Source organism: Pristis pectinata, chromosome 5 (assembly GCF_009764475.1).
Source record: "Pristis pectinata isolate sPriPec2 chromosome 5, sPriPec2.1.pri, whole genome shotgun sequence".
Classification (NCBI taxonomy): domain Eukaryota; kingdom Metazoa; phylum Chordata; class Chondrichthyes; order Rhinopristiformes; family Pristidae; genus Pristis; species Pristis pectinata.
In genome coordinates, this window is record NC_067409.1 from 71,030,105 (window position 1) to 71,157,512 (window position 127,408).

The following is a 127,408-nucleotide window of genomic DNA, read 5'->3' on the forward strand; positions in this document are numbered from 1 at the left end:
TTCCACCTAGTATTGTGTTAGATCAGTTGATTGGTTGATAAGTATTCTTTGTATTCTTTCCTCCTGTATTTCATTGAAGTGACTAACGAGTAGTCTTTATCTCATTCTAAGTAGTTTTTATAACCTTTAACACCTGTATGGTGCCTCTTTTGTTTGCAAATACCTCGCTGCTGAATCAGAAAAGAACAAGGAATGTATTTTAAAATATTTTTGTTACAGAATATTAAAGAGAAAAAGAATTCCATCTGGTTAGGAATAGCCACTGGAATCAGTAATGTCTGATGTTCAGGTGTTGTGTGATTTATACATCATGCCACAGCGAAGTGGCTGTGTTACAGTACCAGTAATGTGGGGACATGAGTTCAAGTTCCACCAAAGCAGCTGAAGAATTTAAAGTCAGCTAAAAAAATTAATACACCATGATCAATAATGGTGACTCTAAAATGAATCCACCCTTCTGCCCTTTAGGAAAGGAAATCTGCCTTCTTATCCAGAGGGTTGGTGACTCCACACTTCAGCAATATTATGTTTGAATTAACTGCACTTCAAAATGGCCTAGGGAGGCACTAGATGATTAAAAAAAGTATAATTCCCCATCTTTTCATTGGCAATAAATGCCAATTCTACAGAAATGCTCACATCCGAGTAAAATAAGAAAGGTCCTAGAAATGTGTGCCTGGAATGAGCACACATCTGGGAATTTCTGCTGCTGCTCTCCCTCACACGCAAGTTAACTGAACTGGTGGGACACCAAAATGATGAGGGTTTTTTCAATGTCCATGCAAGAAAGGAATCTTCTGGCAGTTCAGAAAGATATTAGACAATAGAATAATGTTAACTATCTCCAGTGAGGCTGATGTAAAGGTGATGCTTATGGATAAATAGGCATCCTTTCCACAGAAGCAATGGCTGGTTCTGTGGCTGTTCTGTTGTAATAAGTACTGTTTTGTTAAATCTCTCATCTGTTGAAGGACTGAAAGGCTAAAAAAAAGTTCCTAGAGAAAGAAGACTGCATGCTGAACCAATCCATCTTCCTAAATCATATTTCCAGGATTAGCAATCTGTCTGCTTCAGATAGGTCTGCTCTCAGTTTTGCAATTTACTTTCCGAGCTTTGGCAGGTTACCTCACCACAGGTTATTTGGAGCATTTGCTGAAATCCCAGTGGATCGCTCCCTGCCGATCTCTGCTATTAGCAGCATTGAGGTGGAAAGACAAGGGCAGAGGGTAGCATTGAAATCTAAAAATTACAGCCAGCCCTTCCAATACTAGAGTTGGAAAAAGCAGCTACACCAAGAACATGGCAAAGATTTGTAGTTCCCTTCCCTCCTGGAATTGTTGCCAGGTCAGTTTTTAACATTGACTTTGGAAAAAGTGGGTAGATGAAGCCAGATCACAGACCAGACATGATCCCACTGAATAGCAAAACAACTCAAGGGGCTGAATAGCTTCCTGTTCCTATGCTCCAAGTTGTAGGCAGATTTTTCTGGAGAGCAGTTACCAGTGGGATTCCTCTGGGACCAACATAAAGAAAATAGTCCTTTAGGCCTTATATTAATGATCTGGATTTAGCTGTTGGGGGCGTGGTCTTCTCGCTTAAAGACAATAATGTTCAAAGACAATAAGCTGAAGAACAGGACCTCAAGCGTAGCAATCTCGGGATTGCTGCCAGTGCCACACAATAACGAAGGTAGGAATAGGAGGAGATGGCAAATAAATGCGTGGCTGAGAAGTTGGTGCAGGAGGGAGGGTTTTAGGTTTTTGGATCATTGGGATCTCTTCTGGGGAAGGTGGGACCTGTACAGAGAGGACGGGTTACACCCGAACCTGAGGGGGGCCAATATCCGTGCAGCCAGGTTTGCTAGGGTGGTTCAGGAGGGTTTAAGCTAGATTGCGAGGGGGAAGGGAACCAGAGGAGTAGGTCAGAGGAAAAAGGGGATGGAGAAAAGTCAGATCTGACAGGTAGAGAGGCTTTGAGGAAGGAGAAGCAGAGTACGGGCTATAAAAGTAGAAAGGTGGATGGGCTAAAGTGCATTTACTTAAATGCAAGAAGCATCAGGAATAAGGGAGATGAACTGAGAGCTTGGATAAGTACATGGGACTATGATATTGCGGCTATTACAGAGACATGGCTGACATCAGGGCAGGAATGGATATTGAATATTCCTGGTTTTCAGTGTTTTAAAAGGGATGGGGGGGGAGAAGAGGAGGAGGGGTGGCAATACTGGTCAGGGACACAGTTACAGCTGCAGAAAGGGTAGATAATGAAAGGATCCTCTCTAGAGTCAATATGGGTGGAAGTTAGAAACAAGAAAGGGGCAGTTACCCTCCTGGGAGTATTCTATAGGCCCCCCAGTAGCAGTAGGGATACTGAGGAGCAGACTGGGAGGCAGTTTTTGGAAAGATGCAAAAATAACAGGGTTATTATAATGAGAGACTTCAACTTTCCAAATATTGATTGGCACCTACTTAGTGCCAAAGGTTTAGATGGGGCGCAGTTTGTTAAGTGTGTCCAGGACGGATTCCTGACACAGTATGTTGACAGGCTGACTAGAGGGAATGCCATATTAAATCTAGTTTTGGGTAATGAACCGGGATAGGTGACAGATCTATCGGTGGGTGAGCATTTGGGGGACAGTGACCTTTGCTTCATAACCTTTAGAATTGTCATAGACAGGGATAGGAGCAAAGAGGACGGGAAGATATTTAATTGGGGAAAGGCGAATTATGAGGCTATAAGGATAGAACTTGGGAGTGTAAATTGGGATGACATTTTTGAAGGGAAATGTACTATGGAGATGTGGTCGATGTTCAGGGATCTTTTGCAGGATGTTAGGGATAAATTTGTCCCAGTGAGGCAGAGAAGGAATGGCAGGGTGAAGGAACCATGGGTGACGGGAGAGGTGGAATAACTAGTTAGGAAGAAGAAGGCAGCATACATAAGGTGTAAGCAGCAAGGATCAGACAGGGCTCGTGAGGAATATAGAGTAGCAAGGAAGGAACTTAAGAAAGGGCTGAGGAGAGCGAGAAGGGGACATGAAAAGGCTTTGGTGAGTAGAGTTAAGGAGAATCCCAAGGCTTTTTTCTCACACGTGAAGAGCAGAAGGATGGCTAGAGTAAAGGTAGGTCCAATTAAAGACAAAGGTGGGACGATGTGCCTGGAAGCTGTGGAAGTCGGTGAGGTTCTCAATGAATACTTCTCTTCAGTATTCACCAAGGAGATGGGTCTTGATGATGCTGAGGACAGCGTTGGTAAGGGTAATGTTCTAGAGTATGTAGATATCAAGAGAGAGGATGTGTTGGAGTTGTTAGAAAATATTAGGACAGATAAGTCCCCGGGGCCTGCCGGAATATTTCCCAGGCTGCTTCATGAGGCGAGGGAAGAGATTGCTGAACTGTTGGTTAGGATCTTTGAGTCCTTGTTGTCCACAGGGATGGTACCGGAGGATTGGAGGGTGGCAAATGTTGTCCCCTTATTCAAAAAAGGTAGTAGGGATAGTCCAGGGAATTACAGACCAGTGAGCCTTACGTCTGTAGTGGGTAAGCTGTTAGAAGGGATTCTAAGAGATAGGATCTATGAGCATTTAGAGAATCATGGACTGATTAGGGACAGCCAGCATGGCTTTGTGAAGGGAAGATCTTGCCTCACAAGCCTGATAGGGTTCTTTGAGGAGGTGACCAGGAAGATTGATGAGGGTAGTGCAGTGGATGTGGTCTACATGGATTTTAGTAAGGCATTTGATGAGGTTTCGCATGGTAGGCTTCTTCAGAAGGTCAGAGGCCAAGGGATCCAGGGAGGCTTGGCCGTGTAGAATCAGAATTGGCTTGCCTGTAGAAAGCAGAGGGTTGTGGTGGAGAGAGTGCATTCGGATTGGAGGGCTGTGACTAGTGGTGTCCCACAGGGATCGGTTCTGGGACCTCTACTTTTTGTGATATTTGTTAATGACTTAGATGAAGGGGTGGAAGGGTGGGTTAGCAAGTTTGCAGGTGACACAAAGATCGGTGGTGTTGTGGATAGTGTGGAGGGCTGTCGAAGCTTACAGAGGGATATTGATAGGATGCAGAGCTGGGTTGACAAGTGGCAGATGGAGTTCAATCCAGAGAAGTGTGAGGTAGTACACTTTGGAAGGACAAACTCCAAGGCGGAGTACAAGGTAAATGGCAGGATTCTGGACAGTGTAGAGGAGCAGAGGGATCTGGGGGTTCATATCCACAGATCACTTAAAGTCGCCTCACAGGTAGGCAGGGTAGTTAAGAAAGCTTATGGGATATTAGCTTTCATAAGTCGTGGGATCAAGTTTAAGAGCCACGAAGTAATGATGCAGCTTTACAAAACTCTGGTTAGGCCACACAGAGTACTGTCCCCAGTTCTGGTCACCTCATTATAGGAAGGATGTGGAGGCGTTGGAAAGGGTGCAGAGGAGATTTACCAGGGTGCTGCCTGGATTAGAGTGTATGGATTATGAGGAGAGACTAAAGGAGCTTGGGCTTTACTTATTGGAGAGAAGGAGAATGAGGGGAGACATGATAAGAGGTATACAAGATATTAAGAGGAATAGATAGATTGGACAGCCAGCACCTCTTTCCCAGGGCACCAATGCTCAAAACAAGAGGACATGGCTTTAAGGTAATGGGTGGGAAGTTCAAGGGAGATATCAGAGGGAGGTTTTTCACCCAGAGAGTGGTTGGTGCATGGAATGCGCTGCCTGGGGTGGCGGTGGAGGCTGATATGTTGATCAAGTTCGAGATTGTTAGATAAGCATATGGAGGAATTTAAGATCAAAGGATATGTGGGAGGAAGGGGTTAGATAGTCTTAGGTGTGGTTTGAAGGGAGGCACAACATGGTGGGCCAAAGGGCCCGTATTGTGCTGTATTGTTCTGTGGTTCAATAGTTCTATAATACTATCTGGGCAAACGTTTGGGCTGTAAGTGATGTTCATCAGGAAGATCTGTGACAAGAATGACCTCATGATGGGGAAGTGACATAATTGATGTACTCTTGGATAGAGGCAGTGTTGTACCTATGGATAGGACAAGGGCTTCCTATCTGTCATTGAGCTGTAACAGCACGGAAGCAGGCCCTTCGGCCCAAATTGTCCATGCCGACCAACCTGCTTACCTGAGCTAGTCTGAGCTGAGACACGAGAGATTCTACAGGTGCTGGAATCTAGAGCAACACACACAAAGTGCTGGAGGAACTCAACAGGTCAGGCAGCATCTATGGAGGGAAATAAACAGTTGAGGTTTTGGGTCGAGATCCTTCAACAGTTTGGTCCATATGCTCTGAACCTTTCCTATCCATGTACCTATCTGAAAGTGTTTTAAATGTTTTCACCTCCACCACTTCCTCCGGCAACTCGTTCCAAACACCAACAATCTTTTGTAAAAACGTTGCCCCTCAGGTTCCTTTTAAATGTTTCCCCTCTAATCTTAAACTGTGCCCTCTAGTTTTAGACTCCCCTAACCTGGGAAAAGACTACGACCGTTCACCATATCTATGCTCCTCATGATTTTACATATCTCTATAAGGTCACCCATCAGTCTCCTTTGCTCGAGGGAAAACAGTCCCAGCCCATACAGTCTCTCCTTATAGCTCAAGCCCTTCAGTCCCGGTATCATCCTTGTGAATTTTTTTTGCACTCTTTCCAGCTTAATGACATCCTTCCCATAGCTGGGCGACCAGAACTGCACACAATACTCCAAATGTGCTCTCACCAACATCTTGTACGGCTATAACATGACATCCCAACTCTTGTACTCAGTGCCCTGACTGATTAAGGCAAGTGTGCCAAACATGTTCTTCAGCGCCCTGTCTACCTATGTCACCACTTTCAGTGAACTATGTGATTGTACCCCAAGGTCCATCTGTTCTGCAACACTCTTCAAGACCCTTCCATTATTGTGCAAGTGCTGCCCTGGTTTAACTTCACAAAATACAAAATGCGCACTTGTCTGGGTTAAATTCCATCTTCCATTCCTTGGCCCACTTTCCCAGTTAATTTGGATCCTGTTGTAACCTTAGATAACTTTCTTCATTGTCCACTATACCACCAATTTTGGTGACATCTGCAAACTTACTAACCATGCCATCTACGTTCTCATCCAAATCATTAATATAGATGACAAACAACAGGGGACCCAGCACCAAGCCCTGCGGTACACCATTGATCACAGGCCTCCAATCTGAAAAACACTCCTCCACTACCACCCTCTTGTATCCACTTGGTTAGCTCTAAATACCTATCAGCGTTAAGCTTTAAGTGTGGAGAATGTGTGGCATCTGAGCAATCTGGTGCAGACACCCCTAAAGCTGCACAGACAGTACCAATGGAGCTATAGCTAGAGCAAACGGGGCAGGGGGCTGCAGCTTGGGGAGTAAACACAAGTCATGACATTGGCTGATACAGATTGAAGACAACATCAGCCTTACTCTTAAACTGGCCCTATAAGAGGAATGAAGAATGAATGATCAGGGCATCCACAGAAGTACGTCCAACATGAGGCATTGCCTTAAGAAATAAAACTGTTGCAGAAAGGAAATAAAACTGTTGCTGAACAACACTGGATCACAGGGTGTGGAGTATATACTGTAGCTGCAGTGAGTGACAGGAAGCAGATCAATCAAGCAGGTCTGACAAGGACATAACAAAGAAGATTAACAGCAGTTTAATCTTCAGCAGCAAAACAACTACCATTAATGCAAGAGACTTCCCCAAGGTGCAGTATTAGTAGACCCTGGCCACAAGGGATGAGCAAAGAGGGCTGGGAAACCTTGGTCAAAATAACAGGTCTTGGGAAGTTTTATATAATTAAAAGAAAGAAGGAAAGAGAAAAGAGAGAAGGTTAGATAACGAGTTTTAAATGATAGAAAGAAGCAACCTGCCATAAATAAGGTTGTGTGGCATCTGTAAAGGATGTTAGGCTGAGGCCATGACTGGAACTGCTGTTCTGGAGAAGCCTATCCCAGAACCACCAGTGCAGTAACTGTGTGCCTCCAGTGGGACCCCCTGCCTCTGCACTGAATGTCACCACAAGCTTCCCCTGCACCCTGTGAGAACAGCCAGGCACTGAGGGCAGTTGATGGACCCACTACATTGAAAATCCACCCTGATCGTGAATTTTCCCTCCACCCTTGCCTGACTGAAAAAAATTATTTCTTTCGACTGAATCAGACTACGGAACAACAAAAATAGACTACATTTCCTGCAAACAAAATTGGAACCATTAAATTTAACAACTTATTTCCTGTTATCCAAAACCAGAAACTATTAATTACTTTCAACCCATGTGACAAACTAACTATTTTATCTCTGCTTTTGTGAAATAACCCAAACAGGAATCAGGACATTCCCAACAAGGGGGAAAAGTTGGGGGAGAAATCAATGGCTATTATGATGTAAAGCAACCTTTGAAAACTACCAGCATAAGCCAAGGAAGGTGAGGGTGGGGCTGGGGGTGGGTTTCAGCATGCAGGGAGGGGTGGCGGTTGAGAGTACAGCATTTATTCCATTGAGTGTTAGAGAAACAGTTCACAGAGTAGAATCAGCAGAGAAGAAAGCCACTATAATTATGTCACATTATCTTCAAGCTCGTCACATTTGACTCCTTCTATTAACTCAGGTGTTAGGTTATAACATTAATATGAGATCATGGATCTTTGAAATTCAGTAGTACTAACATTTTAAAATAACCTTTTGGTACGGCACAGATCAATGAAATGAGACTCAGTGCTCACTTTCAGATTCGCTGATGACACTGCTGTTGTTGGACGAATCACAGGCGGCGATGAGTCAGCTTACCGGAGCGAGATAGGACACCTAGCTGAGTGGTGCCACAACAACCTCTCACTCAACGTCAATAAAACTAAAGAGCTGATTGTTGACTTCAGGAAGGGAAGGGAGGGCGAACATGCACCAGTCTACATTGGGGAATCGGCGGTGGAGAGAGTCAGCAGCTTTAAATTCCTGGGCGTTAACATAACCTGTCCTGGACCCAGCACATACATAGATGATACAAGTGTGATACAAGATACATACAAGTGTGCCAGCGTCTTTACTTTCTTAGGAAGTTAAGGAGGTTCAGCTTGTCACCGAACACTCTAACAAACTTCTACAGATGTACTGTTGAAAGTATTCTGACTGGTTGCATCATAGTCTAGTATGGCAATTCGAATGTGCAAGAACGTAAGAAGCTGCAGACAGTAGTGGACTCTGCTCAATACATCACGGGCACATTCCTCCCCACCATCGGTAGTATTTACAGGAGGTGCTGCCTTAAGAAGGCAACATCCATCATCAAAGATCCCTACTGTCCCATCTTTTCACAGCTACCATTGGGCAGGAGGTACAGAAGCCTGAATTCTCACACCACCAGCTTCAAGAAAAGCTACTTCCCTTCAACCATTCGGTTCTTGAACCAACCGGCAAAACCCTAATCACTACTACAGTTTAGCAAAATTATGACTGTTCTGATCACTTTGCACTAAAATGGACTTTTTTTTGTTCTAATTGTGTTTTTTTCTTATAAAAATTGTGTATAATTTATGTTTATGTTTTTTTTCTTGTGAATGCTGCTTATATGATGCTATGTACCTGTATGTTTCTCATTGCACCTGTGCACACATATACTTGTGCATATGACTATAAACATGACTTTGACTTCAACTTTCCTAATCTGCAGGATGACTTACCGATTTGGTCAGGGATCCTTGAGGAACCTATGCCGACATCATCTAACCTGCTAACAAGGGTTGTGCTGTTATCGTTTGGTAAAATAACCTCTAGCTCTCAGACATCTCCTCTCACCCACCTTTGGACCATGACTTCACATATAATCATCTAACCTCCCAGACAATCACAGGTGTCATTTCCCCACAAAATCTTAACTTACACAGAGTCATACAGCATGGAAGCAGGCCCTTCGGCCTACCAAATCCACACCAAACATCCAGCATCCACTTACACTAATCCTACCTTAATCCAGTTATTTTATTCTCCCCACATTCTCATCAATTCCCCCGGATTCAATCACTTCCCTAAACACTAGGGGCAATTGACAATGGCCAATTAACCTACCAACCCACACATCTTTGGGCTTCAGGAGGAAATTGGAGCACACAGACTCGGAGGCAAGGACTGAACCAGGGTCATATTCCGTGAGGCATCAGCTCTATTGGCTATGCCACTGTACCACCCCTGAGTCCCTGTCACTTTGACAGGAGCCAATTTCCTGGTCTGTGGACCTCCCATCCCTCTACATGTCCAACTCACACCAAGATCATTTGAGGGCCCTCTGCTTCTTCCCTGAACAGAAGCCCAAACATCCCCATTTATCACCATAATCATTCACCAGTTTGGACTCATTCTTGCATTGAACATCTCTTTCAACTCCACTCGCTCCCTCCAAATGAAAGGTGTAGCAATGAGAACTTACATCAATGCAGGCTATGCCTATCTCTTTATGGAATACATAGAATAGCCTTTGTTCCAGTTCTACTCAAGACCCCTCACTCAGCTGTATTGGTGCTGCCTCCTGCACCATTATCGAAAGCAAAAATTTAATTAGAAAATAAATGAACATAAGAAAAAACATCCATGCTAGAAATCACTGCCACTGTTATATAAGACTCTTGAATGGACCTCATATGATAAAGATGAACTCTTGACCTCCCAATCTATCTCGTCATGGCCCTTGCACCTTACTTGTCTACCTACACTGCAATTTCTCTGTAACTGTAGCACTATAATTCTGCACTCTTGTTATTGTTTTCCTTTTGTACAACCCCAATGTACTTATGTATAATATGTCTGAATGGCATACAAACAAATCTTTCCACGTATCTCCGTAGATGTGACAATGATAAACCAATTACCAACCTAAAATAAAAACAGAAAATGCAGATAAACTTTGCAGGTCAGGCAGCACCTGTGGAAAGAGAAATAGTTACTGTTTTCCTTTCCACAGATGTTGCCTGTCCTGTTGAGTTTTTCTAGCATTTTCTGTTTTTATTTTATATTACAAATTTATTTTGCTGTCAAAATTCTACCCTGTTTTCACTTTCACAAGGTCCATATCTTACTCTTCCCTTTCTTGACTGTTCTAACTCCATCTCAAAGGATAGACTAATGGTCAATAGCCCATCACAAGCCCACAGACCCCACAGTTATCTTGATTGCATCTCCTACCACTTTGCTTCCTGTAAGGACCATTCCATTTTCCCAGTTTCTCTGCTTCCATCATATTTGTTTTTTATACACCTGTCTCTGAGATGTCTTCCATTTCCTTGCCTATGGTTTCCCCTCTACCATAGTTAACAGATCTCTCACTTACATCTCCTTTATTCTTGAATGTCTGCTCTCACCTTTTCTCCTTCCATAACCAGGCACTTCTTCCCCTTCCAGCTTCCCAATGGAATCGTGGCCTGGTCTGTTCTTTGACCTCCACCACCTGCTCCCCTTCTCACAGAACATACCCATGGAATAGCGGAAGATGCAACACCTGCCCTATTACCTCTCCTCTTCCCACCTTTCAGAGACCCAAATGATCCTTCCAGGTGAAGCTTGGGCACTTTCCAACCTAGTGTACTGCATTTGGTCCTCACAATGTGGTTTCCTCTGCAATGGAGATACGAATTGCAGATTGGGTGAACATTTTGCAGAATTCCTCTTTAGTCCAGAAGAGTGACCGTGAGCTTAAGATTCTACTGCCACTCTGACTCCACTGAGTTTGGTCTCTTATATATTCTAACAAAGCCCAACCTAAGATTGAAGAACAGCAACTCACCTTCCGTCCAGGCATTCCATCAACACTGAATTCAATCATTTCAAATCACAAGCCTTTCCTGCATGTATCAGAACTGACAAATTAAAATGCAAAGACACCCACCGGTGATACTAACCCAATTTCTTTCTCCACATTTATTACCTGATCTGTTGGTACTTCCAGTATTCTCTTTTGTTTCGGACAACAGTTCTATTCTGCATCTCCATTCCAACATGTTCTTTATTCCTCTCTAATTGCCCTTATTCATCTATTAACTAGACTGCTTTGAAAGCAATTACCAAAGTATGGTTCAACAGATGAGACTCCTGCACCAAAACATTGATTGAATAGCCCAATCTCCATTGAGCCGGAATCCTGATTCAAGGACTATAGAACTAGAGTAGCAGGCACAGGGGAACACTGCCCTCTGCAGATTCCTCTTTGAGTTGTGCACCATCCTAATGTGGAAATATATCTCTGGTCCTTCAACAGCAATGAGTCGAAATCCTGGAACTCCATCCCCAACAGCACTGTGGGCGCACCTTCACCAGAAGGACTGTAGCAGTTTAAGACTGCAGTTCACCATCACCTTCTCAAGGGAAATTAAGTACGGGCAACAAATGCTCTCCTTGACACTCAGATGCAAATAAAAAAATAAATAGAACAAGACTTTCAATTAGAATGACTAACCTTGGTAGAGTGAGATGCCTAAAATTTAACAAGAACATATATTAGAGGATCAGTTGTGGAGTCACTCAGGAAATCCAGCAGGGCTGGCTTTAATAGCCTCGAGTTAATTTCCAGAGATTCCCTTGAACTGACGTTCTACAGCAGTCAACAGCAGGAAAGGGGAAACCCACGGCACAAAGGTCAGCAGACTTTTGTGGCAGCTTTCTTTAAAGTTAGTGATGGGCATCAGTACATCATCATGCACAATTCTAATCCATTAAAATTTCTCCACCAGAATTCCATGGTGTCATTTCAGGGTTGTCCTCCTCAGTTCTACCCCAACCCCTTGGCCTTCTACCTTAGCAGTTTTCTTCTGTTCTCAAATCTCTGGATCTCATTGGTATTGGTGTATTATTGTCAAATATACCAAGATAGTGAAAAGCTTTTGTCTGCATGCCATCCAGACAGATCGTACCACATGTAAGTACATTGAGGCAGTAAAAAGAACAGAATGCAGAATATAGTGCTGCAGTGACAGAGAAAGAGCAGTGCAGGTAAACAACTAACGTGCAAGGGTCACAAGGTAGATTAGGAGATCAGAGTTCAAGAGCTCATCTTTTAGTGTATGAGAGGTCCGTTCAAGAGTGGGATAGAAGCTGTCCGTGAGTCTGGTGGTTCATGCTCTCAAGCTTTTGTATCTTCTGCCTTTTCATTTACTTTGCATGGTTTCTTCCTATGGTTGAAGCTCCTGATATCAAAAGATTTTCAGTCATCACATCTCTTAATGGCTCCACCATACAGTAACCAGTCAATGGCACTTCACTGATAGCTAGCTTTCTCTGAACCCATTCTGCAGTACGAGAGGATATACTTGCTTATTCCCAGAAACTCAGGAGGCTCTTCCTAGTTTTATTCCCTCACCAACTTTCCCTTCTTCATACCAATGATCCTGTTTACTCATTGTTGTTCCATCAACTCTTTGCCTCACTGTTCCATCTGGCATTCAACAGTCTGCTTTAGATTGAATGTTCTAAGAATGGCAATCTAGACTGACCTGAATTTCTATAGTACCTTTCACATCTCTTTCAACTCATTCCAAAGTACTTTACAATCAACAAAGGACTTCAGAAGTGCAGTTGTTGATGTATTGCAGGAAGGTAAAACTCTTATAGAGACCATTATGATAACGACCAGATGTTTTGTGGGATTAAATATTGGCCAGAATAAACTGGAAAGACCACTATATTTCTTCAAAATAGTGCCCTAGGAAATTTTACATCCACCTGAAAGAGTAGGCAGGGTCTCAATTTAAGACCTGACCTAAAAATCCACATTCCCACAGGTCAAATGAGAGTAGGACTTTCACAGTGCATGGTAGGGCCCTGGGGAGTCTTGTAGAACAGAGGGACCTAGGAATACAAGTACATTGTTCCCTGAAAGTGGCATCACAGGTAGACAGGGTGGTGAAGGCGGATTTTGGCATGCTGGCCTCCATCAGTCAGGGAATTGGGTATAGTAGATGGGATGTTATGTTGCAGTTGTACAAGACTTTGGTGAGGCTGGAATATTCTGATATTGTGTTGAGTTTTGGTCACCCTGCTATAGGAAATATGCCATTAAACTGGAAAAAGTGCAGAGATTTATGAGGATGTTGCCTCGACTTGAGTTATAGGGAGAGGTTAAGTAGGTTGGGACTTTCTTCATTGGAGCATAGGAGAATGACATGTGATCTTATAGAGGTGTATAAAATCATGAGGGTCGTAGATATGGTGAATGTGCACACTCTTTTTCCCAGCGTTGGGGAATCAAAAACTAGAGGCCATTGGTTTAAGGTGAGAGTGGAGAGATTTAATAGGAACCGAGGGGCAAACTTTTCACCCAGAGAATCAGAATCAGGTTTATTATCACTGACTTATGTCATGAAATTTGTTGTTTTGCGGCAGCAGTACAGTGCAGAGATAAAATTACTATAAATTACAAAATAAATAAATAGCGCAAAAAAAAGGAATAATGAAGTAGTGTTCATGAACCATTCAGAAATCTGATGGCAGAGGGGAAGAAGCTGTTCCTAAATTGTTGAGTGTGGGTCTTCAGGCTCCTGTACCTCCTCCCGATGGTAGTAACGAGAAAAGGGCATGTCCTGGATGGCGTGGGTCCTTAGCAATGGAAGCCACCTTCTTGAGGCGCTGCCTCTTGAAGATGCCCTTGATGGTGGGTTGTGCCCGTGATGCAGCTGGCTGAGTCTACAACCCTCTGCGGCCTCTTGTGATCCTGTGCATTGAAGCCTCTGCTGACCTCTCAATGAGTGTTCTCCCAACTTCCCCTTCCTGAAGTCCACAGTCAAGCAGAGTGGTTAGTATATGGAATGAGCTGCCAGAGAAAGTGGTTGAGACAGGTACATTAACAACATTTAAAAGTTACTTGGACAGGTACATGGATAGGAAAGGTTCAGAGGGAGATGGGCCAAATGAGAGCAAATGGGACTAGCCTAGATGGGAATCTTGGTTGGCATGGACCAGTTGGGCTGAAGGATCTGTTTCTGTGCTGTATGACTCTATAAGCTCCAGTCTGGATTTATTTACACAAATTTAATATGTATATTGATCTATCTTGATCTCTGTCATTTGAAATTTACCTACCAATTTTTTTTCAATATGATCATGGCTGATATATGCTGGCCTCAACTCCTCTTCTGTGCCAGTTCCCCATAATTGGTATTGGTTCATTATTGTCACTTGTACCAAGGTACAGTGAAAAACTTGTCTTGCATACCGATCGTACAGGTCAACTCATTACACAGTGCAGTTACATTGAGTTAGTACAGAGTCCATTGTTGTAGTACAGGTAAAAACAATAACAGTACAGTACAGAGTAAAGTGTCACAGCTACAGAGAAAGTGCAGTGCAATAAGGTGCAAGGTCACAACAAGGTAGATCGTGAGGTCATAGTCCATCTCATTGTATAAGGGAACCGTTCAATAGTCTTATCACAGTGGGGTAGAAGCTGTCCTTAAGTCCTCAATCTTTCAAATATTTATCCATCTCCAACTTAAATATATCTAATGATCTGGGCTCCACCACCCTCTTCAGTTTTAAATGACTCATTTTGCAACTATGACTCTTGTTCATGATTCTCCCAATAGTGAAAATATCTCAACATGTATCCTATCAAGCCCACTTAGTGTTTTATACAAAGAGAAGCCTTTGAAGCAAATTGACTATAAACAAGCAGGTAGAGTGGAACCATAGAAATGCATCCAGCTGAATGACAGTACAAATCCCTTGGAGTAGATGGCATAGCCACTCAGTCAAAGGCTGCAAATGGCCCATGAAGATGAGGAAGATATGATCACATCGGATGTCAGTGGCAAGATCCCATGTGGGAGGTTGGTCAAGAAAGTAAAAGCCCATGAGATCCAAGGGAAAGTGGCAGACTGGATCCAAAATTGACTCAGTTGCAGAAAGCCAAGAGTGATGGTTGGTAAGTGTTTTTGTAACCTGGAAGTCCGTTACCAGTGGGATTTCACAGGGTCCAGTATTCAATGCCTTGTTTTTAGTAACTCTTAAATGAAAAACACAAAATTTATGTGATTGACAGCGAGGAGAAAACCTTTAGACTGCAGGAAGATATAGATGGTAGATATAGATCAATAAGGCAGGGAAAAAGACAAAAGGGATACTTTCCTTTATTAGTTGAGGCACAGAAATGAGCATACGAACAAATGTGTAAGTAGAAATAAGAGTAGGCCATTCAGCCCCTTGTGTCTGCATTGCTATTCAACAAGACCATGACTGACTTTTACTTCAGCCCCGACTTGCACTAACCCCTTAATCCCCTTGACATCCAAAAATTTATCAGCATTGCCTATATGCTCAGAGACTGAACTTCCAGAGCCGTTTCCACATAAAATTCCAGATATACTAACTCTGCTTGAAGAAGTGTCTTCTCACCTGTCTTGAATGAGTGCCCTCTTGCCTGGATTGGAGGACTTTTGTTTTGGGTAGAGATTGGATAGGCTGGACTGGAGCAAAGGACACTGAGGGGTAACCTGATACAAGTCTATGAGATGATGAAAGGTAATAAATAGGGTAGATAGAATCTTTTTCCCATGGTAAGGGTATCAAAAACAAGAGGGGATAGGTTTAATGTGAGAGGAAGGAGTTTTAAAGGGCATCTGAGGGGAAAAGTTCTTTTTACACATAGAGTGGTTGATATCTGGAATGCACTGCCTGAGGTGGTGGAATCAATCACTACATTTAAAAAGCATTTAGAGAGACACTTAAATAAGCAAGGTTTGAAAGGGCGAATGGGATTTGTGTAAAGGTCAGCATGGAATTTGATGGACCAAACAGCCTGTTTCTTTGCTGTACAACTCTGTGAAGTGCTTCCAGAAACACCAGTGGGGTGGGAACACCATAACTGCAGTCACAAGTGTCTACTTTGTGCAGATTATGGGCGCAGTCTGCTTCATCCCTCCTCACAGCGCCAGCCCCCATCCCATTCCGCGACCCTCCTCTGCACCGGGGCTCCGTTTCCCAAGGCAGGAGGAGCAGTCCAGAGGCGGCCTCAGGAACCCACTCAATGAAGGCTCATGTACCAGGTCGTATCTCAAACAGCGATGAGTCGGAGTATAGGAAGGAGATAGAGAGCTTAGTGAAATGGTGTCATGACAACAACCTTTACCTCAATCATGTAGATGCCACGGCCAAGAAAGCTCACCAGCGCCTCTACTTCCTCAGGAGGCTAAAGAAATTCGGTTTGTCCCCTTTGACTCTCACCAACTTTTACTGATGCACCATAGAAAGCATCCTATCTGGATGTATCATGGCTTGGTACGGCCAACTGCTCTGCCCAGGACCGCAAGAAACTGCAGAGAGTTGTGGACACAGCCCAGCGCATCACGGACACCAGCCTCCCCTCCTTGGACTCTGTCTTTACCTCTCGTTGTCTTGGTGTAGCAGCCAGCATAATCAAAGACCCCACCCACCCAGGACATTCTCTCTTCTCTCCTCTTCCATCGGGTACAAGATACAGGAGCCTGAGGGCACGTACCACCAGACTTAATGACAGCTTCTACCCCACTGTGATAAGACTGTTGAATGGTTCCCTTGAACGATGAGATGGACTATGATTTCACGATCTACCTTATTGCACTGCACCTTCTGTAGCTGTGACACTTTATTCCGTACTGTTATTGTTTTTACCCGTACTACATCAACGCACTCTGTGCTGACTCAATGTAAATGCACTGTGTAATGAATTGACCTGTACGACCGGTATGCAAGACAAGTTTTTCACTGTACCTCGGTACAAGCGACAATAATAAACCAATACCTCCACCTCCACACCACCGCCCTTCAGCTCCGCACTACAACCTAACCAGCTGTTTCCTCACGTTTTCATCTCCGTCCAACCGTGCTCCCGCTGCGGGGAAGACGACACCCCGCCCACAGATACGGTCACAGAGCCCACCGCCGCCCGGCAACGCCGGAAAGAGGGAGGTGACTGGCCCCGGACGGGTGGCGCCGAGAGGCGGGACAACACTGGGAGACGGGACCAGGCCGGGGGCGCGGTCTCCCCGGTGGCGCGCTCAGCGGGGGGGGCGGTCTCTCCGGGGGACGCAGTCAGCGGGGGGGGGGGGGGGGGCGGTCTCTCCGGGGGACGCAGTCAGCGGGGGCGCGCTCAGCGGGGGGCGGTCCCTCCCGGGAGCGTGGTCTCTCCGGGGGGCGTGGTCTCTCCCAGTCATGGAACGGGCCTGTCCTCCAGTCGGGTGCTGCTACGTCCTCTCCTTCCTTCGTGATGTCATCCGCGACCCGACACGTGGCGCACCGTTGGCACCGCCCCCCCCGTAGGTCCGTCCTCCTCCATCTTCGGCCGGCGAGCGGAAGCTGGTCCTGGGCCGGGGGTGGTTGTTGCTGTGATACCAGGGCCCGGTGGGGCGATGGCGGCAGAAGGCGAGCAGCGGGGCCGGCGGCCCGTGCTCCGGATGAGCGCGGAGGTGACGGACTCCAACCCATACAGGTGATGGTGCACCTGATGGCCACCGGCCAGGAATGGTCCAGGGAGCAGCAGCGGAAGGGAGGGGTGAGAGTGAATGAGGGAAGGGAGGGGTGAGAGTGAATGAGGGAAGGGAGGGGTGAGAGTGAATGAGGGAAGGGGGGGAGTGAATGAGGGAAGGGGGGGAGTGAATGAGGGAAGGGGGGGAGTGAATGAGGGAAGGGGGGGAGTGAATGAGGGAAGGGGGGGAGTGAATGAGGGAAGGGGGGGGGAGTGAATGAGGGAAGGGGGGGGAGTGAATGAGGGAAGGGGGGGAGTGAATGAGGGAAGGGGGGGAGTGAATGAGGGAAGGGGGGGAGTGAATGAGGGAAGGGGGGGAGTGAATGAGGGAAGGGGGGGAGTGAATGAGGGAAGGGGGGGGAGTGAATGAGGGAAGGGGGGAGTGAATGAGGGAAGGGGGAGTGAATGAGGGAAGGGGGGGGAGTGAATGAGGGAAGGGGGGGAGTGAATGAGGGAAGGGGGGGAGTGAATGAGGGAAGGGGGGAGTGAATGAGGGAAGGGGGGAGTGAATGAGGGAAGGGGGAGTGAATGAGGGAGGGGGGAGTGAATGAGGGAAGGGGGGAGTGAATGAGGGAAGGGGGGGAGTGAATGAGGGAAGGGGGGGAGTGAATGAGGGAAGGGGGGAGTGAATGAGGGAAGGGGGGAGTGAATGAGGGAAGGGGGGGAGTGAATGAGGGAGGGGGGGAGTGAATGAGGGAAGGGGGGAGTGAATGAGGGAAGGGGGAGTGAATGAGGGAAGGGGGAGTGAATGAGGGAAGGGGGGAGGGAGAGAGGGAGGGGAGAGGGGGGGGAGGGGGGAGGGGGGGGAGGGGGGAGGGGGGGAGAGAGGGGGGGAGGGAGAGAGGGAGGGAGGGGGGGGAGGGGAGGGAGGAGGGAGAGAGGGAGGGAGGGGGGGGGAGGGGGAGGGAGGAGGGAGAGGGGGGGAGGGAGGAGGGAGAGGGGGGAGGGAGAGGGGGGAGGGGGAGGGAGAGGGGGGAGGGGGGAGGGAGAGGGGGAGAGGGGGGGAGGGGAGAGGGGAGAGGGGGGGGGAGGGGGGAGGGAGAGGGGGGGAGGGAGGGGGGGAGGGGGGGGAGAGGGAGGGGGGAGAGGGGGGGGAGGAGAGGGGGAGAGAGGGAGGGAGGAGGGGGGAGGGAGGGAGAGGGGGGAGGGAGAGGGGAGGGGGGAGGGAGAGGGGAGGGGGAGGGAGAGGGGGAGAGAGGGGGGGAGGGGGGAGAGAGGGGGGGAGGGAGAGGGGAGGGGGGAGGGAGAGGGGAGGGGGGAGGGAGAGGGGGGAGGGAGGGAGAGAGGGGGGGAGGGGGGAGGGAGAGGGAGGAGAGGGGAGAGGGGGGGAGGAGAGGGGGGAGGGAGAGAGGGGGGAGGGAGGGGGAGACAGGAGGAGGGGGGGGAGGGGGGAGGGAGAGGGGGGAGGGAGAGGGGGGGAGGGGGGAGGAGAGGGGGGGAGGGGGAGGGAGAGGGGGGGAGGGAGGGAGAGGGGGAGAGAGGGGGGGAGGGAGGGGGGGAGGGAGGGAGAGGGGGGAGAGGGGGGGAGGGGGGAGGGAGAGGGGAGGGGGGAGGGAGAGGGGGGGAGGGGGAGAGAGAGGGGGGGAGGGGGGGAGGGAGAGGGGAGGGGGGGAGGGAGAGGGGGGGAGGGAGGGAGAGGGGAGAGAGGGGGGGAGGGGGGAGGGAGAGGGGAGGGGGAGGGAGAGGGGGGGAGGAGGGAGAGGGGGGGAGGGGGGAGGGAGAGGGGGAGAGAGGGGGGGAGGGAGAGGGGGGAGGGGGAGGGAGAGAGGGGGGAGGGAGGGGAGACAGGAGGAGGGGGGGGAGGGGGGAGGGGGAGGGAGGGGGGGAGAGGGGGGAGGGAGGGGGGAGAGGGGAGAGGAGGGGAGGGAGGGGGGGTCGGGGAGAGCTGGGGAGGGAGGTGTTGGGGTAGAATGAATGAATGGGAGGGGGAATGGTGTGGGTAGAAGACAGGAGGGGGAAAGAAGGAGTTGGAGTGCAGTGTGAGCGAAGAGGATGGGGTTTTATGCTGGTAGGAGAGGGAGGTGAGTGTAGGGAGGGATGAAGAGGTGGAATGATGCTGGGGAGGATTAGTGGGCTGGCAACAGTATTGATAGGGAGGGGATGTGTTGTGTTCACATCCATCTGTTTTATAAAGCCTGCTGCTTTTACGGAACTGCTGATTAGTGACGGTCCCACGTCTGGGGCAGTCTGCTGGCACTGGGAGGTCTGAGATTACAGGTGGAGACACAGACTAGCAGGTGCTGGAATCTGGAAAAAACAAACAAATTGCTGAATGAACTGAGTGGGTTGAGCAGCATCTGTGGAGGGAAAGGAAATGTTGACATTTTGGGACCCTCTGACTCGAACATTGCCATTCCTCCCCTCCCAAACAGATGCTGCTTAAACAGATTAAAGGTGGTCCATCTAATAGTGTTAGTCTTCTGGTGCCAAGGTCTAATCCCTGCCAAACACTGGATACAGTTGCTTGATTTTGACTTGTCATATATTGGGTCACTTTTTAGAACTTAAAAATTTAACATGCATCATTTATTAGGGTTATTGCACTAAATAGGAGCCAGTAAGGAGTTAAGGGAGGTGGTGGAAGAGTAAGGAAGAATGTTTGAGAATGGGGTGTGTTGTAGTAAAGTGACAGCCTCAGAGGAAAGGATTTCAAACTGTGACAGTAGATGGTGTGAAGATGAAACTGGCAAAGTCTGTGATTATTTACTATAGACTGCAGCCAGAGGCTTAACTATATCAGGATTTATCATAGAGCTGAAAATGATTGCAGATGTTTTGTGACAGCTGTTGAGAAAAAAAGCAGATGATGAGAAACAGGTGGAGATCAGGAGTAGGACCTCGTGCAGGTCAGTATCGTCGGAGTATATGTTGGGTAAAGCTTGAAGGTAAAGGTACAAATGAGTATTTTCATGTTTCTTCATTAACTAATTGCATAGGAGAGCAGAAAAGGGTTTGTGAGGCATGAGGGGTGGGGTTTTATGAATGGTCTGATATTCAAAGAAACAAAGGAAGTGCATCACCCTTAAAAACGTACATATACTCTGCACCTGCGTATTAAATCCCCTACAATTAGCCCTCTGGTCTTGTTGGAGATTTGCATGAACTGCAGAAATAGTCTAAGTTTACTTCTCTCCCTTGTACAAATTACTGGACAGGAAACTAGGTAAGGGAACATAGCTGAAGACCCAGCTCTCCAGGAATCTATAACAACAGTTATTAGTTACATGCATTCTCTTGCATTCACTGCAAACTATTTAATTTTTTGCTGCGTCAGGCAAAGAATCCAATGTTATTTCTTAAAAATGTCCCTTTCTACCAACAGTTCATGTTCTGAGTTTAGCTAGTCTTTGTTTCACTTCACAATTCTATTTCAATGTGGGTATTTCCCATGCTATCAACTCATCTAAAGTGACATACTATGCACTTCCAATATTTTGTTACTCTCCACTCTCACCCTATTTCCACAGTAATTACCTGTGAATACTGGTCTGTTAGTGTGGGTTTGCTGTTAGGGACATGGGTGGGCCCTGAGGACTCTATGGGATATTTTGGAGGCAGCTCAGGCACAGCAGGCTGAATGGTTTCATTCTGAACTGTAAGGTCCTTTGATTCTGTATCACTGATCACAGCTAACAGTAGGTGTTCCAAAACCTGACTTCATTGAAGACGAAGGGACAACAGGTCAATTAGTTATGACTGCGTGTTTTGTCAGTGTGTTCCCACACATCAAGGGCTCTCCGTCCTGCATGGTTAACAATGCTACAATGTTTACAAACCCACAGAGGCCTTCGTGTTGAATGACTTCATTTCTCTTAGATATATGTCAACCGTTTTCACCAAGTATTCCTCAGTTCCTTGACAAAAACATTGAAGTCCTGCCAATGGTCATTCCTGGCACCATGGTCTAAAACATGAAGATTTTCATAATATTTTTCAATAATTTTTCATGGTTTAACTGTTTCTTAACTGGCTCTTGCCAACAGTGAACTGAGAGAGTCAGTGAAGTAGGAACCGTCAAGAAAATTCCAGGTCCCTCTTTTTGTGAATTGTGATTTAAATATAGTTTGCACTGTGTATCTCTTTTATGCTTGTTTCATTATTTTTTGTTTGATTTAGCCGGCTAATGGCTCTGAAGAGAATGGGTATTGTTGAAGATTATGAGGTGAGATGGATTTGTAAATATTATTATGTTGCTTTTGGATGGTTTGACTAATGTGATGTCTGACTTGCATTTTCCTGATCTCTGAAAACAGAAAATCCGTCAGTTTGCAGTGGCAGTCGTGGGTGTTGGTGGGGTTGGAAGTGTGCGGCTGAAATGTTGACAAGATGTGCGCATTGGTAAGGTAATGCAAGCTTTCTTTTTCTTTTGATCTTCATCCTGCAACCAAAAAGAGAAAAGGCTGGCAAACCATTCTGCATAAATTAAAAGCAGGAGTTGGCCACTGTCAGGCATTGTCCTGCTTGGTCTTACTCAGGCATTTAATGGAATCATTCACTTTCATGCCTGATCTCTCTTTCAGTTCCAAAATCTATCTTTCTCACCTTTGAGAATTCACGGTGACTACAGATCCACAGGTCCTCTGGTTTAGGGAAAGCCAAAGATTCCCAATAGATTGCACAAAGAAATTTGCCCTCAACCTGATCCTGAATGTGTGATTCTTTTAACTTTGCCATGCTCAATCCAAGTTGAACGTAAAGACATGATGCAAGAAATTCTGCAGATGCTGGAATCTGAAGCAATACGCAAGAAGTGCTGGAGGAACTCAGCAGGTCAGGCAGCATCCACGATGTTTTGGGCCAAGACCCTTCATCGGGACTGGAAAGGAAGAGGGCAGAAGCCAGAATAAGAAGGTGGGGGGAAGGGGGAGGAGCACATGCAGGCAGGGGATAGGTGAGTTCAGGTGAGGGGGGGGAAGGATGGGGGGGGGAGATGTAATAAGCTGAGTGGTAATGGGTAGAAGAGGCAAAGGGCTGAAGGAAAAGGAATCCGGTAGGAGAGGGCAGTGGTCTGTGGAATAAAGGATAGAGGAGGGGAAGAGAGGAGATGGGCAGGTTATCAAGGCAGGGGAAAGAAGCCACGGGAATAAGGGAAGACGAAGGAGTCGGGGGGGGCGGGGGGGATGAAAAAGAAAGGGTGGGGTTACCGTAAGTTAGAGAAATCAATATTGAGGCCGTCAGGTTGGAGACTCCCAAGATGAAATATGAGGTGTTGTTCCTCCAACCTGCGCCTGGCCTCAGTGTGGCAGTAGAGGAGGCCATGGATAGTCATGTCAGTGTGGGAGTGGGATGTGGAATTGAAGTGGGTGGCCACCGGGAGGTCCTGGCTGTTGCGGCGGACGGAGCGAAGGTGCTCGACAAAGCGATCACCCAATCTGCGTTGGGTCTCACCAATGTACAGGAGACAGCACTGGATGCAATAAATTACATCCTCGGACCCATAGGTGAGTGTTTACATATTTTGTGGTCATTATACCATATTGTTCTTGAGAAATAAGGGTATATTTGTTTTAAGAGGTTATAGTGTGTAAGTGCTTAAGCAATAAAATGCTGATGATTTGTTAGCACTTGATTGACATTGTATTATGCATTATGGAAGAAAGCCATTCGGACCATCGAACCCATGCTTGTTCTTGTGTGAGCAGTCTCACCACCTTTTCCCTTACCCCAGCAAATTCTTTCCTTGTAGACACTTGTCCAGCTCCCATTTGAATGCTGTGATTGAATCTGCCTCCACTACTTTCCCTAGTGGTCCTCATTTCACTTTTGGTTCTTTTGCCAATCACCTCCATCTGTGTCCCCTGGTTCTTGAACCCTCTACCAACTACAACAGTTTCTGTCTGTACCTTTCATGATTTTAAATATCCCTCACAACCTCTTCTGTTCCGAGGAGAACAATGCAGCTTCTCCAGTCTATCCACAGAACTAAAGTCCCTCATCTCAGGAATCATTTTGGTAAATCTCTTCTGCTTTCTCTAAACCTTTTTACATCTTTCCTAAAGTGTGATGCCCAGAACTGGACACAATACTCTAGATGTGACCAAACCAGTGTTAGACCTACTTTAAATTACTGCAACAACTAATTATTTGCAGCCTTGATATCATATTTGACTTTGAACAGCTGCTGAAATCTCATCCATGTCTTTGTGACCTCTGGATGATATTCCAATTACTCTGAGATAGCCTCCCTCATTCTACCTTTCAAATTTTTCATCAGAATCCAAAACCCTGTGCCTGTGAACTGAATTGTACCAGGTCTCATTTACTCTTCAGCCTTGTTCTTTTGGTTCCAGTTTAAGCTTCACCTCTTGAACATCACAGATGTAATCACTCCACCACCGATCCCTCCCTCACTTTCCCTCCTCTCTGTCTTACTTCCTCCTTTTAAGATGCTCCTTAAAAGTGCTTTGACCAAACTTTTGGACATCTATCCTACAATCCTACAATGTGGCTTAGTGCTAATTTTTTTTTTGGTAACTCTGCTGTGAAACATCTTCAGAAGTTTCACCATCTGAAGGTTGTGTTGTATATATTAAGCAAAAGTAGAATATGTTTTCATTAACCCACCGAAAATCACTGACAACAACACCCATGAGCCATTTGTATTGGTTCCTTTAATGCTTGTGTACATGGGGTTGAAGCAGTTATTTACTAATGTTAATTCAATATTAATCATTGACTTGATACAGTGATAGACCAGGGAATATCCACCTGGTCTGTTAACCTGCTGGAATGTTGCATTATACACCTCGTTCTGAGTAGTCTGCAATGGGATATTTTGGGGTGGTTTGAATAGATTCAATAATTGATTAACCTACTTTTGCAACTTGCAGCTTTTGCTATTTGATTACGACAAAGTGGAACTGGCCAATATGAACCGACTGTTCTTTCAGCCTCACCAGGCTGGTTTAAGCAAAGTGGAAGCAGCGAAGCACACTCTGAGGTAAAGCTATGTATGGTTATCATCAGGAGCTTGAGTGTAAAGTGCAAAGTGAGGTATAATGTGGGGAAATATTTGTCCATTCTGGCAGGAAAAATAGAAATGGAAGCACATTATCTAAATGGTGAGAGAGTGAGGAGCTCTGAGGTGCAGAGAGATCTGGGTGACCTCGTACATCTTTTCATAAAAAGCTAACATGCAGGTATAGCAAGTAAGTATTAAAGTTAATAGTTATAGTTCGTTACTGGGGGAACTGAATGCAAAATCGGGATGTGATGCTTCAGTTACATAGGGTACTGGTGAGACCACATCTGGATTATGTAGACAGTATTGGTCTCCTTAAGGATGTAAATGCATTGGAAGCAGTTTGAGAAGATTTACACAACTGATAACTGCAATGGGCAGGTTGTCTTATCAGGAAAGATTGGACAGACTAGGCTGGTATAGTTCATAAGAGTGAGGGAGATTTGATTGTAACATACAAGATCCTGAGGAGACTTGGTAGTGGGAATATGGAAAGGATGTTTCTTCTTGTCAAAGAATCTAGAACTAGGGGTTTAAAAATAAATGGTTACTAGGGGTTTAAAAATAAAGGGTCACCTGCTTAAGATGGAGATGAGGCAAAAAAAGTTTCTGAGGGTGGTGAGTTTTTGGAAGTCTCCAAGGGTGGTGGAAGCAGAGTCTGACTATTTTACTACAGAGGTGAATACTTGATAAGTAAGGGGCTGATGAACCTGTGGAATTCTCCACAAGGCAGAGTCTATCACTGAGTATATTAAAAAAAAAATAGACTTCAAGACATAAAAGGCTATAGGGAGAGAATGGGAATATGATGCTGAGACAGAGAATCATCAATGATTGTATCCAATGGCAGGACAAGCTTGAAGGGCTGAATGATGCACTCCTGCTCTAATTCATATGTGCGATAAGGTCGCTAATGTTTTTACACAACCTACCAGGAGCTGAATGTAGATCTCCTGTTATTGAACTTTCAGGAACATTAACCCTGATGTTGAGTTTGAAGTTCATAACTACAATATCACAACAGTGGACAACTTTCAGCATTTCATGGATCGAATCAGGTTAGGTTTGTGACTCATAATAAATATTGTGTTTCTCTCTCCATGGATGCTAACCACCCTACAATTTCCAGCACTTTCTGTGCTTATTTCAGATATGTCTCCAAATGCTGCTTAACTGAATTTTCTCCATTTCCCTGCCATCTCTTAGCTCCAGAGAGTGTTTCTACTTACAGAGAAGGACAAAACTAGGATCCATCAATACACTGAGTCCAAAGGGAGATGGGTGGAGCATTAGAGAGCAGTGTAGAGTTTGTTTCCACTGGGGCGGTTGAAGCGAAAGCAGAAGCACGTTAAACCGAAGCTGAAAAAGTGCACGAGGGAGCAGGGAACAGAGATAAATCCAAAGGGAAACTTGTGAAGCATAAGGGGGCATGGTAGGGTACATGCTGAGATGTCTTCACTAGAGGAAGAGGTTCGAATGAGGGAAATTAATTGCAAGAGGCTGGACTTTTAAACCAAGATGCATAGGAATTTCTTCTCATAGAGGGTAGCGAATCTCTTCCTTATGGAGTTATGGAGGCTAGATATTAAAAGCATTTAAAGTGGAGGTAGATAAATCTTTGAAAGATTAGGGGATTGAGGATTATGGAGACCTGGCACACAGGAGAAGTTGAAGCCAGCATAGATTGGCCATGATCATATTGAATGGTGGGACAGGACTGAGGGGCCTGGCAACCTACTCCTGTGTTCGTAAATGCCAGCATGCACAGGCTGGGCCAAATGGTCTGTTTCTGTGCTGTATTTTGCATGTAAATTAGTATTCAGCAATAATTGCCTTTTTGGAAAAGACCTAGTCCTCTTGAATAGTCCTATTGTAGGTCCCCTCTTGAATTTGTACATGGAGTAAATTTACATACTGGCACATTTAACTTTTGATTTCTTTAACTTCTTATCCCATTAAAACCCACACAATATAAATGAGGGTTGACGGGGTAGATGCAGCGTTGATAACTCTCAGTCTCGGACTGGCTTGGCTCTCAGTCTCAAGAGACAGAGATGATAAGGAACCCCTTCACCCAGAGGGTGGTGAGTCTTGGGAATTCTCAACCCAAGATGCTGTGGCAGCTCAGGCACTGAGAATATTTAATGCTGAAATCAATAGATTTCTGGATATTAAGGGAATTGTGCAGGGAAGTGGTCAGCATGAACAGAGTCAACCAAAGGGCCTGCCTTTGTGTTGTATGACTAAGCGGAGCTGAAGCAGATGATTAGCTGTGATTCTACTGAATGTAGTGCAGACATGAGGGACCGAATGGTCTACTGCTTCCACTTGGGTCATTTCTAGGAGTTAGTCTGGGAATTTCAGTTTGTTTTAGAGGATTGCCCTGTTTATCATGGATCTTGGCAGTAAGATAAGACACTGATCTCAATCAGTCCCCTGACACAGGACACTAACTAGGCACTATGTCTTGATTCTAATTAGGAATGGTGGGTTAAACGATGGGAAGCCTGTGGATCTGGTACTGAGCTGTGTAGACAACTTTGAAGCACGTATGACAATAAACACCGTGAGTTGACATTACTTAATACAAGATTCCTAGTGCCACTGAAACAGTGGTTTATTTTTCAGTCTCTGTCAACTGAAGTTAATGATTTGCTGTAAGATTGTGTTTGAAGTTTTCTATATTTTTTGCCCAGGCTTGCAATGAGCTTGCTCAGGTGTGGATGGAGTCTGGGGTCAGTGAAAATGCAGTCTCGGGACATATACAGCTTCTCATTCCAGGAGAAACGGCCTGTTTTGCGGTATGTCCGTGTTTTCATCACATTGCTGTTCATTGTTGCAAATAAATCCTTGGATCACAGAATTTTCTAACTTCCCAGCCAAGAGGCAATACTGAGGCTGTGGCAGGGGAGAGCTGCATCTGTTAATGGAGACGCAAGAGACTGCAGATGCTCGAATCTGGAGCACAAAAAAACATTACTGGAGGTACTTAATGGGTCAGGCAGTGTTTGTGGAGGCAATGGGACGGTTGATGTTTTGGGTTGAGGCACTGCATCAGGACTGAGTGTAGAGAGGAGATAGCCCGTGTAACAAGGTGAGAGGGAGGAATGAAGCAGGAGCTGGTAGTTGATAGGTGGATCCAGGTGAGGAGGGAGATGATGAACAGACAGAGGAGGGGGAAGGGGGTTTGAGTTGGGAGACAGCGGCTAGTGGGTGATAGGTGGAACCTGGTGAGGAGGGAAATGGTGGGCAGATGAAGCCAGGTGGAGGTAGAGACATAGGCTGGAAGGTGATAGTGGAGACATGAGGCTGCAGATGGGGTACCACATTATCACAGTGATTTGACCTTTTAGAGTTCTTGTCACAGTAAAAACAAGTAATATTTAATCATTTTCAATGTTCTTGTGTAGATGCTGTTTACTGATATATACACACAGTTAATAGATCTGTTAGATTATTAATGTGCCATGCTGCTTTCGGTTAAAAGTCAGATAAACTTTACCAGTTGTCACTTTGTATTTTTGGAAGTTTTGAAACCCCTTCAGTGTTGGATGGACTGAAGTAGACAATGTGAAATCCTGTCTGGGTGCTGTTGAGATCATGTCCTCGTGAACGGGGTTATTTGCATGATTGGGCGGGGCTCAGCAACATCTATCCCTGTTTCTGGGCAAGGAGAGGATTTCCAAGATTAGTCCTGAGGGAACTTATACCCTCACAGACCTCATTGAAACATACAAAGTTCTTAAAGGACTTGATGTGGGGATGATGTTTCCCCTGGCTGAAGAGTCTAGAACTGGGGGGGGGGGGGGGGGGGGGGGCGGGGGGTCACAGGCTCATAATAAGGGGTAAAAAGGTCATAATATAGGAGTGAATGAGAAATTTCTTCATGCAGAGGTTGGTGAATTTTTGGAATTCTCTACCATGGAGTGTTGTGGAGGTTCAGTAATTGCATTCAATGCAGAGACTGATAGATTCTTCATATCATTGAATTGAGGGACTTGGGGATAGTACAGGATCAACCATGATCCTGTTGAGTGGTGGAGTAGGTTGGAGGGGGTGATTAGCCTAGTCTTGCTATTATTTTATTCTTGCATTCTTCCCTCCTGTCTTCTCAGCAGTATCTGCTGTTCCTGATCCTGAAGGAGGTTTGAGCTGTTTTTTCCATGAATGTAAATGAATTGATCTTGAGAGTTTGTTCACTGTACTCGTTAGAATTGATGGGGTGTGATACTTAATTTGTGGGTGTCACTGGAAAAGCCAACGTCTATTGCCCATCCCTACTTGCCCTTAAAGGGATGGCAAGCATCTTTCTTGAAACATTTTGTGAAGGAGTTCTCACAGTGCTGTTGGGGAGGGAGCTCCAGGATTTAGACCCAACTATGTATTTCCAAGTCAGGATGGTGTGCCTCTTGAAGAGGACCCCGCAGGTAGTGGTGATCCCACACTCCTGCTGTCCTTGTCCTTGTGGTAATGGGTTTGGGAGGTGCTGTTGAAGTAACCTGGATGAGTAACTGCAGTATGTTTTTGTAAATAGTTCACACTGCAGCCACTATCTGGCAGCAGTGAGGGAAGGAATGTTTAAGGTGGTAGAGGGGGTTCCAATCAAGCACTATGGAAGGTGTCAAGCTGCTGAGTGATGGAGCTGTGCTTGTACAGGCACATGGGGAGTATTGCATCATACTCCTAACCTGCCATGTAGATAATGGAAAGCTGGGTGTCAGTAGGTGAGTCACTCGCATGAGGATACCTAGCCAATGACCTACTGTGGTAGACATGGAGCTTATGTAGCTAGTTCAGTCAATGGTGAGCTGCAAAGTGTTGATGGTGAATCATTAGACAATATTAGTGCCATTGAATGTCAAGGTAAGTTGAGTATAGCTTGAGAGTTGTTGCAGATGGCTAATGCTGACCATGCGTGAATGTTACTGATCATATCTAAATAATTGCCCTGGTGGCTGGTCTTGATTTGTGATGCCTGCTGTTTGCTCCTTTTGCAGTGTGCACCCCCACTTGTGGTGGCTGCGAACATTGACGAGAAGACCCTGAAACGAGAGGGGGTCTGTGCGGCCAGTCTCCCTACCACTATGGCAGTGGTGGCAGGCCTACTTGTACAGAATGTCCTGAAGTAAGTAAGTAAACATTTAAACAAATGGCATTTACAACACACTTTTTCTCAAGTAGTCCTGTATGTTTGTAGTTAATACACAATGTGCAGAGTCTCAAACGGTGGCTTCTCTTGCTCTAACACAAAATGTTAAGTACTGGCATCAAATATGACTCAAGCAGATGAAGTTCAGGCAAATCTGAAACTGGTTGTTGTCCAGCTATCTAATGAGTAACTGTCTTATTTCCTCTTGCTTTTCCAAGGTACCTTTTGGGCTTTGGTTCTGTGAGTTATTATCTTGGTTACAATGCAATGCAAGATTTCTTCCCAACAATGATGATGAAGCCAAATCCAAATTGTGACGATCGAAGTTGCAGACTCCGACAGGAAGAGTACAAGGTGGGCCTCACTCAAGCAATAGGGAGCATTTACTGCCTGAGGAAAGTAAGATCGACTTGAATTTCAATGGTATCTTTTGGGACCTGGGGACATTCCAAAACACACTATAACTGAAGTTCTCAGGAAGTGTAGTCACTGTTTTTGTGTACAACAGCCATTTGCACACACCAACCCCCTTCTGAGCAACATGACAGCGACCAAAGAATAATAGCAACAAACAAGCTGGAGGAACTCAGCAGGTCAGGCACATCTGTGGAGGGAAATGGACAGTCGACATTTCAGGTCAAGACCCTTCATCTGCACTGGGAGTGCAGAGCTGTAGGTTCGGAGGGGCTGAGGTTGGAGTGGGTGAGGAGAATGGAGAAGTCAAGACGAAGTGTCGGCAGTTGGAAATGAAAAGGTCAAGAGGGGGTAAAAGGCCAGAAGGGGATGTCCAAGAGGAAGGAGGGTTAGAGATGGGAGAAAGGTTCATTGGGGGTGGGGGGGGGGGGGGTGAAGGTGAGGACTCCTTACCAAAGAAATGGGCACAGAGGCAACCGGGGAAGGGTTCAACATCATGGTGGGCCTGGAACTCATTGAGTTGCAGGCGCAGGGGTACAAAGGTAAAGCCTCTGCCTTAAGGGATACCTGACAGAGGTGTGCAAGATTTTGAGGGGTTGAGATAGGGTGGACACAAAAACTTTTCCCTTAGCAGAGGTATCTATAAACAGAGGCAATAAGTTTAAGGTAGGGAGTAGAAGTTTAAGGTAGGGAGTAGGAGTTTTAGAGGAGATCTCAGAAAGAGTCTTTCATTCAGAGGGTGGTTGGAATGTGGAATGCACTGCCTGAGGGCTGGTGGAGGCAGAGACTCTCACAACATTTCAGAAGTATCCGGAATGAGCACTTGAATCGCCACAACGTAGAAGGCTACTGGCTGAATGCAGAAATGTGGAATTAGTATAGATGGATGCCTGATGGTCAGCATGGCCCTTTAGCCCACCACGTCTATTTTCCAAGCTGTATATCTGTGAGAACCTGGAGATCTTATGTCCAACAGAGAGGGCAGAAAGGCCCTTGACTTCATGTTTCATCCAACAACTCCTGTGAGAGTGCAGCTCTACCTCTGTACTGCATTGGAGTGTCAGCCTCGGTGTGTGTGCTCAGGCCTCTGGAATGGGAGGAGCCCAAAGCCTTCTGATGGGGTGAGAGTGGGACCTAGTGAGCCACAACTGAAACTTGGAATTCCATACGAGTTTTTATTGAAATAAAATGCCTCATTCACAGACTGTGACCCTTCCATATCAGTACATTTATTCAGTACTTAATGTCCTTCAGGAATCCCCTGGGTTGTGGCTGAGAAGGTTTTTTGGTCATTTTTGAGGGGCATGTGGGCATTGGTGCCCAAGACAGATTAACCATTGCCTAACTCCCAACCAACTAAAGATGCTCAATTGGGTGACTGTTCTGCTATCCTTTGGCAATGAAAACAAAAATGGACATGTTTTTACCTCTTACTATACTTGCCAATCCTAGTGTGCAGGCACCACATCAACCACCCCAGTGGTGGCAGTAACAACGTGCATTTATATAGCACATATAATGTAGAAAATATCACAAGGGCCTTCAAGGGAACATTATAGAAAAGTTTCACACTAATTCACACATGGTGATATTGGCACAGGTATGAAAAACCTAGCCAAAAAGAGAGATTTTATGTAGTAAAAAAGCAACAACAGAGGTCAACAGATTAAATGGTTTGAGAGGGGATTTCCAGAGCTTTAGGTCCTTGGCTAATGGAGGCACAGCATTTTAAAATTTGGGGTACAGAGAAGCTAGAATGGGAGGATCATTAAAATCTCGAAGGCTACTGGTGTTGCAGAAGATTACACATAAAGGTAGGGATAAGGTCATGGGTGGATTTGAAACAAGCATGATATTTTAAAACGTATCATCTAACAGGGAGCCAGTTTAGGCCAACAAGTGTAGGAGTGATGGGTGAACAGCACTAGGTGTGATTTAAGACATTGCAGTAGAGTTTTGGATAACCTCATGTTTACATAAGATAGAGCCGGGTTAGATGCATTATAAAAAGTTATCTCCTTTCTATTCCATTATACTTCAGGGGAACACCCTTACTATCTCCTGTCCATTTCCTGTACTGCCCATTCAAGGGCAGGAGGTCCTGTGCCCCATGGAACCCCAGCGTCATTCACGCGGCATCCTCACAGGCAGACTCCCCATTTGGCTGGGGTTTGAAATTGATCATGGATAAGTTGATTCTTATTCCTTGTTCTTTCTCTTCACCATCTCTAACAGAAAAAAGAAGCAGAACAACCAAAGGACAAATTGGTGGTGGAGGAGGAAGAACAGGTTAAACATGAAAATAATGACTGGGGTGAGAACAGATTTTAATAAGTTCATCTCACTGATGTCAATGTAATTTTAGTATTTGTTCTAAATGCCCAGTGGGTTGTAGGTACTTCCCTGGGAAAGAGTGGTGCAGGAGATAAAAAGTCAAGGTTGGTCTGCTCCCAGCTGAAGACTAGGGGCATTATTTCCTCTCTTGGTTGAAGAGTGTGTTGTGCAGAAAGTCCACCAATGAAAATAACCAGTGATGGAAGAGCTTTGGATCTCCACTGGTCTTGAGTATAGGAACAATGCATTCCCAGTATTTAACCCTGCTTTTGTGGATGATCAAATTGGGCTTCCTCCTGAAGTCCCCACCAGCACAAGAGCCAGTTTCCAGCCAATTCCATTCATTTGTCATAGCAAGAAGCAGCTGAGAGCAGTGGACACAGCAAAGTCTAGACTAGCTGTCCCTCTAGCCAAGCTGTTTCAGTACAGTTACAACACTGAACATCTACCCAACAATGTGGACAATTGCTTGGGTATGTCCTCTTTACAGAGAGCAGGACGGCTTCAGTCCACTCAATCATCAGCAAAGTGATAGCACTGTCAACAATACTTTCTAACGAGTGCCACTTACTTGCTAATAACCTTCACACCAATGTTCATTTAGCTTCCCCCAGGACCACTCTGCTCCAGACCTTGTCACAGCCTTGGTCCTAAGATCAAAGAGCTGAATTCTAGAGGAAGGGTGAGAGTGACTCTCCCCAACATCAAGGCAACACTTGACAAAATGTGGCATCAAAGTGAAGCTGCACTTGATGGGAATCTAAGGAAAATATTCCCATGATTGAAGTCATACCTTGCACAAAGGAAGATGGTTGACCATCCCAGCCTTGGGACATCATTGCAGGAGTTCAAGATGCAAGAGAGACTGCAGATGCTGGAAATCTGGAGCACCACACACATAATGCTGGAGGAACTCAGCAGGTCAGGCAGCATCTATGGAGGGAAATGGGGAGTCAGCATTTCAGGTCAAGACCCTTTATCAGGACTGGAAAGAAAGAGGGGAGATAGCCAGTATAAAAAGGTGGGGGGGGGGGGGGGAAGGGTGGAGCAAGAGCTGGCAGGTGACAAAGGGCTGAAGAAGGTGGAATCTGATAGGGGAGGACAGTGGACCATGGAATGAAGGGAAGGTGGTGAGCAGGAATGTGGGTGATGGGCAGATTGAGGGTGGGGGAGGGGAAAGGAAAGGATGATGGGGCTCATGGGATAAGGAAGAAAAAAAGGAGGGAACAGAGGGGAGTGGTTACCAGAAGTTGGAGAAATCTCTGTTCATGCTGTCAGGTAGGAGACTACCAAGGCGGAACATGATGTGCTGTTCCTATAATCTGCGTCTAGCCTCAACGTGGCAGTAGAGGGCGTGGACGGACAAGTGGAATTAAAATGGCTGGTATGGCGGACAGAGCAAAGGTGCTTGACAAAGCTGGCCCCCAATCTGCGTCGGGTCTCACCGATGTAGAGGAAGCTGCACCTGATGCAACAAATCTCCCTGTGAGCAGCCATTTTAATTCCACTTCCCATCGCTGCACCGACATGTCTGTCCACGACCTCCTCCACAGCCAAGTTGAGGCTAAGTGCAGATTAGATGAACAGCACCTCGTATTCCACCTTAGTAGTCTCCATCCTGACGGCATGTATGTTGATTTCTCTAACTTCTGGTAACCACTCCCCTCTGTCCCCTATTTTTTCTATCTCATCCCACTGGCCCCATCACTCCTGTTTCCCCTCCCCTGCCCTCTTGATCTGCCCATCACCATCATATTCCTCCCTCTGGTTCCCCTTCTCATCTTCATTTCATGGTCCACTGTCCTCCCCTATCAGATTCCATCTTCTTCAGCCCTTTGTCACGTCCAGCTAACATGTGCCATCTCTTGGTCCACCCCTTCCCTCCTCACCTTTTTATACTGGCTAACTCCCCTCTTTCCAGTCCCAATGAAGGCTCTCGACCTGAAACGTCAACTGTCCATTTCCCTCCATAGATGCTGCCTGACTTGCTGAGTTCCTCCAGTATTTTGTGTATTACTGCAGGAGTTTCTCAGGGCAGTGTCTCAGGCCCAACAATTTTCAGCTGCTTCATTAGTGACCTTCCTTCCAACACAAGGTCAGATGTGTGATGTTCACTGATGATTCCACTATGTCCAGTTCCAATCCAGTGTTGGCTGATAGGTGGCACAAAAGTGCCAGGGTATATTCATCTCCAACAAGACCTTGACATTCAACACCATTACCATAATCGAGTCCCCCCCCCCCATCCCAGCAGTCACTATCATCTCACTGCACCAGCCACATTCATACCTTGGCTACAAGAGTGGGTGAGAGGCTGGCTCTCCTGCAATGTGACTTAGCTCCTGCCACCCCAAGGTCTTTCCATTAGCTACATGGCACTCATCTACCAACCCTCTGCCACAGCCCTATCTGTATTTTTAAACAGCCAGCATATCCACTGTGCAGTTACATTAAACTACCTTGTTACATTTGAACATTGTGATCTTGTAGATCCTTGAATTCCACTGTGCACAGTCCCTTGTTTGAACACTTCACCAGCTCATTGTAGAGTTTTCCCACAAGGAAGTGAGGGTGACAAGCTGAAAACCCAGATGTCACTACCTCAGCACAAGGAAGGACCCTGAGGTGGAGGATGATGAACTTTGAAATGACAGCTGGCTACCAGTGTAATTCTGTCTTTTCTCTGGCCATCAACTGGTGGGACTGTGGGTAGTTTAATTTGCAGCAGCTCAGTAGTGATCACCCTTGCCTTTCGGATATTTGGCATTCAAGCCCCACTTCAGAGAACTGAGCACAAATGTCCAGACCAACCTCCACTGAGATACTGAGCTCTGCAGTCTGGGCTGGGCTATACTTTGGATGCACTGAAGGCAGTTTGGTGGCTGCAGGGAACAGGCTAAAGTTGTGAAAGGTGCTGTACAAATGTCCTTTTTCAGGTATTGAACTGGTTTCTGAGATCTCTGATGAGGAATTGAAGGCTGCTTCAGGCTGTGTTCCAGATCTTCCTGAGGGAATCACAGTAGCTTACACAGTGCCTAATAAGGTACGTCATTTATTAATGCTAAAATAATATGCCTTGGAATGTCAACAAGAATGATTAAGAAAAATGTATCGTATTCATCTTAAAAACAAATTGTTTTGGTGACAGTGAGCAAAATGTTGAAGAATACGAACTATTTCCTTAGCCCTTGCTTCCTCTGCTTCCTGGCACCTTTGCTGTGAGGTTAGGCTGGGCTCACATTTCAATAGCCGGCAGTGTAGTATCAGGATGGCACGGCTTGCCGTTGAAACCTCATCTCTGGCTTTGTTCACAATCAGAATAAGATTTATTATCACCGACGTGTGACATGAAATCTGTTTTGCAGCAGCAGTACAATATAAAGACAAAAAATTACTATAAATTAAGAGGGTCCACAACCCTCTGCAGCCTCTTGCCATCCTGTACTTTGGAGCCTCCATACCAGGAGGTGATGCAACCAGTCAGAATGTTCTCCACCGTACATCTATAGAAACTTGAAAGAGTTTTTGGTGACATACTGAATCTTCTCAAACTCCTAACGAAGTAGTCGCTGGCATGCCGCCTTCGTGATTGCATCAATGTGTTGGGCCCAAGATAGATCGTCTGAGATGTTCAGGTCCAGGAACTTGAAGTTGTTCATCCTTTTCACTGCTGACCCCTCAATGAAGACTGGTGCGTTCTTTTGTAACTTACAGTAATTTTATGTCTTTGCACTGTGCTGCTGCTGTAAAACAACAAATTTCACATCATATAAGTTCAAACACTCATTGGGCCAACCTCCCTCCTTCAACCTGTCGCAAACTCAGTCACCCAAAGCTGTACCGTCTACTTCTAACTTGCACCAATAACTCCTGTGCTTGCTGATCTACAGACTCCCAGCTAAAATTCTCATTAAACCTACTTCTGACCAAGGTTATAGTTATCTGTCCTTGTATCTCCTGAGTGTTTTTTTGCCAAGGGAGTTGTTAAGGTTCCTGGGAGCTTTGTTATATTAAAGGCTCCCTGTAACTGGAAGTTGTTTTAGTGACTGACTGCACTTCACTTGTATTAACTTTCGCTCCTGTCTGTGACCTTGCTAGATGGATAATAGTGACGTCATTGGTGATACAGTGCAAGAGACAGAAGAGAGTCTGGAGGATCTCATGGCTGCAATGAAACGCCTATAACTATTTGCTATTCACAGTCGAGTTCACTGATTGGATCTTATAACCCAAGGCCCTCATTCAGTACATCTGAATCATGGTGTCTACAGCCCGTAGTGCTGGTGAATATAATTAAACTATTTTAAATCCTGTCTTTCACCCTGAGTTTTTATCCCCTTGAGGACTGTGCTCCATTGTCATCACTTCTTTGCATTCCCTAGGAAGCTGTTATGTTGTAAATGTCAGACTATGTGTAATTAAACTGTGCAAACTTGAGTAATGTAATCACTGCAGTGGTTTAAAATCCTTAACTTAAAGTAAATAATGGAAAATTGAGCTGTGATTATCATGGTGCATGTGGTACCCTGTTAAACTTTTGTAGGGATGAGAAGATGCCAATGATCCAGATTTGATTTTTACCATGGCCTCTTTCTGCAAATGTGTTCCATGCATAATTTCTAGCAGGCACTGGCATAGATCAGAGGGTGAGTGTTGGGTGACCAGCACTGAGATGCATTTATCATATCCTGACTTCATGAACCAAGGAACTGTCAAATCTTGGGCAACAAGATTTTATTTTAAAATTCCCAAAATAACTTAAGTGGACCAGTGGGAAGCTCAACAACACCAGCTGCTGAATTCTGGAAAAAAAATCAAAGAACTGTAGATGCTGCAAATCTGAAATAAAAGCAGAAAATGCTGGAAACACACAGCAGATCGTACAGTATCTGTGGAGAGAGTAGTAGTTAATGTTTCTGGTCTGGACCGGACCCTTTGTCAGAACTGTCAGATTGCATGTGTGGGACCTGCTAACTACTGCGATCAGAGTCATTTCCTCTTTTATGGCAGATTTGTATTGAACCAGGATTAGCTTTCTCAAATTTTGTATGTGATAGAGTGGTGGTGAATACATGAGGTTCATTTCCCTGGTTATTGGTCAGCTGATGAAAGATGAAGTAATTTATATGAGCCAAAGTGCCCACTGCACCCATCTAAACAGCTAATTGGTATCTCACCAAGGCAGCTTGAATGGGACGAGGCAGGGTGGAGACCAGTGAATGATCAGGTAGTCTGTCCACAAGCGCTGAAAACTCAAGGTTCAAACTTAAATGTTGGGGAAGACCCTCCTGTGAGCGCACCTACAAGGTAGGTAGAGGCCTGGTGTGTGCTCCCTTGGTAGGGATGCCAATGGAACTCCACTGACTGTACCTTGTGGCCCAACATCCCTTGTGGTGTTGACAAGGGAGAAGTTGGAGAAAACAAAGGATATAAGAGGAAGGAAAAAGAGATCTGGATCTCAGGAGAAGTTGGAAAAACAAATAATGTAGCAGATTATGTAGCATTCTACAGAGCTGCAGACTGTATTTGGAACATCACTGCACTGCAGATGGGGAACTGGGGATGCTGATCGACACGGAACTATTTTGTTTTGGAGTGGTTCATTTAGAAACCTGGAACTTATAGTCTTGACCAAGGTGTTGTTAGTATGAGCTGGTCTTGTATATCACTAAGTCCTTCTGCAGAATACCTGGCTTAGCTTCTGCCATCTGAAATGCTGTGATTATGTATAACAAGCTTGCCTTGAACACAACAAACAATCTACTGGAAGAACTTCGGAGACAGAAGAGACTGCAAATGCTGCAATCCGGAGCAACAAAATCTGCAGGAGGAACTCTGGGTTAAGCAGTATCTGGGCAAGGAAAGGAATTGTCGATGTTTTGGTTTGAAACCCTGCATCAGGACTAAGAGTGGAGAGGCATTTGCTTAAAAACATCATATGTTCACAAGCACCAACAAAGCATCCCTGAAACCTACAGGTGGTTGTCTTCTCACCTACCTATGTACCTGTCCCAGCTGTCTCCTCTGGCTAAATTCTGGAGAATGGTAGAGAGTCATTTCTAGTCACCCCAGTACAGGAAGGGTGTGGAGATTTTGGAGAGGGAGCAAAAGAGGTTTACCAGGATGCTGCCTGAATTAGAGGGCATATGCTATAAGGAGAAATTGACAAACTTGGGTTGTTTTCTCTGGAGCAGTGGACACTAAGGGGACACTCCAAAACCTCCACACCCTTCCTGTACTGGGGTGACCAGTATTGACTCTCTACCATTCTCCAGAATTTAGCTAGAGGAGACAGCTGGAACTGGTAAGTAGGTGAAAAGACAACCACCTGTAGGTTTCAGGGATGCTTTGTTGGTGCTTGTGAACAAATGATGTTTTTAATCAAAGGGCGCTGGATTGACCTGGTAAAGGATTGTGGCAGCAATGGCCTGTAGGAATGGTCAAGGGCAGCATTAATAGATATTCAGGACATTGTGTAGATCAATGTAGGTGGTGCAGTTCCAGATGAGTGAGAGTTAATGCTGAAGTAAATTTGAAAGGAGACATTAAAAGCTGACTCTTGGCCTGACACGGATGAGTAAAGTGGATAGTACAAAAAACAGTGAGAAGTTATATTTAATATTCCAAGGTACTGATTATACTGCTCAATGTAACAAGACTTCCCCTTCCAGTTAATACATTAAATTGCATTTCCAATAATATGAAAAAAAACTTTCCCAAAGCAGTCATAGGCATTAAAAAAATTACAACTTTCCATATTCCATTGAGGTCACATAGTCCTCGAACAGGAGTTAACCTTTCCTCAAACATTGTTCTTACATGGGCAGCAGTTGTAGGTGCCAGTTCTAGGGACAAATTTATATTCAGTGCTATAAATAAGCACATATAAACTTCAGAAGCCGAGTATAAAAACACATTTACCTTAAGTAAAGTCTTGGTTCAGTAATAAATTGCTCATTTAAGAGTATAACTGGCTCATTCCAAACACGAGTTGATCCCAGTTAGTGATTAAGGACATTTCTTCCCCCCCCCCCCACATGCCAGAACCATTAGTGCTTGATCACAGTTCTTTTTCCCCCAAAACATTTCTTTAACACAACTAATATAATTAGTCCAGATTCCTGGAAATCTTCACTCAAAACTTTCAAATAAATCCATTTCAAGTTGGACTGTACTCATGACAGCTTTAAAAATACTGAGTCTACAGCACAAGAGTTTGTGATCCAATTTGGATGCAGGTCACCTGAACCCTAGTTCCAGATAAGGATTAGAGGCCAAAGCATTTTTTAAACTGAAAGCATCTCCACTGGACGAATGCCGTGACAGAGCTTTTCCACCAACCACCGAGGCCTCAGCTTCTTTGATGTCCATTGCTCTCTTGTACAATTCTGCTGCCTTCTCAAAATTGGCCTCTTCATAGCTGTAATAATGAAGACATTAATCTTTTACTCTGGTACTCTCTTGTGAAAGGATATCTGCAAATCACACATTTCGCATACTTTAGCAGTGCAAATATAACATACTTTGCAACACACAAAATGCTGGAAGAGCTCAGCAGGTCAGGCAGCACCTATGGAGGGAAATAAACAGTCGACATTTCAAGTCAAGACTGTCTGTGTGAGCACATGGTTGACAAGCTGAAGAGCAGTAGAGATCACAGAGGGGAGCAGCGAGTGAGAGCCACACTGAACTCCCGACGAGGAGGAGGAAAACTTCTTCAGGGTAGGCATAGCTCAAAGAAACCTCGCAGTGGCGCAACAAAACGGAGACACAAGAGATCCTGGAGATGTTGGAATCTGGAGCTACACACACAAAATGCTGGAGGAAATGGCTAAACATACTAAGCTCCTATTGTCAATCACATTTCAGGATTATGCTTTTTTCCCCCATGTGTAATTAGAACATAGAACAGTACAGCACAGGAACAGGCCCTTCAGACCACAATGTTGTGCCAAACTGATTAAGCTAATGACACCTAATTAAATTAATCTCTTCTCCTGCACATGGTCCATAAACCTCCATTATTCATATAAATTGGTAAATTATTAAATTGATTTATTATTATCACATCTACCAAGGTACAGAGAAAAACTTTGTTTTGCATGCCATCCATACAGATCATTTTATCACATCAGTACCTTGAGGTAGGACAGGGAAGAAGCAATAACAGAATGCAGAATAAACTTACAGTTACAGAGAAAGTGCAGTGCAGTGCAGACAAACAATAAGATGCAAGGGCCATAATGAGGTAGATTGCAAGGTCAAGAGTCCATCTTATCATACAAGATGATCACTCTTGTGCCTGCCTAAGAGCCTCTTAAACGCCTCTATGATATTTGTATCCGCCGCCACCACCACCACTGGCAGCCCATTCCTGGCACCCACTACTCTCTGTATAAAAAAACTTGCCCCGCACATCTCCTTTAAACTCCCCCCCCCCCCCTCACCTTAATTGCATGCCCTCTAATATTCGAAATTTCAACCCTGGGAAAAAGATACCAGCCGTCTATCTATGCCTTGCATAATTTTATAAGCTTCTATCAGGTCTCCCCTTAGCCTCTGCCGCTCCAGAGAAAATAAGCCAAGTTTGTCTAACCTCTCCTTATAGCACATGCCCTGTAATCAAGGCAGCACCCTGATACACTTCTTCTGCACCCTCTCCAAGGCCTCCAAGTCATTCCTATAATGGGGTGACCAGAATTGAATGTAATACTCCAGATGCAGCCTAACCAGAGCTCTTTTAAAGTTGCAACATAACTTCCTGACTCTTGAACTCAATGCCTTGACTAATAAATGAACACAATCTGAGAATAAGTGTTTGGTAGCTGTCAATACATACTAAAGAATATAATTAAATACTGCACAAATAAAGCACTGCATTCTCAAAATGTTCCTCAAATTTCTGAACAACATCAATTTTAATGGATTGCATGTCAAAATTTGTTGTTTTATGTACAAGATGCAGCTTCTTACTGAAAATATGTGGTACAATTGTCCAGGATTAACTTAAATCTTTTTAAGATGTTTTTAAAGTGCTTTTATAAAATGGTGCATATGATGATTGAATCTTTTGTTCAGAGGCAAGCCTGTCTTGTCATCATCCTTTTAAATATTCGTGAATGTCTGCTGCACTGTGTTGCCACACTGTAAGCCACAGATACCATGGCCCTCATAGGAGGCACAGTGCAGAGGTCGGGTGTCAACTCCCAATAGGAGTGGAGCCAGTCACTAGGCCATTCTCACACCTCCTGGTACAGCTGAACACCTGCTTTTGGCACGATATCAAGGCTTCCCACATTCTTCTTGAGCAGAGACAAGCTATGATGCAAGCCCAAGGGAGGGGATATTTTAAAGTAAGGAAACAAATACTGCACAAAGAATGGTGCATTCACTGAATCTGTTTACATTGAAACTGGTTAAAATGTCATATCTATAAGGCAGATGTACCAAATTGTGCAACTTTAACTGTGTGGATTGATATATAATTGCTTGGGAATTAAAAACTGTAAAATCAAAATGATTAAATTCCACGAATATCTGAAGCTGATTTGATGATTTTTAAAAAGTTATTTGGCAATAATTCCATCCTTTGAACATGCCGTAGTACTGCAATATTCTCTCTTCCAGTATTTATCCAATTCCTTTTTGAAAGTTAACAGCCAATCTGCCTCCCCTGCCCTTTCAGGCATCATGTTCCAGGTCACAGCTTGCGTGCAAAAGTAGTTTCCCTTTGTCATCTCTGCTGATGTTCTCTAGTTAACAACAGAGGTCATTAGTTAATCTTGGTAGCAACAGCAGAGGTCATTAGTTAATCTAGGTAGCAACAGCAGAGGTCATTCACTGTTCTACCATTCAAGCCCCCAACAGCTTATCCCTAAAAAAAATGTACACATCGCTCATCATAAATATTGAACCAGGAACCCCAGCCTCCAGCACTGACCACCAATTCTAGCCAGCTGCCGTCTGTGAAACTCTGGAGTTGAAGCACACATCACACTTTTCAACTACTTGCAAGGTAGCCTGGTGAAATTCCACGGGTATGTGGTGCATCAGAGACCTGGGCAACGAGTGTCATTTAAAGACAAGCACATCACTAGGAAACTGTTCACTAAGACTGAACTCCATGTTGATGTCTCCCCTTACCTTAGCAATGCTAAATTCTTTAGCGTTTCTCCCACTCGAGGATGACAATGACCCAAGCTGTCCTCATAGATCTTCAAAGCACGGTCATATAGCGGTAAAGCTTTTGTGTGCTTTTTCTGTGGAGTAAACATTTGTAGCTATAAGAATTACCACCAGGTGAAGGGCAACATTTATATGAAAACAATTCACACTTTTTCTACATCATGTGAATAAGAAATAAATATACTTTGCCAATCCTTTTCTCTTCCCAGAATTACCCACTGGCACAAGATGTGCTCAAACACTCACACCGTCATGTAGATTAGCCAGTTTATGGTAAATAACAAGAACCATCTCGGGCAGCTGGCTCACTACACCAGAGTCACCTGTCAAACCGATTCCAAATAGCAGCACTCAGAGACTGCTGGACTGTCACAGATGCTGTCCTTCAGTCTAGGCTATATGTCACTGCAGAACCATAATGATATGCAAACACTTTTCAGCCCCTTAATGACACACCACACCACTCACTCACACCTGTCCAGGACAACCAGGGAGAGTCAATAAATGGCAGCCTTGCCCATACACTGAGAAGGAACAAACTGCTTACATTTTGAAAACTTGTACAAGTCTCTCCTGCAACTTCAGTGGGAAATAAGGCCAATTCTCTAATTTTTTTTTACAATTAGAACCTCTTAAATTCTAATCCCATGCATCATCATGCCTTCAATTCTTGAGGGGGCATTCAGAACTCTATGGTATCTACCTCTTTCTTGAATAAATGAATTATTTTGCTTTTGCTTTTAATGATCCTATCCATGACCTGCAGTTCACATTACTCACTAGTAAACTCCCTCATGTGTGGGTTCAGAAATATCACAAACCTGCCCTAATTCTACACCTGGCCAGCACTGGAAACCTGCCCACACTGTTACTTTATCATCGGGAAATGTGAAACATCTTGGGAGGTGTTGTTCATATTCCAGACATGCACTTCAGCTCCAATGTCATGCCTTATAAACCTCCTTGTTCTGGCCTGCATATGTTCCTGAGTATTAATCTTCAGCTTCTCCCCTACCTGCTCCCACAGTACCACTCCTGCTCTCTGACACTTTATAAAGGAGTGTTCCACAAGGAGTGAATCTCATGTAATGAACTTGCTCCTGAGAAATTAATCAGAACTTGCAGTCAACATATTTCACTCATAAAATTATCTATCATATCAAGTCAAAATTTAATTCAAAACCACATCTAATAAAAGTTTGCCTGAAGTCCATTCTGTTGCTCAGTTTACCTGAACTTTAAGTAACACTGTATAAAAGAATCCTAAATTTCTGGACCTTTTTGTTTTGATAAAGACTATTCAAATGGAGTTTTTTGAGATTTGGTATGTCACCAAAGACTCTTACAAGCTTCTATAGATGTACGGTGGAGAGCATTCTGACTGGTTGCATCACAGCCTGGTATGGAGGCTCCAATGCACAGGATCGCAAGAGGTCACAGAGGGTTATAGCCAGCTCCATACAAGCACAACCTTCCCCCACCATCAAGGACATCTTCAAGAGGCGGTGACTCAAGAAGGTGGCCTCCATCATTAAAAACCCTCACCATCCGGGACATGCCCTCTTCTTGTTACTACCATCAGGGTGGGGGTACAGGAGCCTGAAGACCCAAACTCATCGATTCAGGAACAGCTTCTTCCCTTCCGCCATCAGATTTCTGAATGATCTATGAACCCATGAACACCACCTCATTATTCCTCTTTTTGCACTATTTTGTAATTTATAGATTTTTATACCTTTGTACTGTACTGCTGCCGCAAAACAACAGATTTCACATCATGTAAGTCAGTGATAATAAATTTGATTCTGATTGAATGATTGTCACGTACCAACTGACAATACAGCACAGCCAGATTCACCAGGGCAGTTGCCACACTTGGGTGCTTTGGACCAAAGGATTTTTGACGAATTTCAACAGCCAGCTGACATAATGGAATGGCTTTCTCCAATTTTCCCTTAAATTCAAACAACAAGGATTAGTAGTGCTGGAATAACAGAAGTGGTTGGAAATAGTAGACCAGATAGCATCTGTGGAAAGAGAGCAGTTAGCCAATGACCTATCCACAAAACCAAGAAATGGTAGACATGTACCAGGTCTTAAAGTGCAGTAAAGGGAGAGTGAGGGTGAGATTTTACATCTAGCTGAAAACATCACCTGTTCCTCTCTCCATAGATGCTGTCTGACTTCCTGAGTATTTCCAGTGTTTTCTGCTTTTACATCTGATTTACAGCATTGGAAGTATTTTGCTTTTATCCTGGAACTACTTTCAACATGTTTGATAAAACAGTACAAAGAACATTTGTTTACGTATTTTATTGCTGTGGAGCTAGATCTAGGCATTTTTTGTTGCTTGAGCATGTGATGTATTTTCTCTCCAAACAAACTTAAATCCACCTCAACCTGACACACCAAATGAACATTAAGGTCACCTTTATAAAGCTGTGAATAAAACCTATCAGCATCCAAGAGGTTCACTTAAATGAATCTTACATTTCACTCTCACTTTAAAGAAATAATATGCATGCTCAGCTTTGTAAGTGTTTTTTTTGCAGACAAAGGATCAACCTTGTAATGTATTCACTGTTGTCAGGTAGACGGAAGCAGTTCATCAAACAGCACTGACATTAATGACTCGTTAGTTATGTTTGGTCACTGAGAGAAGAACGTTAGCCAGGGCAGAAGTTTTATTTCACCTGAACAGACAAACTTGTTTGGTTGAATAACTAATCTAAAGATCAGCACCTTTTCATTAAATACAAGCCAAATTTTGCTGAAAAACTCTGACATTCTTGTAGGAAGTGCAGATCAATACTTGAATTCTTTGAAGAATTAGCAAATTGTATTGATATGGGCAGTTAATATATCATCATAACAGCACAGAAACAGGCCCTACAGCCCACAATTCCCATACCAACCATCAACTACCCATCTATACTAATCCTAGTTGGGACCTAGTCAAAGTACTTGGTCCTTAACCTACCAATGCCTTGGCAATTGAAGTTCTCATTGAGCTGCTTCTTACATGTTATGAGAACACTTGCCTCCACCACCCTCTCAGGCAACGTGTTCCAGATTGCAACTACCCTATGGGTGAAAAAAAATCCCTTCAGATCCCCTCTGAAACTCTTACTCGTTACCCTAGACCTATGCCTCTGGTTATAGACATCTCTGCTATGAGGAAAAATTTACTATGGTTTATCTTCTCTCTGCCCCTCATTCACACTCATGTACACCCATTCACACTCCTCTGCTCCACAGAAGATAATCCAGCCTATCCAGTTACTGAGACACATTATCCCAGGTAACATCCTGGTGAATCTCCTCTGCACCCTCTCCAGTGCAATCACATCCTTTCTATTCTGTGGTGATCAAAACTGCACACAATGGTTTGGCCAGATCTGGAACACATGTTTTATAAAGCTGTGCCATATCCCCTCTGCTCTTATATTCTATGTCCCAGCTATTGAAAGCTGATGTAGTGTTCATGAACTTCAGTAAGGCCTCTGACAAGGTCTCCATGGGAGCATGGTAAAAGCTAAGACCCCATGGGATCCAAGATAGATAGGCGGATTAGATCCAAAATTGGCTTGGTAATAGGTGATGGTGGAGGGCTGTTATTGTAACTGGAAGCCTGTGACCAGTGGTGTAACATAGAAGCCTATTATATACATTAACAATCTGGACATGAATATAGGAGATATGAGTGGCAAGTTTGCAGGTGACAGGAAAATTGGTGGCGTTGTTAGCGAGCAAGTCTTAGGCTGCAAGATGACAGTGATAGTTGGGCAGAGCAACGTTGTTAAGTTGGAATTAAAGTTGGTTACCAGTGTTGGTAGTGATAGTTGGTAAGATGGGGAGAGGGCCTGTTGCCATGCTGTCTGATGCTATGACTATGTTCATATATGAATTTGTGGCTTACATACAGTACAATAAAACCTACCAAGTATAATTAAATGAACTGGGATATCTTCTTTACAAGACATGCTATAAAATCTTTAAAACAATTATTTGCTTATCACTTCTGACCTCTTGCAAAGTAATATTCCAATATTTACTCATCCTCGAATCAGGTGTGTTTCTGTTCTAAGTGATAATAGAAAGCTGGCCTTGTCCCATTGAAGAGAATTGATAAAGTTGGTCATGCCCTGGACAACTGGTTTGTTACCACTCAGGAAGTGGCACTTAAACTGGCCTTACATAAACATGCATCATTTGGAAGTCAATGCCACTGTTGAGGGAAGGGTCAGTAGGTTATCGCTCAGACTGTAGGATGTAGAGCAGGTGCTGTGAGAAACACCATCTCCTCAAATTAGGACAGCTTCACTCACTCTTTTTTTGTACAACACTGCGAGATGTTTGACGGTGTAGGCCACTGAGGGATGATCAGGTGCCAGGGCCCGACAGCGAATCTCCAGTGCCTTTTCATATAGCTCCTCGGCTTTCTCATGCTCCTCCTTCTCATTGTACAAGGCTGCCAGGTTATTCAAGGACTGTGCACAGTCAGGGTGGTCACAACCAAGAGTCCGCTCCCTCATTTCCAGGGAACGTTTAAAGAAGACTTCTGCTGTCCTACAGTGAAATTGAGAAGGAAATTTAATTAAATCTCATTCAGGGCTATAACAGTATTTTCAACTGATCAATTCAAAATGTGGATGGCAACATTTTTTTCTCATTTCACCTTAAAGAGCTACACCTTGCATTAGTTTTCCATACAATTTCACTGTATACAATAAACACTGTTACTTGAAGATGTACAATTACATATACAATACTCATCAACAGTGAATGCTGCTTTATCACAGAAGCAAAGAATGGATACAGCACTGAAGCACAGAAGCTAGGAGCAGGAGGTGGTCATCTGGCACATTGAGCCTGCTCCACCATTCAGTGATGGCTGATCATCCAAATTCAGTGCCTTGTTCCAGCTTTCTCCCCACAGGTCTTTATTCCTCTAGCCCAAAGAACTCTATCCAACTCCTTGAAGATGTTCAATGATTTGGCCTTCAACTGTTTTATTTTAGAGAATTCCACAGGTTCACCACTCTCTGGGGAAGAAATTTCTCATCTCAGTTTTTAATGGCTGACTCCTTATCCTTAGGCTGTGACCTCTGGTCCAGGACACCCTAACCATTGGGAACATCCTTCCTGCATCTCATCTGGCAGGTCCCAGTAGAATTTTGTAGGTTGCCCCCTTTGTTCTTCTAAACTCTAGTGAACACAAGTCTAATTGACTCAATCTCTCTTTGTATGTCATTCCTGTAAGAATCTTCACTGAACTCCTTCTAACAAGAACATCCTTCCTCAGATAAAGGAGAGCAAAACTGAATCCTATACTCAAGATGTACTCTCACCAAGGCCCTGAACCACTGCAGCAAGACTTCTCTGCTCCTGTACTCTTCTCACTACGAAGGCCAACATACTGTTTCCCTTCTCAGTCACCTGCTGTACCTGTATGCTCACCTTCAGTGACAGGTGCACAAGCACACCCAGGTCTCATTGTACCTCCCCCTCTCCCAACCTATCGGGTGTCACATGATGATCTGACTTCCTGTTATTGCCAACGAAATGGAGAGCCTCATGTTTATCCACATTATACTTGATCTGTCAAACATCTACCCACTCCCTCATACCGTCCAAATCAACCTGCAGATTCCCCTGTACCCTCCTCAAGGCTCACCCTCCTCTAGCTTTGTGTCATCTGCAAACCTGGAGATATTTTATTTAGTTCCCTCATCCAAAGCATTAATATATCTTGTGAATAGCTGGGAACCCAGCATTGATCCCTGTGGTACACCACTGGTCACTGTCTAATACTCAGAAGAGACCAGGCTATTCCAACTCTTTGTTCCCTGTTGACCAACCAATTTTCTGTCCATACCAGCACCTTACTCCCAATCCCAAAAATGCTTTAATTTTGCATGCTAGTCTCTTCTGCAGGACCTCATCGAAAGCTTTCTGAAAGTCTAAATACACCACATTCACATGGTCTCCCCATCTATTCTACTAGTTAAATCCTCAAAAATTCCAGCAGATTTGTCAAATATGATTTCCCTTTCATGAATCCACACTGACTTTGTGTGATTCTGCCACCTTTCTCCAAGTGCTCTGCTATTACCTTCCCCACCACCAATGTAAGGCCAACTGGTCAATAATTGCCTGTTTTCTCTCTCCCTCCTTTTCTTTTAAATATTGGAGATACATTAGCTACCCTCTAATTGCAACTGTACCAGTGTGTAAAGAATGTTGGAAAATGACTGCCAATACATCCACTATTTCTAGGGCCACCTCCTGAAGTTCTCTGGGATGCCATTCAGTCATTCGAATCCATACAGCTCTATATATCCAGCTAGTCTCACTCCCCTGCCCTCTCCTGACAGTCCTGTAAATTCTTTCCCTTAAGTTACTTACTGAGCTCCCCTCAGAAACATGACAATCCAATCTGCCTCTGTTACTCCTGGCAGGGCATTCCAGACCCTAACCACTACTGTGTAAAATAAAAAAATTCTTCTCATTTTTGGACGCAAGGATGATCAGCATCACTTTATTTCACAAAGCTTCATGACACAAAAACTCATCAAAAAACATCCTAGATCTGAGGCAATGGTAAAGTCAGAGTACTTAGTGCTTGGTCTAACTGTGGAATACCCTAGAACCTATGTAGAAATATATCACCATGTAATTTATATAGGTGGTCAATGTCAATGACAACTTGCATTCACACTGCTCCTTTATTGCAGCTAAATGTCCCAAAGGCTTTATAGGAGGATTATCAAACGCAAGTTGACTATGAGCCTCGTAAGGAGGTATTGTGATAGATGACCAAAAGCTTGGTCAAAGAAGTATATTTTATATATTATACTCTAAACACAACATAAAAGGAAGGAAGGAAAGGTTGAGAAGGAATTCCAGAGCTGAGGAACTTATCAAGTGACAACACGGAGCAACTGGCGGAGCAATTAAATTCAGAGGTGTGCAATGCTTCCTTACATAAATTTCTGAATGCAGTGTCTAACTTCTTCAATCAATTTTTAAAACAGTGCAATTGTCCACCCAAGAACATACCACTACAGATATACCAGGGTGTTGCTTGGGGCGAAGCATTTTAGTTATGAGTGTTTATTTATTTTCTCTTATTCCACAGTTAGAGCAGTGAAACGGCAGTCAGGGTAGTGGTATGCTCCTTTTGTAGGATGTGGGAAGTCAGGGAGACCTCTAGCGTCCCTGATGACTACACCTGTGAGAAGTGTATCTGGCTGCATGGATTGAGGAACAACAGGACCTTGGGGTACATGTCCAAAGATCCCTGAAGGCAGCAGCACAGGTAGGTAGCGGCGGGCACAGTAGTGTAGCAGTGAGCGTGATGCTATTACAGCATCAGTGACCTGGGTTCAATTTCAGCCACTGTCTGTGAGGAGTTTGTACATTCTCCTCGTGTCTGCGTGGGTTTCCTCCAGGTGCTCCAGTTTCTTCCCACATTCCAAAGACATAGGGGTTAGGAAGTTGTGGGCATGCTATGTTGGCGCGGGAAGTGTGACGACACTTGCAGGCTGCCCCCAGAACACTGAATGCAAAAGATACATTTCACTGTGTGCTTCAATGTATATGTGACTCATAAAGATATCTTATCTTATCCTTACTGACCGCATTAGGGAATGGGAGCTGGAGCTGGAGCTGGAGCTGGATAAACTCCAGATCATTCGGGAAACTGAGGAGATGACAGACAGGAGTTAAAGGGAGGCAGTCACAAAGGGGTTGCAGGATGCAGGTAGCTGGGTGACTATCAGGAGAGGGAAAGGGGATAGGCAGTCAGTGCAGGATACCCCTGTGGCCGTTCCCCTCAATGACAAGTATATCGTTTTGGATACTGTTGGGGTGGGGGGGGTGGGGTGGGGGGGATGACCTACCAGAGGAAAGCCACAGCTGCCAGATCTCTGGCACAGAGTCTGGCTCTGTGGTTCAGAAGGGAAGGGGTGGGAAGAGCAGGGCAGCAGTGATAGGGGATTCATTGGTTAGGGAAACAGACAGGAGATTCTGTGGACGAATGGTATGTTGCCTCCCAGGTGCCAGGGTCAGAGATGTCTTGGATTAAGTCCACAATATTCTTAAGAGGGAGGGTGAGCAGCCAGAAGTCATGGTCCGCATCAGCACCAATGACATAGGCAGGAAGGGTGACAAGGTCCTGCAAACTGAGTTCAGGGAGTTAGGTGCTAAGTTAAAAGACAGGCTCTCCAGGGTGGTGATCTCAGGATTGCAACCCGTGCCATGTGCTAGTGAGGCAAGAAATAGGAAGATAGTGCAGTTTAACATGTGTGGCTAAGCAGATGGTACAGCAGGGAGAGATTCAGATTTTTGGATCATTGGGCTCTCTTCCAGGGCAAGTGGGACCTGTTCAAATGGGATGGTATGCATCTAAACTGGAGGGGCACCAATACCCTTGCGGGAAGGTTTGCTAGTGCTACCTGGGGGGGGGGGGGGGGGGGGGGGGGGTTAAATTAGAGTTGCAGGGGGGTGGAAACCAGAGTGGCAGGGCAGCAAGTGGAGTGGCTGTGGGGAAAGTAGATGTTAAGCCTACAAGCAAAGACAGAAATCGACTGGTTGATGAGCTTGGTGGCATTAATGTTCTGAGGTGCGTCTATTTCAGGTATTACGGTATTGTAGGTAAGGCAGATGAGCCTAGAGCATGGATCAGCACATGGAATTATGATGTTGTAACCATCAGTGAGACTTGGTTGCAGGAGGGGCAGGACTGGCAGCTGAATGTTCTGGGATTCCAATGTCTTAGACATGATAGAGAGGGTGGTATTAAAGGGGGAGGGGTGGCATTACTCATAAGGGAAAATGTCACAGCAGTGCTCAGAGAGGACTCACTGGAGGACTCATCTACTGAGGCAATATGGGTGGAACTGAGGAATAAGAAAGGGATGACCACGTTAATGGGACTATATTATCGACCTCCCAATAGTCAGTGGGATTTGGAGCAACACATTTGTAGAGAGATAGCGGAGAGTTGCAGGAAAGATAAGGCTGTGATAGTAGGTGAATTTAGCTTTCCACATATTGACTGGGACTCCCATACGGGAAAGGGATTGGATGGGATAGAGTTTGTCAAACATGTTCAGGAAAGTTTCCTTAATGAGTATGTAGAGGTCCCAACTAGAGAGAGCGCGATACTGGATCTCCTCTTAGGGTATGAGACAGGGCAGGTGACAGAGGAACACTTTGGATCTAGTGAACATAATTCCATTAGTTTCAAGATAAATGTGGAGAAGGATAGGACTGGTCCTTGGGTTGAGATTCTACATTGGAGTAAGGCCAATTTTAATGGCATCAGAAGGGATCTAGCAGGCGTGGATTGGGATAAGCTGTTTTCTGGCAAAGATATGCTTGGTAAGTGGCAGCCTTTCAGAAGTGAAATATCGAGAGTACAGAATCTGTATGTTCCTGTTAGAATAAAAGGCAAGGCTAGCAGGTTTAAGGAACCTAGGTTAATCGAGAGATATCGAGGTCCTGGTAAAGAAAAAGGAGGTGGCACATATCAGGTATAGGCAGTTAGGATCAAATGAGGCACTTGAGGAGTTTAAGAACTGCAAGAGAGTACTTGAGAGAGTAATCAGGAGAGCTAAAAGAGGACATGAGTTTGCTCTGGCAGACAGGGTGAAAGAGAATGCCGAGGGTTTCTATAGCTATATTAAGAGCAAAAGGATCCAAGGGACAAAATTGGTCCTCTTAAAGATCAGCATGGTCATTTATGTGTGGAGCCAAAAGAGATGGGGGAAGATCTTAAATTAATTTTTTGCAGCTGTATTTACTCTGGGGACAGACACAGAGACTATAGAACTGAGGCAAAAGAGTAGTGAGGTCATGGACCATATTCGGATTACGGAAAAGGAGGTGCTGGCTGTCTTGAGGTGAATTAAGGTGGATAAATCCCCAGGGCCTAACAAGGTGTCCCCTTGGACCTTGTGGGAGGCTAGTGCAGAAATTGCAGGGACCCTGGCAGAGATATTTAAAACGTCCTTAGCCATGGGTGAGATGCCGGAGGACAGCTAATGTTGTTCCTTTGTTCAAGAAAGGTTCTAAGAATAAGCCAGAAAATGATAGGCCAGTGAGCCTGACATCAGTCATGGGTAAATTATTGGAAGGTATTCTAAGGGAAAGGATATATAAGTATTTGGATAGACAGGGCCTGATTAGGGATAGTCAACATGGCTCTGTGCATGGTAGGTCACGTCTGATCAATCTTATAGAGTTTTGAGGAGGTTACCAGGAAGGTTGATGAGAAAAAGGCAGAGACTCTCACAACAATTTAGACAAGCACTTGAAATGCCAAGGCATAAAAGGCTATGGGCCAAGTGCTGGAAAATGGGATTTGTATGGATTGATACTCAGTGGTTGGCACAGACGTGGTGGGCTGAAAGATCATGCTGCATGACTTAATTCCAATCCAATAGTATTTGGCCACCAGACTTCTGATGGAGGGAAGCACAGCTGAGTTGTTCTGAAGCAGCACTGACATTGAAGAGGCAGTCACACTGCCACACTAAACCAAGGAGCCTAGGGAACCTGATAAAAGTGTACAAGATTATGAGTGACACAGCATGCTTGTCTTTCTATCTGGAGCAGTGGCTCTTAACCTTTTGGACTGAAAGTATACAGTAAATGGCAGAACCCTTGGGAGCACTGATGTACAGAAGGATCTTGGGGTGCAAGGCTTAGTATGGCCACTGCTCTGCCCACGACTACAAGAAGCTGCAGAGAGTCGTGGACACAGCTCAGCACATCACGGAAACCAGCCTCCCCTCCATGGACTCCATCGATACTTCTCACTGCCTCAGTAAAGCAGCCAGCAAAATCAAAGACCCCACCCACCCAAGACATTCTCTCTTCTCCCCTCTCTCATTGGGCAGAGGATACAAAAGCATGAAAGCACTTACCAGCAGGCTCAAGGACAGCTTTCTAACCCACTGTTATAAGACCACTGAACAGTTCCCTAGTACGTTAAGGTGGACTCTTGACCTCAATGACCTCGCACCTTATGTCTACCTGCACTTTCTCTGTATGGTAACACTTTATTCTGCACTCTGTTATTATTTTAACCTGTACTACCTCAATGCAATGTTGTAATGAATTGATCTGTATGAACGGTATGAAAGACAAGTTTTTCACTGTTTTTCAGTACATGTGACAATAATAAACCAATTTATCAGTTTACGTAGTTTCCTGAAAGTGGCAACACAAATGGATAGGGTAGTAAAGAAGGTGTATGGCATATTTGGCTTCATCGCTAGGGGCACTGAGTATACAAGTTGACAAGTCATGTTGCAGCTGTATAAAACTTTGGTTAGGCCACATTTGGAGTATGGTGTGCAATTCTCATTGCCATATTACAGGAAGGATATGGAGACTTTGGAGAGGGTGCAGAAGGGGTTCACCAGCATGTTGCCTGGATGAGAGAGTATTAGCTATAAGATTGGACAAACTTGGATTGTTTTCTCTGGAGCGTGAGAGGTTGAGGGGTAACCTGGTGGAAGTATGTAACCATAGAACAATACAGCACAATACAGGCCCTTCGGCCCACCATGTTGTGCTGACCTTTAAACCACACCTAAGACTATCTAACCCCTTCCTTCCACATATCCCCCTTTTTAAATTCCTCCATATGCTTATCTAACAATCTCTTGAACTTGACCAACGTACCTGCCTCCACCACCACCCCAGGCAGCGCATTCTATGACCAACCACTCTCTGGGTGAAAAACCTCCCTCTGATATCTCCCTTGAACTTTCCACCCATTACTTTAAAGCCATGCCCTCCTGTATTGAGCATTGGCACCCTGGGAAAGAGGCGCTGGCTGTCAACTCTAGCTATTCCTCTTAATATTTTGTATACCTCTATCATGTCTCCCCTCATCCTCCTTCTCTCCAAAGAGTAAAGCCCTAGCTCCCTCAGTCTTTCCTCATAATCCATACTCTCTAATCCAGGCAGCATCCTGGTAAATCTCCTCTGCACCCTTTCTATCGCTTCCACATCCTTCCTATAATGAGTCGACCAGAACTGGACACAGTACTCTAAGTGTGGTCTAACCAGAGTTTTGTAGAGCTGCATCATTACCTCGTAGCTCTTAAACTCGATCCCAAGACTTATGAAAGCTAACATCCCATAAGCTTTCTTAACTACCCTATCCACCTGTGAGGCAACTTTCAGTGATCTGTGGATATGAACCCCCAGATCCCTCTGCTCCTCCACACTACCCAGAATCCTGCCATTAACCTTGTAGTCTGCCTTGGAGTTTGTCCTTCCAAAGTGTACCAGCTCACACTTCTCCAGATTGAACTCCATCTGCCACTTGTCAGCCCAGCTCTGCATCCTATCAATATCCCTCTGCACTCTTCGATAGTCCTCCACACTATCCACAACACCACTGACTTTTGTGTCATCTGCAAACTTGCTAACCCACCCTTCTACCCCCTCATCCAAGTCATTAATAAATATCGTGAAAAGTAGAGGTCCCAGGACCGATCCTTGTGGGACACCACTAGTCACAGCCCTCCAATCTGAATGCACTCCCTCCACCACAACCCTCTGCTTTCTACAGGCAAGCCAATTCTGAATCCTCACAGCCAAGCCTCCCTGGATCCCATGCCCCTATCAGAGATTATCAGAGATAGGGTAGACAGACAGAATCTTTATCCCAGGGTGGAAATGTCACATACCAGAGGGTATAGCTTTAAGGCGAAAGTTTGAAGGAGATTTGCGACGAAAGTTTTCTTTAAACACAGAGAGTGGTAGGTGTCTGGAATGCTCTGCCAAAGGAGGTAGTGGAAGCAGATATGATGACAATGCTTAAGAGGCATTTAGACAGGCACATGAATAGGCAGGGAATAGAGTTATATCGATCACATGCAGGCAGATGGGATTAGTTTAAATTGGCATAATGTCCGGCACAGACATCGTGGGCCAAAGGACCCATTACCGTGCTGTACTGCTTGTTCTGTGTTAACCACATAGTCCTCATCAATATATTTAATTACCTCTTCAAAAAATTTTTAATTAGTTAGACACCAACAAATCTGTGTTGACTATCCCCGATTAATCTATCCCTATCCAGGTGTACATTAATCCTGTCCCTCAGCATTTCTTCCAATAATTTCCCTACCACTGATGTTAGTTTCACTGACCTATAATTACCTGGCTTATCCCTGCTGGCCTTCTTGAGTAAAGGTACCTCATTTGCTGTCTTCCAGTCATCTGGACGACAAGAGCTATATTTTCACTTTATGATGAACTTCATTATTTGATGGCAGATAATCAACATTAAGTATCTAGGGGCTTATGTTTTATTCTGTTAGTTACATCATACAATAGATCATATATAGAATTGAGAATAAGCAAGATGGAAGATAGTTCTGCCTAAACACATGGTGATAAGTCATTCATTACATCTACTCACTCCAAGTTGTTCTGAAGGTAGTAGAGCACTCCCAGCTCATTGAGTGTTCGAGCCGTGTCTGGAGACTCGGCCCCAAGGCTAAGCTCTTCCAACTGCAGGACCCGACGACGTAGAATGGCAAAGCCATGCTGAAGAGTGAAGCCAGCATTGTCAGTGACGTATCCATAGATCAGTCTCCATTTACTAGTCCCTGTTGTACATGTAACTCAATAAAACACATTCATTAAAAGAGTCAAGTCCCCTCTATTCCAAGTACTGCACCTTCCATTAGGGTAAAGTGATGGATACATAACAGGAGAGGTGGGGGGAGAGGAAAGAGAGGTTGGGTAGGGTTAAAACAGTGTAAGGCAAAAAGGCAAAGGGAATGTGGAGAAAGTTCCAGATGAAAGGAGAATAGTGGTTAAACAGTGTGGCACTACTAAAGAATGGGGTGTGGGGCTGTGATGTGAGAGGTACTGAAGGAATATTTGAGAGTACAAGATCAGAAATATCACTAAAATAAAGTGAAAAATAGAGGTCATAAGGAGATCTGAAGAGATTAGCTTGATGGAGCATGGAGAAGAGCAATGAAGGTGGGAATTTATCCTGGTGACAACAGGATCTGTAGCATTTTCAATGAGCAAAGTCTATGATCACCTGCCAAGCAGCTTGTGTTGGAGCCACAGAATTCTACTTGGCTGATTGGCTAATTTGTGAAGAGGACAGCCAATAAAAAGAAGATAAAGGGGAGCAGCCATTGTCAGGAGTGGCAGTGTTTGAGTTCCTCAGTGCAGTGTTTGAGGAATAAGTGCCTCTCACACACCTCTTTGGATACTGCTGGGGGGAATGACCTTTCTAGGCACAGAAGCAGTAGCCAGGTTGGTGGCAGTGAGATCAGCTCTGAGGCTCAGCAGGCAGGGTGGTGGTGATAGGAGATTCGATAGTTAGAGGGATAGACAGGAGAATCCATGGCTGCAAAAGAGATGCCAGGATGGCGTGCTGCATTCCAAATGCCAGGGTCAAGGACATCTTGGAACGGCTGTAGAAAATTCTCAAGGGGGAGGGGGAGCAGCCAGAGGTCATAGCCCATGTTGGTATCAACGACACAGTAGGAAAGAGGGGTGAGGTCCTACACAGTGAATATAGGGAGCTAGAAGAGAACATAAAAAGCAGGACCTTAAGGGTAGTAATTGCTGGATTACTCCCACTGCCATGTGCTAGTGAGGGTAGAAATAGAAAAATAGCTCAGATGAATGTGTGGCTGAGAAGCTGGTGCAGGGGGCAGGGATTGAAGTTCTTGGATCATTAGGATCTCTCCTGGGGTAAGGGTGACCTGTACAAAACAGATGGGTTGCACCTGAACTGGAGGGGGACCAATATCCTGGCTGGGAGATATGCTAGTGATACTCAGAAGGGTTTAAACTAGAGTGGTGGGGGGTGCGAGACGCTGAGCAGTAGAGTGGCTGATGAGAAATCAGGGTATAATACTGTAGCCAATGAAAGTTTTGTCATCAGGATACACAGGAGCACAGTAAAGAGAGAGGAAAGACCATTGGTTTAAACTGCATTTATTTCAATGCAAGAGGCCGAACAGATAAGGCAGATGAACTCAGGGCATGGATTGGCTCTGAGGACTGGGATATCATAGCCATAATAGAAACATGGCTGAGGGAAGGGCAGGATTGGCAGCTCAATGTTCCAGGATACAGATCCTACAGGCGTCATAGAGGTGCAGGTAAGAGAGGAGGGAGAGTTGCCTTCTGGATGAAAGAGCACATAACAAAAGTCCTGAGAGAGGATATTCTTGGGGGATCATCCAGTGAGGCCATATGAGTAGAAATTAGAAACAAGGGGATGGTCACTCTAGTGGGATTGTATTATGGACCCCCTCAATCGTCAGCAGGAATTATGAGAGCAGGTATATAGAGTGATTGCAGTTAGCTGTAAACATAATTGGGTAGTATTAGTGGGAGATTTTAACTTCCCTAATATTGACTGGGCCAACCATAGTGTAAAAGGCTTGGATGGAGTGGAATTTGTGAAATGTGTCCAAGAAAGCTTCCCTTGTCAATATTTGGTGGGACCTACTAATGAATGTGCAACACTGGGCCTCCTCCTGGGGAATGAGGTAGGGCAAGTAGCGGAAGTGTCTGTCGGCGAGCACTTTGGGTCCTGTGACCATAATTCTATTAGTTTTTAAATAATTATAGAGAAGGATACAACTGGTTCACTGGTTCGGGTCCTGAACTGGAGCAGAACAAATTTTAGAGCCATTAGGTGGGATCATGCAGAGTTGATTGGATGAGATTGTTTGCAGGGAAAGGAGTGTCTACCAAGTGGAAGGCTTTTAAAAGTGTGATGTCAGGAGTTCAGGGCCTGCATGTTCCTGTTAGGTGAAGGGCAAAGGCTGACAGGCTTCGAAACCCTGGATGATGAGAGACATTGAGACTCTGGTTAAGAAAAAGAGGCATACACCACACGTAAGCAATTGGGAACTAGTGAATCTCTTGATGACGACAAGAAGTGTAGGAGGTGCACTTAAGAGGGAATTAGGAGGGCAAAAAAAGAGGATATGAGAGGGATCTGGCAGGCAAGGCAAGGCAAAGTCCCAAGAGATTCTATGGGTGTATTAAGAGTAATAGGGAGAATAGGTCCCCTTAAAGATCAGCATGGCTGTTGTAGAGATTTTTGCTTCATCTCTGGCCACAGGTGAGGCTCCAGAGGATTGGAGTGCAGCTAATATGGTACCATTGTTTAAAACGGGTAGCAAAAACAAGTCAGGATACTATAGGCTGGTGAGTCTGACATTGATAGTGGGTAAATTGCTGGAGGGAATTCTGAGGGACAGGATCTACCAATATTTCGAGAAACAGGACATGATTTGGGACAGTCAGCATGGCTTTGTGTGTGGGAAGTCATGTCTGACACATCTCTTGGAGTTCTTCAAGGAGGTAACCAAGAGGGTAGATGAGGGTAGGGCAGTGGATGTTGTCTATATCGATTTTAGCAAGGCCTTTGACAAGGTCCCTCATGGCAGGCTAATCTGGAAGGTTAGATCTAGGGGAAGATAGCTGATTGGATTCATAATTGGCTCAGAGGTAGGAAGCAGAGGGTGTTTCTTGGACTGGAAGAAAGTATTTAGTGGTGTGCCACAGGGTTCGGTGCTGGGACCTTTGTTGTATGCAATTTATATAAACAATTTGGATATGAATGTAGAAGTTTGCAGATGATACTAAAATAGGTGGTGTAGTAGACAGTGTAGAAAGTTATGAAAAATTAAAGGGGGATCTTGATCAGCTAAGTGTGTGGGCTGAGGACCAGCAAATGGCTTTCAATCCAGATAAATATGAGGTATTGCACTTTGAGAAATCAAACCAGGCTAGGACTTGTACAGTGAATGGTAGAGCCCTAGGGAGTTATGGAACAGAGGAACCTAGGAGTGCAAGTACATAGTTTGCTGAGAGCGGCATTACAGTTGATAGGGTGGTAATGAAAGCATTTGGCATGCTGGCCTTCATCAGTGAGGACACTGAGTATAAGAGTTGGGAAATTATGTTGCAGTTATACAAGATGTTGGTGAGGCCGCACTTGGAATATTTTGTACAGTTTTGGTCACCCTGTTATCGGAAAATTTTATTGAAGTAAAAAGAGTACAGAAAAGATTTACCAGGATGTTGCCTGGACTTGGGGGTCTGAGTTACAAGGAGAGGTTGCATAGACTAGGACTTTATTCCCTGAAACACAGGAGATTGACCTGACAGAGATATACGAGATCCTAATATTTTTCCCAGGGAGGGATTGCCAAAAACAAGAGGGCATAAGTTTAAGATCAGGGGCAAGAGATTTAAAAGGGACATCAGGGGCAGCTTCTTCGCGCAAAGGGTGGTGCGTATTTGGCATGAGCTGCCAGAAACAGAGGCATTAGCAACATTTAAAAATCATCTAGGTAAGTACATGGGAAGGAGAGATTTAGAGGGCTATGGGCCAAACGTGGGCAGATAGGACTAGCTCGCTGGGCAACACAGTCAGCATGGATGAGTTAGGCTGAAGGGCCTGTTTCCATGCTATATGACTTTACTAATACAGTGACCGGAAGCTCTGAATAGTTCCGCTGAACTGTTGCTTTAAAGGCTGTTTCATATTCATCCCTGTAGGCTTATTGACAGGATTTTCACAGAATTTACACATTTTAGGGTTTTTTTTCCAAATAAATTGATTTTCTCTCTGTATCTGCCATTCTTGAAAACATGGAGAAAAAAAGCTATGAAATTGGCAAGAAAAAAAGACGCTAATTATAATCTACCTCTACAGCAGAAAACATGGATATTGACTAATCGTCCTTTTGCTTGAAACAACACTCTTCAGACAGAATACAATATAATTTTAATTATTGTATCATAGGAAAAATATGCAGCCAACATTCCTGGGCAGAGAGCAAAAACCAATAGTGCAATTATACTAGTTACATCTTCACCACTTACCATGTTCCCTTTTTGTCTAGAAATCTTTTGTCTGATCTTCATGGATCGTTTTCTTAATGGTTCTATTTGCTCATACCTCAAAACATAAAACAACAACATGCAGACAATTGTTCAGCAATGAACCAATATTACTGTGTCTCAGAGTAATCGACAGTACTGTAATTAAAATCCCGCAGTCTATCTGCAACAGCACAACACCCACCACCCATCATATATGATTAATGAATGCATGAATTCATGCAAGATGCATGAATCAGGATTGTGAATTATTGGGAAGACTTTCAATTTAAAGTGCATTGCAAAACACAAAGCAAATGTATATTGGTTAAGTTACACTTGTCATGACATAGAAGGAGGCCTTTCAGCCGAGTCTCAAGGGAGCAATTACATTAGTCCCATTCTCCCTCTCCTTTCCCTGTATTCTTGCAACTTATTCATTCACACATGCTCATCAACTCTGCTTTGATTCTTTCTGCTGTTAACCCATACTGGGGGTAATTTACAGTAACCAAATAACCAACCACACAGCATTTGGGAGGAAGCAGGAGCACCCGGGGGAAATCCACGAGTTCATTACAATTTATGTAACCTCCTCACAGACAGTCCTCAAGGTCAAGATCCAACCTGGGTCCCTGGAACTGTGAGGCAGCAGCACTAACTGCCCAGTTACTGGATTAATTATTCAGAATTCATATCACCACGCAACCTTCACCCACTCTACCACTCCACTCTGTCCTTAACAGTTGGAGAATTTTAGCTTGGAGTAAGGATGGTAAACATGGAAATCTAGATGTCACAACCATTTGGCTCCCTTCGACCTCCCCTCCATTGACTGTCTGCACTACCCATGGTCTTGGGAAAGTAGCCAACATGATCAAGGACCCCTCCCATCAAATTCATTCTCTCTTCTTCAGTTGGGCAGAAGATGCTTGAGAGCAAAAACCACCAGACTCAAAGGCAGATTCTACCCTGCTGTTATCAGACTCTTGAATGGGCCTCTCATGCGCTAAGGGATGAACTCTTATCTCCTAACCTACCTCGTCATGGCCCTTGCACTTTACTTGTCTACCTGCACTGCACTTTCTCTGTAACACTATATTCTGCACTCTGTTTTCTTTTTACTACTTCGATGTAATTATATTATTAAGAATTGACATGATCTGTCTGGATGGCACACAAAACAAAAGCTTTTCACTGTATCTTGGTACGAATGACAATAATAAACCAACAATAAACTAATGTTTTTGTTTTAGGGAAGGAAATCTGCCATCCTTACCAATCTGGCCTCTGTGCAACTCCAACCCCAAAGCAATACGTTTGTTTCTAAATGGGCCACTAAGAAGCCACTCGGTCATACTGCTACATAACCAGCACCTAGCGGCTCACACCACCTCCTTAAGGACAATAAGGGCTGGTATTAAATACCAATATCCCCATTTACAGCCACATCCCATGACAGAATAATGCTGATCAGGCTCTAGTCTGACAGATTACAAGATCACTAGAAAAATCCAAATCTTCTGGGAAAAGTATAAATGTGGTTTTGTACTGTTCAATGGCAGTAAAATAAGATCTACAAACTACTCACTATTTACAACTTAAAACAATGTAAAGGATATCCTATGCTTCAAATCTCTATCACATACTTACTTATTTTGTTTTTGATACAGCATGGCTAGAGCATCGAGCTCCTGAGCCACCCTGGGATGCACCGGCCCATGGGCATTCTCACTGATCTCTAACGCCTGCTTGTACAGCTGCTCTGCATTTCCAAACTTCTTCCACTGTACATACACACTTGCGAGCTGATGCAAGGACTGAGCAACACTGGGGTGATCTGGGTCTAATGCACTCTCTCGGATCTCCAGAGAACGTTGCAATGGTGCAACAGCCTGTGTGCAGAGTTGGAAATAGTAAAATTCTTGTCATGACTCAGCTACACTGGAATTCCAGGCTGCAAGAAGTAGCATCCATCAGTTTTAATCTTTTATGGAAGTATTTCCTCATTTACATCCGACAGGTTACAAATATAGGAAGTAAGACAGTCCAACAGTATGGAAACAAGCCCTTTGACCCACCGACTATCTACACTAATCCTACAAAAATCATAAATCCTTTTTTAATACTCTCTATATTCTCATCAACTCAACCCCCCAATTCTACCACTCATCTACACCATAGGGGCAATTTACAGTGGCCAATTAACCTACCAACCCTCACACCTTTGGGATATAGAAATTAACTGGAGCAACCAAGAGTAAATCCATGCAATCACAGAGACAACACGCAAACTCCACACAAACAGGATCCGAGGTCAGGATTCAACACGGGTCTCTGGAGCTATGAAGCAGTGGCCCTACCAGCTGCGCACAGTGGTCTTTCATACTCCAATATAAAGGTGAATGTTTGGCCCTCATTAACATCTTTATAGGTTACTGGACAGACATCTCATACAAATCCATGAGCTTTTGTCCCTCAGTAACACCATTCAGCATACTGGCCTGACTCAGAAGGCCCAAGTCTTTCAAAAAGCGTCCAAGTGTCTCGTAAAGATCTGCCAACCGCACAATCATGTCCTCTCCTTCACAGCTTTTCTCATACTGCTTTAAAGACTCGAAGTAAGCAGCAGCCATGGAATTTTTATCCATTCCCACGTATTGCCAATAAGAAAGCAGCTCTGCAAAATGGCCTCTGCCAGAAAACACACACAGTTGAAATGATAGTTACATTATTTTACCAAAGTAACAAGAATATTTCTGACCAAACCACAAAAGATAGATCTACTGGGTGCAACTCATTATTTGTGGACAATTAACCCAGATACACAGAATTACCACAAACATCTGAGAAATGCTCTATAATTTTATTCACATTGTATTGATCAACACATTTTTCACTTAACCAAGTAACTAATTAGCAAATAAGTATGCAGTTCACTCAGTTACCAAGTAATCTTATATCCATATTCTGATGGCATACATGACTCTGGGGGGGGGGGGGGGGGGGGGGGGAGAGAGAGAGAGAGAGAGGGTGGGGGGGAGAGAGAGAGAGTGTGTGTGTGTTGTTGTTGTTAAAACAGGGGTTGAAAATAAGTATTTTATTGATGATGGTGAGGGCTTTATTTTCTTGCAGCCTCTGAAGTATGTACATATGTGAAGTACATTTATCCACTTTGAATGTAGGATGTTTTCTGGTGAAATGTAAACAGCATCACCAAATCTGTTAAATTAGAGAATTTAAGAAGTTCACATAATTACATTATTGCATTCAAACTTCACAGCAGATTTTAAACCTAAAATTTCTCCAAATTTTCCAACAAGGCTTCTTCATTAACAAAGGGCCTCTCAGCTAGATTTTATTTCTGAATATTTAAGAAACCCCTGGTCAGAATACCAGAAGCTGTTGATAATTGAACACTCTAGCTCCCTACCTCTTGTACAGATTCTGAGAGACAAAGAGGTTCAGTAGACAGCTGTGCAGCTTTTGCTTATCTCCCTGTTGCTGGAAGAGCCAGGGAAGTTCATCCACACCACGCCAAGTTACTTTGCCCTGACTTAAAACAAACATTAATTGTCATTAATGATACTAGTCAAAAAAAAATCTTGTACACCAAATACAGTCATACAGATAATAAATAGGCACAACTCATCCATGCCGACTGTGCTGCTCAGCGAGCTAGTCCCAATAATAAGCCACTGCAAGTGTAAAGTACAATAAAGGTAAGCAGTCAAAACTGTGATGTACAACTTGCAGCATCAGTTGTGACTCAGTGGAGAGCTCTCACACCACTGAGTCTTAATGCTAGGGGGTCAAGATCCACTCCTGGGAATGGAGCACAAAAACCTAGGCTGACTCCAGTGCTGTACTGACAGAGGTAATGATCTTACAGATGTACCATGTACCAAAATAAAAGATCTACAGTATGGCACTATTTTGCAGAGGAGTTAAATGTTTATCCCCAGTGCCCTGGATAATATTTAACTCTCAATCAATATTACTAAAGCAACTTCTCTAGTTACTGTCACATTACCGTTGTGGGAACTTACAGTGCCCAAACTGGCAGCTGACTCCCCTAATTACAACAGCAACTTTAAAATTATTTAAATGGCTGTATTACATTTTGGGAAATTCTGAAAGATGCTACAGAAATTCAATGTTTTCTTCCAAACTCACATATTGTAGTGTACTAAGACAAACCAAATATTATTCTAAGGGATAAGAAATGAGAGAGAAGTGACCTCCCAGTTCTGATTATACGGGAGCATTGGTTAAAGAGCCAAGCATTGACTACCGAACCCTCCATTAGGTCAGGAGAAAGAGTCCTATTTAAATGGAAATGAAAGAAATTTAAATAAATGAACTGAGTAATGGAAGAGTGTTAATAAAGAAATCAGGAAAATAAATACCTCATCTGATGTGAAAAATATTGCACCAGTTTTTCTCTGTATACTGTAACAGAATCCAGTTCTTTTTTTCCCATATACTGCAATCTCACTGCTTCCCATGCCTTCAATCAAATAACAAAATTGGAAATATTAAACAATAAAGGTGAACTCTACATTCAATATAGGATTGTTAATATGAGACAGGAATATCCTCAAACAGTAAGGTAATCATGCAGGAAGAGGAGCCATTTCAGGGTCAGTATCAATTGCATGACCTGTACTCTTGCATCCCTATAAGATCATGGATTCAAATTGCACTCCAGGGATTTGAACATTATTTTGGCTCACACTCCACTACTTTACTGTGGGAGAACATAGGGACAGGGCTGCACTTTGGACATATGGTGTCAATGGATGAGATACTAAACAGAACTTCTGTCTGTTCTCACAAATTAATCTCCCAGGCAATTCTGAGGCAGAACAAGATGTTTGCTGTCTTAGTGTTGTACCTGACCCCAAGTTAAAACGTAAACCACATAACAGGCTCTGTTGACACCATCCTTACTTGCACCAGGCCTTGTTAAGCCAAGGTTTGATGACCTACATGGGCTCCCAGCTGAGCAACATCTAACAGTTAAAAGTTTTATTCTTTTCAGACCACCTCATGTTTTCTTCCCCCCCCCCCCCCCCCCCCCCCCCCCCCCATACTGTAACATCCATAAGCTGTACAACCATTGCAATCCCAGCATTCCTCCAATTTTGGCCTTGTAGATTTCACCAATTTCAACCGTTCTGGTATTGGTGGCCACAACTTAAACTGCCCAAGCTCTGGAATTCTCTCCCTAAATCTTTCTGCCTCTCTACCACTTTTGCTCCTTTTCTGTGCTTTGGCGTCACATTTTGTTAAATAATGCCTCCATAAATCACCCGTGATGTTTTACCACGTTTAAAAAGTGTTACGTCAACAGAAGCTGCTTTTATTGCTGTTATTCAAGGAACAGCAGACAAATGCGCTGACCATCAAAATATTCCTCAAAAATCAATATCACAAAGTAAGTTTTAATTGGCCACTTATTTCATTGATATTTGCAGGATGTCTTAAATTCAAGGTTGTGAAGAGCACTAGATGTTACTTCTTCTCCAATACAAAGACTTATTTCAAGTGCTGATTTCTTGTAGTATTTTTTTTTACAAAGCTGCTTAATGCTAATTTGATTAGCTATTATTAAATCTGTTTAATGATTTGAAAGTTATAAATAACATTATTTTTTGTGAGTTTAAAAGGTTGAAAGAAAATGCAATCTGAAAGCAACAATTCTTACCTGAAGATGCTGAAACTTTAGCAGACCACAGCTCTGTGTTAGCACACATGTACTCTGCAAGCTATGAAGAACAGAGGACAATGTAGGCCAATGAAGTTCAGGGTAAATCTCCAGAAGTTCACCTTCACTCACACCATTGTGACTCACATAGATTAGACACAGAATCTGAAAAAGGTAAAAGGCAGATGTAAAATACTCACTGCTATTTACAAAAAATGTATCTCTTACAAAAGTTTGATATAAAACATCCTTTGGTTTGAAAATAAGTCATACATGATATTTGTTTATAAAAGCTTAACTTGTCTCTCAACCTCTCAAAATTGCTTTTAATCCATAGAAATTCCTTTACATCTTCCTCAGCAAAATGTGTACATCAAGCAGTGTGAATATTACCCAGTAAATCACGCACCTTTTTCTTCTGAGACATTTGTGAATTTTCAGAATACATGCTTAATTTCCCAATTTCAGGAAATTTAGCAATCAGAGCAAATGAGCAAAATTTTGATGTGCACAAGATTTTAAAGTTATCAAAACCCATCACAGGAACCAAAGAAAACAGAAATTTTTGACACTGTGGTAACAATGCTGTATTTGGGAGTCTTGAGCAGCCAAACTCTCAATTGTGATAAACCTGTGGAGTCAGCACACTCTGCCTACCCCAACCTAGCCTGACAGGATCTGAGTATATGCACTGTATTTGGGTAGCAAGAAAATTACATCCTAGAGCTTGGACCAAAGAAGCTCTTTGTAAATGAATGGAGTAAGACTCAGAAACTCATTGCTCAACTCGACTATATATGCTGGCTTCAAGTCACATCAGGTATCAAAATAAGTCCTTGGGCTCCAGTCAGGTTAGGATTGGCTGTGGTCAGATCAGGCTGGGTTTTAGTTCTGTACCCAAGCAGATTTCTAGACACAAGGCCTATGGATTCACATTAGGGCAGCACAGAGTGCTTTCCAGACAATCTAGTTGTCTTTATCCTGGAATTCTCCCAATCATCCTGTAGGATAATTGACTCTTAAGACATAAACTAGTTATTGGGGGGGAATTACATCCTTTTTCACTCATCTCCACTGTGTTTTTTTGGATGTGACTCAGAAATGGTGATAAGCTTTTTGTGCAGCTGAAGCTCTACAGTGGATTTTGGATAAATCTGATTACAGGCTGAAATGAGGACTTCTGGGTCTATAACATATAGACACGATTCTTAATAAATGCCTTTAGGGAGCTCTGTAAAAAAGAAAAAAAATATTTTGTTCACTCAATTCCTTTTCTCTTATTTAGTCCAATTTCGGGTACCATTTTTTAATCTAACTTAATTATTAAGAAACTAACAACGTGCATTTATATGGAAACAGAAAATGCTGGAAACACTCAGCAGGTCAGAGAAACATTTTAAGTCAAAGATCCTTTGTCAGAACTGAGAAAGAGAAAACAAGTTAGTTTTAAATTGCAGAGAGAGGAAGACAAGGGAAAACATCTCCAATAAGATGAGACCAGGGTCACCATGATGAAAAGCTGTAAATGTCCTTCTGATTAATAGGGTAATAAGGAATGTTAGAGTACTGTATATAAAAAAAAGCTATGAAATGAAGGCATTACGGAGCGAGAACACAAACAAAGGAGCATAAAAGCTGTGAAGAGACCAGTTCTCCATCTGACTCTCACCTAGTTATCTATGGCCTCTTGCACTGTTATAATGAAATTGAAGAACGTGAGCTTGAGTAACAGAACCTCATCGTCTATCTGGGCATGTTGCAGGCTTCCAGATTCAATATCAAATTCTACAACTTCTGGTAGATCTGGCCAGTTCTGCTTGAGGTCATCCTTTGGTAACACTGACTCTTTTTCTCGCTCCACAAGCCCAGCCTGACCAGTTCCATTTCACAGCTTTTATGTACCTCTGTTTGTGTTGTCACTCCCTAGCCACCCTCATTTCATAGCTTTTATGATTTGTTCAAATTCTCTCTGACTGCCCTCATTAACCTATTGACTGGGTCAGATTGCCTACAGCTTCTTCCCACAATAACCCTGGTCTCGCCCCATTAAACATTTCCCTTTTGTCCTATCCATCCCTCCTCCACCCTTCCCTTAAAACTAACATTTTCTTTCTCCCCATTCTGATGAAGGTCATTCAATCCACAATATTAACTCTGTTTCCCTTTCCACAGATGCTGCCTGACCTGCCGAGTGTTGGCTTAGATACTTCAATGTCAGATTTCCAGCACCTGTAGTTTTATTTTAACTTTACATTTAATTAGCACTTTCAGCAAAAGATCCCAAAGCACTTTACAGAAGTGTTAACAAAATTTCCTTCTGAACCATGTTAGAAGGTATCAAATCAAAAGCTCGGTCAGACAGGTTGATATTAAACAGAGTGTCCCAAAGGGAGAAAAGGGATAGTGAGTAAAGGCTGAAGAAAAGAATTCCAGAATTTAGAGCATCAACAGCTAAAGACACAGTAACCAGTGCAGCATGAACTGAAATCAGAGATACTCCAAAGATAGGAAATACTTCAAATCATTCTAGGGCTAAGAGAGATTACAATAATGGGGAATGGAGGTTATGAGGAGATCTAAAAACCGAGTTATCAGATCTGAAAACACAACTACGAGTTTTAATGTACTAATGTAAGTCAGTAAACACAGGGGTGCTGAGAACTGGGACAGTGTCAAACTCTGTTTTTTTCCTTGGGCAACTAATGTTTCAGTATAACTATACATGCATTAATTTCTCTGAATTAAAATTAATAATTATGCTCACCTCCTGCATTAGCTGTTTGTCCCCATCACTAGGCAGAGGTTGCTGTACAGACTGTAGCACAAGCCTATACAAGGACACTGTGTCCTGACATTGAAAACATTGTTGGAGAATACTGTCTGCATTTCCAAGGCCTTTGACACTGAACAAAGACAAACATAATTAAATTCAGAAACTATTATTCAAGCATTTAAATATGAGATTATCCTAAATTTAAACCAAATTAAACAAATTTACTTTCATTATAATGACCTTGAGAAAGATAAAGGAGAATGGTAATACATTATGTATGTTAGTGTATGTGTATACACATAATTACATCCACGGAGATTAAATGATTCCACTGCAGATTATTTCAATAGTTCAGTAAATTGGTGCTTCAACCAAGTCACTTCAGTGGTAGAGCAATGAAAGAAGAAAGGCAGTGATTTCCACTTACAAACATTCAGTGGGTATAAATAAAACACACTTCAAAACATAATGACTAATAAATATATGATGGCCATAATGCATCTACGTAGAGTGGGCAATGCTCAAGTTGATGAGTGACATGGGAGACAAGATTTATACTCAACGCAAGAGTCTCAGCTCCAGATGAGCTGTTAGCCCCTAAAAGAGTTCAATACTGAGGGAGTGTTGCATGCCACAAGTGCTGCCTTTCACTTGTAGGTTAAAAAAACACCGTGACAGTACATTGAAGAACCAGGAAGCTCTTCTGGTGTCTTGGCAATATTTATCCTTTAATCACAATTACTTTCTTTAAAAATCTGGTCATTACCACATTACTTTTTGTGGAAGATAGCTATACATAAATGGTTGCCACACTTCTACATAAATCGGTTGCTGCATTCAACTATGAATATATTAAAGTGCCTCATTGGGTGAAAAATCCCAGAGGTTGTAAAATGCAAGTCTTTCCTTCTTTTTAAATGACTACTATCATGCCCTGTGCAGCTGCCCATCATCATCTCCACTTGGCTGTGGGAGAATTCCTGTTCATGCAAGAATGACTGGTGAAATTTGTGAGCACTTTATAAGGGGAGCACATATTACACAAACACAATAAATGGCACTCACCATGTGATCATTTTGGCCAGAAGTGTAACATATAGGGCATTGCACGTAGTCGCAGATCTACAATGTTTCTCCAGCTTCTTCTCCTGCAAGCACACAAGCAGAAAACATAACTTCTACACTAATTTTATGTCCTCCTTCTCTATAGAAATGGTTCTAGCAGGTCAAGTTACCCTTGGCTGCATCACCCAAAGCTACTTTTCAAGCAAGCTTAAACATCAATTGTCATTTAGCTCTTGAAGCTTTGCAGAGATTTTGCTTAGTTCAACTGTGTGCTGATTTACACCCACACATTACTGCAGCACTGTGGAGCATTCATAGTGCTTAACTTGAAGGAGCCAACTTTGCCAAGACCCAGAATCAATTAAATGTGAGAGATTTTGTGGTGTTTAAGACCCAGATATTGACCGGATAAACAGACTGAAGACCTGGGGAATTCAAGGCAAACATTTCCAAATACAAGTTACTAATTCAGCCCACGAGTCCCTGACTACAATGTACTCTCACATCATATCTGGAGTAATATTCAGCTCTAATCATTATACCACAAAAATAATATATACATATTGGTAAAAGTACAAAGGAAGGAGTTAATCCCAAATGGAGATCAGTTATGAGGAAATCCTAAGAAGCTCAAACTCACTAAAATGCAAGGCATTTTTGAGAGGGGGAGGGAAGGCGAGACATCAAGGTACATTAAAAAAATATTAAATGCATTCAGTTACACTTCCTCAATGCATTTTCTAAATTCTGTACCTTTTTTTAATAGGTCTCCTGTGACAAAGTTTATTATGCTGAGGTTGCAGGGTAAAGCAGGGTGAGACACGGGATTAGATAAAATCTCTTTATTAGCCACATGTACATTGAAGCACACAGTGAAATACATCTTTTTGCATAGAGTGTTCTGGGGGCAGCCCGCAAGTGTCGCCACATTTCCGGCGCCAACATAGCATGCCCACAACTTCCTAACCTGTACGTCTTTGGAATGTGGGAGGAAACCGGAGCACCCGGAGGAAACCCACGCAGACACGGGGAGAACGTACAAACTCCTTACAGACAGTGGCTGGATTTGAACCCAGGTTGCTGGCACTGTAAAGTGTTACACTAAAGACTATGGAGGAGGAATAAATAGACCAGAATGCTCAAGCTCAACTTGTTCTTATTTTAGAGCTATATTTTTTGTTCTATTTTCAAACATTTCCAAGTAAAACTTAAGCAGCACTTGGATAGGTACATGCAGGGCGGGGCTTAGAGGGATATCGGCTGAAGACAGGAAATTGGGACTAGCTAGGTTGGCACCATGGTCGGCGTGGACTGGTTGGACCAAAGGGCTGTATTGCTCTATGGCTCTATGAAATTCTGGGATCAATGCTTTTACATTCATCATATTACAATGACAACTTCCAAGTAGCAGCAGTTTTCAGTACCCCTATGGGAGGGTAGAGTGCACTTACAGCACAAACTGAGACCCTGGCCTTTTATAATTTCCTGTTTCCACCATGTTCCCAGATCAGGGAACTTAAGGCTATAGGGAAGGGACCTGGGGCAGATCAGCCATGATCATATTGATTGAGTGGCCTCCTTCTGCACTTCTTATGTACAGGGAGAATGTGCAAACTCCACACTGGCAGCATGGTTCTTTTCCTCTCTGGCTGGCTCAACATTCCCTCTGCTGGTTGCTGATTTTCTGCTTAGCTTTAAAAGGGAGCCGCACCCAGTCCCCAGCTACAGCAGATAGCCAAAAGGTTTGTCAAAAAGGTAAACTTTAAGGACCATCTTAAAAAGAAGAGTTGGAGAGGTTTTGAAAGGGAATTCCAGAGTTTTGAGCAAAGATCCAGAGATTGATCAAGAGACCAGAAATTAGTTATCTTTTAACTTTAAGTCACTGTTGATCAGTTGGAACTCTTCTTCCCCACTGCTGTCAGGTTCTTGAACTGACCTGAAAAACCCTAATTCAACCTTGGACTATATTTCCCTCAACTTGAATTAATGTTGCCATATTTATTTTTGTCTTGTTTTGTCATGTAAATTACATATAGCTTATGTAATTTATGTTTGTCCTGTTGTAAGGTACTGTACTGATGCTGCATAAAGCTCATTTTCATGGCATTTATCCTCTGGGTATGTACACCCATGACAATAAACTTGTACTTGATGGTTGAATGGGGCTTGGTGAAAAATAGCGGCAGCAGAATAAGCTCAAGTTTAAGTAAGCAAAGGAAGGTAGGCCAGTTGGAAATGCGTTCAAATAGTCAAGTCTAGAGGCAAGAAAGGCAAAACAAAAACAGTGCAAGCCAGTTGCTAAGACTAAACAGCGGGCTAATCTAGTTTAACCAAACATTCCACTCATTTCTATCGGCTCAAGAACTAAAACCCAGCTAAAATAATGCTATTTCTTGAGAATATATTTCTTCATTCAATCCATTTTAAAATGAAAGGTAAAGTGATGAACATTTATACTTTACAGATCATAAATTCTAACTGTAATTTATAAATACTAGTTATGGAAACAAAAGTGTTAAAGAGGAGTCATGTTTTGTTTAAGATTTATTATCTTCTTAGCGTCCAGGTGGGATGCAACATTGCAGACATACAGAAGGAAACGGGCCAGTGGAGTACAGACCTGCTCTCTAGTTAGTTTCACATCAGCACGATGGCATTCCATGTTAATCAGAGCCTTGATATCCTTCGGACTCAGTGGGTCAAGGTGAAGCGTTGGCCATAACCTGATTGAAATAAACAGAATTGAATAAATATGATTCACTGACCAGAACAAGCACAAAATATCACTTTACCACACCATGTTTTTTTTAGTCTCTTTTTCATACAAAGGCATTGCTCCGTTGGTTTTGAGGCTGCTGGTGGGTGAAGAGCAAGGCAACAATGGTTGACATGAGAGGCTGACAAAACAGCATCGTAGAGAAAGATAACAGCATCGTCTCTAGTGCAGGTTAGAGTAAATGTAACTATCAATTTCAATATAGTAAAGGTATCAGACCTTTAGCTGTTCTAAAAAATCTAATGGATTGCACATGGACCAATAGAAAACTGTTATACAAATTTTAAAATATGCATATTGCATTTCTACAGAATTGTTTTAAATTTCTACTTAACAAATCAAGAACTAAAAGAGCAAAAAGATGGGTAATAGTGCATGTGCTATTCAATCTATTATCCACTTAAGGTTCCTGGGGGTTTGAGACTAAACAGCATGATCCATTTTCATTTTATCATTTAGCCAGGACCCTCAGCAAACAAAAGAGGAACCTATGTTTACATGAAGTGCAAGTCATTTTTCACAAATGGATTTGTTGGCAAAGTACAGAAAGTTTACTTTGTTAGGTAAAAAATTAATAATGTTTTGGCTATTAATTATGATTTCAAAATGAAACAGCTCATCTACAGTTTGTCTATTTTCTGATTGTGGCTAAAAAACCTTATTGGAATATACCTCAGTAATGTGTTCTGAATGATACAATTAATGCTTTCCAATAATGACCCATGGTTATTTAAAAATGACACTGGGAGGTCCCCTGCTTTTAAGGTTCTTAATTTAAACTGCTTTTGGAAGGGCCTTGCTGAAATCACAGGAAAACTATAAAAAAAATGGAAAATCAATTCTATTGGCGGTAAGTAAATACACGGCAGCAACAAATTGAATGGTACAGACCAGAAGGATCATAAGAGAACCATTCAACTTGGAATGAGTGTCCTACCCTTCAATTAGAACCTGGCTGAACTGTACGTGAATTTATGCACCTTTAATTCACTTCCCTTGTAAACCACACTGAAAAATTTTACGACCTACTTCAACACACGACTGTCAGGAGCCCAATATTCCCTCTACCCATCTCCTCACTCACTCTTTCCAAATTCACTGCTTCCTATAGACAATGATTTCCTCTCCATTTCACTCCTTATCATTCAGATGATCTCTCCTGGCCTCTGCCCTTTATAACTCATCATCACTCCCACTCAAAAATGTCTTCTCTTTACTTGCCAAGGTCCTTGGGCATTCCATCACTTCTAAATTCTGTGCCCATATTTCCCAAAGCTCTTTATCCAAATCCCAACAACCTTCCATCCAGGCCCAACATCAGTCTTCACCAAATTCATAAACAGCTGGAACTGGACAGAGAGAAGATTGTTGGTGTCATGGTTGACCACATCACACAGTTCAGGGAAATCAAAATGGAGAAGGGACAGAATGCCACATTAAGTCAAGTTTATTGTCATGCACCTGTGATGCTGCTATAAGCAAGTTTTTCCACTGTGCCGCACCACACTTGTGCACGTGGCAATAAACTTGACTTGATGTGCATTCTGTCCCTTCTTCTCTATGTTGATTTCTCTTAAGCATATGTGGTCAACTATGACACACACAATCCTCTCTTTGCCCATCTCCATCTATCTGAACACAGCCAATGCATTTCTAACAACAGAACCCCATCCTTCTCCCCCATTTTTCTTCATTGCAGATTGTGACCCCCACCTCCTCTACACCTTACCCATTGCCGAACCTGCGAGTTTAATTGAACACCAAATGTTGAAAGAATGGAGGTATTTACTGAAAGGAAGCTGCACATTCTGGCAAATGGGAGCGAAGCTGGAAAAAACACAGGGCAAGGAAAAGGGACTTGATGGCCCTAACTTTAGAAATACAAAAGAAATCAAATAGATTCCCACATTTAGTATTTGAAGTAGGAATGGTGCTAAATAAGGGGTCAATCATTTAAAACTGCACGGAATTTCTTCTCTTGAAGGGCAGTGAATCTCTGGAATCCTCTGCCCCGAAGGTGATGGAGGACAGATTAGATATATTTAAGATGAAGACTGAAAGGTGACAATTGAAGGTAATGTAGAACTGAACTCCCCATTTCATTCCTTATCATTCAGATGATCTCTCCTGGCCTCTGCCCTTTATAACTCTCCTGGCCTCTGCCCTTTATAACTTATCCAAGTTGAATGGACAATTGAATTGAAGGTAATGTGGAACTGGCACAGAAGAGGAGTTGAGGCCAGCATAGATCAGCCACGATCATATTGAATGGCGGGGCTGGTGGCAGGGCTCCTGCTCCTATTTTCCTGGGTGTTCTATTGGAAGAAGAAAGGAGGATCAGAGAGATACAGCACAGAAATAGGCCATTTGTCCCACGAGGTCCGCACCAATCAGCAACCACCCATTTTTACACCAATCCTATCCAAAACCATTGCATTCTGCCCACATTCCCATTAACTCCCGCCCAGATTCAACCACTCACCAACACACTAGGGACAATTTAACTACCAACCTGCTTGTCTTTGGGATGTGGGGTGAAATCCTGCAGCCAAAGGGAGAATTTGCAAACTCCACACAGATAGCACTGGAGATTAGGATTGAACCCAGACTGCTGGAGCTAACAGCTTTACTAGCTGTGCCATTGTGCAGTCTGGTTGTTCTTGTTCTTCAGGATGGTCCTTGGTCTCTGGGATTTTTTCACCTCCACCATATGAATGAATATAATCACCAGCTAGTCTATAGAACCAGTAGCTGCAGATGGCAAAATTAAAATTTTGCACTGAAGTTAAGATTTCAATGGCATGACCATTGTAAAGTTCAATACAAACAAAATGTCAAACACTGTACAAACCATTCAGTTACTAACCTCCAGGCTTGGGGGCAAGTTTCCACATTTACAGAAACAATCACTCTCACATTGACAGGCAATGGATCAATTAACCACTTCATGTGTCGTTCAGCTTGCTAAAAATAGATAAAAATGTTTGTACAACCAATAAAGTACAACATACATGCACATCTCTTTAAATTGGTTTATTATTGTTACATGTACTGAGGTACAGTGAAAACTTTGTTTTGCATGCCATCCATTTCATTACAACAGCACACTGAGGTAGTACAAGGGAAAACAATAACAGAATGCAGAAAATAGTATTAGTTGCAGAGAAAGTGCAGTGCAGGCAGACAATAAGGTGCAAGGCCACAATGAGGAAGGTTGTGAGATCAAGAGTCCACCTTATTGTACTAGTTCTTGTGAAAGATCATCAACCTGAAATATCTGCTTCTCTCTCCACAGATGCTGCCTGCTGCTACTTTCATGACTGCGCAATTTTTCTGGTGAAAATATTGACAATGATCCATTCTAATTTAAAGCATATGTTCCAGCCCATGAAATTGCAAACAGGTCAATTTGAAATTTGAAAACAGCCTGTGAGTGAAGCCTTCAAGTATATGTTTTAAGCATACTGAAAAGCACAAATAGACAAACCTGCACCACTAAATTTGTCAAATTTTGGTGGCATTGTGCCCAGTTAAATGGATTTATTATTGGATTTTATGCTTTAACATCCTTTGCTCAAAAAATTGCAGGAAGTATGACTTAACACCAGCAAGGCATTGGGGTATTTGGGAGCCTGGTGAATGATGAGGCGAACTGTTAATTTGTTGGTTGAGATACAAAGGACTGAGAAATAAACAGAGCATGGACTGAGAGGTAAGTAAGGGTGGGTGAACACTGAAAACAGATGAAAAAGTAAAGAAGGCAAGAGAGCTTTATTGCAGTCTTTAACAATTATCACATTATTAACAAGGGTTCTTCTGGTGTTAGTTATTAGAATTAAGATTCCACAGCAGGTTTAATAGGCAATAAATGTGCCAATATAACAACTCTGAAAATCACTGGATGGTTAGTTACAAAATGGTCCTCACACAAAGCTAGCACATTAATAGGCCAATAACCTGAAGTATTTGCAATTCACAAGATCTCTTCCTCGCCAGAGTGTGCTGATGTATGTGTGCGGCAACAATTCCTTTCACTGATCAGACATCATTATCTTTTTTGAATAAACATTCCCATATCATGAAATAAATTCATAAATTACATTGCCAGAACCATGCAAATGTTGCCAAAATGGGTAAAACAAACATTGAAATTATTTTGGAATGTGGAACAGTCCTTGTTTCAGTTCTATTCGAGCCCACTCCCCCAAGTCTTTTTCATGGTAAATTGATGACTGCATTGGTGCTGCTTCCTGTGGAACTCAAACATTTCACACTTTTGCTATCTATTTCCACTCTGCTCACACCTTCACATGGTCCATCTCTGACTCTTCCCTTCCTGGATCTCTCCATCTCCACCTCAACAGATAGGCTACTATCAACATCCACTACAAACCCACAGACACCCACGCTACTTTGATTATACTGCCTCCAACCCTATCACCAGTCAGGACTCTATTCTCAGTTCCTCTGTCACTTTTTCACAGTAGAGACATTCCACACAGGTGCCTCTGATACATCTTCGTTCTTCCTTAACTATATGGCTTCCCTTCAACTATAATGTGGAGGATGTATGTGCTAGGGCATTATGAGATGAAAGTGGTGGTGCTGCTGCAGGATCTTTTGAAGAACATTCAGGTGGATAAGTCCCCAGGGCCTAATGGGATATACCCCACGGTATTGAAAGAGGCAAGAGAGGAAATTGCGGAGGCTTTGACCAGAGCTTTGTATCCTCGCTAGCCACAGGTGAGGTCCCAGAGGACTGGAGAGTAACCAATGTTGTTCCTTTCTTCAAGGGAAATAGGGATAATCCAGGAAATTACAAACTAGTGAGCCTCATGTCAGTGACAGGGAAGCTAATGGAGAGGATTCTTAGGGATAAGATTTACATGCATTTGGAAAAACATGGCCTGATTAAGAACAGTCAGCACGGCTTTGTGTGGGGCAGGTCATGTCTTACTAACTTAATTGAATTTTTTTTTTGAGGAGATGACAAAGTTTATTGATGAGGATAGGGTAGTGGATGTTGTCTACATGGACTTCAGCAAGGCATTTGACAAGGTCCCTCATGGTAGGCTGATTCAGAAGTTTAAGATGTATGGGATCCATGCTGACTTGGTAGTTTGGATTCAGAATTGGCTTGTAGATAAAAGACAATGGAAGGCTGTTAATCTGGCTAGAGGTCTGTGACCAGTGGTGTTCCGCAGGAATCAGTACTGGGGCCTCTGTTGTTTGTGATATATATAAATGACTTGGATGAAAATGTAGATGGGTGGATTAGAAAGTTGGCAGACGACATAAAGGTTGGTGAAGTTTTGGATAGTGTAGAGGGCTATCAAAGGACACAGCAGGATATAGATCAGTTACAGATATGGGTGGAGAAATGGCAGGTGAGGTTTAATCCGAGCAAGTGTGAGGCATTGCACTTGGGAGGTCAAATGTAAGGGGAAAGTATACAGTTAATGCCACGACCCTTAACAGCATTGATATTTGGAGGGATCTTGGGGTCCAAGTCCACAGCTCACTGAAAGTGGCCATGCAAGTAAATAGGGTAGTAAGGAAGGCATAAGGCATGCTTGCCTCCATTGGTTAGGGCATTGAGTGTAAGAGTCAGGATGTCATGTTGCAGCTGTATAAAACTTTGGGTAGGCTACACTTGAAATATTGTGTGCAATTCTGGACACCAAGGAAGGATGTGGAGGCTTTGGAGAGGTTTACTATGACGCTGCCTGGATTAGAAAGTATGGTCTATAAGGTTGGACAAACTTGGGTTGTTTTCTCTAGAGCATCGGAGGCTGAGGGCACCTGATAAAAGTTTATAAAATTAAGCGCGGCATAGATAGGGTCAGAATTTCTCTCTCTGGGTCAAAATATCAAATACTAGAGGGCATGCATTTAAGGTGAGAGGGGGAAAGTTTAAACGAGATGTGCGGGGCAAGCTTTTTTACTTTACAGAGAGTGGGGGGTGCTTGGAATGGGCTGCCGAGGGGAAGTGGTGGAAGCAGATACAATAGTGGCTTCTAAGAGGCTGTCAGTTAGACACATGAACATGCAGGGATATGGATGTACAGGCAGAAGGGATTTAGTTTAATTTTGCATTGTGATCGGCACTGACATCATGGACCAAAGGGCTGTACTGTTCTACACTCTAGAGTGGAGAGAGCCCTTGACCATACTGCATCTATTTCCCACACCTCTGCTCTCACCCCTTCTCCCGCAGGACAGAACAAGAACAGTTTCTCTGGCCCTCATCTTCCATCCCACTAGCCTCTGCATTCAATGGATCATCCCTCACAATTTCTGCCAGCTCCACCACTAAACACCCTCCCCTCCAAGCATTTCCAAGTAATCCCTCCCTTTGCAACTCCCTGGTCCGCTCTTTCATGCCCACCTACCACTCACCGCCGTATGGCACTTACCCCTGCAAATGCAGGAGGTGCAACACCTGTTCTTTAATCTCTCCCCTTCCCACCAGAGGCCCAAACATTCTTTCCAGGTGAAGCATCAGTTCTTCCCTAGTTCACAATGTGGTCTCCTCTATATTGGAGGGACCAAATGCAGATTAGGTGGCCGCTTTGTGGAGCACCTGCACAAAGTCTGCTGGAATGACCCTGCGCTTCCAGTTTCCGCAATTTTAATTTCCCATCCCACTCTGACCTATTTGTCTATGGCCTCCTGCACTGTTACCACAAGACCCAATGCAAGCTCAAGCAAAAACATCTCATGTCTGAGCATGTTTTGGCCTTCCAGACTTAATATTGAATTTTCTAACTTTAGACAACATGCTCTCTCTTCCTGCCTATAGAAGAACCATTTCTGCCTGCCATCCATTTTATTTTTCCTCACTGTGTACGATCTCCCCTGCTGGACATATCCTAGTATATCAGAACCACATCAACAACAGTAGCTGAACATTATTCCACCTGCCTTCACTCGATCAGAAATTCCCTTTGTTCCACCCATCGCCCTTCCCCACCTTCGCTGCTACCTACTAACATTTCTCTCTCGTTCTCAGGTCTGAAGGGTCCCTCATCAGAAACATTAACTGTTTCTCTTTCCACAGATGTTGCCTGACCTGCTGAGTGTTTCCAGCAGTTTCCATTTTTTATGTTTTATTTTAAAATCACATGGGCTCAATTTTTCATATCCTATTTGCTAAGTCAGGTTTGCTGGCCAGATCCCACCACCCTACCATTAACAACTCATTGCACAGACCATAAAGCTTAACGTGCTGGTAACTGCTGCCGTTAAGCCATTTTGAGTCATCCTATCACTTTTGTTCTACACATCCCTACCCCACCTTTACTCCTTCTGAAAACTAACTTACATCCCTCTTTCCCAGTTCTGATGAAGGGTAGCAGACCAAGACATTGACTCTTTCTCTTTCTACACACTACCTGACCTGCTGAGTTTTTCCAGCATTTTGTGCTTTGTTTCTAATTTCCAACATCTGCAGTTTTTTTGATTTACTGTTATAAGTTATTTTGTGGCCCTCTAGTCTCATTCATACCTCAATCTGGTCAATGGAGTCAATGATAATGATGATACTGCCTTGGTGGCGTGCAGATAATTTCTCCAACCATCGAGGAAACTCTTCCAGTAACTTACTTGGATCCAGTGTAAGGGCAGACACGGACCAGGAATGCTGCAACAGCTGGAAATGAACAAGAAAATTAATTACTGTGGAGCAAATGTAGCATGGCTGATGCAGCTTGGAGATTGTACATACAGCACACCACTTCTGATCACAGCACACCACTTCTGATCACTCAATTACTGAAAAACCAAGAGCACACAATTCTACGATGCGTTTCCATCAAACAAGACCAGGCAACACAGTGACAGGGGGATACAATGCTGACATCGGCTACTGTCCATGTGGAGTTTGCACATTCTCCGTGACCATGTGGGTTTCCCCAGGGTGCTCCAGTTTCTTCCCACAACCCAAAGATGTGCGGGTTGAGAGGTTCATTGGTTATTGTAAAATATCCCTAGTGTAGGTTGTTGGTAGGAGGACCAGGGTGAAGATGATAGACGTGTGAGAGCGAAAAGGTTACAGAGAAAAGAGTTGGGGAAAATGGGATCGGGGAAATCAGACTCCTGACATCACTTTGAAAACCAGCACAGATTAGATATCTTTATTAGTCACATGTACATCGAAAACACAGTGAAATACATCTTTTTGCGTAGTGTTCTGGGGGCAGCCCACAAGTGTCGCCATGCTTCCGGCGCCCACACAGCATGCCCACAACTTCCTAACCTGTACGTCTTTGGAATGTGGGAGGAAACCTGAGCACATGGAGGAAACCCATGCAGACACGGGGAGAACGTACAAACTCCTTACAGACATTGGCCGGATTTGAACCCTGTCGCTGGTGCTGTAAAGAGTTACACTAACTGCTACACTACCGTGCCAAATCAGAATCAGGTTTATTATCACTGACTTGTATGTCATAAAATCTGTTGTTTTGCAGCAGCAGTACAGTGAAAAGGCATGAAATTACTATAAATTACAAAATAAATAACTGGTGCAAAAAGAAAAGGAATAACGAAGTAGTGTTCATGGACCATTCAGAAATGACCTCCTTCTTACGTTGAAATAAAAATAAAGCATCCTGAGAAATTTATGTCTGTGAAGATCATCTACATAAACAAGTATCTTACTTTGGATATATTCCCAGGAACAAGAGTGCAAATGGAATCAGTGCTTAAAGGGGTCACTTTAGTATTATATACAGAGAGAAATATGTTACTGACAGAGCTGCAATGCCAGGAACTTGGCATGAATCAAGCAATGAATGGCTACATGGTTCAGTGTGGAGAGGCTGCCTGTGAAACTAATGTTGGGCAGACACAAGAGATTCTGCAGATGCTGAAATAGTTGATGTTTCGGATCAAGACCCTTCGCCAGTCCTGATGAGGGGTCTCGACCCGAAACGTCAACTGTTTATTTCACTTCATAGATGCTGCCTGACCTGCTGAGTTCCTCCAGCATTGTGTGTAATGTTGAGCAGACCAGGATAAGCAGATCAGCTGCTCAGTGCTGAGATATGAGGCTCAAGGTTGCACAGTGGGTGTGGTCATTGCTGCGGGCAGATTGCCTGGATGTGATCGTCTCTCTCATCTCCTGTTGGATGTGATGGAATCTGCCTACTATCAAGCTCGTCAACATTGAGACATCTCTGGGCCAGGGAGAGCTGTGCAGACAAATGAAAGTGGAGACAGCAGCTTCCATACAAATACTTGGTAGTGGTCCCAAAAATGAGTGGAAGAATTAGAGGAGAGCCAAGGAAAAATGTTTAATTCCGAGGAATGCAAGGGTGTGTAACTCACTGTCTGAAAGGATGGTGGAGGCAGAAACCCTCAACACTTGTGTGTCTACTTGAGGAGATGAGAGAGACGATCACATCCAGGCAATCTGCCCGCAGCAATGACCACACCCACTGTGCAACCTTGAGCCTCATATCTCAGCACTGAGCAGCTGATCTGCCTATCCTGGTCTGCCCAACATTACAACTATGGAACAATGAATCTGGAATTAGTCTGGATATCTCTTTTTCAGCCAGAATGGACAAAATTGGCTGAATGACATCCTTCAGCGTCATACCATTTTCAGGATGCAATGTAAAAATTCTGCTGTGGTGGGAGGAACATGATGCAACATTAATCATTTCCTATTTCTGCCCTAACATTTTTCCCTTTCAATTTTTGCTGGTGAAGAATATTGCTGTGGTCACAATCAAAGGTGAGTTCTCAAACCAAAAAAAAGCAGGCATTATTTTCAGGAGCAGGTGATAAACAGAGAGCATATCTCTACACAAGATGTACTGGCCACTGAAAGACACATTTATAATGAATCTTTTAAAAGTGCAAGCACAAAATTTGGTAGAACACTTTTTCTCCATGCTCTGGAAATCAATGATTTTATGTTAAGGGAAGTATTTTTGATTAAGACTTTCAGAAAGCCAGTCTCCCTCTCTCTGCAACTTGCAGTTGTGTATTCCCATTTCAAAATTGATTAACACCACAAACCATCTTCTAATGCAACACAACACAGTTACGTAAGGTTCAGTGTTGAATCTCTCATCAAAACCAATTACAATTAAACGCTAGTGAAAAATCAAAAAAAACTGCAAATGCTGGAAACGTAAAGCAAAAACAGAAAATGCTGGAAATACTCAGCAAGTCAGGCCACATTGTGGAAAGAGAAACTGAATTAACACTTCAGGTCAGAGACACAAGTGTTGCCAGTATTTTCTGATTTTGTTTTACAATTAAAAGTTACTGCCTTCCATTACTTATATGCCATACAGAAGTATTCAATTCTCTACCTTCACAGTGAGTCTTTTAATTATTAATGCCGGCTCAGAACTGGTGGTTAAAGGCCTTCCCACAAAATGATATAAAATTAAAGTGCTTGGGGAACATTTCTGCTGATGTTCAATCCTTTAAAAACAAAAGACAAGAAAAATAGTTAATAAAAAATGCAAAGCTCAGTATTAGAACATAGAACAGGCCCTTTGGCCCATGATGTCTGTGCCGATTATGATGCCAATTTAAACTAATCTCATCTGCCTGTACCCCTCCATTCCCTGCACATTATTGTGTCTGATAAATGGACCTTAAATGTTACTATTGTATCTGTTTCCACCATCCCCACTGGCAGTGCGTTCCAGGCACTTGGCACTCTCTGTAAAAAAAAAACTTGCTTCATAACTCTCCTTTAAGACTTCCCCTTCTCACCTTAAACCTATGCCCTCTAGTATTTGACATATCCACCCTGGGAATAAGACTCTATCTGCCCTGTCTATGCCTCTCATAATGCTATATACTTCTATCAGGTTGCCCCTCAGCCTCTGCCACTCCAGAGAAAACAATACAACTTTACCCAACCTCTCCTTGTTGCTAATACTCTAATCCAGGTAACATCCTGGTGAACCTCTTCTGCACACTTTCCAAAGCCTCCACACCCTTCCTGTAATGCAGCAACCAGAACTGCACACAATACTTCATGTTTAACCAAAGTTTTGTGTGGCTGCAACATAACTTCCCAACTTTTGCTGGAAGAACTCAGCAGGTCAAGCAGCATCTATGGAGAGAAATAAACAGTCGACATTTTGGGTCAAGACCTTTCATCAACACTGGAAGAGGGCAGAAGCTGGAATAAGGTGGTCAGGGGAGGGGGAGGAGTACATGCAGGCAAGTGATAGGCAAGTTCAGGTGATAGGCGAGTCCAGATGAAAGGGGGAAGGTAGGAGGGTGGTGGAGGGGGGGGTGAAGAAAGAAGCTGAGAGGTGATAGGTAGAAGAACCAAAGGGCTGAAGGAGGAGGAATCTGGTTGGAGAGGGCAGTGGACCATGGAATAAAGGGGAGGTGGGGAAGAAAAAATTGGGTGAGAGTAGACGTGCAGGAAATGGAGGAGATTGCAGGTGAGGACAGTATTGATGGTGGAAAGGAAACCCCATTGAATGGAGGAGGAGGATATCTCAGATTTCTTGGAGTGGAAAGCCTCATGGGAACAGATGTGGCAGAGGCGGAGGAACTGGGAGAAGGGGATGGCATCCTTGCAAGTGACTGGGTGGGAAGAGGTGTAGTCAAGGTAACTGTGGAAGTCAGGTTTTGCAGTGTAGCGGTTAGCATTATGCTATTACAGCGCTAATGATCGAGGTTCAAGTCCCGCCACTGTCTGTAAGGAGTTTGTACATTCTCCCCGTGACTGCGTGTGTTTCCTCTGGGTGCTCTGGTTTCCTCCCACATTCCAAAGATGTACAGATTGGTAGGTTAACATGGGTTTAAATGAGCAGCGCAGACTTGTTGGGCCAGAAGGGGCTATATAAATAAAGTTCTAAAGCTTTGTACTCAATGTCCTGACTGATAAAGACAAATAAGCTGTACAGCTTCCTTACCACCCTATCTACTTATGTTGTGTTTTTGATCATGTCCCTTTCAAGGCTCATTTTGTAAATACAGGGCACAAGAGCTGATAGCAATCCCCATTTATGTCATAACTGTAGACACAACACAACAAGGGGATGTGTCCCGTTGTGATGGCTTTGAGAGTCAGAGCCTGACTACCCAATGGTCAGTATACTAATTTATTATTTTCATCTATGTTTAGAACTACTAGAATTTCAAAATAAATCAACTCAACTAAAGTAAAAATTAATCAACCATGAAATACTTTCCTTTTCAATTTGGTGGTCCTTTCCTCCCTTTACCACTTTGAGTAAAATAATAGTTCAGAAAGGTCTGAATACTGCATTCCAGATACATAATAGGATACATAAGAGGAAATGGAGTTATCACAACAGTGTTAAAGTAAGAACATACCATTTAGATAGCAAAAGGGATTTTCCAGAGCCTGGACCACCTGATACAAGAAGTGGAGGTATAGGTGCAGGAGCCGTCACCAGATCATTCAGACGTTCATAATACTAAAAGACAGATTTCAACAGAAGTTAAAGTGCATTGGAAGAACTTCAGTTTATACATCCTTTTAAACTATCTTTGTTTATAAAAACTACCATAAAAGAGAACAAAAAAGCCTATCTGTACAGCTGATGCAAAATGTGCAATATTAAAACTTCAAGCTTATAAGAGTGAATGAAATAATAAACCTACTCACCCTAAATTTACAATACCTGGTCCTCACTTTTTCTTCCATAATGTACAAAAAATTGAATAATGAAATTAAAAGTAAATATTAAGCAGGCAAGGAATAACAATTAAGTATAACCTGTGCACAGATTCTACCAGATTATACTTCAATACATCTCATTTGGATATGGTTGCCTAGTGGTTAAATTACTGGACTGGCAACCTGACACCTGACCCATTGATCCAGAGAGACAAGATCAAATCCCATTACAGCAGCTGGAGAATTTAAATTCAACTAATTAAACCATATGGATTTTAAAAAAATAGTACAACCAGTAACCATGTACTGGATTGTAATTCTCTGAGGTGCAGGCCACACACGCAGCTGCCCAGCATAAGAAACTGGTGGAGATGCTAACAGCTTGAAGGAATGCATCCAAAGTAAAGGACTACTTAGGGGGAACTGAAGCAAATGCTGGACATTACAGAGAAGCTACAGAGTATTCTGTGAGGGAAGGAAGTGACCCCAGCCTTGGGATATATGTTGATACCAATGAAACAGGTAGAAAAAGGAATGAGGATTTTAAGGAGTTAGGAAAGAGATTAAGTAGCAGAATGAAAAGGTAGTAATCTCTAGGTTATTCTCAATGCCACATGCCAGTGAGTATACAAAAAAGGAGGATAATCCAAACAAATGTGTGATGAAAAAGAAATACTTTTGATTCTCAAATCATTCTGACCATTTCTGGACCAAGTGGGAATCATGGAGGCTAGACCATCGTGTTGCAACAAAGCTGCAACCAATGTCCTTGGAAGAAGGTTTACTAATACTGATGGGGTTTAAACTAATTTGGTGAGAGACCGTCAGAAAGCAGCATTGTAAAAAAGAAAATAGCGCACAAAGAATACAGAGGCATCGATAGCACTAGTGCAAATAATCAGAAATTTAGATATGACCAGATTAAGAGAGAGTACAAGGTCAAAAATAGACTTACAGTACATGCATACACAAAGCTCACTACCAGACTAGAGAGTTCCATAGATCAGAATAGCTATGGAAAATGTTACATATCACTCTAGCAAAAATAATCAATTGGAGAAGGGCAGTTTCAATGGGAATAAGAACAAATCTGTCCTGGGTAAACATGAATCAAAGCTTGGCAAACAAAACTATGACTGAACTATAGGATGCCCTTTAAGCTGAGATGTTTCACATACATTCCAATGAAGAAGGTAGGGAAGTTAAATCCAGAGCTCCCTGGATGATCAAAAAGATGGCAAATAAAATAGCAAACAGCTGAAAAAAAAGAGCATAGGATAGATGCCAACTTGCTAACACAAGTGAGAACATTCAGAGGGGAAGTTAAAGTCCACACTGGGCTAGACTAATTTTGATGCCAATAGACAGCAGGTTGCAAAGGTTGATTGGGAGAGGTTGTTTGCAGGTAAAGGGATGTCTGGTAAGTGGGAGGCTTTTTAAAAAGGGAGACAGGGAGAGTTCAGGGCCAGCATGTTCCTGTTACTCTAAGGGCTAGGCTAGCTAGCAGGATTAGGGAACCCTGGTTCTTGAGGGATAGTCTCTGGTCAGAAAAAAGTAAACTGATAAATTGGTTTATTATTGTCACATGTACCAGGGTACAGTGAAAAACTTTGTCTTGCATGCCGTTCATACAGATCAATTCATTGCATACAGTGCATTGAGGTAGTACAAAGTAAAACAATAACAGAATTCAGAATAAAGTGTTACAATTACAGAGGAAGTGCAGTGCAGGTAGACAATAAGGTGCAAGGTCATAATGAGGTAGATCATGAGGTCAAGAGTCCTTCTTATCGTATTAGGGGACCGTTCAATAGTCTTATAACAGCGGGATAGAAGCTGTCCTTAAGCCTGGTGTATCTTCTGCCCAACAAGGGGGTGGGGGGGAGAAGAGAAAATGTCTGGGGTGCGTGGGGTCTTTGATTATGCTGGCTGCTTTACCAAGGCAGTGAGAAGTGTAGAGATAGTCCATGGAGGGGAGGCTGGTTTCTGTGATGTGTTGTTTCCACAATTCTCTGCAGTTTCTTGCCATCACAGGCAGAGCAGTTGTGATGCATCCGGATAGGGGACATACCAAATTTCTTTAGCCTCCTGAGGAAGAGTGGTGCTGGTGAGCTTTCTTGGCCATAGCATCCCTTGTGGTGATATTCACTCGTAGGAACTTGAAGCTCTCAAACCTCTCAACCTCAGCGCCGCTGATATAAATAGGAGCATGTGCAGCACCCGTCTTCCTGAAGACAATGACCAGCTCTTTTGTTTTGTTGACACCGAGGAAAAGGTTGTTGTCATGACACCATTTCACTAGGCTCTCTATCTCCTTTCTGTACGCCTGACTCATCGTTAATTGAGATACACCCTACTACGGTGGTATCATCGAGATGGAGTTAGAGCAGAATCTGGTCACGTAGTCCCGAGTGTTTCGGGAATAGAGTAGGGGGCTGAGGACACAGCCTTGTGGGGCACCAGTGTTGAGAATAATCGTGCCGGAGATGTTGGTGCCTATCCTCTCTGATTGTGGTCTGTTGGTCAGGAAGTCAAGGATCCAGTTGCAAAGGGAGGTGTTGAGTCCCAGGTCTAGGTGTTTGGAGATGAGTTTGCATGGAGTTATAGTATTGAAGGCAGAGCTGTAGTCAATAAACAATTATCTAATGTAGTTGCCTTTACTGTCCAGATGCTCCAGAGATGAGCATAGGGTCAGGGAGATGGCATCTGCCACAGACCCGTTTTGGCAGTAGGTGAATTGCAGTGGATCGAGGTTGTCTGGGAGGCTAGAGTTAATGTGTGCCGTGACCAATCTCTAAAAGCACATCATGATCGTGGATATCAGAGCCACCGGGCAGTTGTCATTAAGGCATGTTACCTTGTTTCATATGTCAGGTATAGACAGCTGGGATCAAATGAATCCCTTGAAGAGTACAAGTGATGTAGGAGTACACTTAGAGGGAAATCCAGAGGACAAAAAGTGGATACAAGATATCCCTCACAGATAAGGTTAAAGAGAATTCCAGGAGATTCTACATATATTAAGAGCAAAAGGGTAACTAGGGAAAGAATAACTCCCCTTAAAGATCAATGTGGTCATCTATATGTGGAGCCATGGGAGATGGGCGAGGTCTTAAATGAATATTGCTCATCCATATTTACTGTGGAGAAGGTCATGGAAACTTGGGAATTTGGGGAAGAGAACAGTGATGCCTCGGAGCATATCCACCTTTGCTGGAGGTCTTGAATCAGATGAAGGTGGACAAATCATTGGGGCCCTGACCAAGCGTATTCTTGGACATTGTGGGAAACTGGGGAAGAAATTACTGGGACCCTGGCGGAGATAATTGTATCATCATTAGCCATGGGTGAGGTACCAGAAGACTGGAGGGTGGCTGATGAAGTGCCTCTATTTAAGAAGGGCTGCAAGAGCAAGTCAAGGATCTACAGGCCAGTGAGTCAAACATCAGTAGTGGGAAAGGTACTGGAAGGGATTCTGAGAGATGGGATCTCCCTGCACTTGGAGAGACAAGGACTGATTAGGATAGTCAGCATGGCTTTGTGAATTATGTCTCACAAATTTAATTGAGATTTTCTTGAAGATTTGACCAAGAGGATTGATGATGGCAGGACAGTAGAGGTTGTCTACATGGACTTTAGCAAGGCCTTTGACAAGGTCCCACATGATAGGCTGGCCCAGAAGATTAGATCACATGGGCTCCGGGGTGAGCTAGCCAATTGGATACAAAATTGGCTTGGTGGTAGGAGTCAGAGGGTGGTGGTATAAGGTTGTTTTTCAGATTAGAGATCTGTGACTAATGGTGTGCCACAGGCATCTATGCTGAGTCCTCCATTGTTTGTCATACATATTAACAATTTCAATGAGAATGGAAGTGGCATGATTAGCGAGTTTGTGAATAACACCAAAATTGGTGGTATGGTCAGCAGCAAAAAAAGTGGTCTAATGTTAAAACAGGATCTAGATTAACTGGGAAAGTGGGCAAAGGAATGACAGATGGAATTTAACTCAGACAAGTGCGAAGTGATGTATTTTGAGAAGTTAAACCAGGGCAGGGCTTGCACAGTAAATGACAGGGCTCTGGACAGTGTTGTGGAACAGAGAGACTCAGGGGTACAGGTACATACTTCCCAGAAAGTGGTGTCACAGATAGACAGGCTGGTGAAGATGGCATATGGCATACTTGCCTTCATCAGATGGGGCAAAGTGTACAAGAGTTGGGATGTCATGTTACAACTGTATATGACATTGGCGAGACAACACTTGGAGTACTGTGTGCAGTTATGATTGCCAAACTATAGGAAGAATGTAGTTACACTAGAGAGGGGGTAGAAAAGATTCACAAGGACATTACTGGGACTGGAGGGCCTGAGTTATGAGGAGATGTGTTCAATGAACACACCAATAAACATTTCATTCACATTTTTTAAAAATATTACACAGTAGTAAAATATATTTCCCAGTGGACTCCAGTGCATCCAAAAGGCGCGGGAACCCAGACCCCAGTGCACTTAAAGGCAGCGCACGAACCCAAGCCCAGTGCGTTTAAAGGGAGCCTGGGAACCAGAACCTGGTGAACCAGTGAGCCAGATGCCAAACCACCGGGATTTCCAAACAGCTGGAACAGCAGATTGTCAGCGTTTTACTGTCACAAATGATTATAGTATGTAAATTCTTCAACCATTTGGCACTCAATTGGGATTCAAAGAGATGTTAATGACAATTTGCAGCCTAGGCAGAACGATAGATTAATGTAAACTTCATGCCTCTCTGCCTAGGATGGAAAGCAGTCTCCACTTATGAAAGAAACTGGGACCCTACACTCACTGAAATGGCTCTCACTGAAAAGAGGATTGCAACAATACATTGCAGTATGGTAAAGGTATATTACGGAAATAAAACAAGAAGTTTACAGGTTAAGTAATCCATGATATACCTTCTCAAATCCCAGTTCACAGGTTGATTCAATTGCAGCTTGAAAAGCTTCCAGTTGTTCCTGTTCTTCATGCATGTCCCATATTGCATCTCCAAAGTCTTCCTCTTCCCAGTTAGTGGAGTCATCTTCAATTCCGGAATCTTTGTTTTCGAGATCTGTGCTTTCCCAACCCAATAATTCCTAAACCAAAGATTGTAAGTTTTTACTAATGGTCTTTCTTGTTGCTGTGAAATCCAAGATAATCTCTGAATCAGATAATCAAAATCATTGGGAAAATACAAATATCAGTTCCAGTCTATACATCACCTGTTTGATTATCTTTTCTATTTGAGAAAACACTTTTTTTGCTCCCTCCTCTGCATTTCCATCATGCTCAATGATCTAACAAATAGATAAACATAGTGAATAGAAATATTCAATATAATAATTCAAGACAAAACAAATAAAAAGAAACCATTACAAGTGGCAGGAGGACCAAGGACCAGATTGTGTTTAAAAGTCAGGCAGCATCCATGAATAAACAAAAGTTAATACTTCAACACATTGGCCTTACACAGATGCTGCACTGGCCTGGTAAGTGTTTCCAGCTTTACCTGTTATTTCAGAAGTTCAGTTTCTGCACTATATTTCACTCATTTATTTAATATTGAGGGTTTTGGAGGATCTGTATAAGGGGCTACTGATGATCTGATCGATAGTATTTAAATATTAACTGTTCAATATAGGAGCCAATCAATAGTCAAGTCCCAAAGAGATTTATTATGCTTTCATTCTATCAACGAAGTAGAAGCCACTAAGAAAACTAAATGGATGTTTGCGTATATAGCACAGGAACAGGCGCTCTTACCCATAATGCTGTGCCAAACTAACTAAGCTAATGATACCTAATCCCTTCTGCCCACACATGGTCCATATCCCTCCAATCTCTGCATAATCGTGTGCCTATCAAATGCCTCTATTGTATCTGTCTCCACCACCACCCTTGGCAGTGCATTCCAGGCACCCACCACTCTCTGTGTATAAGAACTTGCCCCGTGCATCTCCTTGGAACTTTCCGCCTCTCACCTCAAATGCATGCCCTCCAGTATTAGACATTTCAACCCTGGGAAAAAGATACCAGCTGTCTACGCTATCTATGCCTCTCATAATCTCAAACTTCTGTCAGGTCTCCCCTCAGCCTCCACCTTAAGGATATCTTCTCACTAAACTTCACAGAAGTGCATTGAACAGGCGAACAAGCTCAAAGAGGAGGTATTAGGAGGGGTTTACTTTAAAGGGGATAGAGATCTGGAGAATACTTGATATGGGGTCTAAATAATTCTAGTCTTGACAAATGGTGGAGCATAGGAGGCAGTAAGGAAGCATGCACAAATATAGAGGCACGAAGAGTCCTGGACAGGCAGGGCTGGATGTGGCTACTAAGAAAGGAACCAGTGACAATGGGGCTTGCACACAAGATCAACATTGGAGGGATTAGGGACCAGGACAGGCTCAGAATGACAGGAGAAATGTGCGAGGAGGACAGTAAATGAACAACAGGGCTATGGATAAGCTAAAGTTTACAAAGCATGCAAGATAGTAGGCCAACCAAAGAGAAATCTATTAATTAAGGATATGAAAAAACACAGATGAAGATTGGTGAAGCAGAGATGGAACACACAATGTTATAGTTTGAAATAGCTACTTCTTGTCCTTTCATGTATTGTACAGTTTCTGCTTTTTATATACAGGTGCATGGGTGTGTTTTGATATGGGTGTGAACCATGATTCCACTCATTTATGTTTAATTCTTGACAACTGCCTTACATACAGAAATCAGCCAGGGCCCATAACAGCTGCATATGTTTAGGACTAAATAACTACCACTAAATAACTGCACAATTTTGAGATCAAAACATTTCCAGAACTATAATTCCATCATCATATGCATAACTGGATAATTACACTTAGAAATATACATTTATACAGAAAATGCATACCATAAGTTCATCCAAGCTGCATCAAAACACAATTGTTTAAATGTTAGACAGATAAAAATCATATGTGCAGTACAGTTAGCAATTACTGAAAATTAGATCCAATTTTAGTATATAAACTGCAGTTCAAGTTCCATTATGAATTTTAATGCAATTTAAAAATATTTCTTTAACACACTTAATAGCCACAATTAATTTCAATACATGGTGGTTTCTTTGATGGTCATAATTCATCTAACTGAACTACTATTTTCTGTTTCCTTTCTTAATTCCTGTAGTTTGATGTACTTCAGTGTGCATACTGCCACAATGCAAATGCGGATTATCAGCTTTTATTTATTTCAACCCATATGAGGCTGGCATTCAAAGCTGTGCCTTGCAATTCCTGAAAAACTGTAGGGCTATGATATACAAGACATTCCCAAGTACTGGACTTGGCCCATCATGGAGAAAGGTGAGTCATCTGTGCTCTTCGTTTCGCAAACACACTGACCTGCTCAGACCAGATCCTGATCAGTGAAGACCAAAACAATGCAAGGTACTCCTGCAGAAAACATCAAACCCCACACCCAGAAAGGCTTTGATAGCCTATTACGCTCTGACATTTACAAAGAAACAAAAAAAATTAAAAGCGAATGATACTATCAAAAAAATAAAAAGTCCAAAATGTTTTCAAATTTTTAAATTTGATATTAATTAAAACACTTATTAATGGTAGTTAAATACATTCATTAACCATTAAGTTTAAGCAGGAATTTAACCTGTCTCTGCCTTGATGAAATAAATGTAGTTGCTGAACAAGTGGCAGATCTAACCTGGCACTGACTCAGTGGACAGATTTCCCACAGTCACTTCCTCCAGCATTTTGTTTGTTACTCCAGATTCCAGCATCTTCAGTCTCTTGTGTTCCCACAGCAATTACTGGGATAATGCAGGAAGTTAGTGCTCTGCCACTGACCTTTGTAAGGAGTTAGTGCTACCTCACAGCTCCAGCGACCTGATCGAGTTTGAATCTGACCTACAGTAGTGTCTTTGTGGAGTTTGCATGTTCTCCCTGTGACTATGTGCTCCAGTTCACAAGATCACAAGACAAGGGAGCAGAAGTAGGCCATTCGGCCCATCAAGTCTGCTCCAAAGAAAAGGAAAAAAGAAAAAGAAATGAGAAATTGGAGCGGGGGGGGTGCGGGGGGGGGCAAAAAAAAAGCTAACCCCAATTTCCAGCCTTATCCCCATATCCCTAGATACCCCGACTATTTAGATATCTATCTATCTCTTCCTTGAGTATGGATTATGAGGAGAGACTAAACGAGCTAGGGCTTTACTCATTGGAGAGGATGATGAGGGGAGACACGATAGAGGTATACAAAATATCAAGAGGAGTAGATAGAGTGGACAGCCAGCACCTCTTTCCCAGGGCACCAATGCTTAATAAAAGAGGGCATGGCTTTAAGGTAATGGGGGGGGATGTTCAAGGGAGACGTCAGAGGGAGGTTTTCCACTCAGAGAGTGGTTGGGGCATGGAATGCGCTGCCTGGGGTGGTGGTGGAGGCTGATACATTGCTCAAGTTCAAGAGATTGTTAGATAAGCATATGGAGGAATTTAAGATAGAGGGATATGTGGGAGGAAGGGGTTAGATAGTCTTAGGAGTGGTTTGAAGGTCGGCACAATATGGTGGGCCGAAGGGCCTGTATTGTGCTGTATTGTTCTATGGTTCTGTGGTTAAATACCTCCAATGATATGGCCTCCACTGCTGTACGTGGCAAGGAATTTCACAAATTCACCACCCTCTGGCTAAAGAAATTTCTCCTCATCTCTGTTTTAAACCTGTACTCTCTAATTCTAAGATTGTGCCCTGTGGTCCTGGACTCACCCACCAAGGGAAACAGCTTGACCACAGCTACTCTGTCTAGTCCTTTCAGCATTTTAAATGTCTCTATGAGGTCCCCTCTCATTCTTCTGTACTCCAGTGAGTACAGTCCAAGAGCCGACAAACACTCATCATACGTAAGCCCTTTCATTCCGGGAATCATCCTCGTAAACCTCCTCTGAACCCTCTCCAACATCAGCACATCTTTCCTAAGATATGGGGCCCAAAACTGTGCACAGTATTCCAAATGAGGCCTCACTAGTGCCCCGTAGAGCCTCATCAGCACTTCCTTACTTTTATACACTATACCTCTCGAAATGAATGCCAACATAGCATTCACTTTCTTTACCACTGATCCAACCTGGTGGTTAAGCTTTAAGGTATCCTGCGCGAGTACCCCCAAGTCCCTTTGTACTTCTGTACTTTGAATTTTCTCTCCTTCTAGATAATAATCTGCCCGTTTATTTCTGTTTCCAAAGTGTACAACTGCACATTTCTCAACATTGAATCTCATCTGCCATTTCCTTGCCCTTTTTCCTAAACTATCTAGGTCTCTCTGCAACCTTCCTGTCTCCTCAATACTCTCTACTCCTCCACCTATCTTGGTGTCATCCGCAAACTTAGCCACAAAACCATTTACTCCATCATCCAAATCATTAATGTACAAGGTAAAAAGAAGCAGCCCCAACACCGACCCCTGTGGAACACCACTAGTAACCGGTAGCCAACCAGAACAAGATCCTTTCATTCCCACCCTTTGCTTCCTGCCAACCAGCCAATGCTCCACCCATTCTGTTATCCTACCTGTAATTCCATGACCTCTCATCTTATTAATCAGTTTCTTATGCAGCACCTTGTCGAAGGCCTTTTGAAAGTCTAAATACACAACATCTACCACCTCTCCCTTATCCACCCTACCTGTGATTTCTTCAAAAAGCTCCAATAGGTTGGTCAGGCAGGACCTTCCCTTCATAAAACCATGTTGGCTAGGACCTATCTTGCCTTGTGCCTCTAGGTATTCCATAACCCCATCCTTGAGGATCGATTCCAATAACTTTCCCACCACTGACATCAGACTAATAGGTCTGTAATTTCCTTTATGCTGCCTCCCACCTTTCTTATACAGCGGAACTACATTTGCGACCCTCCAGTCCTCCTGAACCATGCCGGAGTCTATCGATTCCTGGAAAATTATCACCAATGCCTCCGCTATCTCTAAAGCCACCTCCTTCAGAACCTGGGGATGCACCTCATCTGGTCCAGGAAACTTATCAGTCTTTAGCCCATTTAGTTTTCCTAACACCTTCTCTCTAGTAATCTTAACTGAACTCAGTTCCATTCCGTGAGACCCCTAACTGATATACTGCTGATGTCCTCCACTGAAGACCGATGCAAATACTCATTTAGTTCCTCTGACATCTCTTTGTTATCCATTATAATCTCTCCCACACCGTTATCGATTGGTCCTATATCAACCCGTGTCTCTCTTTTACTCCTTATATATTTAAAAAAACTCTTAGTATCTTTTTGAATGTTATCTGCCAACTTCCTTTCATAATTCATCTTTTCTTTCCTAACAACCTTCTTAGTTTCTTTCTGTAGGTTTTTAAAAGTTTCCCAGTCTTCTGTTTTCCCACTAATTTCTGCTTCCTTGTATGCCCTCCCTTTTGCTTTTATTTTAGCCTTCACCTCTCTCGTTATCCACATTTGTGCCTTTTTCCATTCAAAACCTTTTTTCTTGGAATATATCTATCCTGCATTTTCCTTATTTCTTGTAGAAATTCCTTCCATTTCTGCTCCGCCGTCCCTCCAGCTAGCTTACTCTTCCAATCAATTTGGGCCAACTCCTCTCTCATACCACTGTAATTTCCTTTGTTCCACTGAAATATCAATACACCAGTTATCAGCTCCTCCTTCTCAAATTTGAAACTGAACTCAATCATATTGTGACCACTAGTTCCCAATGGTTCCTTTACCTGTAGTTCCCTAATCACCTCCGGTTCGTTACACAGCACCCAATCCAAAACAGCCGATCCCCTGGTGGGCTCATCAACAAGTTGCTCCAAAAAAACCGTCCCGTTAGACATTCCACAAACTCACTCTCCTGAGATCTACTGCCTTGCTGGATTTCCCAGTCCACCTTCATGTTAAAATCCCCCATAATTATCTTCACATTGTCACTCTGGCATGCTTTTTCTATTTCAAACTGCAACTTATCGTCCACTTCCTGACTGCTATTAGGGGGCCTATATATAACTGCTACTATTGTCCTTTTACCCTTGCTGTTTCTTAGCTCCACCCATAAGGATTCCACCTCATCTGACCCAATGTCCTTCCTTTCTATTGATTTTATATCATTACTAACCATCATGGCCACACCACCCCCTCTGCCTACCCGCCTATCCTTCCTATACATTGTGCACCCCTGGACATTTAGTTCCCAATCACATCCGTCATAAAGCCACGACTCAGTGATTGCCACAATGTTGTATTTATTAACCTGTAGTTGTGCCACTAGGTCATCTACTTTATTCCTAATGCTATGTGCATTTAAATATAGTACATTTAGTCCAGTATCTGCTATTGATTTTGTTGTACTTCTATTGTTCAGCAAATTATCCTGACTTTTCACCTGCCTGTCCTTCTTACCATCCTCACTACACACTATCTTAGACATGTTTCTATATACCTCATCCTCTATCCTAACATCCTGATTTGTTGTACTTCTTTTGTTCAGCAAATTATCCTGACTTTTCCCCTGCCTGTCCTTCTTGCCATCCTCACTGCACACTGTCTTGGACTTGTTTCTATAAACCCTCCCTTACCCTAACATCTTGTATCCTAACATCCCGGTTTCCTTCCACATCCCAAACACTTGCAGGATGGTAGGTTAGTTAGCCAGCCACTGTAAATTACCCCTGTGTAGGTGAGTGATAGGAGAATCAGAATGCAGTTAATAGACATGTGATAGCAAATAGGTTACAAGAAAAACCTGGGGAAATGGGACTGATAGGAATGCTGAGAGCCAGCATAAACGATGGACTGAATGGCCTCCATCTACTTTGTATAAAACTATAAAAATATGAAATCTGAAAGTTGGAATGACAGATGCAAGATGGTTGGGTTGGGTTTCCAGGTTCACACTAGTGATCCACAGAAGGCTTTTGCTTTGTCAATCTGCCTTTTCCCACAAAATGTATCACACAGTTGAGTGCCCAATAGAAACAAATGCAACAGTAGGAACACTGAAAATTACACCATGTAATGAATTTTCTAAAACAATCAGAGTAGAATGAACAGTAAGACTCTTCAACCAGTGCTACTGATTCCACACACTACCTTTGCTCTTTGGGAATGATTTGCATCAGAAACTTTGCTGATCAATTGGAGCGTTGCCTCTGAACTGCCACCACTCTCCACCAGTCTGTGGTATATTACCAAAGGTCTGGTCTCAGCATTCTTCAGGAAACATTCATCACAGTCCTCTTCTATACAGCTTACATAAACAGAATAAGGCAAGGTCAGAATTCAAAGGCAAGATACTGCAGGGTGTAGTAAATATGGCTGAAACACTCAGCAGGTCAGGAGAGAGAAAAAGACAACAGTTCAGGTCAATGAAATTGATGCTGCCTAGCTGCTGAGTACTTACAGCATTTTCTGCTTTAGAATAGGGTTGCAATTAAGGGAAGGGAGCTTGGAATTGTGGTAGCATCATTATACCTGTGTGGACCCACAGTCCTGGATAGAAACATAGAAAAACTACAGCACAATTCAGGCCCTTCGGCCCACAAAGCTGTGCCGAACATGTCCCTACCCTAGAAATTACTAGGCTAACCCACAGCCCTCGATTTTATTCAGCTCCATGTACCTATCTAACAGTCTCTTCTAAGACCCTACCGTATCCGCCTCCACCACCGTTTTTGGCAGCCCATTCCATGCACTCACCACTCTCTGAGTAAAAAACTTACCCCTGACATCTCCTCTATAACTACTCCCCAGCACCTTCAACCTATCTCCTCTTGTGGCCACCATTTCAGCCCTGGGGAAAAGCCTCTATCTACCCAATCAATATTTCTCATCATCTTATACACCTCTATCAGGTCCCCCCTCATCCTCTGTCTCTCCAAGGAGAAAAGGCCGAGTTCCCTCAGCCTGCTTTCATAAGGCATGCTCCACATTCCAGGCAGCATCCTTGTAAATCTCTTCTGCGCCCTCTCTATGGCTTCCACATCTTTCCTGTAGTAAGGCGACCAGAACTGAGCACAATACTCCAAGTGGGGTCTGACCGGGGACCTATAATAGCTGCAACAATACCTCTCAACTCCTAAATTCAATTCCCCGATTGATGAAGGACAATACACCATATGCCTTTTTAACCACAGAGTCAACCTGCACAGCTGCTTTGAGCATCCTATGGACTCAGACACCAAGATCCCGCTGATCCTCCACACTGTCAAGAGTCCTACCATCAAGACTATATTCCGCCAACATATTTGACCTACCAAAATGAACCACTTCACACCTATCTGGGTTGAACTGCATCTGCCACTTCTCAGCCCAACTTTGCATCCTATCTATGTCCCTCTGTAACCTCTGACAGCCCTCCAAACTATCCACAACACCCCCAACCTTCGTGTCATCCGCAAACTTACTAACCCACCCCTCCACTTCCCCACCCAGGTCGTTTATAAAAATCACAAAGAGTAAGGGTCCCAGTACAGATTCCTGAGGTACACCATTGGTCACCGACCTCCACTCAGAATATGACCCTTCAACAACCACTCTTTGCCTTCCGTGGGCCAGCCAGTTCTGGATCCACACGGCAATGTCCCCTTGGATCCCATGTCTCCTCACCTTCTCCATAAGCCTTGCATGGGGTACCTTATCAAACGCCTTGCTGAAATCCATATACACATCTATTGCTCTCCCTCATCGATGTGCTTAGTCACATCCTCAAAAAATTCAATCAGGCTCGTAAGGCAGGACCTGCCCTTGACAAAGCCATGCTGACTATTCCTAATCATATTATACCTCTCCAAATGTTCATAAATCCTGCCCCTCAGGATCTTCTCCATCAGCTTACCAACCACTGAGGTAAGACTCACTGGTCTATAATTCCCTGGGCTATCCCTACTCCCCTTCTTGAATAAGGGAACAACATCCGCAACCCTCCAATCTTCCGGAACCTCTCCCATCTCCATTGACGATGCAAAGATCATCGTCAGAGGCTCCGCAATCTCCTCCCTCACCTCCCACAGCAACCTGGGGTACATCCCATCCGGTCCCGGCGACTTATCTAACTTGATGCTTTCCAAAAGTTTCAGCACCACCTCTTTTCTAATATCTACATACTCAAGCTTTTCAGGCCACTGCATGTCCTCATTACAATCCCCTAGATCCTCTTCCATAGTGAATACTGACGTAAAGTATTCATTAAGTACCTCCGCTATTTCTTCCGGAACCATACACACTTTCCCACTACTGTACTTGATAGGCCCTATCCTTTCGCATCTCAAAAAAATGGAGGTGAATTGTTCCTAGCACATGAATACGACACAAACATCCTCCATTTCCGTCTGGGTCTGTTCCACGTATTCTGTCTCCTAAATATTGTAGACAGTGCTGAATAAGGAAAAATTACAACACACAAACCCAGTTTGCTTTAGGTTGCAACTTTCATGGTATTTTTTTATTTCATAGAAAAACTCCAAGGGCAAAGAAATGACCCAAAACAAACTGCCTAAAAAATCCAATTAGGCTCGTGTCAACAGAAATTCTAGAAGAATATTTTCCCAATTCATTGGTTCTGTGAAAGTTGCATACACAAGAGAAAAAGACAGGAAGTACCAAATTTCGTACAAAACTGGCCTTCGTCCCAGTAGCTTTGATTGAGTGCGCATAAAAAAAATATACACAAAGACCATAGGAACATGAGGTTAAGACCAAATGTGGTCTTCAGGTGGAACAGTCTCACAGAACAAGGGATAACTAGACCAGAGCACACTGATATAACCCAGCCTCTACTTTAAGGTCATAAATTCTTTCATTTGTATATATTTGTAACATAAATTGTATCCACATTTATAATTAGAATTACCCTTGTAATACTATAATGTTCCTTCACCAAATGTGGCCATCAGGAAATAACGTAATAATTAAATCATTCTTTACAATGATTTCTTCTATCAACTAAATTTAGGAGGAATAATTAAATAACTTCAAAATTCGATTGGTGTACTTGTTTTTAGAAGAACTAAGCAGACTTACTGGACAACTGTTGAATTCACTGACCAACCCCACTCCATCAATACAACCACCCTTAGACCATGGAGTGTGCATACACAAGCCCAAAAGTAATTTGAAAGAAATTATTTATGTGAACTCAATAAAATTTTTGGAATTCATCCAAATGTTTCACTATTTTAAAGTAGGCTACTAACCAAAATGTTCATGAAACTGTAGATGACTATTCCATCAACTGCGATAATGTTTACTGGGAAATAAGTAAAGCATAGTTTGATTGCACAGTCCAAGTTGAACTCAGTGAATCAGAACTCTGCGCAACAACATCAAGTCCAAGCCCACATTTTTCAGAGACACTATTAATCAAAATGTTAATGAAGGCATTAAAAGAGATGAGAGAAAATCAAGTAATGTAATTTCTAAATTTTCATTTTAACACATACTGTGGAGATTAGAAACCCATCAGTGAACAGTTATACAGCAGTCTCAGCAATTTGTTGGAACACAATGGGCTACTGCACAATAGAAGGCTGACAAAGTTATGTCAGCAAAATTCACTGTTAATGCCAACAGGTATTATGACAAAAAGTGATCACAAATCGTGACAAACAATGGCAAAACAGGAAATCTAGGCAGATGATAAGATTTTTCAATAAGGTAAAACTTTGTATTCCTGTCCTTAAGTCTTAAGTTTTAGTAGAAAGTACAATTTCATTTAAATGTGGAAAGCATTCATGCCAAATTCCTGTGTTATTTCAATATAGGTTTCAAATAAATGGATTATTATAACATATAACCAAGAGAAATTTGGTATGAGCAAGCTGAGCATACGCAATCATTCAAAATTTCAACTTATTTCATGGTTATAGAAATGCCCTTACCTGGGCAAAGCAGCAGCCACGAAGAAAAGACACAAGGAACTTTTCTCAATTTCCCACCTCCTTTCCATTACACATTGATTTGAGTTCTCCACTGGGAAATGTATTATGAGAAAAAGTGCCCAAGGCTCTCACAAATAGTTTGCAGCTTTGGTAGGTATTCCTATAAGCAACAGAAGACATTATTATAGAAATCAAAACTCCAGGGTAACTGTAAGTTGATGGCACTCATTTGAGAGAATGTGAACGAGAGAACTTAAATCCATGAATGAGGAAGATACCAAGCCAGAACTGCAAAGGCAAAGATTTTGGCTTGTAGATTACGCTAAACTTAATAGCTGAAGGCAATTGGAATTTAAATAGAATGTCAGTAATACTGTTGAATACGAAATTTGAGGATTCAGGTTGCATTTCAGAAACTCAAGGGTAAAAAAAAATCTCAGCTAACACTGAGGGACTACCAGACTGACAGTTGTGCCATTGGATGAGCTGTTTAACTAAGGTTCCAACTGCTCTCCAGGGTGGACACAAAGGATGTCAAGGTGTTATTTTGAAGAGCAGGGGAGTTACCTTTTGCATCCTTGTCAATATTTATCCATCAACCAATATCATTAAAAACAGACTATCAGGTCATTATCACATCACTGATTTGGGGAATTTGTTATGTAAATTAGCTGTAATTTTTTTCCCTATGAACACCAGTGTCTACACTCCAGTAAGTTAAGGGATAACATGCTACAATACTTTCATCGTAGGTGAACCCTGTCCTGTCCCCATCTATTATCCATACACTGCACTTTCACAAACTGATTTTCATGGAAATTGACTTATGCTATTTCTTTGTTTCCCTGGTCTTCACATACCTGTATTTACACCAACGTCATCACATCCATCAATTCACCAGATGAAATTAGTGCATTCTGCTTAAATCAGGAACAATAGTGGGTACCTTCTAAACTATATGGTTCAGTAATATCTCATGCATAACTGGGCAGCAACCAACCGCTCCACCCACCCTCCTTCCCACCACCCCCACCCCCCCCCCCCCAAATGCTTTCAGCCAATCTACAAAAGTTAAATAGTTAAATAACAGGTAAATGCCAACTTACATGGAGAAAAATGTCTACTTCCAGCTGTGTGTCTGCAGTATTCATAAGATAACAACGCACAGTATTGCTCCAAAGGGTCCGAGGAAGAAATGGTGTGACTTGCAGTAAACTTGCAACAGCAGCATCCCAATCATCTATGAATGTCAACAGGATAAACACAAATCACTCATACATACCACTACACATCCACTTAATGCATCACAAGCCTAAAGACATAACTAATTAAACTCATGTTTCACTTCAGACTAACATGCAATATTAATAGCTATCACAGTACCACAATACCGTAAATACTCAGCACGTCAGACAGTAACTTGAAAGCTTTCTAACCTGAAATGATAACAGTTTTGCGCTCCACAAACTCCAGAGGATGGATAGGCTGGGATTTTTTTCCTCTGGATTTTAGGAGGCCAAGGGCTGACCTTATAGAGGTTTATAAAATCATGAGGGCATAAGTAAGGTGATTGGTCAGTCTTTTCCAGGTAAGCGAGTCTAAAACTAGAGGACATTTATTTAAGGTGAACAAGGAACAATTTAAAAGGGACCCTCTTTCTCCACATAGAGGTGGTGTGTAAATGGAAAGAGGTGCTGTAGAGGTGGGTACAATTACAATGTTGAAAAGACATTTAGACAGGTACATGGATAGAAAAGGTTAGAGGTATATGAGCCAAACAGAGGTAAATGGGACTATCTCGGACAAATACCTTGATTGGCATGGACGAGTTGGGCCGAAGGGCTTGTCCTCATGGTGTTTGACTCTATACTCTAACTGAGTTTGACATGAATATTTCCAGTATCTTGTGCTTTATTGAGAAACATCAACACATCATGCTAAAATGACTTACTCGATGCTACAAAACTCTAGTCATTTGTTTCCCCAGGTGCAATTTTTTTCTCTTATATCAACTCAAACATATCTGGGTAGTCATGTGGCTTACTTCCAAACTCAAACAGCCTTTAAAAATTGGCTCTTTTACATCTTCTCACCTGACCTAGAATTTCACTGTGGGAGGAAGAATGGACAACCTGCCTCGTACATAATCTGATAAAGCAACCAGGTCAATTTAGTGGCAAAATAACAGAAGATAACGAGACTCTCAGTTTTTTTTTAAGTGCATATGCTTCTGCAATTTCAGAGGTTAATTTGTGGCCATACCCAGATATCCAAAGATGTGTCACAAAAATGGCATCTGACAGCTGGCCATACCATTGAAATGTATTGGAAATGAATGAAGGTCGCTGTATTTTTGAAAGAAATAAAAATTCACGCTTCCTCAATTTGACTGATCATGGACATAAATGAATGCTTGCCCTGTTCACTAAGGTCACAGATGCTTGGTTTTCCCTGCTGCAGCATTATCTATTTGCAATTTCAGCAACATTCTGGGGAAAAGTTTTAAATGTCAAGTCTAACTAGCATCAGATGCTGCTAAATGCTCTGCTGTCACAAAATACAACTCAGTATATTTACATATAAAGAAACAAAACAGGTGACCTTAATAACTGATGGTTTACCTCGGTTAACATTAGCAAAAGGTCCTTCTACATCGATTGAACTTTGTGCAAACTCTGGACCTCGGAACGTTTGCTGAAGCTGTATCATGCTGCCCATTGATGGCTCACTTCCTAGGACGCCACCACTCCAGTACTCACATTGAGTGCCTGTAGCTGAAAGACATATAAAAGCAGTACAGTCAGCATCAGGGTATCTATATCTATACTTACCTTGGAGGCAGAGTGACAAAGGCTCAAGAAGGTTCACTAAATTGATTTCTGGGATGAGAACATCCTCTAATAGGCAGAGACCAAATACGATAGACCAATCATTACTGGAGTTTAGCAGAATGAGAGGTGTTCTAGAAATGCAAGATTCTGAGAAGTTGTTTTCCCTTGGCTAGGAAACATTACCTTAACATGCAGGGTCAACTGCTTAGGATTGTGAGGGCAAAAGAAACGACAGCCTACAGAAAGAGTGAGAGAGAAAATCAGGAAAATGTCCAGAGTACAGAAGAGATAAGCAATATGCAAAGAAGGAAAAAGGGCAGCGCTGATGATGATGGAATAAGGCTAGAAAGTGAAAGGACCTTAGCTCAGAAATCGTAGTAGGATTAAGTTTAGGTGGAGCTAAGAATCAGCAAGTGGCTAGCAAAACATAAGGAAATTATCTCTCAGCCTCCTGACAGTAGTGGTACAGTATTAATTGGAAAACTAGAAAGGCATATAATATGGATAAGGTTATGGAACCATGGTTAATAATCATGGACAGCTTTAACCAACATAAAGACATGGCAATCAAATTGGTGCTAACTGTAAGGATGATTGTATACAAGATAGTTTTTTAGATCATATGTTGAGGATCAAATTTTGATTTAAAGCAGACAATCTATATTGCACAATAAGGAAGGGGCAATTATTATTTTAGTTAAGGGGGGCTTTAGGGAAGACTGATCAAAATATAATAGAACTTTAGGATTGAAAGTAAGTTAATTCAATCCAAAACCAAGGCCTTATGTGTATACAAAGAAAACTACAAAGGCATGAGACACGATTATGACTACAGTTGATTGGGAAGCTAAAGGTATAACAATAATCAAGCTATTCTTATCATTTAAAGAATTATTACATAGTTTCTCACAATATCCCTTTAAGGCAACAAAAATCCAGAAGGCCAAGTGTGTTGAACCTTAGCTAACAAATTAACTATTAGATAAAAAGAATGTGCCAAAACGGCAGCAAGTCTGAGGATGGAAAATTTCAGAATTCAGCAAACGAGGATCAAGATAATGACAAGGAAAGGGAAAGTAAAATATGCGAAAATGTAGTGAGAAACATAAAAACTGACCGTAACAGCTTTCCATAGATATCTATAAAAGAGCAAAAGTAAAAGTCATCTTTAGCCCCTTACTGACTGATGCAGAAGACTTTATATTGGGAAATAAGGAAATTGCAAATAAATTAATGTCAAATTATCCACCTTGGTAGGAAAAAAAAACAGATTCTTTTAAATAGTGGGAGACTGACAAGATGGAAGTGGGTATCCTTACACAATCAACCAGAGAATTAAAGTAGACAAGTAAAGACATCTTACAGCTAGGGTATGAATGTATGCACTCCCATTGAAGGGAGTTCAGAGAAGATTCACCAGATTGATTCCTTGGATAGGGGACTTAGTCCTGTGAGGACAAATTAAGCAGACTGCCTACACTTTGGAGAATTTATAAGAATGAGAGGTGACCTCAACGAGGTTCTGAGGGCTTCTGAGGATAGATGAAGGGATAGCATTTTCCCTGTCCAGGGTGTCTAGAACCAGGGTTCAGTTTCATAATAAGAGTTTAGTCATTCAGGACTACGATGAGAAAAGAATTCTTCACATAGAGGTCATTTGCCTTTGGAATTCTCTACTCACGAGGGCTGCAGAGGATCAGCCACTGAGTATATTCATTGCCGAGAGATCTAGAGGCCTTCAAGGGATATGGGGGTTAGTGGAGGAAAGTGGCAATAATGTAAGGATCAGCAATGATCTAAGTGACTGGCAGAAGGCAAGAGGGGTTGAATGGTCTACTTCTACTTCTATTGTTTATGTTTTTATCAAAGCATAAAAGAAAGACCCTCTCTCACTGAGAAGGCTGTAGCTGCCAAGAGAGAATTCACACAGAACCATTTTACAGCCAGAGGTCACTTTCATCTGAAACGTTGCGTAATAAGTTTGAACACAGACACTGGAGATGTAGCCAACTTCACTCAGTTCCCCAGGAATTCAGTCTTGCAGAAGAGTAATGAAAGATTTCCTAACAGCCATTAAACCTATACATACATTGAAGTAGTAGTTAAAGGAGAGTAGATCAACAGGGACTAATCGTGTACGACAGGTTTTACCCGTGACATCGGTATGGTGTCATCTGAGTCAGAGTTCGGCTGGATCGAACACCTGAATTCCCTGAGCCTGCAGCCTTTGGAATTTTGCTTCCAACTCGCGTTTAGCTCGTAACAGGTCTTGAATCTCTTTCTCTTTGGTTTCTCTAAAAATTCTGAAACAAAACAGCGCATATCAACAGCTATCAAGAACATGAGTAATAAGGGGAGCTCCCCGGTGTATGCCTCATCATACCTGCCCTGAAAAGCTGAATGACTTATGTAACATTTCACCATATACAGCAATATCAATCAAGGTTGTACAATATTCGAGCTAAATACGTTGTTTAGATGATTGACTTCTTTTTAAAAAAAAAGCAAGCAACAAGTAAGTTTCCAAAATATCACAATGGTCAAACACACTGAAACCTTGATGGAAAAGAAGCAACTTAAGTGAAAATCAAAAAAAAAAGACAAAATTTTGATGAAGGGTCTTCGACCTGAATATTGACTCTTGTTTCTTTTCGCTCAGATGCAACTTGACCTGCTGAGTATTTCCAGCATTTTCTGTTTTTATCCCATCTTTAAATAATTGCAGAGAATGAGAAAAAACTGTACCACACTATTTCAAATATTAACTGGACATAAGAACAAAAGAAAAGCAAGAGTTGGCCATTTTGCCCCTAGTGCCTGCCATCATTCAAGAAGATAAGGTGGTTGATGGTCGGTGTGGACTTGGTGGCCAAAGGACCCATTTTCATGCTGTATTTCTCTATGACTATCACTGCTATTTTCATTCACTAACCCACTATCCTTCTCTCCTTTAAGACCTCAAAATCTATCAACTGCTTCAGTAACTGAGCCTCCACAGGGTAAAGAAACACAAAGATTCACTACCCTCTGAATGAATAAATTTCTTCTCATCTCTGTCCTGAATCTCTGACCACTTGTCTTGAGAATGTAACCTTGATATTAGACAATCCAGCCAGGGGAATTATCAACTCCACATCTATCCTCTCAAGCCCAGAAGAACTCTGTACATTTCAAAGAAGCCACCTCTATTCTTCTCAACAGGAGAGTACCGGCTTAGTCTGCTTATCTCTCCTCAAACACAAACCCATCAGACCTGGATTCAATCTGGTGAACCTTCATTTCCTTCGCTTCATCACAAGTATATCCTTCTTTAGGAAGGGAGACCTGAATACCGTATTCCAGATGTAATCTTACCAAGGCACTATAACTGCCTTGCGTCTTTTGTAGTCATAGCTTCTTGTAATAAAGGCCGACAGAGTATCTGCCTTCCTAATTGTTTACTGAACCTACACATTAACTTTCAATGATTCATGTACAAGGACATCCAGGATCTTTCCAAACACCAACACCTTTCAATTTCTCACCACTTCACAAACACCTTGCCTTTCCATTCTTTCTGCCAAAGTGAATACCCTAACATTTTACCACACTATATTCCACCTGCCTTGTCCTTTCCCATTCACTTAGTCTGTCCATATCCCCTGAAACCTCTCTGCATCCATCTCACAGCCTACACTGCAACTCATCTTTGTATCATCAGGATTTGGGGATTACATTTAATCCTCTTACCCAATTCACTGACAGATTGGGAATAGCTGGGAACAGTAACAATCCCTGTGGCACTCAATGGTCACAGCCTCTCAACACCAAAATAATCCCATCACTCCTACACATTTTCTATTCTTTAACCAACCCTCAATCCAGGCAGATATACTACTCCCAATATCACTATCTCTACTTTTGATTCATATATTCTACGAGTTACAACCTCAATAAGTTCCAACAGTTTTGTCGAAGGTGATTTCCCTTTCATATATCCCTGTTGACCCTGTCTAACCCTGTTATTATTTTCCAGTGCCCTGTTACCAATTCCTTAATAATAGATTCCAGCATTTTCCCTGCTACTGTTGAACTAACTGGTTTATCATTCCCTATTTTCCCTTGCCCTCCTTTTATGAACACTGAGATTACATCTGCCACATTCTAATTTGTGGGAACGATTCTAGATTAATTGCATTTATTTGTCATTTGATTTATGAGATGAAGGACATATCACAAATTACAGCAGATGTTGAAGGTAAAACCACAGTATATCTTTCTATTTGCACTTTGGTGTATGTTTCACATCCTCTAAATAAAGGGAAGTAATTTCGCCAATAAAAGTTTTCTTTTAAACAGAAGTGGACACTATAATTTAACATGCTGATTTTTTTCCTTTCCATTTATAAAATAAGCCATTCCTAAGTCTGGCTTAATTCTTAAAAATATGTACAAATGGGTATCATTATTGTGATTACTTAGTCATATTTAAAAACTGAAACACAACAAACAGTAATGTATTGTGGAACAGTGGAGAGTTCATTTAGTCTGCTACATTAGTGAAAGCCCAGGCCAAATACATCTACTGCTCATGCACACAGCCTGTAGAAGTAGCAAGTTTGACTTTTTTTGTTAAACACCTTTTCTTATTCCTTGCTCCCTTTAGGTATAATATCAGTAACATAACTCCATATAAAAGAAAAAGGTCACAGTGCAATTGTAATGGCTTCTGACAGACACGGCTGATAAAATGGATTTCCAAGCTAAACAGCAGTATATAGCTTTTCCAACCAAAAAAAAACATTTTTTGAACTAATTTTTTGACAAACTTTGTAAAATGTTTTAAAAATAAAAGCTACATACAACTTTTCTAATTACCTGTAGCAACAGATTAATCTGTGCACCCACAAACTCTACTTATTCAGGAAGTCGAATTTTCTCTCCCACTCTTACCCACTGAAGTACAGATTGACTACCTTGGCTTTCACATTGCCACTTCTTACAGTCTTGATCTCGAGGGAAACATTGTTACTTTTCAGCACTCCATCTGGTGCCTCAGTTACAAGGTGAAGAAATGCAGGGTATTGAAACGTGAAATATAAACAGCAACTGCTGGAAATACTCAGGAGGTCAGGCAGCACGTGTGGTGAAGGAAGTGGAGTTCGTGTGTCACGTTGATGACCTTTCATCAGAACACACTGAAACCTGGCTGTGGCCAGCTGCCTGGGCACTACATACCCACAACATAACCTGGATATTTGTCAGAAAATGTAATCTATAAATTACTATATGTTGAAGAAAACAATATTTCATGCCCATGCCATACTAGAATGCTTTAGCCCAATTAAGTATTTTTGAAGTGCAGTCACTAGAGTAAAATCATTGCATTGTACTCAAGCTCCCATAAATAGCAATGTAATAATGAGCAGGTAATTACTTCAGAAATACAAGTTGAGGATAACTATTAACCCCAGACCACTGGGGAGAAATTACTCATACTCCTTCAAAATAAAGTCATGGGGCTTTTAAGTTGACAGGGCAGATAAGTCCGTGGCTTAACATCTAGATTTTTGTGCTCAAGTCTCTGAGGCAAATCTTGAGCCCATAAAGAACTTTGATGTGCTATTGTTACAAGTACCCCATCCACTCCCCGATAATTACAGCTTTTCTTCATTGATTTCAAAAACATTCCTTTGAAACTTAAAGTAGAAATTCAAGAATGCAGCTGAGTATTGGAACTGGAACACATGACAATTCACTACCAGCTGCAAGCAACCAAGGGTGAATTCCAAGTTGTCTTGTTTGCATTTACCTTAAACTGCCTTTTTACTTTATCCCTGTCATGTTCAAACGTAGCAGCTCTTTCCATGGCCTGATATTTTGCCTCAAGTGCACTTTCTTTCTCTCGAAGTATCTTCTGGTAGGTTTTCTGGAGTGCCTGAAGATAAAATACCATGAGCATTTCAAACAATGCACACCTCATGGCTCAGCAAGTTTATTAGGTGTTGTGAAAAGCCACATGTGACCAATGATGATTTAGGGTCTGGTGTCCAATCTGTGAATGGAAAGTCATTTCCATTTATCCTTTTAAAAGAGAAATCCATATATCCTTTTAAAAGATACAATATCCTTCAGTAGCAGGGGAAAATTGTGAGAGACAACAAGGTAAAATTTGTTTTTGGTCACCATCCCTCAACATGCTGCCTGCTGTACACCTCCACATCTTCAGCTGCACTTAAATTAACAGGATCAACCGTGTGGAAGCAACAATAGCCAGCAAGCAAAGCACGTATATGAGCTTAGCATAGTATTACGTTTCTCCACACTAGAATTGGATTGGAGCATAAGTTATAAAGAGAGCTTGGGTTTGTTTTTCTTGGAGCGGAGGAGACTGAGGGGGTGACCTGACAGAGAATATAAAATTATGATAGAGATAGTCTGGGATTATCCTCCTCATTATTCACAACACCAATTTTTGTGTCATCTGCAAACTTACTAATCATACCCCCTACATTAATATACATTATTAATGTATATAACAAAAAGAAAGGGTCTCAGTACCAATCCCTCTTTATTCCAGAAATCGACCTACTTTTTTGCTCTCTAATTCTATTTTTCCCTTAAACAGAAAACCAAAACTAAACACAATAGGCCCTCCTCACGCACCCAGGCATTTATAATTCACTCCTGAAGTGTTAACATGACCAAAGATCTGATGTCCATGTTCACTTGCATTTTTGAAGCATGTTTTACACCAGTTAAAGTTTTAAATCAAAGCACAGTGACAGCCTGCAATGATAAATTACTCTCACACAAGAATCAATGAAAACCTGAACACCTGTTCTGGCCAGCAAGATTTTCTATTTTACACATTTATAGTTCCAATCACTGGATTTGGGATGAAAGGAATTAATCGTACTTTTAATTTTAAACAAAACCTTAAAAAACAGTATTACTCATATTATGAAATATTCTACATTAGAAGCCATAGCTCCTGAAATTAAAAACACTATACTGCACAGATTTAAAATGGAGACAAAACTGATAAAATACATTCATGAGCATGAACTGGGTCACTGGTCACAGTAGGCCAAACAATGGAGATGAAAGTTTGCCTCAATCTCTCAGGTACGCAAATCTTCAGTGAAATAATTATACAACCCAAATAACTGTCAATATCACTCATCACCATTGCCTTCCTTCCCCACCACACCCCCCCCCCCCCCCAAAGGGCAACTGCAGATGGACAATAAATGCTGGCCTTGTCAGTAAAGCTCCCATCCTTGTCTAAATGATTGTGAAACTCAAGCGTCAGATAATGGATTGCATTGAGGAAATGAAATTTATCACTGATGCACTCTTCTGAAAAAACACACAAGATGCCTTCACTAATTTCCCTTGAGACAGTAGTGAGGAGCTGCTTTGTTGACCCAATGATTGTATCATGGTGAAGGTGTTCCCACAGTACTGTTGGACAAGGAATTACAGGATTTTGACTAAGCAACAATGAAGGAATGGCAAATATCTGCAAATGAGGATGATGTGCAGGAGAATTTGATGGCATTTCCATATGCCTGCTGCCCTTGATTTACAAGGCCTTTTGGTTTGTTCTCTCCTGGGCATCACTGACAAGTATGTTGCCCATCATTGCCCTTGCACCTTGAGCTGTTACAGGTGAAGCTGCTCCCACAGTGCATTTGAGGAGCAAGTTCCAGCACAAACCCAGCAATGATGAAGGAACATAGAAGAGTACAGCAAAGAAACAGGCCCTTCAGCCCACAATGTTGTGCCAAACTAATTAAACTAATAATTAAAAGCCTAACTACACTGTGCAGTTGGTCTTCAAACATCCTCCATGTCAGATGTGGACTTGCCCAAGAACAGCTAATCCCAATTAACTCTCCCTAATTCCTGCCTGAAACACTAGTAGTTTGCCTGCCCCAATTTAATACTCTCCCACAAGGTCCATACTTATCCTTATTCATAGCTATTTTAAAATTTATACAGTTGTGATCACTGTTTCTTAAATGTTCTCCCACTGAAAGATCAGTCACCTGGCCAAGCTCATTTCCCAATACCAGGTCCAGTACAGCCCCTCCTCTGGTTAGACCATTTACATGCTGATTTAAGAAAGCCTCTTGGATGTATCCAACAAATTCTGCCCCACCTAACCCTCTTGCACGAAGGAAGTCCCAGTCTACACTGGGGAAGTTGAAGTCACCCACTATGATAACCCTGTTGTTTTTACACCTTTCCCTAATCTACCTGCATATCTGTTCCTCGAGGTCTTGGTGGCTATTGGGGGGCCAGTAGTAGAATGGCAATATATTTCCAACTCAGAACTGAGATGCCCCTGGTGTGGATTGTTATACCAAATCAAAGCAATTTTCTGGCATCCATTTGCAATCTGGGTTGAAACTGCTGAAAGTCCCTTTCAGGTAGGACCTTCACAACCAGGTAAAGCAATTGTATTTGATTCCTTAAACCTCAGTTCAAACACATGTTAACTAACTGTACCATCCATTTCCTACCTGCAGCTCTGCCCTCAGCCTTTTATTTTCCTTGTCAAGCTTAGTTTCCCTTTTCTGCATGGAGGAAATTTCATTATTTTTACTGACACGAAAGATTTCATATTCCTTCTTGAGTCGCTCATATTCTGCAGCATATTCAAGGTCAACAGAAGCTGTTGATTTAAAGCTTGCACCAATTACACGTGGACCTCGTCTAAATGAGCTACGCAGCAGCCTGGCCTTGGGTTTGACTTCCACTGGAATCTCACAAGCTTCTCCACCACCACCATCAGTGTCTTCAATTACTTCATTTGGACCAACCAGTGAAGATGCTGTTCCCATCTTGCCAATAGATTTACATACATTTAGCCCATGGTTTCTCCAGTTCACAGCTACAACTGAAAAAGAAACAAAAGTAAACAAATTCATATGCCACAAAAGAAAAATGGTTTATTGCATGCTGGTCATTTTACAATCACTATTCCAAAATTTAAAAAACAGCCTCCACCTGTAATGTAGAATTCAATCATACTATAAATCTGAATTAGCAAAAAATTTTAATTAAGCATCCTTAAATTGTGAGTAGGCTATATAGACATAAGCCTCTTACACCTGCATGAGTTAATTTTGATCAATCTTGCAGATTAAAGTTTACTTCTTCCATTGAAGTCAAGACCTGCCCTTTAATTCATTGAGGTCCTTCTGTACAACATTCTGCAATGACCTACATCATATTAAGCTTGGTTTTTGTATCACTATTGACTGCAAAAGAAAAACATTTCCAGCTTAGGTTGATAAGCAATGACATCTTCGTACCAGCCACACCAAACCTCCATAAAATCTAAAACCCTTTGTGCACCCTCAAGAATATCATGGAACATTCCTAACCCTGACATTGGAGAAAAAACACCTAACTTCAAACAAAGCATTGCCTTCCTCTGAACAACCTTTGTGATCTGTTCCTTCTAAGTGCTTAGGTAAACCCTTCAGGATTATTACCTTGTAATTCTTGTGAGTAATATGTGTGCATAAATATGCATCAATAGCTGTATCCAAAATCCTACATGAGTGAATACTTCCAGTCTGGCACCTTCCTATATTTTTTTTTAATCAAACCTTATGAAATCTATTCCAATCTTAGATTGCCACACCCTTGTGCATAATGCAAAATCTTTTGGTAATGGTTGGTTTAGCCACCAAGCCTCCACAATGCTTTCTATGTTCCAAAAAGAAAGATCATACGTCATTTTTCTCTTCAGTAACTGAAATTTCTACATGCAAATTAAGGGTTAAAAAAATTCAAAAGCAATAAATATTGATGTTAAACATACAAGTGAATTGTTCCTTGCATCAGTTAACAGTCATGTAAAGGTTTTACTTGAAAACCCCCACCTGTAAAGTATGGGCCTGTAATTACTATTTATCACAAACTGAATTAGGATTGTGCAGTATGACTACTTTCCCAGGTTGTATCAATAGTCAATCTGAAAAAATAATCATTTAGCCTCTAGCATCTTCCATCCAGAGGTGTTGCAAACTAATTTGAGGAAGCTTGAAAAAACTTGAAAAAGCAGCTTCAACTTCTTGGGTGTCAACATCTCAGAGGACCTATCCTGGGCCCAACACATTGATGCAATCACGAAGAAAGCCCATCAGCTGCTCTACTTCATTAGGAGTTTGAAGAGATTCAGTATGTCACCAAAGACTCTTACAAATTTCTATAGATGTGCAGTGGAGACTATTCTGACTCGTTGCATCACAGCCTGGTATGGAGGCTCCAATGCACAGGATCACAAGAGGCTGCAGAAGGTTGTAGACAGGCAGCTCCATCACGGGCATAACCCTTCCACTATCGAGGACGTCTTCAAGAGGTGGTGCCTCAAGAAGGTGGTGCCTCAAGAAGGTGCCATCCATCACTAAGGACCCTCACCATCTGGGACATGCGCTCTTCTCATTACTACCAATAGGGAGGAGATACAGAAGCCTGAAGATCCACACTCAATGATTCAGAAACAGCTTCTTCCCTTTCGCCATCAGATTTCTGAATGGTCCATGAACGTTCCTCATTATTCTTTTTTTTGCACTATTTATTCTTGTAATTTATGGCAATTTTATGTCTTTGCACTGTACTGCTGCCGCAAAACAACAAATTTCACATCATACGTCAGTGATAATAAATCTGATTCTGAAAGATTTGCTACTGGACACCTTGGGCCAAGTGGTCTTCCTCTGTGCTTTAAATTTCTATGACACAGCAGTAGAATTTACTCTCAAATGAGCGAGATCCTTTGAATGAAAAAGAATAAGAGATCACTTTACAAACAGCTAGTCTTTATTCCATAAACTAAAAAATGAAAACCAGAGATGGACTGGATAACAATAGGTATACTTTATTCCAGTAATTCAAAGCAGTTTAATTCTGAATAATCACCTCAAATATTTTATATTTGAAAAAAGCACATCTCCACTGCACATCTATAGAAATTCGTAAGAGTCTTTGGTGACATACTGAATCTCCTCAAACTCCTAACAAAGCAGAGCAGCTGACGTGTTTTCTTCCTGATTGCATCAATGTGTTGGGCCCAGGATACGTCCTCTGAGATGTTGTTGCCCAAGAACTTGAAGCTGCTTTTTCAAGAAGAACAACAACAAATTGAGAATCTAATCTCTACCTTCGAAGATTAAGAAGGAGACGTAGTCACAAGTACAGGGAGATCAGAAAAAGACTCATTCCACTCTAGTTGCTCTTAAAAATGTCAGGTTGAACTTTTAAAACAAACAAAGCCTCACAGAGTGGAGTAAGATTTGTTGAATTTATGCCAGCTCTGGCCTACCATCATTCATCCTTGCCAGGAATAAGAGGGTGCAGAGGAGATTTACCAAAATGGGATGAAAGCTTTCTGTTAGCAAGAAATATCTGACAGAAGGTTAAGCAAAGCATCACTGAAGGCCTTCAAAACTACAATAAAGCAAATAAAAAAACTGGACCACTTCCAGAAAGGTCAGTAACTATGTAACATGCATGTTAGTAAAAGAACCACAGACAACATGAGGAATACTTTTCACAATCTGCGATCTGGAATATGTTTTCTAAAAATAAATCCCCTTACCTCTTCTCCCACCAACCCCATCTCTACTCTCTCTCCCCCAGCCCACCAGGTCAAAGTGCTCCCATTTTAGTCTCAAACTTGAAACTTTCTCCAGTTTTTTTTTACTATCGCCACTCATGCCCCTCCACTTCCATCTCACTTCCTGCTCCTTCAACTCTAGTCCCATTAATCTGCCAACAACCAACTTCCTATCCCACATAAACTGATATTATTACTGGTTCTCTCCTATTGGCATTCCTTTCTCTTTCTAATCTGCTGTCATCAGTCTTCTCAAAACAATAACAATTCTTATTGGGTGATGGTTTGCCAATAATCTCTAACTTCCTTTTCCTTTCCAAAGGTGTTGAACATGCTGAAACCACCCAAGTTCATGCCCATCACCCCCAGAACTTGATCGAATCCCAATAATCAGGTCTCTGGAGTGATTCTGATCAAAGCCATATGATCCTTGAACTAACCGACAAAACCCTTATCACTACAGTTTAGCAACACTATGACCACTTTGCTCTAAAATGGGCTTTTTTTTTGTTCTAATTGTGTTCTTTCTTGTAAGAATTGTGTATAATTTATGTATTTTGTGTGAATGCTGCTGATTTGATGCTATATGCCTGTGATGCTGCTGCAACTAAATTTGTTATTGCACCTGTGCATACATGTACTTGTGCATATGACAATAAACTTGACTTTGACTTTGATTACAACAAGGGTAATCTATCCCTCCTTGTCTGTCTTGGCCCAGTTTCCTTGATTATCCAACAACACCTATCAACTATCATCTGGCTGGGTAGGAGAGCAATTGTAATTGCTGAGTAGGTGTAACCGGAGAAACACCAGCACTGGCTTCACTTCCAATGCTCACAGCATTACATCTGGGGGTTCTCCTCTCATCCCACATTTCTCATCTATATGTTACCCCTCAGCAACTGTGGTAACAGTTTCACAGCTACAGGTATGACACCGCCTCTCAGCACCACCTCTCTTGACCCCTCTTCTCTCTCTCTAAATTGTCAGATTATTTATTGAATCATCCAGAAATTTTATTCAACTAAAAACTAATAATATTTTGATTTCCATTACAAACTCTACCACATTACCAGTAATAAATCCCTTTCCCAGGTATTTGAACTGATCACTTCCTTGGTGTCATAACTAATATCACATTGACTTTGTATTACTTATCTATGCCATCACCAAGATCACCATGTTCCAGCTCTAACATTACCTGACTCTACCCCTACCTCAATTCACCAGCTGCTGCAGCCTTTATCCATGGACTTCCAGCTGGCTTCCCTCATTTCATTCTCTATAAACTGGAGGTTGCTCAAAACTCTGTCCTGACTACAAGCCGTCCCTGAATTATGAACACTTGACTTGTGAACACCCACAGCATCACCGACAAGAGCACATCCCTCCCTGATGAGCTCAATGCATTCTATGCACATTTTGAACAGAAGGGGAATGGAATGTCACCACCCGCCCCTACAGCCTCCAATGCACCTGTACCCACAGTCACCATTGCAGATATCAGGTCAATCTTAGGGAGAATGAATCCATGGAAGCATCTGGCCGTGTCCTGAGATCCTGAGCAGATCAGCTGGTGTGGGTATTTGCAGACATTTTTAACTTCAATCTGAGGTTCCCACCTGCTTTAAGAAAACCACTATCATCCCAGTACCTAAGAAAAATAAGGTAACATGCCTTAATGACTATCATCCAGTAGCACTAACATCCACCATCATGAAGTGCTTCAAGAGTTTGGTCATGGCACGCACCAACTCCAGCCTCCCAGCAACCTTGACTCACTGCAATTTACCTACCGCCGAAACAGGTCCACGGCAGGCGCCATCTCCCTGGCCCTACACTCATCTCTGGAGCATCTGGATAGCAAAGACACCTATGTCATACTACTGTTTATTGACTACAGTACCAATAATTCCAAGCAAATTCATCTCCAAACGCCTAGACCTGGGACTCAACACCTCCCCCTGCAACTGGATCCTTGACTTCCTGACCAACAGACCGCAATCAGTAAGGAGAGGCAGCAACACCTCCGCCACGATTATCCCCAGCACTGGTGCCCCACAAGGCTGTGTCCTCTACTCCCGCAATCAGATTGTACTCTAACTACATCAACAAGTTTGTAGATGACAACACTGTAGTGGGCCAAATCTCAAATACTGAGTTGGAGTACAGGAAGGAGATAGAGAGTCTAGTGGCATGTTGTCATGAAAACCACCTTTCCCTCAGGGTCAGTAAAACTAAAGACCTGGTCATTGCCTTCAGAAAAAGGGGCGGTACACATGCTCCTGTCTACACCAATGGTGCTCAGCACATCACAGAAACCAGCCTCTCCTCCGTGGACTCTGTCTATACTTCTCCCTACCTCAGTAAAGCAGCCAGCATAATCAAAGACCCCACCCACCCCGGACATTCTCTCCTCTCCCCCCTACCCTCGGGCAGAAGATACAAAAGCCTGAAAGCAGGTACCACCAGGCTCAAGGACAGCTTCTATCCCACTGTTGTGAGACAATATTGAGTGGTGCGATTAGATGGACTCTTGACCTCTCAATCTACCTCGTTATGACCTTGCACCTTATTGCCTACCTACACAGCACCTACTCTGTAGCTGTGACACTTTACTCTGCATTCTGTACTGTTTTACTTTATTCTACCTCAATGCACTGTGTAATGAATTGATCTGTGTGAACGATATGCAAGACCATTTTTATTTACTGTACCTCGGTGCAAGTGACAATAGTAATAGTAAATAGAGTTGGGAAAATTGATTATTTTGCAGAGACAATAAACAGGACATAAAACAGGGGAATGGAAAGAACTGGATACCTCTGTCAAAGTCCCAGGACAGCAATAATTAGCCTTACTCATTCCATGAAATGTCAGAGAAACAAAGGATAGAGAAAGGAAAATGAGTAAAAAAGCTAGGAGAAATGTCAACACATATTTAGACTGACTTACCATATGCAACACCACTCCAGACCCAAGGATATCAGTCACTGGAGCAACTCACTGAATTAACTCACTGAATTCTACTCAAAAATATTCTGATGTTGGTCATTCTCTGCAGTCAAAGAACACGTTGCAGTTAGATTGTAAGACTGCTGTGACCTGAATATTCATGTGTCTTCTATGACCAAATTATCTACTTTAAAGATAAAAGGGAAAGACCTGCATTTATATGCTGTCAATTTTCACCTGTCCCAAAGCATTTCACATCTCATGGCGTCTTTCTGAGGTATTACTCTTGTGATGTAGGGAAAGCAGAACCAATCTGAACACAGCATGTTTCCATAAACAGGAACATAATCCTGACCAAATAGTCAGTTTTTAGATTTTCAATAAGGAGTAAACGATGGCCACAGGGCACAAGAGACAAAGCCACTGTTCTTCAAAATAGTGCCACAGAATCTTTTAAGCCCACCTAACATGCTCATTTAATGTCTCATCTTTGCTGAGGCACTCCCTGAATAACATACAGCAGAGTTGGCCAAGACTTTTGAGCTTGTTTCTTATTGGGGGGAGGGGAGTGGTAGTGCTGGAGTGGTGTCAGAAGGATGCATCAGAATGTGCAATGAGGGGTGGGTGAGAGCTGTTGGTTGGGGTGCTTACTGAGCACGAGTTTGTGGGGATATTAGCAGGTGGTGGGTACTGGTAGAGAGATGGCTGTGATGAATGGTGATCAGTTGAAGAGCGCTAGAGGGGTTGATGGTGGGAGGAATGTTGCTGGGGGAATTTTGGATGGTGGGGGTGTTGGTATGGTCAGTGAGGATGGGGATATCAAAGAAGATGTTGGTGGGACAGTATGATGGTTATGAAAGATTTGGATGGAGCTGGGAGAAGTCAGTGGAGGTGGGCTTCAGGGGTTGTTGGTGGGAATGTCAGTGGAAGCATCAGTGAGGTGGAGTGGGTACCACTGGGAGGATGGGGATAAAGTGCAAGTGGAGATGGAAGCATCAGTGTGGCAGGGGTGAGAGTGGAGGTAAGGGCAGCAGTTAGTGTGAAGTATCAGTGGGAGGGTAACAGGTGTAGGTCTCTCAGTGGCGGAGGTGGGGAGGTGGGTGGTGGGGGTGGGGAGGTGGGTGGTGGGGGTGGGGAGGTGGGGGGGTGGGGAGGTGGGTGGGGGAGGTGGGGATGGGGGAGGTGGGGGAGGTGGGGATGGGGGAGGTGGGGATGGGGGAGGTGGGGATGGGGGAGGTGGGGATGGGGGGGGAGGAGGGGAGGGGGGGAGGAGGGGAGGGGGGGAGGAGGGGAGGGGGGGGAGGAGGGGAGGGGGGGGAGGGGGGGAGGGGGGGAGGGGGGAGGAGGGGGAGGGGGGAGGAGGGGGAGGGGGGGAGGAGGGGGAGGGGGGGAGGAGGGGGAGGGGGGGAGGAGGGGGAGGGGGGAGGGGGGAGGGAGGGGGGGAGGAGGGGGGGGAGGGGGGGGGGGGGGGGGGGGAGGGGGGGAGGAGGGGGGGGAGGGGGGGGAGGGGGTGGGGAGGGGGAGGGGGAGGTGGGGGGGATGGGGGGGAGGTGGGGGGGATGGGGGGGGGATGGGGGGGGAGGTGGGTGGGGGGGATGGGGGAGGAGGGGAGGAGGTGGGTGGGGGGATGGCGGGGGAGGTGAGGGGGTGGGTGGGGGGATGGCGGGGGAGGTGAGGGGGTGGGTGGGGGGATGGCGGGGGAGGTGAGGGGGTGGGTGGGGGGATGGCGGGGGAGGTGAGGGGGTGGGTGGGGGGATGGCGGGGGAGGTGAGGGGGTGGGTGGGGGGATGGCGGGGGAGGTGAGGGGGTGGGTGGGGGGATGGCGGGGGAGGTGAGGGGGTGGGGGGGATGGGGAGGGGGTGGGGGGGATGGGGAGGGGGTGGGGGGGATGGGGAGGAGGTGAGGGGGATGGGGGAGGAGGTGAGGGGGATGGGGAGGAGGTGAGGGGGTGGGGGGGATGGGGGAGGAGGTGAGGGGGTGGGGGGATGGGGTGAGGGGGTGGGGGGGATGGGGGAGGAGGTGAGGGGGTGGGGGGGATGGGGGAGGAGGTGAGGGGGGAGGAGGTGAGGGGGTGGGGGGGGATGGGGAGGAGGTGAGGGGGTGGGGGGATGGGGGAGGAGGTGGGATGCTGGGGGTGTCGCTGATCGCCGCGAACACCCCCAAGGCTAGTCGCCCATTCCAGGCCCAGCCCCGCTCGATGTGACCGCCGCGCACCGGAACAAGCGCTAACCTCCGGCGGAGTCGAGCGTCCTGATGCGCCGAGGCCCAGAGAATGGCCCACGGGCCCGATACCGGCCCCCGCCCCTGGACAGCCCGGCCCGACTCCCGCTGCCCCTGGTTACGCGGCAAGCGTGACGCAGTGCGCCTGCGCGCTGCTGGTCTACGGTGTCCCGGCAGTGACAAACCCGTGCAGACAACACAACCGCAGACGCACATTGATGGATGGTCACTCACCTGAAACACCAATCCTACTTCCCTCACCGCAAGGGTACCTGCGGGGCCAGTGTTTATTTTATATTTTCATCATTACCAGAATTTTAACAGTTTTGTATTTAAACAGATGTTGGCACCTATAGCTCCTACCTAGGATCAGGCTATTTTAGATTGGCCAAGAGTAATGAGGAAGGATTAAGAGATCTTGCAGGTAAAAATACCCAAGGAGGTAGTGACCACAATTGCAGATTGGTGAACACCACAGGACCGTAACAACTGTCTTCAACTTAATGAAGAGCAGTTATAATGGTATGAAGGTGGAGTTGTCTCAGGTGGATTAGGACAATAAACTAAGAGACAGGTTAGTAGCTGAACAGTGGCAGATATTAAAACAGTTGGTCCATAATGGGTCCTGATGAAGGGGCTTGATCCAAAACGTTGACTGTTCATTTCCCAACTGCGTGACCTGCTGAGTTCCTCCAGCATTATGTGTGAGTTGGTCTATAATACTCAGCAGGAGTAGTTCCCAGTTGGAAAGAGGGATTCCATGAGAAAGAGGCACAATCTGTGGTTAATAAAGGAAGTCAAGGATATTGATAGATTGAAACATAGGGCATACAAAGTGGCAAGGGCTGGTGGTAGGCCAGAGGACTGGAAAGCTTTTAGGATCCAGCAGCAAAAGACTAAAATGCTCATAAGAAGAGAAAAAATTGATTTTGAGAGAAAATTTACATGTAATATCAAAACAAACAGTAATAGTTTCTATGGCTATATAAATAGAAAGCAGGCAACTAAGGTAGGTGTGGGGCATCTAGAGAACAGTACCAGTGAATTCACAGGAAACAAAGAAATGGCAGGTTTTTTGCGTCAAATGGGCTAATTTCAGATACAGGGAAGAAGTAAAAAATCCCAATCACAAGGGATTAAGTATCAGAGAAACACATGGGGCTAAAGGCAGGCAAATCACTAGAACACAATGACCTGCACCCAAGGGTTTTAAAAGTGGCTGCAGAAACAGTGGACCCATTGGTTGAAACTCACCAAACTCTTGGGAGGTTACCAGAAGATTGGAAAACAGCTAATGTGACTCCTTTGTTCAAAAAGGGAAGAAGACAGAAGGTGGGGAACTATAGGTCAGTTAGTTTTAATATCTATTTTTGGCAAGATGCTAGAGTCAATAACCAAAGAGGAAATGGCTAATCATTTTGGAAAGGTGAACATAGTCAATCCAAGTCAACATGGTTTTATAAAAGATAAATCATGGTTGACAAATTTGTTTGTATTCTTTGAAAATATGTCAGTGAGAGTTAATAGAGGGGAATCTGTAGGTGCAGTGTATTTAGATTTCCAAAAGGCATTTGACAAGATCCTACATAAGAACCTGGTGTACAAATTAAGAGCCTAAGGTATTGGAGAAAGTGTGTTAGCATGGATTGAAAACTAGCTGTCACATAGAGAATTGGAGAGTTGGAGCAAATGGGTCCTTTTCAGGCTGGAGGGATATAACTAGTGGAGTACCCCAGGAACTGGTTCTTGGCCCTTTAATTGTTTACTATTTATGTTAATGACCAGGAGGAGGGAATGAAATGTAAGGTTTTCAAGTTTGCCAATGATACAAAAATAGGTAGAAAGACAAGTTGTGATGAGGACATTGAATCTGTGAAGGGATATAAATAGATTGAGTGAAAACCTGGCAAGTGGAGTTTAATGTGGGGAAGTATGAGATCATGCACTTCAGTAAGTGGAATCAAAAGGCAGATTATTAACTCAATGGAGAGAGACTGCAAATGAGTGAAATTCAGAGGAATCCAGGTGTTCTAGTGCATGAATCACAAAAAGTTAGCAGACAGGTCCAACAAGTAGTTAAGGCAAACATATTGTGAAAGGGTTGGAGTTTAATAGTAAGCAGGTTCTGTTACAGTTGTACAGAGTGTTAGTGAGACTACAGCTGGAATACTGTGTTCAGTTTTGGTCTCCTTACTTAAAAAAGGATATAGTAGCATTGGAGGCACTACAAATGACATACAGTAGGGTAAGATTTGACAGGGTAGATGTTGAGACGTTTCCACTAGTGGGAGAGTCATTACAAGGGACACAGCTATGAATAAGGGATAGTTATTTAAAATTGAGTTGCATAGAAATGTCTCCTCTCAGAGGGTAGTGAATCTCTGGAATTCTCTGCTCCCAGGGGAAGTAAAGGCTAGATCATTAGAACTATTTAAGGTGGAGATAGATAAATATCTGAAAGATCGGAGAATTAAGGGTTATGGAGATCTAGCACAGAAGAGGAGTTAAGGGCAGCACAGATCAGCCATGATCACATTGAATGGCTGGGTAGGCTTGAGGGGCCAAGTGGCCTACTCCTGCTCCTATTTTCTTGTGTTCTTGTTCAAGTGTTTTTCACACATCAAAAGTAATTTATGATTGTAACACCTTACAGGGCAAACAATTTTGCTCTGTGATTAAGCTCCGTAAAGTGATTTTGCATTGTTAAAGATGATGAATGAATATAAGTTTTTGGTGTTGCATATCTTCACCTGTGCTATATAATTATGTCTTGCTTTCATTTGGCCATTATATTTTGAGCAATGTAAGATTTAAGAGTGGAAGTTGGTGGAAAATATAGAAACCAACCTGATTGTTCAATCCTTAGAGGAATAAAAATGATCAGGCTATAATACAGTGTTATCTCAAGCACAAAGATGCCTTGGACATTGCCATGCTGCAAAACATATGCCTTGCACATCTTTCACTTCATGTCTCCAAACATCAACCACCATCAGTGGTACGTGTTTCGGGTTAGAGTATTCCTCATTCATGGATAAATTCTGTAGTTTACCGTTCACTAAGTATTCAAGCACATTTTCTTTTGAAGAATCTGCTGGACTCTCAGAAAGGAAGATGTGGTTGAGATTCTAGATGGAGTAACAATTAATAAAGAGAAATACAATGACGGTTAGTCACACTCTACGTGGATAAGTTACCTGGTCCAGATGGGATGCATCCTGGGTTACTGAGGGAAGTAAGGAAGGAAATTGTAGGGGTCCTGGCCATAATCTTCCACATATATGTGGCTTCAGCAGTGACATCAGAGAATTGAACAATTACAAATGTCACAGCATTGTTTAAAAAAGAATGAAGGATACACCCATAAATGACAGACCTGTTAGATTAACCTTGGTGGTGGGGAGAGTTCTAGAAATAGTAATCGGGGCAGAATTAACAGTCACTTGGAGAAAGCTGGCATAAATTTATGAAAAAAAATCTTGTCTAACTAATCCAATAGAGTTAACGTGGAACATAGAACAGTACAGCACTGGATAGGCCATTTGGCCCATGATGTTGTGCCAATCTTGATGCCAGTTTTATACTGAATATCCTCCTCCTGTGTATCATCCATATCCCTCCATTCCCTTCATATTCATGTGTCTACCTAAAAGCCTCTTAAACTCCACCAAACTGCCTGCTTCCAATATTACCCCTGGTAACCCATTCCAGGCGGCTACCATTTGCTGCTTGAAAAACCTCCCCCCTCTGACCTTAAAAGCATGTCCTCTGGTGTTTGAAATTTCTACCCTGGGGAAAAGATTCTGACTGTCTACCCTATCTATGTCTCTCATAATGTTAAAAACCTCTACCAGGTCTCCCCTTAGCATCCGATGGTCTAGGGAGAACAACCCAAGTTCATCCAACCTTTCCTTATAGCTCATACCCTCATCCAAGCAGCATCCTGGTAAACATCTTCTGCACCCTCTCCACAGTCTCCACATCATTCCTATAATGGGGTGACCAGAACTGCACACAATACTCCAAGTGTGGTATGGTTTGACTGAAGTTTTATATAGCTCCAGCATGACTTCCTTACTCTTATACTCAACACCCCTACCAATGGAGGCAAGCATTCCATACACATTCTTTACTTGGGTAGCCACTTTCTATGAACTATGGACCTAGACCCCAAGATCTCTCTGTAACTCAATGCTATTAAAGGGACTACCATTAACTGTATGTTTTCTCCTTTCATTTGGCCTCCCAAAGTGTAACACCTCACATTTGCCTGGATTAAACTCCATCTGCCACTTCTCTGCCCATGTCTATAACTGATATATATCCCACTGTATTCTTTGATAGTCCATTACACTGTTCACAACTCCACCAATCTTGGTGTCATCCACAAACTTGCTAATCCACCCATCTGCATTTTCATCCAAATCACTGATATATATCACAAATAGCAGAGGTCCCAGCACCGATCCTCGCAGAACACCTTGCACGGATCTCCAGCCAGAATAAAAGCCTTCCACCCCTATTCTCTGTCTTCCATGGGCAAGCCAGTTCCAAATCAAACCTTGCAATTCTCCCTAGATCCCATGCATCTTTATCTTCTAAATCAATCTACCATGAAGGACCTTATCAAATGCCTTATTAAAGTTCATGTAGATAATGTCCACTGCCTTATCCTCATCAGCTCCTTTGTCACGTCCTTCAAAAACTCAATCAAGTTTGTAAGGCATGACCTGCCCCACACAAAGCCATGCTGACTGTCCCTAAGCAGGCCATGCCTTTCCAAATGCGCATAAATCCTATCCCTTAGTATCCTCTCCAATAGCTTCCCTACCACTGACATAGGTTCACTGGCTATTATCCCTATTTAGCTGCTTGAACAAAGGCACAACATTTGCTACTCTCCAGTCCTCTGGGATCTTGCTTATTGCTAGTGAGGACACAAAAGATCCTTGTCAAACCCCCAGCAATCTCCTCACTTGTTTCTTTCAATATTTTGAGATATATGCCATCAGGCCCTGGGGGCTTATCAATTTTAATGCTTTTTAGAAAACCCAGCATTACCTCCTCCTTAATCTCAAAATGTCCCAGCACATTGGCATGCCCCACTCTGTTTCCACTACCTTCCAAATCCTTCTCCTCGGTAAATACCGATGCAAAGTACCCATTTTTTTTAATGAAGATACAGAGAGGTTGAGAGGGAAAAACAATTGATGTGGTACAGATGGACTTCAAAAAGGCATTTGATAAAGTGCCACATAATAGGCTTATCATCAAGAATGAGGTTTTTGGAAAAGCGGCAGTGGTGGCCTGGATAGTAAAATAGCTCAATAACAGACACAGAAAGTAGTAGTGAAAGGTACTGGAGAGAACTTACAGTGGCACTCTCTAGGGGTTGGTGTGAGGATCGCTGCTTTTCTCAATATATATTGATGATCTGGACTTGAGTGTATAGGGTATGATTTCCAAATTTGTTGATGAAAGAAACATTGGAGGCATTCTGAACTGTGAGGACAGTGGTAATGGACTTTAAGAAGATGCTCCAGTGGAATGGGCAGATGAAGTTTAATGCTGAGAAATGTGAAAAGTAGGAAGAACATGAAGAAGCAAAATAAACTGAGGATGCAATTATAAATGGACTCCAAGAACAGAGGGATCTGAGATATATGAGATATATTAGGGGATAATGGGAGGAGTAACATTGAATGGCCCACATCTGAACCATGCTGGGACCAGTATTCTAGCAAGCCGCATAACCTGAGAGGATTTTAAACTAAGTTGTGGGGTCAGAGTTGGGAAAATGTGGTAAAGAGTAGAGATAAACCAAGGTATTAATAAGGGAATTGTTAAACTGTGACAAAGATCTAATAAATCAGTTGATAAAGCTAGAGGTCATAAAAATAATAAAAGGACAAAACTAAAGGTTCTGTATCTGATTGCACATAGCAATTAAAACAACACATGAACCGAGAGTGCAAATAGAAATAAGTAAGAACAATCTGATAGGCTTAACTGAGACATGGGTGCAGGACAACACAGACTGGGACCCGAATGTTAACAGGCAAATGACATTTAGGAAGGACAGGAAGCAAGGAAAAGGTGGAGGAGGAGCTCTGTTGATTAACAATGGGACAGAACCCCAAATAATGTTCACACAGAAGGACACAGCATAAAGAAAGAAACAATGGGGGCTTGTTAGAAAGCTGTAGTAGTAATCACAGCGGGATTTTAATGTAAAAATAGACTGGAAAAATTAGATGGGCAAAGATAGCCTAGATGAAGAGACCACAGAATGACCTCCAAGAACTGCAAATCAAAAAGCAGGATATACTAGAACTGGCATTGTACAGTGAGATAGTATTAATTCAAGACTTTATTGTGAAGGCTCTCCAGTTAGTAGCAGACATAGTATTGAATTTTATCTTCTATTTGAAAGAGAAAGGCAGTCCGAGATATTATTTTAAGTTCAAATAAGGGAGACCATGAGG

The 127,408-nt window shown here is 43.1% G+C and overlaps 2 protein-coding genes across 2 annotated transcripts; one reads left to right on the forward strand and one right to left on the reverse strand.

The window, feature by feature from the left end:
• The first annotated feature begins 17,131 nt into the window (after nt 1–17,131).
• On the forward strand, nt 17,132–36,791 carry uba5 (ubiquitin-like modifier activating enzyme 5). Its single transcript, XM_052016761.1, is given in 12 exon segments — nt 17,132–17,451; nt 21,604–21,649; nt 21,741–21,830; nt 24,318–24,427; nt 25,420–25,506; nt 26,930–27,014; nt 27,145–27,249; nt 29,446–29,573; nt 29,816–29,951; nt 32,247–32,325; nt 35,282–35,388; nt 36,444–36,791. Coding segments are annotated over 12 exon segments (1,140 nt in total). The 5' UTR covers nt 17,132–17,371; the 3' UTR covers nt 36,531–36,791.
• A 2,578-nt stretch (nt 36,792–39,369) lies between these two features.
• On the reverse strand, nt 39,370–121,062 carry nphp3 (nephronophthisis 3). The gene is given in 29 exon segments (XM_052016457.1): nt 39,370–39,765; nt 42,489–42,604; nt 44,359–44,484; nt 46,859–47,099; nt 55,981–56,108; nt 60,441–60,516; nt 62,091–62,332; nt 62,942–63,131; nt 63,871–63,993; nt 64,847–64,947; nt 66,148–66,312; nt 68,912–69,050; nt 69,986–70,068; nt 72,606–72,708; nt 75,628–75,725; nt 80,269–80,412; nt 83,090–83,204; nt 85,089–85,192; nt 90,330–90,509; nt 90,636–90,710; nt 97,513–97,669; nt 101,298–101,406; nt 101,409–101,457; nt 102,404–102,537; nt 103,919–104,071; nt 106,280–106,430; nt 109,920–110,045; nt 112,639–113,015; nt 120,934–121,062. Coding segments are annotated over 28 exon segments (3,930 nt in total). The 5' UTR covers nt 112,960–113,015; nt 120,934–121,062; the 3' UTR covers nt 39,370–39,584.
• Between the last annotated feature and the right edge of the window lie 6,346 nt (nt 121,063–127,408).